A 128,136-nucleotide genomic window follows, 5' to 3' on the forward strand; every position below is an offset into this window, starting at 1 on the left:
ACCGAATGTCAGCCCTCCAAAAGGCATCTGGTTCTCACGCACAGTCATGTGTACCAGATAGGATTTTCAGTAAGTTAAAAACACGAGTCTCAAATACAAATGTGTGCGAATTCAAAGATTTCCGTTTATCAGTGAGGGGCCCAGCTGGATGGCAAAGCAGTTCAAAAGACGAGGATTCTTGGGGCGCCTGGGTGGCACGGTCCATTAAGTGTCCGACTTTGGCTCAGGTCATGATCTCGCAGTTCATGAGTTCGAGCCCCGTGTCGGGCTCTGTGCTGACAGCTGGGAGCCTGGAGCCTGTTTTGGATTCTGCGTCTCCCTCTCTCTCTGCCCCCTCCCCTGCTGGTGTTCTGTCTCTCAAAAAAAAAAAAAAAAAAAAAAAGAGCATTCAAGAGGTTGAGTCCAGAAGCTCTGATAGAGGAGAGAGCTGGATCATGAAGGCTAGGGAGCGGGTTAAATTCCATGAAATGATACAAAGCGTACGTACTGGTGTCTGTGCCTGGTCCCTGAAACCCTTGTAAACTCCTAAGAGATAAAAAACACTAGGACCATCTGTTGAAGCAACCCTGGGCAGCCTCCTGGATGGGGCTGGTCAGTAGAAAGACCGGGCCACTGTTATCAGCTTGGAATTTTGGGGTGTCTGGGTGTCTCAGCCAGCTAAGCATCCGACTCTTGGTTCCAGCTCAGGTCATGATCTCACGGTTTGTGAGTTCGAGCCCCACGTAGGGCTCTGGGCTGACAGCTCGGAGCCTGGAGCCTGTTTCAGATTCTGTGTCGCCCCCTCTCTGACCCTCCCCTGTTCATGCTCTGTCTCTCCCTGTCTCAAAAATAAATAAAAATGTTAAAAAAAATAAATAAATAATTAAAAAAAAAAACAAAAACAAAAATCTACCAGCCAACATGTGACTTCACATAGTCTGGGGCCGGGTCAAAATCTAGTTCCCCAGAGAGGACGAGAAATCCTTGGATGGGCCCGTTAGACAGTGAGCCCGCGAAAGAACGTTCAAACATTCTTTTTCCTTGTTTCCAAATTTCAGATGATTTTTTTTTTTTCTTAATCCGTCGGAGTCAGGAGTTTGTAAATGGACTCTGAAAAGTCCAAGACTGAAATTATTTACCACTGTTTGTGTGAGTGCATTTTTCTGGGGAAAAGGTTGTGGTTGTCATCAGGTTTACATTAGCGGCCCTCCCCACAAAGCATAAAAACTGCGCTCAGTGTGCTAGCTTCCCACCTCCTTCTCCCAACAAAGGGGAGGAATTTGCTTCTTGACACGGAAGTCCTCTGTCAATGCTCTCAATTGGATGTTCAGGCACCTGCTAACAGGTGTTACAAGAGGGTCACCTCTTCCCCATCTTTGAGGTCCCCGTGCCCAGGCTGGCCCGGCGTCAGCTGGGAGCCAGTCAAGCTACCGACTTCAAGGAAACCCACTGAGCTGTCGCCTGCTTTGTGCCCAGCACGCGGCTCTGGCCTTTCCAAGAAGCTCAGGGCCTGGCCCCGGCATGCATTCTCCCAGCAGGCTGGGCTAGCGGGGACCTTGGAGATAACTGGCAAGTGACGTCGTAATGGTGGCCCTTGAACTCTTCTGACCTTTTTAAAGTTTATTTACTTATTTTGAGAGAGAGACGGAGTGCAAGCTTGTGCTCGTGAGCCCGGGAGGGGCAGAGAGAGACAGAGACAGAGAGAACCCCACGCAGTCAGTCCCTGTGCTGTTATCAGGTCTTGGACTTTGGGACAAGCATGTGTTCAAAGAGGTCTGGCTGGCAATCGTGTCTGCGTTTCTGATCCATAAACAAGGAAGTAAGTTATTCATTAATTATGTTTTACTGTTTATAAACAAAAGCTTTTGAGAGATGGGCTCCAAAGAGGGAACGCAACAATCCTCGCTGACGCTTAAATGGCACCTGCCGTGTCCTGGGAACGTTTAAGCACATCCTGTCAGTTACTCGTGTTTAAGCACATCCTGTCAGTTACTCGGGTCATTTTCACGAAGGCTCCCCAAGGCGGCTTGTATTACTTGCCCCATTTTACAGATGAGGAAACTGAGAGGTTAAGATCATTCAGCTGGCAAGTGGCGGAGTCAGGATTTGAACCCAGGCTCTCTGGTTCTGGACTTCACACCCCCAAGCAGCTAGAATTCCTGGTTCTCCAAATAAAAAACGGCGGCAGTGGGAGGGGCACCTGTGTGGCTCAGTGGGTGGAGCATCCGACTTCCGCCCGAGTCATGACCTCCCGGTTTGTGAGTTCGAACCCTGCCTCGGGCTCTCTGCTGTCAGCGCAGAGCTCGCTTTGGATACTCTGTTCACCCCCTACTCGTGCGCGCGCGTGCTCTCTCTCGAAAATAAATAAATGTTAAAACAAAAAAACAGTGGTGGGAAGGCTTTTCATTAGTGCCCTGGGCCCAGGTCCTCATTTGGGTAGGTGGGGAAACCGAGGCCCAGATAGGGGAGGGGGTGTCCGCAGAGCCAGCCAGCGGCAGACCCAGGCTGGTGGCCAGCTGTGCCCACTCCCGGGCCACTGCTCCTTGGCTTTACCGTGAGGCCTTCCCAGGAAGGCAGACCCCTGCCCGCCTGCCTTGTGCCCTCACCTGACCCATCAGGGGGCTGGGTACTTGGAGACGCAGAGGGGACAGAGTGGGGTCCCTGCCGTGGAGGGGAGGGGACAGCAGCGGCCCAGGGAGGAGTGGGGAGGAAGGAGGAACGATGGGGTGCCACTTTGCCACTCCTGCCCACACCTCCCAGGCTCTGGACACCGTCCCCACTGCTCTCCCTGCTGCTCCCCTGCACCAGCAAGGGGTTGACGTCCCGCCTCTCCTCCTCCCCCCTCTAAGGCTGCTGTCTCCCCAGGTGATCCCAGGGGCTCAAATTTGTCAGTTCCTTTATTTCGTGACCGCCCGGATGGCTTTGCTCTCGCCACCGAGGATCAATGCCCCACTTACCCCTAAATCTGTGTAAATTTTTAATTAGAAAAATCTTTTTATGTTTTATTTTCTATTTGAGAGACAAAGAGAGAGAGAGAGAGAGAGAGAGATTGAGAGCGTGAGCAGGGGAGGGGCAGAGAGACGGAGACAGAATCCGAAGCAGGCTCCAAGCTGTCGGCGCAGAGCCCGACGCGGGGCTCGAACTCACAAACCCGAGATCACGACCTGAGCTGAAGTCGGACGCTCAACCGACTGAGCCACCCAGGCGCCCCAGTAACTTTTAATTTTTAACATCGAGTCCTCACGTGCAGGTAACGAAGGAGCGTGAAGTGCGTAATCTTAGGCGTATAGAGTCATGGAAGTCACATTACCCTGCCCCCACCCCCCACCCCCCAGGGTCTCCTTTACAGCCGATACCCAGCACTGCAGTTAATATGCACCACTGGTTACAGAAATCATACAGCCAACAAATACTCTGTGTGTTCATTTGGCTTTCTTTCCCTTAACAGGAGATCTGTAAGGTTCACCCCCTTGCGTGTGCCATCAGCAGTTCATTGTTTTTTTCTGGCTGCTTATTATTCCCCTATCCGGAGAAACCACAATGTATTTATCCATTCTGTGCTGATGGGCACGTGGGTCGTTTCCAGAATTTTGTCAACCTGAGGGGATCTTCCGTAAACATTCCCGTACCGGGGGTCTGTGCACGGATGCGTGTTTTCATTTCTTCTTCCCGGTAGATGCTCAGAAGGCAGGATTCCTGGGTCACAGGGCAAGCCTATTCATTTAAGAAACCGCTTCTGTGACGGGGCGCCTGGGTGGCTCAGTCGGTTAAGCCTCCGACTTCGGCTCGGGTCATGATCTCGCGGTCCGTGAGTTCGAGCCCCGCGTCGGGCTCTGTGCTGACAGCTCGGAGCCTGGGTCCCGCTTTGGATTCTGTGTCTCCCTCTCTCTCTGACCCTCCCCCGTTCATGCTGTCTCTCCCTGTCTCAAAAATAAATAAACGTTAAAAAAAAAAAAAAGAAAAAAAAAAAAGAAACCACTTCTGTGGTTGGGATGAGTTGCTTTCACTGGCACGTGGTCGAGCTGCCTTTGTTCATTTCCTTGCATGTGTGTTACCTCATTTTGCCCTCCCGGAACCCCCCGGGGAGGTGATGCTGGCCGGAGCAAATATTACTGCCACCTGACGTGGACCTGTCGCTATTTGCTCACCACCTACAACAACAGCTCAAGGTTCAAGTTCAGAGGGGGCTCAACGCTCCGGAGAGAAGAGAGGAGCACAGAACTCTGAGATTACAAAATTTTTTCCTGTGGGAAGTGAGAGCTGAGTTCCAGAAAATCTCACATGCTTTTGGTTCAGAACCAGCCTCGTTTCTTGCTGGCAGGAGAGTGGGACTCAGCTGTGCTCTTAGCGGCCCAAGAGAGCCTTACACGTTTTGTATTTCAATTGTTCTGTTCTTTTAGGTTGGACAACAGTACTGTGGGTATTTCGTGTGTGTGTGTGTGTGTGTGTGTGTGTGTGTGGAGGTGCCTGTTTCTTAAAAAGGACCTTTATCTTTTAGAGATCTGTACTCAAGAACTTGTGGGCAAAACAGTAAGATTTCTGGATTTGCTTTAAAGAAATCTAGAGGCAGGGGCAGGAGCATAGACAAGTCAGGCCCTCGCTTGACAATTGTTGAACCTGAGTTTTGGTTACCCAGGACTTTATTATACTGTTCTCATTAAGTTTTGTATGCTTGAATTTTTCCATAAAAAGATATTTTTAGAGTAAAACAAAGGGGGGGGGGTTTCTCAGTGATAATAAAAACATTACATACATTTTTTTAAAAAAGGTTTCCTTATAGCCACAATAGGCAGCTGCTATAGAAGGTTTCATTCGACCTGGGAAAGAATTGAAAAAACAAAAAACAAACAAACCAGAGCTTGAGAAAGATTACTTTAGCTTCTGAGGCCAACTCTGGGATATTTTTGGCCCAAAGGGAATACAGGATCCGACAGGCCTAGAGCTCCCCAGGGGCCTAGTTCTTGGGCTCTTTATTAACAGTGGTTGCCTCACCAGCCCGGGGAGCTCACCGGAGGGGAATGAGGCCTCCACATTCTGGCCGGAACTGGTAGTGGTGTGAATTTCATTATTGGGGCCAAGAGCCCCGGCGCCCCAAGGACCTCGGTCCTGTCCTGCCTTGCCCTGACCCGCTTCCCCCCGCCCAGGTGGCACCCAGGAGGCTTGCAGGGAGGGGTGCCCTGTCAAGGCCGCAGAGCCCTGGGAACACACAGGGCTCGGGGCTAATCCCAGGGGGGGTCCACGACAGCACTGGGGTGAGGAAGAAAGTGACCTTGGGCGGGGACCTGCAGAGGGCTGGCTAGGATTCCAGGGAAAGGAGGGAAGGGCATTTGAGGTGAGGGTGACAGTCCGAGGCACAAACCAGGAAGGCCTAGGTGCCAGATAGGAGAGTAGAGAACGATGGAGCGGCCCAGGCAGGTGCAGTGCAACTGGGCATTGAGCAGGTGTGCCCCGGGCCCAGCTCACCTGCCCTCTTGCGCCGGGAAATCTGGAGCTGGGGGCCCGAGTGGGGGTGGGGGTGTGTGTGGGGGGAGGTGAGGGCCTGGGATCGCTCTCGGTCCAGACGGGAACCTGCAGTGGCCGGAAATCTCCCACTTCCCACTTCAAAGAAATGCAAATTAAAGTAAGGAGAGTTGTCTACACCCTCTCCTTTAGGATTGGCAAAGATGCAAAGAACTGGTAATGACAGCACTGGCGATCTCCTGGAGCCGCGGCTCCTCTCCCACGCACGGGCGGACGTAGACGTTAGTCAGCTTTTCTGAGGGCAGCTCAGCAAGTGGCACCCAAATGTCACCAAAATGTCGCAGGTGCCTGTCCTTTGACCCGGTTGCTGCACCTCTAGGCATCTGCAGAGAGAAAGCGGAGCTCAAAGAGGCACGCTGATGGGGCGCCTGGGTGGCTCAGTCGGTTAAGCATCTGACTTCCGCTCAGGTCACGATCTCGCGGTCCGTGAGTTCGAGCCCCGCATCGGGCTCTGGGCTGACGGCTCGGAGCCTGGAGCCTGCTTCTGATTCTGTGTCTCCCTCTGTCTCTGCCCCTCCCCCGTTCATGCTCTGTCTCTCTCTGTCTCAAAAATAAATAAAACGTTAAAAAAAAAATTAAAAAAACAAAAAACAGAGGCACGCTGACGGTCGGCGCAGCCTAATTTGTACCTGCAAGGGTGAAAAGGGGGCATAGGTGCCCGTGGGGCGGGTTAAATACCGCAGAAGAGAAGGGCATTTCTGTGTCTCCACGGGGAGCTCTGTCCAAATGAAAACCAGAGTGTTAAACACAGCGGATCCCGTGACTTTATTGAAAGCAGTCTGGAGAGCGCGCACCAACGGGTGACTGTGGTGGTGGCAGAGGGATGGGGGGCGGGAACAAGAGAGAACTTTCGTTTTCTCTTCTAAGCCGTTCGGGGGTAACCACCAAATAATACAGACCCAGATGGAGGCAAGCATGGGGTTTTCATAAAAGAAGTGATCGACCTTAAGCAGAGCCGGGTCTCTGTCCTAAAACGGGTGCATGTATGGAGCGCCTGCTGTATCCAGGACCCCCGGCTAGGGCCTGGGAAAATTTCAGGCGAAGATAGGGAAGGGGCAGGGGTGGGGGTGGTGGGGCGGGGAGGGAGGGAAGCTCTGCCCGCACTTCCCTGAGCGCCCTGCGGCCGTTGCCAGCGGCCTAGACTCCTGGGATCGGCCGGTGACTGCACTCTCGACGCCTCTCCTGAGCTCAGTGACCCACACAGGGTTCTCTCGGTCACTCTGACCCCACCTCCAGCCATGTCTTTCCTGGGACCAACAGTGCTTTAGGCGCCTGAATAATTAGTTTACCAAACTTACCAAAGCCCCCGTGGGAGGTATTTTTCTCCCACTTAGATAAGGAGGAGGCTCAGAAAGGTCACCGGAATTCGCATTAGCGTTTTGGCTCCGCGAGCCGCTCTGCCTCGGGATCGCATCAGCTGGGGATAAGGTCCGACTGGGGACGTGGGCTCTGGAGTCAGACCCGGGCCCAACGCCGCACCCACGTTCTTAGCTGTGTGATCGCGTGCAAGTAGTGATCCCTCCTGCAGCCCAGGCGGGGATCAGCTATTTATAGGGGTGCTTTGAGGATTATACGGGCAATGGCTGTAAAGGGCTAGCATGAGCCGGGCACCACGCTAAACGCTCTCATGGGCCTGGGCCAAATGAGTTGGCCCATTTTTCGGATGAGAAAACAGAGTCTCCAGGGTGAGGAATGTCGCCCTGGGCCCCCGGCTGGCAGAGGCCCAGGTGGCGGGCCTCGGTGCAGCCTCGGTTTCCTCACCTGACGCGTCCCCCTAGGCGCCCCGCCGATGCCCCGCCCCGTCCAGGTCCCGCCCCCGACCCGCCGAGCTCCGGGAGTCTCAGCCCCGCCCGCACCGAAGCCCCGCGAGCTGCAGCCAATCGGCGGCTGCCGGCGTCGGGTGCACTCGGCCTCGCCCGCGGCCCTCCCGCCCCCGGCTCTCGCTCGCCGCTCGCTCAGTCCGCCGCCGCCTTCGCCGCTGCCGCCGCCGCCGCTGCCGCGCCTCCGTTTGCCGACTCGGTAAGGCTGGGCCGAGGCTGGGCGAGCGGGCGCGGGCTCGCGGCCTGCGCCAGGGTGGGGCGCGCGGGGACCGCCAGGGTCCGGACTCCGGAGGGCGGGGGGTGCGGGGGCCGCCTGCCGAGCCGCAGCGCCGAGGGGAACCTCCGGCGTCGCCCCGCCAGGACGGCGGGGTTCGTGGGGAGCCTGAAACGGGAGCGGGTCGGGGACTCCCCACCTCCCGCGGTGGATTGGGTCTGGGGTCCGCCTAGGGGTGTGTCTGCGCGCTGGCCTCCTGTGCCGGTCCGGTGCGGCAGCGGGAAGGATGCTCAGCCCTTCGGACTTGGGCAGGATGCGCCAAGCTCGGGACCAGTAGGGGTACTGGCCTCTTTCTTCGCCCTTCTCGCTCTCACTTCCCAGGAGTGGATTGGGTCTGGGGGTACGCCCGAGGGTCGATCGGCCCGCCGGGAGGTACAGTGCGGGAGCTGGAGGGATGCTTGGTTCTCCGGACTTGGCAGGATGCCTCCGGCCTGGGGCCGCTAGAGCCCCTTTCCTCTCATCCCACCCCACTCTTCGGAATGGATTGGGTCTGGGGGTCCGTCCGAGGGTCGGTGAGGCTGCAGGAGGGGTGCTCGGCCTTCTGGACTTGGCTGGGCGCCGCCAGCCCCCTCTCGATCCCGCCGCATCCCTTCGCCCTCCGGGGGTGGATTGGGCCTAGGGGGCCGTCCAGGGGTCGCAGTGGGAGCTAGAGGGACGCTCGGCCTTCGGGACTCCGTGGGGCGCAGTCCACCCAGCCTCCTGCGGCCGCCCCCGCATTGCAGCCGTCGGGACACGCCCTTGACGCGGGACTCCCCGCGCGGTCCGAGCACCCGTCGTGAGCGAGATCGGGGCGCCCGGCCGGGGTCCCCGCTTGCGAGCGCCCCCCATCCCCCGGTGCGGGGCAGGTGGGCGCCGTGAGTCTGCCCAAGGTCGCGGCGGGTTCCCAGCCCGGCAGCCGCCCGGCGGGGGGGTGGAGGAGGGGCGTCACGTGACCAGGCCTGGGAGCTCTGGCCCTTCCTGCCGGGACAGCGCGGTCGGGGTGGCGGAGCTACCCGGGGTCCCGGGCCGGGACGGAGGCAGCTCCAAACCTCAGCCCCCTCGGCGAGTCAACGACCAGTTCCTTTCATTTTGTTCGGGAAGGCCGTGGGTCAGCGTCTTTATAATGTAAATTGATGGTTGGCTTTCGTTCAAGCCGACCTGACTTTTTTAACACCAAGAGTTAAAACTCCGGAGTAATCAACCCGATTCAGTAGGGAACAGACGCCGTTTTCCCGACTCAGGACAGGCTTTCGGTTCCTCTGTGCTCCTTGTGTAGTTCAAATACTTAAGGGCAGGTTTTTGTGGGAGACCGGTAACTTTGTAAGGTACCGGACAAAATCCGTTTACTCTCTTGAAACGTGTATTTTGTTACACCACTTTCTTGCATAGGCGTCGGGTTTCTGGTCATTCCAGATATTCAAGCATGCTTGTTTCCTTCTGAACCCCAAACCAAGCGATTAAAAAATGGCCGAACTCACTGGTCTTTCATTTATGCCAGCGAGCATCTCCCCCCCCCCCCCCCCCCCCGCCTTTTCCAAAGTATGTAGGGCGACGCGCGGGGAGTGTGGCGTAAATATGAGGACATAATGCTGATGATCGTGCTGATCGCAGAGGCGAGGCAGCGTCTGGTTGTAAGTCGTCTGGGGCCATCGTGTCTGATGTGAACTGTGTGCAGCACTCGGGTTGGGGTGGTGCTGCCTCTGTGCGCCCGGGGGCTCCTTTTCGCATACAAACGACCGGCTTCCTTCCGGTGAAACATTTCTAGACCCGACCTTGTACACTGAACTCCCATCTGTTGAAATCAAACAGAGAAAAGGGAGCGCACATACTTTGTATCACAGTGGCAGAAATTGGCACGGTGCACAGGCCGAAATAACCTTTCGAGTTTGCACTGAAAGCAAGTGGCCTAAGCCACAGGCGAAGGGAAGAAACCTGGCGTCCCTGCTGCTGCCGCCCTTGGCCTGCCCCCAGGCCAGTGGGAATCTAGTGGGCAAGCGTGGGCCCCCGGGGAGTCTTGGGGCCAGGGCCTGCGCTTATGCAACCCTGGCCCCGCGTGCCCATTCATAGAAACACTGTTACTTTCTCCCGGGGCTTCGCAGCAAGCCCCTTCCGGACGCGCTTCGGGCGCGCCGGGACGCGATGCTGCAGTTTGGGTGTGGGGTGGCATAGGGCGCCCTGAGCCCTCAGCTGTCCCCAGGGCTGGCCACGCGGGGCTCGGCCTTCCCGCGGAGAGGCGCTTCGTGTCGCCGGGGGAGGAGGGTGGCAGCGCCGGCGACGCGAGCCAGCTCGCTCCGGAAGGTCTCCCCGAGCCGGGCGGGTGGAACAGGATCTGAGCGCCCCGGGCGCGCCAGGCCGGGGGCGGGGCTCGTGGTAACCTTTCCCCTACTTTTCGCAGCCGTCACGTGACGCGCGCCGTGGGGGCGGGGCGGGGCGCGCCGGCCGCAGTTGCCTGCGGTGCCCTCCGGGACGCGTTCCAGCTGAGCAGATAGAGACGCAGCCTGGGCTCCCAGGGCGGCGGGGAAGGTGGGAGGCGGAAACGCGCGCCCGCTCTGGCCCGGAGCTGCTTCTGCACTTTGATCGGGTGCAGTTTTTCCTTTGTGGGAGAGGACGTTGAGTCACTCCGCGTGGTCGTCGCTGGCGGGCCAGAGTTGGGTTGCTGGGGGGCAGCCTGAACTTCGATTCCCGGAAGATTTAGAATAAAATGAAACTGGCACGTTTCGAGTGTGTTTCAGATTCTCTGTGGCCCGCTTTAATGAGGCCTCTGTTTTCCTCGAATGGCTTGAGCCTCTCCCGAGCTTGGCCTGCGAGGATTTTTCTGTTTGACACGGTGCAAAACGAAGGGGGTGCACACGGGGACGTTAACGCGGGATTGGCCTCGGCACTCGGGGCCCCTCTCCAGAAGCCACCAGCCTAACAGTCTCTGATGCCTGTAGAAATAGTGTAGGCTGTACGGGGCGTGTTGTTGTTCAATCTGTTAATTAACACAAGTAAGGAGTACTTTATGTTTGTTGATTTATGACATTCTGTTGCCTTTTGTGAAGTTCACCTTCTACCCCGTGCAAATACTGGGTGGACGTTGGGTTCCCAGCAGACCCTGGGCTTGAAGCCAGCTGACCTTTGTGGTGAGGTGATCCAGAGCCTCACTTCTCCAGAATGTCCACCTGTAATTTTGCGTGGGTTGTTTTTCTGCCAAGAATGTTGTTGGAAGTTAATAATTGAAAGAAATTTTGCCAACTGCACGAGTCCTGCCGCTTTGGGGGTACGTAGGGTGTTTGCCACTGTGGAGGGCCGGGGGATAGGGTGGCTACTGCTCTGCCTTCTAGAAATCATCAGCTAATTGTTGGACACCAGGTTCTTTAGGTTAAAAGGAAAGGACTCCTCCATACTCCCGATGTGGTGGTTCACCAACCCATCCCAGGAACCTGAGTGTCATCCTAAAACTTCTTTTTTTTTAAGTTTATTTATTTGAGAAAGAGGGTGGGGTGGGGACAGAGAAAAGGGGAGAGAGGGAGAGAATCCCAAGCAGGCTCCGCACTGCCTGAGCTGAAGTCAGATGCTTTTTTTTTTTTTTTATGTTTATTTTTAGAGAGAGAGAGAGAGAGATACAGAGTCCGAGTGGGGGTGGGGCAGAGAGAGAGGGAGACACAGAATCCGAAGCAGCTCCAGGCTCCGAACTGTCAGCACAGAGCCTGACACGGGGCTCAAACTCAGGAACCATGAGATCATGACCAGAGCCAAAGTCGGACGCTTAACCGACTGAGCCACCCAGGCGCCCCAATACGTGTTTATATTAAAAGCAAACACAAAATGACTATGGCTTTCAGACATCGTCGTGTGCTATAACTGAAATTTTACGTTTTATGGAAGACTTCCTCATTTATGAGATAATGCATTGATCACTAATTTTCCTACATGTCAGCATCTCTCCTGCCCTTAAAAAAGATTTAGGGTGGGGCGCCTGGGTGGCTCAGTTGGTTGAGCTCCGACTTCGGCTCAGGTTGTGATCTCCCAGTTCGTGGGTTCGAGCCCCGCGTCGGGCCCTGTGCCGACAGCTCAGAGCCTGGAGCTGCTTCGGATTCTGTGTCTTCCTTTCTCTCTCTGCCCCTCTCCTGCTCACACTCTGTCAATCTCTCAAAAAATAAACATTAAAAAAAAAAAAAAAGATTTAGGGTGAAGAGTTTAGGTTTCTTTCTACTTTCTCAAGCCCCCCCGTTGTACAGCGGCAGGTACAACAAGGGACACTAGAAATGAGCCCAGCAGTGCTGTGGCAAGCTAAATGTCAAAGTCAGATGATTGGGAGGGGGGGTATCCGATGCCAGCACGGGGTGGGGGGAGCGGATAGAGTGAGGGGAGGGGGTCTACTGGCAAGAAGGAGGCGAGGCGGCAAGTCCACACGGAAGCCCATGTTCCTGGAGCCTGGGACTCCGGTTGGAAGCCCGGCACACTCCAGTGTGTTCCTGCCTTGACGGCCTGATGTGTTGGGCCCATCACTTGATGTGACGGCTGGGTATTCTCATACTTTATAGGCCAGGCAGAGGGTCTCGTGATGAGGCTGTGACATCTGCTCGAGCCTCTTCTCTCTTCCCCACCTGCACACACGGCCCGGTAAGTGTCAGAGCTGGGATTTGGATCCAGATCCTTGTTCTCCGAAGCTTGTGCTCTCTCCCTGCAGCACGCTGCTGCTTCTCGGGCCGCAGTGCAGGCAGAGGGCCCACGTCCGTGCCCACTGGGCGTGTTTCCGGGTGTCCGTTTCCGCATCTGTAAAGTGGTGCCTCCGACACCTGTTGTTCTTCGTCACCAGGGAGGGTCCGGGAGGGGGCCGGGTGTGACCCCAGTCTTGAGGGTGTAAAGTGGGCACGGGTCCCGTGGCCGCAGGCAGGGATTACGGGTATGACGGTGCTCCCCGGTCCCTGAATTGGAACTTGTGGTTTCCCAAGTTCAGTTACACTTCTGGGTGAAGAGCATGCTGTGGGTGAAGGCCCCCCTGTCGGTGGTTTTGGGAACACTTGTGGGAACAGCGTGGGATGAGGAGAGGTCCGGGGGTCTCTTTTGGGGGGACGCAAGCTTCTTCGTCAGCGGCTTGCTGACGGTGTGGCTGGGGGGCAGGTCCTCGTGGGCGTGCGTCCGGAGAAAATACCTGAACGGACGGCGCAGATAACTGCCGAGACATTCTGTATTTTCTTTACAAAAATGTGACCCCCAGTGACCTTTCCCCAGTTCTTTTGCACAGGTCACATTTCTCTGCGTTCATCTGATTAGCCATTACTTCCTGGAGTGGGACCACACTAGGTGTAATTTGCCTTTGGTTTACTTTTATTTTTTGTTTTTCGCTTTTTGCATTTGGTTTATTTACTTATTTTTTTATTTAAAAAAATTTTTTTTAACGTTTATTTATTTTTTTGAGACGGAGAGAGACAGAGCATGAATGGGGGAGGGTCAGAGAGAGGGAGGGAGACACAGAATCCGAAACAGGCTCCAGGCTCTGAGCTGTCGGCACAGAGCCCGACACGGGGCTCGAACTCACAGACCGCGAGATCGTGACCTGAGCCGAAGTCGGCCGCTCAACCGACTGAGCCACCCGGGCGCCCCACATTTGGTTTATTTTTTACAGCACCTCACTAGGTCACTAGGCAGAAGCTGTTGTTTTCCCAGAGACTTAAAGGTGTAACGATTCAGAATTCCCTCTATAACCTGCCTCGTCTTGGCGTATTTACTCCATAAACGTGAATGGCGTATTGTGATATACTTGACTGCGATAAGTTAACTGTATGGCCAGTTAATTAATGAAAATATTAAATGCCCAGTGGTGGATTCAAGAGACCCCACCTCCTTAGTGACCGTTCCTGCCCGTTTCTTGCACACGAAGCCCTCCCAGAAACACAAAGTGAGTTTTGCGTCTTCCGTTCTTGCTTCTAACGTGCCTCCATCAGGTTAGGGAAATAATCTGTATTTATCTGCATATGCACTTATCAAGAAAACACAAGAGCACAATCACGGAGAGTCATGTCTGCAAGTGAGTATGACACGGCACACGACGGGCAGAAAGCTATGCGCCCACACTCGGGTGGACGGGTGCTCTCGTTTCCGTACTGTTACTGCTAATGTTTGCCTGCGCCTAACTCCTCGCCCTAATCGTGACCGTAGTAGCGGGAATACGAAATACTGACGGAGCAAGAAGGAATCTGAGCAACCTCACGAACCCTTTTGGGGCGCCTGGCGGGCTCAGTCAGCGGAACATGCGACGCTTGATCTCGGGGTTGTAAGTTCGAGCCCCACGTTAGGTGTAGAGATTACTAAGAAAAGAAAAGAAAATTAAAGGTATGAACCTTGCCACACATGCAGGTCTGGATTTCCCCTGGCTGATACCCTTCCGGAACCTTCTGGTACCTTCCTTGAAGTGCCGTGGGTGGCAGCACTGAGGCCGGCCCGGGTGCCGTCTCTGTAGTCCTGCTTGGCAGGAACATGGCTTCCCGTGTTGTGTCCATCCTGGAGGCAGAACCAGCTTTGTGTGGCCAAGCACAACCGTCCCGGACACTGGTCGCTGGGCCCCAGAGGGATACGCGGTGCCTCTCTGGCCTCCGTCGAAGACGATGCTGTAGATGGTGCCTGCGGTGTCTCCCCTCGAGAGTTTTTCCAGGGGTGGTGGCCCGAGAGTCCTCCGGCCCCAGCTTCCTCCCTGATGAGGGAAACGGGCTGTGCCCCCAGAGTCACTGCCCGCTGTTGATGCTGTGCTGGGCCGTAGGAGACAGGGCCCGCTCCCGCGTGCGAGTAAATTGTGCAACTGTAGCGGGGAGACGGGTGCCTGAGAACAATTTTAGAGTTGGCACTGGTCGTGTTTGTAGTGGCTGTGGTTTCATTGCTGACTGCAGTCACATCATTCTGGCTACAGTCACATCATTCTGGCTACAGCGGAGCGATCTACTTTCGCATCTGTGTCGTAGCTGTAGCGATCTCGCGTGGCACTTTGAATGGAGTGTCTCCTTCACCTGGCAGGTAAGCATGTGGGCTGGGGGGTTGGACGTGGGTCTGATCCCCCAGCTCCGCTCTTTGCTGGCCGTGACCTTGGGCAGGTATGTGTGCCTCGACGCCCGAGCGTTGGTCTTCTCCCTGGTAAATTTGTGCCATTCCGTGGGTTCTGGCGGGAATTATTTTTTTTTCCTTTTTATTTATTAAAAAAAAATTTTTTTTTAACGTTTATTGATTTTTGAGACAGAGAGAGAGCATGAACAGGGGAGGGGCAGAGAAAGAGGGAGACACAGAATCCGAAGCAGGCGCCAGGCTCTGAGCTGTCAGCACAGAGGTGGGGCTAGAACCCACGGACCGAGAGATCATGACCTGAGCCGAAGTCGGAGGCTTAACCGACTGAGCCACCCAGGCGCCCCGGCTCTGGCAGGAATTAAGTGGGCAGTTTGGGTGAAATGTGCATCACATTGTCCAGCGTAAGCCAAACAGGTTTGTAGAAGGAGTATTTTGTATTTTCGTTGCTAAAAGCACAAACGTGAGTCTGCATCTCCTATCTGTCTTAGCTAGTTAGCTACCTACTTACCTACCTTCCTACCTTCCTTCCTACCTCCCTATCTGGGTTCAAGGCTCTGTTGGAAGAGCTCTGACAGCACAGAATTACATGTTTTGGTTGGAAGTCCCATGTCACATGGCAGGTGCGATGGTTTGTTTATTACGGAGGCGATTTCCATGTCTGAATTTCCCCCCCACCCCCCACCCCTGTTTTGGAATCCAGCTAAGCACTTGGCATTGGGCTGACCTTTCACCTCCTTTCCTCAGCGGCTGCCTGTCCCAGGACCTCTGGGGCTGGGGGTGGCACCGTGGCCGGCCTTCTGGAGGGGAAGGGGACCCGGCTTCGGGATGGCTAGTGTTACGATTGGCGGGCCGCTGACCTCTGCGGTTATGGAGAAAAGGAATCGATTGAGGAGAAGGAAGACAAAGGCAGGGACACGTGAAACACGGGAGTACAGACCAGTTTATTGGCCAGAGATCAGTGAGTGGCATTGGGCAAAGTTGGCGAAATTAAAATAATCTGACCGACATTGAACGAGCTGTTGCGACATCATCCCCCCCTCCCCCCGCTCCAACTTCTTCACTTGGCGTTGGGAGAACTGTCTGTGGTCCTCACTGGACTCACAGTTGAACAAGGACTCGTGTCCCGGAGACGTTCACCGCTTCCGTTGGGAGATTAAATGAAAGGCGCACGAGTGAGAGTCATCAGCCAGTCAGTGCGGGTAGAATCACCAAATGGAACCGGTGGGACGTTGTTCTCTGGGAATGTGGACTCAAAGGCAGCCTTGCAGGAGGGGAGCTTTAAGCTGGGTGTGCGGAGCCCGAAGATGGGAGCAGAGCAGAAGGCATCCCAGCTGTGAGTTGGGGTTAGCAGGGCCCGCCCCCACCCCCATCACGGTCGGGGTGGCCGGGGTGCTGGCCCAAGCGGAGGGGCCTGGGGGAGTGAGCTTGGGACGCTGTAGGAGCAGCCACCTAATAGGCCCGTGATGGGAATTTATAAGAATTGGGATAAATAGGTCGTCGCTCTCAGCCAGAGCGCCTTACTCTGGACCTTGGTGTTTTTCCGAGAGCGGATTAGCGTAAGGTGCTTAAGTCTCTGGCATCGTCCTTGGAAGCACCTCTCCCCTCTGGTGGCCTTCGTGATTTCCAAAGTAGCACCGTTAGGTGGTTCCCACGCTCAGCCTGGGGGCGCGACGCTCAGCCTGGGGGCGCGGCGCCCAGGTGTGTCCCAGGCGAGGAGGTTTGTGCAAAGCTCACCATCGCGTGGGGTCCGGGCGGGCGCCCTCCGCGCCTGGCGCAGCCAGGGAGGATTTCTGCGGTGCCAGGGAAAATAAACGGGTCCGTGGCGCCCCACAGCACCCCAGACCGCGGAGACACGTGTCTTCAGCACGTTGGATAAATTTCGCTGCCTGAAGCTGTTGACTTCCAGTTTACTGCTGAGCTGGTCTGGCAGGCGCACAGCGAGAGGTGGCCTGGCATCGAGAATACTCCCCGAGGGGCCTCCCCGCTACTCGGTCGCACCACCTGGGGCAGGGGCGGCCAGTCTGTGTTCCCAGAACGTGATTCCCCTGTCACCCTGTTCCCTCCTGTTTAGACCTTTTTTTGAAGTTTACTTATTTATTTTGAGACAGAACGGGGAGGGGGCAAAGAGAGAGGGAATCATCCCAAGCAGGCTCCACACTGTCCGCGAAGAGCCCGATGTGGGGCTTGAACCCCTAAACTTTGAGGTCGTGACTTGAGTCGAAATCAAGAGTTGGAGGCTTTACCAACGAAGCCACCCAGGTACCCCTTTCCTGTTCAGATTTTTTGTTCTGTTTTATATTTTTTTTATTTATTATTTTTTTAATTAACTTTTTTTTTTTTTTTTTTTTTTTTTTTGAGACAGAGAGAGACAGCATGAACAGGGGAGGGTAAGAGAGAGAGGGAGACACAGAATCTGAAACACGCTCCAGGCTCTGAGCTGTCAGCACAGAGCCCGACGCGGGGCTTGAACCCACAGACCGCGAGATCATGACCTGAGCCGAAGTCGGCCGCCTAACCGACTGGGCCACCCAGGCGCCCCCAGATTTCTTGTCCTAAGGCGTCTGGTAGTTGCTCAGTGATGATCTGAGAGAACAAATGACTGACAGAAAGGGGAGTTAAGCTCTCTTTTCATGTCTGTGTTTTCTTTGCAGCCTATCTCCCTGCCCCCGCCCCCCCCTCCGCCCACCCCGGTGTTTCCTGCTTTTCCTGCCAGTACACGTATTCTCTTCTCTAGCTGGCTGAGAATTCGGGAGCAGGTGCCGTCCTGCCGAGCAGGTGGATCCCAGGGGTCATGCCGCGTAAGCCCGTAAGCTCTGTCCCCGGGGAGGTCACCTCTCTCCACCCAGGTAGAGAGGTGCTCAGGCGGGCATGGTATGGGATAGTGGCGGGAGGACAGCATGCTTTGCAAATTAGCAGGGTCTGGTGCTTGTGCGCGTCACAGGGGTGAGGCACGGAGCCCGGTAGGCAGTGGTGGGCTTCTAGGAGGGGAAACGGTGGTGAGGTAGCAGTTAAAGCCCCAGGCAGGGCCCTGTGCGGCGCTAACTCCTGGGGTGCAGAGGGGCTGGAAGAGGAACCAGGGACCCCCCAGCTCAGAATCCTGCCAGGGGTGAGGGGCGGTAGCAGATAAGAGTCTACGTGCCCGGTCACCTTATCTGGGAGGAAGAGGATGGTGAGTGAGGCCAGCGCTCAGACTGTTTAGTTGTGTCTCTCAGCTGGGGCATAGCAGAGCCCCCCTCCCCAACCCCCAACAGCACCAGGAGCCGGCGAGGGGTGGGGGATGCTGCCTGCTCACAAGGCCCTCGGGGGCCCCCTTTGTGCTGAGGCCCTTCACCGCCGCTATCCTGGAAGGTTGAAGGGTTACAGAGAAAAGCTGTCCAGTTAAGTGGCCTGGATCCAGACGCAGGCCCGGCCTGCCAGCTGGCCCAGGGCCCTTCCTCTTACAGGGTGTTGGGGTTCCCAGCTGTGCTGAGAGAATGACAGGAGTCACCAGGAGGGGGCTCCAGGGAGGCTGACCCAGGAGCTGAGAGTGGGAGACCGGGCAGGGTCAAGTTGATACGGCAGAAAACTAATATTCCAGGAAGGGGGCTCATAGGTAGTGTTCTGTACTTGTCCGTGTTTCCAGCATCTCCTGATTTAAAACGTTCGGGGCAGAAAATGACCTTGCTGTGTAGTACAGTCAAGTTCACCGGGCCTCCTGTGGGGTCCTCCTAATTCCTGATTGTCCCTGAATTGATGAATGGCTCGCCTCCTTCCACCTGGGGGTGGGTGGGGGGGTCTCTCTTCTCCCCCAGCCTCCGGTTGCGGTCAGCCTTTGGGAAGTGCTGGGAGCTGCGTCCTCCTCAGTTATTCTGGCCCTCCTCTGGGGGAGACTGGGAGGTGAGGGAGGCAGGGCGGGCAGGCAGGCAGGCTTTGCCCACACCCGCCTGGGTGAGAGGTGAGGGCGCGCCCTGCGTCGTGCAGGTCGTGCCAGGGCGCGGTAGGTCAGGGGGTGCAGTGATCTGACAGGTAGCCTTGCCCGTCGTTTGTTGTTGTTGTCATTCGAGGTGTCGTTGGGTGGGTCTAGCTTATTTCCCGGTTACGGACGCTGGAGTGCAAGGGCCGGCTTGTGGGCGGGCAGAAACCCTGTGAACGGGCCCCTCCTGATTTGACTTTGACTCTGTGCATGGGTGGTGGGGCCTGGCCGTGGCTCCGTGGGTGCTGGCTTCCGGCTCACGTGGCCGGCGGGCGAGATGTGCCCAGAAGGCGGACGCTGAGCTTTGAAAGTTGGTCTCCGAGCGTGAGATTGCACTGAGCTGCAGCGGACAGGTGTTTTATTTCAGTCAACACATTTTCAGAAGTGATAAGGGAGGATCACACACCGACAGAAGAGGGACGGGCACAGCAGACCCCCGTGTGACCACTGCCCGACGTCAGTTCCCACCCGTGGCCCTCACGGTTCATAATTCTGTCCGTCCGTGCCCTCTACCCCCAAGATTTTGAAGCAGACCCTAAACTTGACAGAAGACAAACTTGTACTGATAAATATTTCCGTATGTATCGCTAAAGTACAGCAGCTCTTTCAACAACAACAACAACAATATCCTATGATGCCTAAAAATATTTATTTATTTTTTTATTTTATTTTATTTTTAATTTTTTTTTTTAACGTTTATTTATTTTTGAGACAGAGCATGAACAGGGGAGGGTCAGAGAGAGGGAGACACAGAATCCGAAGCAGGCTCCAGGCTCCGAGCTGTCAGCACAGAGCCCGACGCGGGGCTCGAACTCACGGACCGCGAAATCATGACCTGAGCCGAAGTCGGCCGCTTAACCGACTGAGCCACCCAGGCGCCCCGTTGCCTAAAAATATTTAACGGCAGTTCCCAGATGCCGCGAGCCGACAGTTGTTCGAAGGAGTGAGCTCTCAGCGAGTGGGACACTGGAATTCTGCATTTGAGGAGAGGTTTAGGGGCATAAATGTTGAATAGATAACACTTCAGTTTCCTGAGGCAGTGTTTTTTTTCTTTTTCTTTTTTTTAAAATAACAGCTTTATTGTGGTTTAACTTACCCCACAGTCCACACGCCCGTCCAGAGTGAACAGTCGAGCGATTATGAGTCTCTTTACAGATATGTGCAGCCATTAGCACAGTTAACATTGGAACGTGTTCATCGCCCGAGAAAGAAGCCGTCCTGCCTTTAGCTATCTACCCCACTCAGTCCTCCTTCTGCCCCCAACCCTAGGTGAGAGAGGGAGAGGCAGAGAGAAAGGGGGACAGAGGATCCGACGTGGACTCTGCTCTGACAGCAGAGAGCCCGACGTGGGGCTCGAACTCACCAACCGTGAGATCACGACCCGAGCTGAAGTCGGACGCTTAACCCACTGAGCCACCCAGGCGCCTCTCATAAGTGTGTTTGTTTTTATTTTTATTTATTTATTTTTTAATTTTTTTTTAAAATTTATTTTTGAGACAGAGAGAGACAGAGCATGAGCAGGGGAGGGGCAGAGAGAGGGGGAGACACAGAATCGGAAGCAGGCTCCAGGCTCCGAGCTGTCAGCGCAGAGCCCCACGCGGGGCTCAAACTCACGGAGTGTGAGATCGTGACCTGAGCCGCAGTCAGATGCTTAACCCACTGAGCCACCCAGGTGCCCCTCATAAGTGTTTTTAAACATGAGGCTGTGATGCCAGGATGGGTGGAATGTTCGCTTACTAGATGTGCACAGGGAGTTTTCAGTTTTCAAACCTTTGTCGTCCGGTTCACTTGGTCCACTAATGACCGCTATGGCTCGAAGAGGGACTTCTGCTCAGGGCGGTGTCCAGGCGGCTGCGAAACTAGAGAGCCAAATTGTCCGTTCTGCGGTGCATTTAGGACTCTTACATCTGGCTTTTAGTTCAAAGCAATCAAAACAAACGAATCCTGACTTAAATTCAGTGTTCTGACCAGGCCATTGACTCCTGGAAAGGACCGCAGATACTCCCTATCTCACCTGCCTCTCCCTGGCGGAGGTGAGATTCCTGAGCAAACACCGGGACCCATACCTTTGGATAGAATGGTCTACAGACACGATGTTTATGTTCCATCTGCATTAATAATCCCTCAGGTCTGGGTAAAGCCCTTGAAAGATCTTAGAAACCATCGAGAGGGTAGCCAGTCCGTAACCTTGTTTGCCACACTTCACGTTCTGCAGAATTCTCTCCGTAACGCCTGCCTCCTGCCACGCGTGTAGCCTGAAATCTTCGTGGGGAGGGGCTAAGGGTTAACCGTGAGGCCCCTGGAGAATCCTAGAGACCCTTGGATAGCTTTTGGAGGGAGAGGATTCAGAGCGGTTTGGATGCCCCGTCAACATCCCGAATTACCTGCAGCAGGCATTTGCCTGGAGCGCTCGCGGCTCTCAGACTTGGGGTCTGGGCCCGCACAGCCGGCCAGGCGAGGGAGGCTGGCTCCGTGCCCATGAAGTAACACGTCGATAACCTTGAATGCTTGGCAGACCAGGTCAGAGCCTCAGGTGCTGCGTGGTGACACTTCCCAGGTGTGCCCGTCCCAGCCTGTCCCTCTGCCCCCAGCATCCCCACCTGGACGCCCCTCCCACTCCCAACCTGTCCTGCCCACGCGGACACTCTCCTGTGTCCTCGAGTGGCTCCCGTGAGCGGATGGGCCAGAATCCCCCGGGGGCCTCTGAAGGCTTTCTGGAGTGGGTCCTCCTCCAGTCCCCCACTGGCTTCCCTGTCTCCTGGAAGACTGCTTCCCCCTCTTACTGGTCATGCTTCCCAGCCCCACCCACAGTCCTTACGTCAGCCAGAGCGGACTTCTAGAGAACAGAAACAGTGACTTAAAGCCCTTGGAATGCTTTTCCTTCGTTCTTAGCATGAAACCCCTCTGCCTCCCATGGCTGCCTCTGGGCATTCCTCTCCAAAGTTAGCTGCCTGCCCTTGACCTCAGCCACCCTGCCCTTGACCTGCCCTTGACCTGCCCTTGACCTCTACCTAGAGGCTCGTTTTCCTTTAGGCTTGAAAGGCTTGCCCTCTGGGCTTCCTGTGTCACCCGGGAGGTCCCCTCTTTTGGCCTCTCTGTCCGAGTTGGGGCGGGGACCTCCTGCCAAGGTCTCCATCCTCCCTGTGGCTGGCACACCGGAGGCAGTCAACAAACTCTTGCCGAAGGAGCACACGAATGAAAGCTGCGTGCCTTTTGGGGCCTCTCCTGGGGCTCTTTGTTCCAATTAGCTGAAGACTAAGCTAGTTTGGGCTTTTGTAACTGGGCATCTTTGAAAGCACGGTACCTGTTGATTTCCGTAGGTCCTACGCCCGCACTCTGTAGGCTCAAACAGGTAAAAGCGGGAGGAATTGCGGTGAGAAAGCTCAGTGTCGGGTTTTTGCCCCGGTCCTCGGTGACTTTGCCCCTCTGTTAGCTGCCCTTTCCTCGTGGGGCGCTTGGGCAGAGTGTCGGAAGAGAAGGTGGCCGAGGGGCCGGCTGTGCGGGAGGGAGGCCGGGAGGGCATCAGGAGTGGCCAAGGAAGAAGACGGGCCAGGAGGAAGGGAGCCAAAGACACCCGGCCTGGAGCCATTGACGGGAAAGGTGCGTTCATTTGTGGGCGCTCCTCAGTGTTCCAGCCTTCGGGTTGCTGACCCAGGTTGGTTTCAGTCACAGCTTCCGAGGAGGAGGGAGGAGGAGGAGGAGGAGGAGGAGGAGGAGAGGGGCCTGGCTCCGACACGCATAAGCACCCACTCCTGAGGACTCCGTGCGCCTGGATTTCGTGGCGTCTTTGTGGCGACCGGAATGGTCTCTCAAGTCAGCAGCCACAGGCACACCCGAGTCCCGGTGCCCCGGCCTGAAGATGAGGGGTTCAGGGCCATCCTGTGGACCCTCTGGGTTTCTTCTGTGCCAGCCTCCAGGCAGCATTTGCAGGGTGCCAACAGCCACCAGCTTCCTGAGTCAGCTGGGTGTGGCCTGGGCTGCTGGCCTGGAGGGTTGGTGCCGTGGGATGGCCCGGGGGCGGGGGCCAGGGGGTGGGGGTTTCTGGGTGGGAGGGGGCTCCCCTCCTGGACTCCCCGCCCCAGGCCTCCGAGCAGAGGGTGCGGTGGGCTGTGTAGTGCCCGACAGGCAGGGGAGGGGTCGGCATGGAATCCCAGGATCGGATCTCGTAAGGGACCGTTAAGTTTGTTAAATGGCTAGGAAACCTGCAAATTCAGAACGAATCCCAGGGCTGTGGAAGGGGTTTTCTAACATCCGGTGAAACGCTGGTGCGTTACGCTCTCCCCTCCTCCTCCTAGGGCGTTACTGAAGATGGCGGAAGCCCACCAAGCCGTGGCCTTCCAGTTCACGGTCACCCCAGATGGGATCGACCTGCGGCTGAGCCACGAAGCCCTGAAGCAGATCTACCTGTCTGGACTTCATTCCTGGAAAAAGAAGTTCATCAGATTCAAGGTTAGCAGATACCTGTTTAGATCTGTACGGCGCTCACATTAGCATCTGAGAAAACGCCTCCAGGTGCTGGTGAGGCGAAAAAGCATTTCAGAGCGTTTGCCGCGCAATTGATACTTCCTCTGTCCTTGTGAAACACACTCCCCGGCTTCCTGAAGAAGTTCTGGAAGGCAGGCAGGGGAACCGGCGCCCCGTAGGCAGGTGAGTTGGGGTTCAGAGAGCCTGCTCGGAGAAGCAGAGGAAAGACCAGCGTCCGTGTCTCCTGCTTGCAGCCCAGAAGCCCTTACGCCTTGTAGAAAAAGGATTGTTTCCCAGCTGTGTGGATTGCAGTGAATTTTCCTAACGGCTACCTTGCTGATAAAATTAGCCAAACGTTGGGGCGCCTGGGCGGCTCGGTCGGTTAAGCGTCTGGCTTCAGCTCAGGTCATGATCTCACGGTTTTGGGATCAAGCCCCGCGTCGGGCTCTGTGCTGACAGCTCAGAGCCTGGAGCCTGCTTTGGATTCTCTGTCTCCCTCTCTCTCTCTCTGCCCTCCCCCCATGCTGTTTCTCTGTCTCAAAAATGAATAAACAGAAAAAGAAATTAGCCAAACATTGAAAGAGGTGCACGTAAATTCAAATATAGCTAGCTTCAAATGCTCTCAATCCTGTTTACCTGAAAGAGTGGATATGTATTCACCGTTTTTAATTAACCACGAGTCTTGTTTCCCCTTTGTTTGTAAATTCAATTTATTTCCCAAATCATGGAAGGAATAAAATACACACATGGAAAAAATTCAGACGAGAGAATTGTCCGGTTCCTCCCCGCCCCCACCGGCAGGGAGGGAAACGGATAACTGTGTTCATTTTCCAGTTTCCTTTTCAGAGGGTGTGGCTCAGAGAAGGGCTGTTGAGAAGGTGCCAGGAGCCAAAGTAGGTGAGAGCAGTGACCTCAGAGAAGGTGGACAGGTCCCTGGGAACCGGCCTTGCTGGACAGGTGCCTGGGGCACAGCCAGAGGGCTCCAGGTCACAAGCCAGCCCCAGAGGCACCTGTGGTGGGGGAGGGCGCCACCTACAGGGAGAAGCGCGTTTTGCCACCCGACCTTGTCCAGAGCAACCCCTTTTTACTTTCAAATCCAAGAAAAGAGAAAGTTGGGTGCAGAGCTATGGCCATCAATCGCTGCAACCCAGTGCAAATGTTCTCTGGTCTTTTTTTTTTTTTTTAAATTTTTTTTTTTTCAACGTTTTTTATTTATTTTTGGGACAGAGAGAGACAGAGCATGAACGGGGGAGGGGCAGTGAGAGAGGGAGACACAGAATCGGAAACAGGCTCCAGGCTCCGAGCCATCAGCCCAGAGCCTGACTCGGGGCTCGAACTCACGGACCGTGAGATCGTGACCTGGCTGAAGTTGGACGCTTAACCGACTGCGCCACCCAGGCGCCCCAGATGTTCTCTGGTCTTAAAGACCTTGTAGGACAGCTGAACAGTGCACAGCTGTGCCTAACCGAGGGGTTTGCAGAGGAGCACAGGGCTCGGAGCAAGAGGGGAGGCAGGGGGACGGCGGGTGAGCGGGAGACCTTCTGTCTAGACCCTTCCTGCCTCCGTTTTATTTATTTGTTAAAAAATTTTTTTTTACCGTTTATTCATGTTTTGATAGAGACAGAGCATGAGCAGGGGAGGGGCGGAGAGAGAGGGAGACACAGAATCGGAAGCAGGCTCCAGGCTGTGAGCTGTCGGCACAGAGCCTGATGGGCAGGACTTGAACTCACGGACCGTGAGCTCATGATCTGAGCGGAAGTTGGATGCTCAACAACTGAGCCACCCAGGCGCCCCCTGCCTCCCATTTTAATATAACGTAATATATGTATTTATTTGTCTTAAAAACATTTGCTTCAGAGAACACCAAAAAGGACCCCCACTTTGTTTAAAATCTCTTTCCTTTACGCCTCTCAATAGCGGGGGATTGGGTGGGAATAGCATGTAGGGATGCAGCTGTCTTCTAAAAATTCAGGTGGGCTTTGAGAGCTTTTAAATCCATTGTCTTGGTCAAAGCAATCTCTTATTAAGATGGCTTTATTAAGAATTTCTTTGAGGGGGCGCCTGGGTGGCTCAGTCGGTTGGGCGTCTGACTTCAGCTCAGGTCACGATCTCGCGGTCCGTGAGTTCGAGCCCCGCGTCGGGCTCTGGGCTGACGGCTCGGAGCCCGGAGCCTGCTTCCGATTCTGTGTCTCTCTCTCTCTCTCTGACCCTCCCCCGTTCATGCTCTGTCTCTCTCTGTCTCAAAAATAATAAATAAATGTTAAAAAAAAAAAAAAGAATTTCTTTAAGTTAGAAGTTTTGAAACAAACACGTAAATAAAGAGAATAAGGAGCTACACTGCTCACTTGGTTTCCAAAATTTTGTTCCATATCTGCCGGGCCCTCACACCTGCTACTTTCTGTGGTTTTTTGTTACTTTTAGTGGTGGGGGTGTTGGCTGAAGGATGGTTCAACAGATTCTCAACATGGAGTGAGGTGTCTTGGAAATACTTGGGGATTGAGTGGTCTTTTGATTCAGGAGCAGCAGGAGGGGTGGTTTGGGAGCTGGGGTCTTGGGGCATCCCAGGTGTAGCAGGTTGGGGCAGGACTTCATGGATGGCTCAGTGACATCCTTGAATTTTTTTTTTTTTTTTTACATTTATTTATTTTTGAGAAACAGAGTGAGACACAGCGTGAGTGGGGGAGGGGCAGAGAGAGGGAGACACAGAATCCGAAGCGGGCTCCAGGCTCCAAGCCGTCAGCGCAGAGCCCGACGCGGGGCTCGAACCCACAAGCCGCGAGATCATGACCTGAGCCGAAGTCAGACGCTCCACTGACTGAGCCACCCAGGCGCCCCAATGACATCCTTAACTCGGTGTCATGAGTCAGTCTGGATGGAGATGGGGGGAATCGGTGTTAAGCTAGTGGCTCAGGCGATTCTCATGTCCTGGGGTCACTCTCAGGGAATCTGCTCCAGGGAGGGGATTGGCTCAGAAGCAGAGGAAATAAAGGGGCTGGAGGCCCTGGGGAAGATTTCCAGTAGTGACAGTGTGGTCACTTAGCCACGATGTGCTGCAAACGCCTCCTTCCCACTGTCTGTCATCCCACTACCCTCACTACCAGGGGCCGTGGATTTTGTGGGCGGGACGTGCTCACGGTGCCTGCTCTGTTTCTAGAATGGCATCATCACCGGCGTGTACCCGGCCAGCCCCTCCAGTTGGCTCATCGTGGTGGTGGGTGTGATGTCAACCATGTACGCGAAGATCGACCCCTCGCTGGGAATAATTGCAAAAATCAATCGGACCCTTGATACTAGGTAAGTACTCTTTCCAGGTTGCAAACCCTCTAGGAAGTTAGCGATTCTCATTAGTGATTTTTATCGCTGGTATGTATTGTTTTATTATTAAAAAAATTTTTTTAATGTGTATTTATTTGAGGGGGGTGGGCAGAGAGGGAGGGAGGCCCGGAATCCGAAGCAGGCTCCAAGCTCAAGCTGTCAGCACAGAGCCCGACGCGGGGCTCGAACCCACGAATCACAGGATCATCCCCTGAGCTCAAGTCAGAAGTTCAACCGACTGAGCCACCCAGGTGCCCCTTGTTGCTGATATTTTTATGTCTTTACATATATATAACTTCCTGTTCCAATTCATTTGGAAGCTTTGCTGTTCTCCTGTAGGCTCTCTTCTGTGTCTTCGACCAGTGTTAAGGTCCCCAGGGGGTCCGTGGTCCCTCGTGGCCCTTCCTCTGAAGCCCTGGGCTAAGAAGCACGTGGTCCCGGGTTGCACTGGGAAGTCCCGTCAGGGCCCAAGGTTGTGGTCGGTGCACTTAGCCTGACTGCAGGGTCCTCAAAAAAGGGATTTCTGCTCCAGGAGCTGGTTCTGGACACGGTCACTTCTTTGCACTGGAGTCCATCCTGGAGTCCGTGACCCTGAGAACTGTTGGCTCTGGGGGGAACCTCAGCCCCTTAGCACCTGTCAGAGTGGCTTAGAACCCCAGCGGGAACCCCAGCACTCCTGAGAGTCTTAGGTTTTTCTAGTCTTAGAAAATCAGCTTTCTACATGATATCTGTCCTGGAGGAGCCTTTGGGCTGATACTTTTCTGAGAAGGTCGGTGGTGCCTGGGGTCCCACGTGGAGTGTGGGCACGGCCTGGAGGGCATTAACGGAACCCCTGTGAAGTCCTTTCCTCCCTGCAGCCCAGGGATGGCGTGACGCTTGTGGGTCGCACCCTGTGCTTCGGCGACTTCTCTCATGGGGGTCTCCGTGGTAAAGTGAAGTGTTCACAGGGGCGGGTTCTTGTGCTGAGTCCCAGGGAGAGGAAGTGGGGGCCGCACACCTCCGAAATCTGGGCTGCCTGCTCACAGAGCCGTCCCACGAGATAGACACGAAACAAACAGCACTGCCTCATGGGGCTCTGAGTGGCCGGATGACAGAACGAGACAGAGCAAGTGGGGGAGGGGCAGAGAGAGGGGGACAGAGGATCCGAAGCAGGCTCCAGGCTCCGAGCTGTCAGCCCAGAGCCCGACGCGGGGCTCGAACTCATGAACCGCGAGCTCACGACCTGAGTCGAAGCCGGACGCTCAACCGACTGAGCCACCCAGGCGCCCCTATTTTCTGGTTGGAAAGCATCCTAGTACCTCCCAGCTGCCGTGGCTGTTCCGTGCCAGACCTCCAATCCTATTTCTCTGTTGCTTGTTTGCACTGACAAACCTTTTAAGTCTCTTACTAAAGCGATAACGGTCCCCAGAGGCCTCATCCCATAGCTGGGCTTTGTTTTTCGGGCCAGAGGGCACGTGTGGACGGTGGGAACCCCGGTGACGGACGAGAGGGCAGCCCAGGCGTGTCCTCACGTTTCCCGGGCCGTCCCTGTCGTGTCGGGGGCTGGCCTAAGCCGAGCAGATGAACTCTGGGCCTTTTGAGAAAGCAGCCCGGAGCCTGCTTTCAATTCTGTGTCTCCCTGTCTCTCTGCTCCTCCCCCGCTCACACTCTCTCTCTCTCAAAAATAAATAAACATTAAAAGAAAAAAATTTAAAAGCGTGGCCTTGGGTCGCCTTGAGCAGGTGCCCTTTGCCCTTGATCCCTTCTTGTTGAAAGCCCAGAGTCCAGCTGAGTCGCTCCCGGCCTCCACGCGGCCTCAGGAATGCCGGCTGGGGACTTGACAAGCGTCTGCAGGGCCTAGAATAAAAATGCCATCATTTCAGGGGAAGCGTGCCTGGGCTGAACAGCCTGCCAGATCCCCTGCGCTGCCTTGGGGGCCTGGGAGGCCAAGGCGGGGACCCCAACATTCCTGATGCCCTGGGCAAACCTTGCTCCTCCTGTCCTGGTGGTCCTGGGGAGTCACAGGCCGACCCCTGCAGACGGCTGGCCTCCACCCTGGGTCATGCTATTTCTCCGTACGTTTCAGACTGCTGTGGGTTTAACACGGATTTTTAATTTACTCTCCAGTGTGGACCCTTAACACTGGATTATATTTAGAAGTCGTGGCTATTTACAGCCCTTGATAATCTGGGTCTTTATACGATTTGTTTCTTTGCTCCCTCTAAACCAATTGCGGTGAACTGGGCCGTCCCTGGCCCAGATTTAGAAAGACCAGGTTAAGAGCCAGCGTCTTCCAGGCTCGAGGGTCATTCTGGAACCATCTTCCTGGAGAGCATCTCCGACGGTCCCGGGTGACTTTTCATAAGCATAGACGTACTGGCTGTGTGGGGTATGCTCTGCGTTTGTCCGGCCCCTGCAGCCTCGGAAGGAATGTGTTCTTTAAAAGAAAGCTTTTTTGGGGGGGCACCTGGGTGGCTTAGTCGGTTAAGCCTCTGACTTTGGCTCAGGTCATGATCTCAAGGTTCATGAGTTCGAGCCCCACGTTGGGCTCTGTGCTGACCGTGCAGAGCCTGCTTCGGATCCTCTGTCTCCCTCTCTCTATGCCCCTTTCCCTTGTGGGCTTTCTCTCAAAAATAAATAAAAAAACAAAAATAAAAGAAGGCTTTTTTTTTTTTTTTTTTTGCTAATGCTTGTCATCCAAGTATCCATATGTGTATTATATTAAAAATCCTGAATGTGTCATCTCTTTGTTAACGTCATGATACTCTCCAATTTTTGTGGACCTAATGGGTATGTGTCTTTTCCTTCAGTGATGTAGGACTTCGGAATCCAAAGCGTAGATGATCTGAGAGACAGGTTCTTAAATGCCTAGATCTAAGCTGGCTTATAGATTACGCTATCCGAAAAGAAAGTATAGAGATAAAGCAGAGGCTATAGTTAAACTTGGACACAAGATTTTTTTTTTTAAGTTTATTTATTTATTTTGAGAGAGAGAGACAGACGGAGCACCCGAGTGGGGGAGGGGCAGAGGGGGGGAGAGAGGGAGAGGGAGAGAGCGAGAATCCCAAGCAGGGACCATGCTATCAGTGCAGAACCCCACATGGGGCTCGATCTCACGAACGGTAGGATCATGACCTGAGCTGAAACCAAGAGTCAGACAACCTCCTGAGCCACCCGGGCACCCCAAGCTTGAACACCGGATTTGACGGCTTATAGAAAGACACAAATTTTGGAGGAAAAGTATTTTACCTTCAAGATAATTAGTTTCAATGTCACTTAAGCACGATAAGGTGTTAACTTGGCGGTGTTTCAATATCGGAAGTACCTTTAGCTTCTGTATATTGGTTGTGTTAATAATTTGAAGCACACTTAAATCATTTAAAAAAACGAGATACTTGGGGCGCCTGGGTGGCTCAGTCGGTTAAGCGTCCGACTTCGGCTCAGGTCACAATCTCACGGTATGTGGGTTCAAGCCCCGCGTCGGGCTCTGTGCTGACAGCTCAGAGCCTGGAGCCTGTTTCAGATTCTGTGTCTCCCTCTTTCTCTGACCCTCCCCTGTTCATGCTCTCTCTCTCTCTGTCTCAAAAATAAATAAATGTTAAAAAATTTTGAAAAAAATAAAAATAAAAAAACGAGATACAACTGACATGTAATGTCATGTTAGTTTCAGGTGTATAACATCACTTGGTAGATGCATATGCCTTTAAGTGGTTACCACCAGCCTAATTAATATTCATCTCCCCATATAGGTACAAATTTTTTTTTCTTACGGAGAGAGCTTTTAAGATCTTCTCTTCTAGCAATTTTTTTGAAAAGTGTACTTATTTTGAGAGAGAGAGAGCAAGTGTGCATGCAAGCAGGGGAGGGGCAGAGAGAGAGAGAGAGAGAAAGAGAGAGAGAGACAGAGAGAGAGAGACTCCCAAGCAGGCTCCTCACTGGCAGCACAGAGCCCGACATGGGGATCAAACTCACGAACCGTGAGATCGGATGCTTAACTGACCGAGCCACCCAGGCTAGCGTCCTCCCTTTGGTTCGGGGTCCAGAGTGTCACTTGTGTCGAGGGGAGGCTGCTCTGGCTGGCAGTGCATAATGCATTCTCGGCTTGTCTCGTCTCCCTAGCGGCTACATGTCCAGCCAGACGAAGAACGTGGTCAGCGGCCTCCTGTTCGGCACGGGGCTGTGGGTGGCCCTCATCATCACCATGCGCTACTCCCTCAAGGTGCTGCTGTCCTACCACGGCTGGATGTTTGCCCAGCACGGCAAGATGAGCCGCGCCACCAAGATCTGGATGGTAACGGAGCCTCCCTTCGCCCTCGGTGCCGGACTCGTGTGGATTTTTTAATTTTTTTTTATTTTTGAAAGAGAGAGAGAGAGCGACAGAGCATGAACAGGGGAGGGGCACAGAGAGAGGGAGACACAGAATCCAAAGCAGGCTCCAGGCTCTGAGCTGTCAGCACAGAGCCCGACACGGGGCTCGAACCCACGAACCGTGAGATCGTGACCTGAGCCGAAGTTGGACGCTTACCCGTCCGAGCCGCCCAGGTGCCCCTGGTATTGGTTTTTCCTTTTTTTTTTTAAAGTGCTTTTATGGGGCACAGTTTGACGTACAAAAGGCCGTAGCTGTTTAGCAGTGTGTCCGCGGGGACGTGTGCACCTGCAACCCTATGATCAGTCTCCGGGCCATAGACTTAGCTCCTTGCAAAGTTTCCTCACGCCCTGCCCCATTTTCCTCCGTGGAAAGAGCCCGTGAACGAGATCCACCTTCTCAGCAAGGGTTTAGGCCCACAGTGCGGCGATGTCGGGGACGGGGCCGGTGCCCCGGCCGGGCAGCCGCCGCCCCGTTCGCCGCGGTATCGGTCCTTCTGTGGCTGGCTCGCCTCACCTGGCACGGAGTCAGGTGCGGGTGCCTTGTACTTTCAAAGGAGGATCCCCGTGGACCTCTCCCCTCCACGCTCAGCTGGTTGCCCTGGGAGTTGGCCTCTCCTTGCTGCCAGGGGCATTGCTTCCCCGTGACTCACACGTGTGGCCAAAGAGCAAAGAGTCCGGGAGTCCTGAACATGCTATATTAGCTTGTGCTGGGCTCGCCATCCAGGTTGTTCATCAAAGTAGAGTGACATCCGTCCGCTGCTTTCAAAGCTCTTCTGACTGAGTGGTTCCCCTGGCCGACCGGTCTGACCAGGTCTCCCCGGTTCACCCTTCTCCCCGAGGGGGTTTTGCCTGCTCTCCTGGGCCCGTAGTCTGAGCGTCCCCTCGTCTGCCGTGCGTGTGGACGTTTGTCCGACTTTACCCGTGACGGCTGAGCTCCGCCTCCCGGGGCCCACCCTCACCCACACGCTTCGCTCTCCTCCAGACCGACTTCCTGTCCCCACGTGGCTGTGAGATTTCAGTTTTCCAGAGAAGCAGAATTAAAAAAATTTTTTTAAAATGTTTTATTTATTTTTGAGACAGAGAGAGACAGAGCATGAACGGGGGAGGGGCAGAGAGAGAGGGAGACACAGAATCAGAAGCAGGCTCCAGGCTCTGAGCCATCAGCCCAGAGCCCGACACGGGGCTCGAACTCACGGACTGTGAGATCGTGACCTGAGCTGAAGTCGGACACTTAACCAACTGAGCCACTCAGGCGCCCCAAGAGAAGCAGAATTTAACACCCACAAGAGAGTCAGAGAGGGCACCCACACTTCACACAATAAAGCTAAATGGTGTTCCCACGATGGCATTCTGGTCACGTCCAGTTGAGTCCCAGCCACCCCCTCCCCCGCCCCCCCCCCCCCCCTTGAGCCCTAGAAATGCCTTTGAGGTCTGGTCCGTAGGAGATGACCACTCACGACACCAAGGTTAGATCATTCCAGATGAAAGCGAGGGCCGATAGGCAGATAGATGTGTGCTGTCCATTGGGCTTGGCGGTGGCTGAGGGGGGGCTGCACCGCTGCTCCTGGGGTTGGCTCGAGCCCAGGCTTCTCGGTCCAGCCCCTCGTCACCGTTGCCAGAGTTTTGAGCCAGTCCCTAACCCGAGGGCCTCGCAGAACCAGCTGACTGACACGGGGCCCACGTGCAGCTGTGCAGTCAGACAGCAGAATCTGGGCGCCCAAGAAGGGGTCCTGTCCCGGGCCCCTCGCGGCATCTGTCAGACTTGGGCTTTCATCAGCCTGGGTTTCGTTTGGGCTTCCCTGCTTGTTTGTGTGCCCGGGGGCGGAAAACAGACCAGAGGGGACACAGGCCACCGCAGAACATCCGTAACTAGTCGGCAAGTCGTCTGTGCTTGAGAACTGGTTTCACATCTTTAACACGGTCTCTCGTTTTCAAACGTACCTTTTTTGTTTTGAAGGGCATGGTCAAGATCTTTTCAGGCCGCAAGCCCATGTTGTACAGCTTCCAGACGTCTCTGCCACGCCTGCCGGTCCCTGCGGTCCAGGATACTGTGAACAGGGTAAGCGTGGCTTCAGCTCGCTGTGGCGCCCGCTCCGAGGGGCAGGTGTCCTGGGATTCCGCTTCGTGACCGGGTTAATTTACCATCGTTGGGTCACGGACTTGTCTGGCTGTTGTGGGAGATCTTTTCCTTTCTGATGTATCAGTATGTGTTACGTGTTTTCCTTTTTTTTTTTTTTATTTTACTTTTTTAAATGTTTATTTGTTTTTGGGAGAGAGAGACAGAGCATGAGCAGGACGGGGGTGGAGAGAGGGAGACACAGAATGCGAAGCAGGCTTCAGGCTCCGAGCTGTCGTCACAGAGCCCGACGCGGGGCTCGAACTCCTAAACCTTGAGATCGTGACCTGAGCCGAAGTCAGATGCTCAAACGACTGAGCCACCCGGTTGCCCCCGTATTAGGTGTCTTTTAAAAGGTATCACCCTTGTTAGAGAAACGGCTTCACAACGCTTTTCTTAGATAGCTTCGTTGAGCCATAATTCACATGTGTAGAGATCCGTCCCAAGTATCTAGTCCGCCGGTCTTTGTTATGTGATTAGCGTTTTACGTTGTGATAAAAATGTAAACGTGACCGTTGTAACCACTCGGAAGTGTGCAGTTGTGTGGCATCGAGTACATTCTCTTAGCACAGCCTCCACCACAGTCTAGTTCCAGAACTTTCCGTCACCAAAGCCCCGTGCCTGTGAGCATCATAACCCGTTTTACGCCCCAGCCCCCCGGCTCCCACTAGGCTGTCTCTAGGTTTGCCTGTCCTGGAAGTTTCCTGTAAGTGGAATCCTACGATATGTCCTGTGCGCCCGGCTCTTAGACCGTTGAGATTTATGTGTCCCTCAGTCTGTCATTCCTCTTGATGACTGGATGCTATCCACCTGTATGGTCGGACCGCCCTATATTCATCCGTGCATCTGTCGATGGACATTTGAGTTTTTTCCACCTTTTGGTTGTCGTGAACGGTTTTCGTTTTCGTTCAGGCACCTGCTTGTGGTTCTCTTGGGCACGAGCCTGGAACTGGGATCACGGGATCAGGGAGGATTTCTTGTTTAACTTGTCAAGGAACAGCCGTGCTGGTTTCCTCGGTGCCTGCGTTCCCACCCCAACCGGTTTTTGCCTCTCCTGTGGCCCCACCTTAAAAACGTCTTGGCTTTGGGGCCCCTGGGAGGCTCCGTCGGTTGAGCGTCCGACTTCGGCTCAGGTCATGATCTCGCGGTTTGTGGGTTCGAGCCCCGCGTCGGGCTCTGGGCTGACGGCTCAGAGCCTGGAGCCTGCTTCTGATTCTGGGTCTCCCTCTCTCTCTCTGCCCCTCCCCTGCCCATGCTCTGTCTCTCTGTCTCAAAAATAAATAAAAGCATTTAAAAACATGTCTTGGGTTTTGAATCCAGGCTTAGTCATTTAGTTTCTGTTGGCTTTTTCGAGTCCCCCCTCCTCTCTGCTCTCGTGTGCTGCCCTCCCCTGAGGACGGGCCTAGCGACACCTGTGGTTCTGGTGACTGGCTCGAGCTTATTCTAAGTGTTGTTTTCAGTTCCACGAATGCACATCTCACTTTGAATAAACTCGAACAGCCGGTTGGTTTCAGCAATGGGGCCCCATCTTTAAACATGCAAGGAGATTTCTAGAGATTTCATTGCTGCCTCAAAGCTGTTTTCACAGCAGATAATATTGGCACAGTGAAACGTTTTCTGGTAAACCGAGGGCTTTACTTTCTTGTTTGTGATGTTTATTTTTGAGAGAGGGAGCGGGAGTGGGTAAGGGGCAGGGAGAGAGGGGGAGAGAGGATCCAAAGCAGGCTCTGTGCTGTCAGCAGCGAGTCCATCACGGGGCTTGAACCCATGAACTGCCAGATCGTGACCTTGGGTGAAGTCGGATGCTCAACCAACTGAGCCACCCAAGCTCCCTTCTTTTTTTGTTTTTGTTTTTCATAATTGTTTTCATTCTTTTTTTGTTCTTTTAAAGTTGGTTTACTTATTTAGGAGTCGGGGAGGAGCAGAGAGAGGAGAGGCAGAGAATCCCAAGCAGGCTCCACACTGTCAGCAAAGAGCCCGACGTGGGGCTCGAACTCACAGACCATGAGATTATGACCTGAGCCAAAGTCAGGCGCTTAACCGACTGAGCCGCCCAGGCGCCCCAAGATTTTCTTTTCTTTTAATTTTTTTAATGTTTAGTTTTGAGAGAGAGAGAGAGAGAGCATGAGTGGGGGAGGAGCAGAGAGAGAGGGAGACACAGAATCAGAAGCAGCATCCAGGCTCTGAGCCGTCAGCACAGAGCCCGACGTGGGGCTCGAACTCACAAACCGTGAGATCATGACCTGAGCCGAAGTCGGACGCTCAACCGACTGAGCCTCCCAGGCGCCCCGCAAGATTTTATTTTTAATCTCTACACCCAGCGCAGGGCTCGAACTCCTGACCCCGAGATCAAGAGCCACACGCTGTACTGAGTCCGCCAGGCGCCCCACTCGGGGAAGATTTTTAAACCTTTGAAATCTGTTTACGGTTTTTTGCGGGGCACGGATGAGGGGCCCGTGCATTTTAACTTGGCTTATGTGCTTTTCATCAACCCTAGTATCTGGAATCGGTGAAGCCGCTCATGAAGGAATCGGACTTTAAACGCATGGCGGTTCTCGCGCAAGATTTCGCCGTCAGCCTCGGACCAAAACTGCAGTGGTATCTGAAGTTGAAGTCCTGGTGGGCTACAAACTACGTAAGTGCTCACACACACCACCGTTCTCGGTGCCGAGTGTTTCGCGTGGAAACACGGGTCCGTGCCACGAAGCTGGGCTCCCCCGTGTGTGGCCGCAAGAGGGGCCGCCTGGCGGGTGACCCGAGGTGGGACGTGGAGGAGACGTTAACTGTGACCGGACAGACCCGATGATGAGGCTGCGGGTCGGGGCTGGGGGGCTGGGGGGCTGGGGGGCAGGGGCGGGGGGTCGCGCCGTGTTTTGATGAGGCCCCGTCTGTGAGGGTGTGGAACTCACACGCACACACAGGCGCCTCAACACGAAGCAGTGTGGCAGGAGTCCCCCGGAGCCGTCCTTGCCCCCCACCCGTCCCGGGCCCCGCCAGGCTGTGTCACTCCTGCTAAGCTTACCGGTGGTCTGTCCTGTGTGCACCCGACAGGTGAGCGACTGGTGGGAGGAGTACATCTACCTGCGGGGCCGGGGGCCACTGATGGTGAACAGCAACTATTACGCCATGGTGAGTGGCGGGGGAGCGCCTGTCCCCGCTCCCGCGGGCCCTGGGCTTCCGTCCGCGGCCCCGGGGACCCGCCCTCCGTGCCCAAAAGCCGCGGGCGCGTCTCTGTGTTTGCCCCGAGCCACCGCGGAGAAACGAGGACAGCAGAAATGCTCTCGGGCCCGTGCCCTCTCCCTGTTGTCACCGCTGGGCACCGGGTCGTGCCACAGCAGCCTGAGGGCCCGTGTCCCTGCCCAGCTGCCGCGCTTAGTGACCTGGCGGGCCAGGCGCACGGCTTCCTCCCTCGCTGCCCTAAGGCGCCAGGAGACCGAGCCCCGTGTGTCATTTCCGGGTCTCTTGGGGTTTTTTTCCCTGTCTTCTGCGACATTGATGGCCTGGGAGGGCACACGCCATTCTTTTGTGAGAAGCCCCTGAAAACAGTGGGTTTTGGGAACTGGCATTTAATACCTGTAATAACTGGCCAACCTCATTCTGTGTCTCTTGCTTTGTCCTTCCCTTCCTTTCACTTTCCCGTGAAACATGAAATAAAACCGGCAAAGCGTAGGAAGCGGGATTTCGGTTTGTTTTCTATCAGAGCAGGTGTCATTTAACAGGTAGGGAAGGATTTCCGCGGTGCAGAAACGCCCTCCTGTGTAGTTACGTCAACTTGTCTCCTGCTACGAACGTTCTGTGTGCCGTGTGCCCCTTTCCAGGACTTGCTGTACGTCTTACCGACGCAGATTCAGGCGGCGAGAGCCGGCAACGCGATCCACGCCATCCTGCTGTACCGACGGAGACTAGACAGGGAGGAGATCAAGCCGGTACGCCAGCAAACTGCTCTTTAAGAGCTTCGTTTTTTATGTTTATTTATCTACTCTGAGAGAGAGCGCGTGCACGTGTCGGGGAGGGACAGAGAGAATCCGAAGCAGGCTCCGGGCTCCGAGCTGTCAGCACAGAGCCCGACGCGGGGCTCGATCTCATGAAGCGTGAGATCATGACCTGAGCTGAAATCGAGAGTCGGAGGCTTAACAGACTGAGCCACCCGGGCGCCCCTGAAAAATTCTTTTTAAGCAGCTTTGTTGACGAGGTGCACATACGTGAGGCATGCGGTTTGATAGGTTCTGATGAATTTATATAATGTGCCCCTGAAACCGTCACCACAGTCAAGACCGTGAACACAGCCGTCACCCCCAGACATTCCCCTGGGGGCCTTGTGCTCTCGCTGAGCCTCTCCGTCACCTGCCAGGTAACCGCCACCTGCCTCCTGTTACTCTAGATTGTTTGCATTTTCCAAAGCTTTGTGCAGGTGGAATCCTACAGTGGACACTCTCTCTGTCTCTCTCTCTCTCTTTCTCTCTCTCTTCCTCTCTCTCTTCTTTCACTCTGTATAATTATTTTGAGATTTAACTCTCTGTGCGTATCCTAAATGGATATACGTTCGTTGTACTTTGGTCCCATAACCAGCCCTGGAAGAAGCCCTTGCTTACTTGTGCAGGAAAATGGTTTAGCTGGTAAATTATTCAAGAGGGACGAGATGTTCCTTCCTTCTTCATGCCCTGCAGGGAAGGGAGCCCAACGCAGGGGCTTAAACTCAAAACCCTGAGATGAAGACCTGAGCTGAGAGCGAGGGTTGGACACTTAACTGGGCCACACAGGCGCCCCGTCATGTCATGTCCTTTCATCCTTCCCTTCCCTTCCCCCTTTCCCTTCCCTTCCCTTCCCTTCCCTTCCCTTCCCTTCCCTTCCCTTCCCTTCCCTTCCCCTCCCCTCCCCTCCCCTCCCCTCCCCTCCCCTCCCCTCCTTTCCCCTTTCCTTTCCCTCCCCTCCCCTCTTCCTTTTCCCTCCCTTCCCCTCCCTTCCCCTTTCCTTTCCCTTCCTTTTCCTTCCCTTCCTTTTCCTTCCCTTCCTTTTCCTTCCCTTCCTTTCCCTTCCCTTCCCTTCCCTTCCCTTCCCTTCCCTTCCCTTCCCTTCCCCTTCCCCTTCCCCTTCCCCTTCCCCTTCCCCTTCCCCTTCCCCTTGAGAGAGACAAAGATAGAGCACAAGTAGGGGAGGGGCAGAGAGAGGAGGACAGAGAATCCCAAGCAGCATAGAGTTTGATGCGGGGCTTGAACTCACAAACCATGAATCCTGACCTGAGTCAAAGTAGGACACTCGACTGTCCAAGCCACCCAGGCATTTCTTTCTTAAATACGCCTTTGGTTGAAAGTGTCAGTTTGTAAATGACCGATCAGAACGTGTTACTTGGGAAGGAAGATGCCGGAAGCCCTGGCACAGTTCAAGCTTTGCTTTGCGGTGAAGGCATCCCAGAGAAAGGCTGCTCTTTGCAGAGTTTGCAAGGGATTAAGTCGAACGCCCTGTGCACTTGGAAAACAAATCCAGCATTTCAAAATTTTTTTTTCAGTTTTTTTTAATGTTCATTTATTTTTGGGAGAGAGAGAGTGTGTGTGAGCAGGGGAGGGGCAGAGAGAGAGGGAGACACAGAATCCGAAGCAGGCTCCAGGCTCTGAGCTGGTGCGGGGCTTGAACCCATGAACCGCGAGATCATGACCTGAGGCGAAATCAGATGCTTAACTGCTGAATCGACTGAGCCACCCAGGCGCCCCTAAAGATTTTCTTCTTTTATTCTTTTGTGTAATCTCTACCCCCAGCATGGGACTCGAACTTACAACCCCGAGATCAAGAGTTGCACGGCCTTCCCACTGAGCCTGCCCGGTGCCCCACAAATTCAGCATCCTCCCCCGCCCCCGCCATGGAATTCTTATTTGTTTGAAACATACTTTTGTTGCAGATTCTGCTGCTGGGATCCACAGTCCCACTCTGTTCCGCTCAGTGGGAGCGGATGTTTAACACTTCGCGGATCCCGGGAGAGGAGACGGGTGAGTGGGGCTCCTTCCGGAAGCAGCACTTCCGCTCCACACGGAGGCGGCGGAATGACAGTGGGCAGTGATTCGTGCCCACCCCTCCTGAGGTTGTGAGAATGCGGGCTCGGGAACATTCCTTCCGTTGACCGGACGTGTGGCTTGTCTTCAGACTTGAGTTTCTCTTGGGCTGAAGGCCGTCTTACAGGGAGCCTGCTCCAGATCCGGGCAGGAATGTCCTCTTCTTCCTCTGGCTCCTGCAGGGGCGGTCTGCTCTGGCCCACGTGTGATGCACGCGGGCTTGTGCCCCCCGGGAGCAACCTGAGCCGGGACGGCTGACCCCCACCCACCCTCCCAGAGCGTAGGGCGGCCACATCACCCGCCCAAGCCGGGGCACCCTTGAGAATGAAAGGAACACGTGGCATCACCGGGGACTGTCCCAGGCCTGCCAGGCCACAGCTCAGGCTGTGCTGCCACTGAGGCTCCGGGTGGCCGTGCCGGGAGGAAATACCTGCCACTCTCACCTGACGAACCTGTCTAGACCTCATGGCGGCCACCCTACCGAACCCATTGCTGCCTTTCAAGCTGGTCGTATATAGAGTCCCAAGCTGATCGGCTTTGGCGTGGGGGGAGCAGGGGTGTTGAGGCAGCCGGGTGCTTCCAGACTGTGAGCCCTGGGCGGTAACTTGTCCCCTGGTGTTGGGCACGGGGGTCCTTGGACGCAGAAGCTGCCCTCTGGGTGGGCTTCCGTCTGGACTCTGCTTTCTGGGACCCGGGATTCAGAAGCTTTCTGAAAAGTCACTCGAGCAGCGTACCTGCTGTTCCCCCGGCGTGGGGCGTCCTGGCTAAAAAGTCAGCCCCTGTCTCTCTCACGCTCTGGACTCGGGTGGCCCGTGGCCAGACTGCTGCGAAAAGTGGCCGGGCCAGCAAAAAGCAGTTGCCCCTAATAGTGTTTGTAAAAGTGATTTTAATGAAGCGTCCTACGGTTTTGCCCCCTCCTGTCCGCGGTTTCGCGTTCCGCGGTCTCGGCTATCCGCGGCCAGCCGCCGTGCGGGAAGCACATGGTCCTCTAGAACATCAGCCTCACCCTGTGTCACACCCTTTGTCCCTTGCCTCACGTCCTTTTACCACGTGGGCGTTTTACCATATCACATGAAGAAGGGTGAGGACAGGGTATTTTGAGAGAGAGAAACGACGTTCACATGGCATGTGCTACATTTGTCCCGTTTTATTATTAATTATTGTTAACCTCCTGCGTCTAGTTGATAAATCAGACTTTATCGTAGGATCGTAGGTATGTAAAACAGAAAAGCCAGTAATGTGTTTAGAATTCAGTGCACTCTGGCTTCGGGCACCCACTCGGCAGGGGGGGTGGTCTTGGAACATACCCCTCTTGGGTCAGGGGTGGGGGGCTGCTGTACTTTTCTCTGCCAGGGTTTTGGGCCTCATCTGACAGAGTTATTCCTAAGTCTTTATTGTTTTTGTTGTTTTAAGTGTATATTTTGGGCTGTTGGTTACGGAGTGTATCAGTTTCTAGAGCCGTGGTCACAAAACACCCCAGACAGCGTGGCTTAAAGACACATTCACTGCCTCCTGGTCCGGGAGGCCGGGAGCTGGAGGTGCAGACACGGGCAGGGCCCGGTCCTCCCGAGTCCTCTCTCCTTGTGTGTGGTCCCTCTGTGCGTGTCTGTGTCCTGATCTTTTCCTATAAGTATCCTAGTCATACGGGGTTAAGGTTCACCTTACTCACCATGTTTTAACATAATTACCTCTTTAATGTCTGTCTAGTTTTGAGAGAGAGAGAGCACAAGTGGGGGAAAGGCAGAGAGAGAGGGAGACGCAGAATGTGAAGCAGACTCCGGGCTCCGAGCTGTCAGCCCAGAGCCCGACACGGGGCTCGAACCCACGAACCGTGAGATCATGACCTGAGCCGAAGTCGGACGCTCAACCGACTGAGCCACCCGGCCGCCCCTTCTTTTTTTTTTTTTTTTTTTTTTTTTTTAAATGTTTATTTATTTTTGAGACAGAGAGAGACAGAGCATGAACGGGGGAGGGTCAGAGAGAGGGAGACACAGAATCCGAAACAGGCTCCGAGCTGTCAGCACAGGGGCCCGACGCGGGGCTCGAACTCACGGACCGCGAGATTGTGACCTGAGCCGAAGTCTGCGCTCAACCGACTGAGCCACCCAGGCGCCCCACCCGGCCGCCCCTTCTTATTTCTGACTTTGAAGTAAAGGCTGCACGTTTGCTGCAGTTTTCTGGTAGAAACCCTTCAGCAGTCTTAAGTCGTTGGCCCAGGATGGTACGTCCCTCGAGTGACTGAGCAGGGCTGAGCCAGAGCGAAACCCGTGTGATCCCAGAGCTCTCCAGTCTGATGCCACACGGACTCTCGAGACTCTTGAGAACTGGACGGACGGGCCGAGCTGGGGGGACGCGGGACGAGGGGTTGGTGCCGCGGGAAAGCGGGGGGTGCCTCTCTCCTCTCCCGTAACCTCACGCCTCTGGATTTTGTGTCTCGCCCCGCGTCCCGCCGCAGACACCATCCAGCACATAAGGGACAGCAAGCACATCGTCGTGTTCCACAAAGGCCGTTACTTCAAGGTCTGGCTCTATCACGACGGCCGGCTGCTGAAGCCCCGGGAAATCGAGCAGCAGATGCAGAGGATTTTGGACGACCCCTCGGAGCCCCAGCCCGGGGAGGCCAAGCTGGCGGCCCTCACCGCGGGAGAAAGGTGCGCGGTGTCTGTGACCCCGGTGGTGCCTGGGGGCTGCGGGGACCCCTCGTGGTTCTCGCCCTTCCCCGGGGGCTCAGCCGGAGGACAGGTGCCTGCGGCTGGCGGTGGGGGCGGGGCCAGAGCCTGGCGTCCCCGTCCCCGCTGGTGGGTCACCGAGGCCGCGTGTGCGCGGGGGTGGGCCTGCGTCCGCACGGGGACGGGGGCCCCCGACGGAGAGGAGTCAGCCTGTTTTGTGCGGCCGCGGGCGTATTTAATTTAGGACACGGAACAAGTTTAAACCAAGGCCTCCGCGTCAGGGATAGATTTCCTGCCACGTCTAAAGATCGTTCAGAGGCTTCTGTTTACTTAAGGAATTAGCTCGGAAACAGAGCTGAGTGTCTCTCAGCCTCGGCTGTGTGCACATTGGGCTGGAGAAATCTGTGTCCTGGTGGGGATGTTAAGCAGCATCCTGCCCCCCCCGCTACCCCCCCCTCCCCCGACACCAGCAGCCACCACTTAGTGACAACTGCCCAGACTTTGCTCGCTGTCACCAGGGGGCAGTATTGTCCACCAGGGGGCAGTATTGTCCCCGGTTAGCCAGCACCGGCTTCCAGCGATGTGGCAGCTGCGAGGGCAGCAAGGTGGTGAGTGACCCTTCTCAGAGAAGAGGAAGATGCCCGGGCACGAGCACGCGGAGGGTGGCAGCGGGCCCGACAAGTGGCAGGGGCGTCCAGGGAGCGCACTGCACAATCCGTGCAGGGAGCTGCAGAGGGGGTTGGGGACGCCGGAACACAAGGCGGAGAGGGTTCTGTGTGCCCGACTACGTTTGGGCTTGATTCTGCTGTTGAAGGGGCCACCAGGCACCCCGAGCACGTTTGCGAGATTCTTCTGGCCCGGGGGCTCCTGCAGGCAAGGGGGTCCTCCGGCAGGGAGGGCCGGAACGGCAGCCTGAGCAGCAGGGGAGGCTCGGTCCCAGAAGCCCCGGGAGTGTTGGGTCATCGCTGGGCTTCGACGGGGCTGTGAGGAACGGCGGTGGACGGTCCGTCCTGGGGAACGAGCTCCCGTCCCACGTGCCCGTGAGCGTCAGTGCGCGGGATGGCGGGCGGGCGTGGTGCAGCCACGGAGAGGGCCTTCCTGGGGTCCCCCACTCCCCGCGGGGCTCAGCGGGCAGCCGGCCCCGAGCCCCCCCATCTCACCTTCCGGAGCCCTCGGTGTAGACGCCGAGCGTATCTGCCGGCCTGTCACCTTCCTGCCCCCTCGCACCGCACCAGGTGCAGAGTACATGCCCTTGTCACCATTGTCCCCTGGCAGACACTGACGAGAGCCGTCTGGGCCGGGGAGAGAAGAGGGCGGGTGACAGACCAGGTGACCCTGACCTGGAAGGGTGGGTGGGGCGGCAGACCTCAGGGGGCGCTGAGTGAGGGGGCCAGGAGCAGTCCAAGCAGCCACGACTGGGGCGCCTCTCAGGAGGTGGGTGTCACATCGGCTGCTTGTAGCTCCCGTGAGGCGGGTGGAGAAGAAGAGTCCCTTCACTTGCACTCCCGGGGGCGCCTCTTGTCCCGGGGGTGTCCCGGGGTCGTTCGCAGCACGGACTTGGGCGGGACTTGGGTTTGAAGCTCTCCCCGCCACAAAGTAGCTGTGACCACGTCTCTGTGCCTCAGTTTCCCCCTCTGAAAAAATGGGGACAGTCGTGTTGACCAGGGAGCTAGGACAGGGACAAGGTGGTGGTCACACACTTGCGGTGACTTCCTTGCCAGAACTGCTCCAGGATGGGGACCCTGGTGCGGGCGTGAGGGGCGCTTTCTCGGGGGTCACTGCCCCGTGGTGGCTGAGCTCACGGGCCAGCCTGTGTTCTTGTCGTGCGTGCGGCAGTTTGCGAACGGAGGTGCGTGTCGAACTCCTGCCCGCAAACGGCACGGCCACCCACGGGCAGTCGTACCCGCAAAATCCTAAGTGTGCGAGTCCCCTCCGATTCCTAGCAAACTGGGAAAAACGCTGTCATTTTGAACGTCACGGGTAAGGAGAGGTCCCCGCATCGCCGCGGGCTTACCTCCGTTGAACTCTGATTTCAGAGTCCCCTGGGCCAAGTGTCGCCAGGCCTATTTTGGCCGCGGGAAAAATAAGCAGTCCCTCGACGCCGTGGAAAAGGCCGCGTTCTTCGTGACGCTGGATGAAACCGAGCAGGGGTACAGGCAGCAAGACCCGGATGCGTCGATGGACTCCTATGCCAAGTCCCTCCTCCACGGCAGGTGTTATGACAGGTACTGCACCTCCCCTCCCTCCTGAGGGACCGTAGCTCACCTGCGAGTTTGGAAGGGACGTCACATGTCACCGCACCTGCCTCCGGTATCTCCGCTCTTGAGGAATAAGAGCTCACGTAAAACACAACTCTTAAGGGGCGCCCGGGGGTCGGGGCGGGGGGCTCAGTCGTTAAGCATCCGACATTTGGTTTCGGCTCAGGTCAGGATCTCGCGGTTCGAGAGTTCAAGCCCCACGTCAGGCTCTTCGCTGATGGCGTGGAGCCTGCTTGGGATTCTGTCTCTCCCTCTCTCTCTGCCCCTCCCCCTCTCATTCTCTCCCCCCACCCCCAAAAATAAAGAAATAAACTTAAAGCACAACTCTTGACTTTCTTCTTTCCATACACACACACACGCACACACACACAGACACACACACACACACACACACACACACACAGCTTAAGCGGCAGACTTGAGATCCTAACCCCTTCTGTGCATGACCACCTGTCATGGTAGTGGTGACAGGCGTGGCTCCTGGTGTCTGGGACCAGGCAGGGGAAGGAGGTGGACGGGGCTGACCTGTTGCTCACTGATCGTGACCGTCCCGGAGCCTCCTGTCCCTTGTCTGTGAAGCAAGGTCCTGCCTGCCCTGCCCCGGGGACGAGGTTTGGCCCAGGGCGGGGGTGTGTGGGCACGTGGCCTCCTGTCTCTTTGGCAATTGCCTTGTGGGCTGGTTCACGTTAGAATAACACGTTCTATTCTGCCGGTCTCCAGCGCGCAAATGGTTACGTCTGCGTCTGACACAGAGAAGTGACTGGCCTCAGAGTGCAACGTGCGCTCTGATCGTCAGTCCACAGAGGTTCAGGACCAGCTTGTCGAGGGGCGGGGGCCCAGGAGCCCACCCAGAATAAAACATGTAATTTTTGTTTCCCGCAGGTGGTTCGATAAGTCTTTCACGTTCATCGTCTTCAAAAACGGGAAGGTGGGCATGAACGCGGAACATTCCTGGGCCGACGCGCCCATCATCGGGCACCTGTGGGAGGTGAGCCTTTGCAGCTCCGGCTGGGATGTGGGAGTTGTTGCAGATCCAGACCCCAGACTGCGTTCTATCGTGTGGTTTTCGTCTGATGATACGATGCTTCGTAACACGTGTGGGCACTGGAAGTCACCAGTAGTAGCCCAACAAAAGCCCTTCGTGTCTTCGCCTCCTACAACTCACGTTCCTTAGGTAGAAACACATTTAATGGGGCACCTGGGTGGCTCAGCCTTGGTTTCGGCTCAGGCCACGATCTCGCGGTTCGTGGGTTCGAGCCCCGTGTCGGGCTCTGCACTGACAGCTCAGAGCCTGGAGCCTCCTTCAGACTCTGTGTCTCCCTCTCTCTCTCTCTGCCTCTCCCCTGCTCACACTCTCTCTCTCTCAAAAATAAAGAAAACATTAGAAAAAAAATAATAAATAAAATGTGGGGTTGGGTTGGCCCTGCCAGTTTTTTTAATTTTTAAAAATTCATTTCTCCCTGAACCGTTTAAACTGTTTTCACTGTTGGCGTGAATCACCGAAGGGAGGTTTTGCTTTCTTTTTTTTTTTTTTTAATGACTTTTTTTTTTTTTAAGTTTATTTATTTATTTTGAGAGAGAGAGCACAAGCAGGGGAGGGGCAGAGAGAGAGAGAGAGAGAGAAGGAGAGACAGAATGCCAACCAAGCTCTGTGCCATTAGCACAGAGCCCAGTGTGGGGCTCGAACCCATGAACCGTGAGATCGTGACCTGAGCCGAGATCAAGAGTCCGTCGCTTAGCCGCCTGAGCGCCTCCCGGTGCCCCCAAGGAAGGTTTTGCTTACTTAACTCATCCGTCACAGTTCTTGTTTAAAGAAATTGCTAAATTCCAGGGTTGTCAACAGTGGCCTTGATTCAGAAATTCTGTATTACTTTGGTCTCATGACGCTCAAGGTAACTTTTTTTTTTTTAATTTTCTTTTTTTTAATGTTTATTTTTGAGAGAGACAGAGACCGCGTGAGCAGGGGAGGGGCAGAGAGAAAGGGAGACAGAATCCGGAGCAGCCTCCAGGCACTGAGCTGTCAGCACAGAGCCCGACGCGGGGCTCGAACTCACAAACTGTGAGATCGCGACCTGAGCCAAAGTCGGACGCTTCACCGACTGAGCCTCCCAGGCGCCCCGATGGAAGTGCTGGCGTTTAACTGTTACCGTCAGCTGACAGAATGGCCTCTGGGTCCAGGGACTGGATGGGGACCTCAGGGGCTCCCCGCATGGACGGGATCTGACCTACTCTCTTGTCTCGGAGGCCCAGGCCACGTGAGAACGAGAGCTAGCCTCACTGTGCCAAGCCAGTTAAGAAAAAATCAGGTCAGAGTTGAATCCATTTTGCTGTCCGTTGTATTTCTGAAATTTCAGCGTGTTGGACACTCTGGGGGCTCCGAGGCAGAGCGGCTCAGACACTCGGCGGGTGTTTTTTGTCTGTTTCTTTGTGTTTTGCCTCCCCCGCTGGGGAGCTCACTGGGTGCTGGGATTCCTCTTTAAAGAAATGTTTTTGTTATTGTTGATGGAGATATAGTTCGCGTCCTATAAAATTTACCTCCTTAAGGTACACAACTCCCTGGGTTTTGTGTTTTACAAAGTAGTTGTCCGGCCATCCCCATTACCTAATTTTAGCATATTTTCATCCCCCCCCGGCCCCATCCCTGGCAACCACAAATCTACTTTCTGTCTCTGTCACTTTGCCTGTTCTGGGCATTTCATAGAAACGGACTCCTACAACATGTGGTCTTTTTTGTTGTTGTTGTTGTTAAGGTTTTATTTTATGATTATTTTTTAAAAATTTTTTTTTTTTTTTACATTTTTTTTTTTTTACGTTTTTTTACATTACAACCAAGTTAGTTAGCATCTGCTGCAATAATGATTTCAGGAGTAGAGCCCAGTGATTCATCCCCTACGTGTGACACCCAGTGCTCATCCCAACAAGTGTCCTCCTTACCGACCCTTCCCCATTTAGCCCACCCCCCACCCAATATCCCTCGAGCAACCCTCCGTTTGTTCTCTGTGTTTAAGAGTCTCTGATGTTTTGTGCCCCTCCCTGTTTTTATATTATTTTTGTTTCCCTTCCCTGATGTTCATCTGTTTTGTCTCTTAAAGTCCTCATATGAGCGAAGTCATATGATATTTGTCTTTGACTAATTTCACTTAGCATAATACCCTCCAGTTCCATCCACGTAGTTGCAAATGGCAAGACTTCATTCTGTTTGATGCTGAGTAATATTCCATTGTGTGTGTGTGTGTGTGTGTGTGTGTGTGTGTGTGTGTGTGTGTGTATCCCACATCTTCTTTACCCATTCATCCATCGATGGACGTTCGGGCTCTTTCCATCCTTTGGCTGTTGTCGATAGTGCTGCTGTAAACATTGGGGTGCAAGTGTCCCTTCGAAACAGCCCACCTGTATCCTGTGGATAAATGCCTAGTAATGCGATTGCTGGGTCGTAGGGTAGTTCTGTTTTTAGTTTTTTGAGGAACCTCCATACCGTTTTCCAGAGTGGCTTATGATTATTATTTTTTTAAGTAGGCTCCAACGTAGGGCTTGAACTCATGACCCTGAGATCGAGACCTGAGCTGAGATCGAGAGTCGGACGCTCACCCAGCTGAGCCACCCCGGTGCCCCATAAAGATTTTATTTTTAGGTAATCTCTACACCCAACCTGGGGCTTGAACTCCTGACTGTGTTCCTGAGCAGCCCACAGGGTCCGTTTTTCTCCCCGCTCCTGGAGTGGAGATAGGAACGGTCACGTTAGGTGGCTGTGCCGAGGGTGTGAAGTCCGCACACCCCAGGAGTGGCTCTTGTTAACGTGTCAGTCGTATCTCTGTAGACAACAAGGATCCGTCTCCGTCGGATGTCATTTCAAATACGTCTTACGTAACACCATCGGCCACGATATCTCTCTCACTTGACATGTGTATCTTTTCGTTTGCGACAGTACGTCCTGGCCACTGACTCCTTTCAGCTGGGTTATGCCGAGGACGGGCACTGCAAGGGCGACCCCAACCCGAACATTCCGTACCCCACCCGGCTGCAGTGGGACATCCCGGAGGAAGTGAGTCCGAATGATCCGTCGCCCGGGGTGGGGGACGAGCTTCAGCTCTCACAGCCGCACTGTCCACGCGTACTTGGTGGGTGTGCGCCAGCCCAGCTGGAGACCACGGACACTGAACCTTGTCCGTGCGGGCGTCTCGGGGGGGCCGTGGGGCTGCCCCAGCCCCGCTAGGTAGTTCTCCGCTTGAGGTTTCGGCGGAGATGGTCGGCGACGTTTCCGGCTCGGACCCAGCTAGACGTCGCAGTGAGAAAGTGGGAAACTGCGTCCCTTCCTCCAGGGTTGAACTACTCCAGATCACTCCCTTATAATTTTTGTCTCTTCAAGATTCTCAGGTGCAGTCCACTCGCTGGAAGGAAGCGTTTGGGGGGAAGGGATTTTGGGGGTGGAAATAGCACATTCCAGTTCCTGTAATCCAGGCAGGAGTTCCCGGGCCTCAACAAATAACTGTCGAAGTAGAAAACGTCACATGTGGTGCTGTACCCCAAGCATTTGTGTCCCCGGGGCTGGGGTGTGCTCCCCAGAGAAAGGTAGCCTTTGCCGAAACGTGTCAGCTGACCAAGTCGGTCGGCATTTATTTAAAACGTGTCTGTAGATTTCACTTTTAGAGCCTTTTTAGTTTCACAGCAGACGTGAGCGGAAAGTCCGTTGAGATCCCTCCTGTCCCCCTTCCCCGACCCCACACGCACGCAGCCTCCCTCACTACCCACGTCCCCGCCAGGGCCGTGCGTCCGGCACAGCCCGTGAACCTGCACCCACGTGTCCCCGTCACCCGGAGCCCAGCGTCGCCGTGGGGGTTGACTCTCCGTGGTGAACGCATCCCTGATGAGCCGGGTGCGTGGTGACCTGTGTCCACCAGCACGGCATCCCAAGAGTCGTGTCGCTGCCCAGAAACCTGTGCTCTGCCTGTTCATCCCTCCCTGCCCCCCCCTCCAGCCCCCGGCGACCGGTGATCTTGGCCCGGTCTCCACATCTTGCCTTGTCCACGATGTCCTATTTGTGGAATCCTGTCGTATGTGGCCTTTTCAGGCTGGCTTCTTTCACTCGGTAACACGCATTTACGGTTCTCCTGTGTGATTCCGTGGCCCGGTCGCTCGTCTGTATCGTGTGGTTGTACCACAGTCCATTTCTTGCTTTAAACTGGTTCCTCGGTCGCCGCGATGGGCTTCACAAAACAAAACTCGGGCTGTTCCAGATGGCCTTTGGGGTCCCGCTCAGACCGGGAAGCCCCCGTCTCCTACCGGCGTCCCTCCTGCCGGGGCCACCCCGCCACTGGTCGGCGAGCGGGGTGCCGTGTTGCTAACGAAGCACAGCTGCCGGGTAACACTTTGGAAAGAGCCGAGAGGAAAACGGGGTGTGTTTTGGGGCCCCAACCCTGTGGCTTCGGGGTACGTCGGTAACCCCTCCGCCCTCCCCCGTTAACTAAAGCCTCCGTCTCCTTTCCCTCAAGTGTCAGGAGGTGATCGAGACTTCCCTGGGCTGCGCGAGCCTTCTGGCCAACGACGTGGATTTCCATTCTTTCCCGTTCCACCCCTTCGGCAAAGGACTCATCAAAAAGTGCCGGACGAGCCCGGACGCCTTTGTGCAGCTCGCGCTCCAGCTGGCGCATTACAAGGTACGAGCCTGGGGTTTTGTCGCGAGCCCTGGGGGGTCCTGGACGCATACGTGCCCGGGGCCGTCTGCCCCGTGGGTGGGGAAGGCCAGACACCTGTCCCGGGGGGGGGGGGGCAGCCGCTGGCGCGGAACACAGCCTGCCGGGTCTTGCCCGCGCGTCCTAGTCCAGGGTCTCTGCCACCGACGGGATGGGACGCCTGGGGAGCGGAGCCCCCTCTCGGGTGGCAAACTCAGGAAGAGAAACAGATGCGGGACAGCGAGGGGTAATGTTGACTGCGGATAAACTAGAACACACAGGCCAAAACTGTACTTAAAATCGACTTTCCTGTAGTTCTTCTAACGTTGATTTATTTTTGAGAGACAGAGACAGAGTGTGAGTGGGGCAGGGACAGAGAGAGAGGGAGGCACAGAATCCGAAGCAGGCTGCGGGCCCTGAGCCGTCAGCCCAGAGCCCGACGCGGGGCTCGAACCCACGAACCGCGAGATCATGACCTGAACCGAAGTCGGACGCTTAACCGACTGAGCCACCCAGGTGCCCCGACTCTACCGTAGTCCTTCACAGAGATGGTCCCATCTTGAGGCTTTCTTTTCCCAAATAATGTACTCACCCAAAGCAGTGGGACAGAAGCACAGTCATAGGGGAGCTGAGCTCTCTGTCTGATGGAGTAAGTGACTGAAAGATATAATAACTGAATCTTAAGATTAATAAGCTTGATTTTTTTTTAAATTAATGAACACACATTGTCCATAAATATGAAGTGTCAGGGCTTTAAAAGCTGATGACGGTTCCAATACAGAGGTTTTCCAAAGGGAACACTCTGTTCCACAGTAACCCATTTGAAAACAACTGGATGAAATGTTTTCGGCAGCAACAGAAATTAGTAAAGCTGACCCAAGATAAGGCAAGAAGCTGGAAGGAGGTCAGTACCCAAGGAAAGTCAGAGGTGGGTGGCATGCCTGGGTGGCTCAGTCGGTTAAGTGTCCAACTTTGGCTCAGGTCATGATCTCACGGCTTGTGAGTTCGAGCCCTGCCTCCGGCTGTCTGCTGTCAGCACAGAGCCCTCTTCGGATCCCCTGCCCCCTCCTCTCTCTGCCCCTCCCCTGTGCTCGCTCACTCTCTCAAAAGTAAACCAACATCTAAGAAAGTCAGAAGTTGGAGAGCTGCCTGAAACGCGACTGTGCTTAGAAGCAGCTGCGGGGCCATGACAAGCATAAGTTCGAGGGGCTTCGGAAAGGGAGGAGCTGCCTGGTTGGTTCCTGGGCAGGACCCTTTTCATCAGCGCGTCACACATGAGCCGGTGAGCTGGCTTGCCTGACATCGCGGCTCACGGTGGCGTGGCTGAACGTGGACCCAGGCAGGCTGGTTCTGAAACCCATGCCTGAACGGGATGGATGCAAAAAAGACCAACGTCGCTCGTGAATACAAATGCAAAGAAAAAAAAAATCCTAAATAAAATAGTAGCAAATAGAATCTACCAGCATAGGAAAAGTACAGTCACCAGCAGCAGCTTATGGTCCCAGCAACGAGGGGACGGATCGGTCTTAGCAAATCCGGTAATAGATTAAATCGCATTATTAGATCAGGGGAGGAACCAGACAGTCCCCTCGACAGATACTAAAAAGACATCAAACACTCGGTGTCCATTCCTGACGACAGCTCTAAATGACGGGGACTGTTTCCTTAACGTGATCAATGCTGTCACGTATCAGTAGCCAGCATATGGCTTTAAAGGTGAAGAGGTGAGTGAGTCACCCCATTAAAATAAGGGTGAGCTGCAGCCGGCAGCTTCGCTGTCCTCGAACTCCTTTCCGTGAGTGCAGTCCGTGCAGCTGACGGGATACTTGGGCAGGGGGACCGTCACAACATCCTCTCGGGAAGAGCCAGCAGAAAAGCTTTTATGATTAAGACGAACGCTCAGAGCGGAGCCTGCTGCAGAGTCTACAAAGCCCAGTATCTTCCTTGTCGAGCCGTGATGGCCAAGCAGAAAATAGAGCAGGGGACAGAACGGGAGCAGAGACGAGAGTCTGGGATCCGGACGTGTGTTCGTAAAGCAGGTGGGACTTTGCGGGGAGGAAGGGCCCAGAGCCACGGAGAAGATAGAGACGGTCTCCGAAAGGGAGACAAGGCTGTGGTTTGGGATAGAGAAGCTTGACCTCATAGAGGCGAATGGTCCCGGTTCACACTCCTATGTGAACCCAGTCTGAGGTCTGAAGATGATTTGGGGAAGCTTCAAGTTCGTCTAGAAGAGCTGACGTTTGAGAATCCCCAGGGACGATCCGAAAAGGGTACACGTAGTGAGGCGGACGCTTGTTCTTTTGAAGTCTGCGATGTGGAAGTTGGAAGAGCATGGTCATTATCACGGTGCCAGGCTGCTTCCGGATAGTGCCACGCAGTTCTCTATGGCAAAGGTGGGATTTAACATCGGTGGGCGGGGATGAATTTAATTAGCGAATGGAGTTGGGGAAATTGGCTGGAGGGTTCCATTTGGGAAGAAAAGACAGAGCCCGGTAGGAAAACAGAGTCAGAGCAGAAGCGGGTGGTTGACGAGAACAGAAAGCTACAGACGGTCAGTGGATGTACGTGGGCAGTCTAATCTTGCCGGGAATCCAGAAAGTGCAGCGTAAGGGAGACTGAATCTTTGTGCCACTTGCCAAGGTCTTCCTTGAGTTCTGTGTTTGTGCAGGGCAATTTAGAAAGGGACGTCCGTGCACAGCAGTTGGGCTCATAAAGCTGGAAACACGTGTCGTGAACGTGTAACCATTTCCCTGGCAAATTGTGCCTTGCGAATTGTATCCTTCAAGGACAGGCTCACAAAGGTCAGCTTAAGCACACCCCTCGGTAAAAATTGGAATCAATCTGAAAGCTTATCAGTGTGAAACCTGTTAGATTACGGTATTCTCGTACCACGGACTGTCACGTGACTGTCGAGTGATGTCTAGCGTATTCTGTGAAAATGCACGGCTGTGGGGCACCTGGGTGGCTCAGTTGGTTAAGTGTCCGACTCCTGACTTCAGCTCAGGTCATGAGCTCACGGTTCGTGAGATCGAGCCCCGCATTGGGCTCTGCGCTGATAGCTCGGAACCTATTTGGGATTCTTTCTGTCTCCCTCCCTCTCTCTTGGTTCCTCTCCTGCTGTCTCTCTTTCAGGAAGGAAGGAAGGAAGGAGGGAGGGAGGGAGGGAAGGAAGGAAGGAGAGGAGGAAAGAAGGAAGGAAGGAAGGAAAGAAGGAAAGGAAGAAAGAAAAGAAAAAGAAAGAAAAAGAAAAAAAAGAAAGGGAAAAGAACAAATATGTGGTTGTAAAACACCATGTGAAAGTTTGAAGGCTGATAATTTATTACGGTGATCTTCAGACTTTGGCCCACAGGCCGCATCCAGTCCGTGACTTGTTTTTGCTCGGTCCTTGGGCTGAGAATGGTATTGATTTTTAATAATTGAAAAAAGAAAACAAAACAGAAGGATAACGTGACATGTAAATATCAATCGGCATTTCGGGGTTCACAGGGAGCATGTGGTTAGCACTGTCACACCTAATCTGGAGGTGCTGTCCGCGGGGGTTTTGAGCGGTAGAGGGACGGCCGGGCCACGTGGCCCACAAACACGTGATGTTTGCTCCCTGCGCGGCACGGAAAACGTTTCCCGGCTCTGGCCTTATTGTATGCAGAACCTAGGAGGGATGGATGGATGGAAGACATTGGCAGGCGGTGCCGGGAAGGTTGGTCTCTATTTTCTTCTATCGTGCCGTGTTCGCGTTTTCTGGGCGTGTAAAGTTACTTTTTCAAAGCGAAAGATGACCTGTTTTCGTCCTTATGTCTGTTCTTTGCCCTCCGGCTGGAGGTTACCAGGACTTCACTCTCCACCCTCCCACCCATGTCTGTTTTTCACACCGCACTCAGCCTATTAAGAACGGTCCGCGTACTAAGATGACCTATGAAAAATGCCAGGCAGCTCTTTCCTTTCAGAAGTTCGCACGTGCGAGCTCGCTCATGAAGCGGTTGCTGTGTTAGGGACGAGCCTCTTCCTAGAGACCCTCCTCTGCTCAGCTCTGAGCCGCAGACCTCGCCGTGGCCGCGTGTGACTCCAGATGTCCCGCGGGTCCTGGGGTTCTGCTGCAGGCTCTGAACCTTCTCTGCGCCCTGGACCCCGTCGGCAGTTCAGGAAAGCCTGGGGGAATCCCCTCTCAGAATAACTTCTATAAAGCGTTATAAGAAATACTCAGGGGGCGCCTGGGGGGCTCAGTCGGTTAAGCGTCCGACTTCGGCTCAGGTCACGATCTCGCGGTTCGGGAGTTCGAGCCCTGCGTCGGGCTCTGTGCTGACAGCTCGGAGTCTGGAGCCTGCTTTGGATTCTGTCTCCCTCTCTCTGTGTCTCCCCCGCTAGCTCTCTGTCTCTCTCTCTCTCAAAAATAAATAAACATTAAAAAAAAAATTTTTTTAAAAAAAGGCAATACTCAGGGTTACGAAGGTAATCTGTTAATTAAAACGCACGTCAATATTAAACGTAAACTTGCGGTGCAGTAAATATAATGGAGCACTCAATTTTGAGCAGCAGGTCCAAAGCTAGTGTAGTTTTGAATTTTTTTTTTTTTTTTTAACGTTTATTTATTTTTGAGACCGAGAGAGACAGAGCATGAACGGGGGAGGGTCAGAGAGAGGGAGACACAGAATCTGAAACAGGCTCCGGGCTTTGAGCTGTCAGCACAGAGCCCGACGCGGGGCTCGAACTCACGGACCGCGAGATCGTGACCTGAGCCGAAGTCGGTCGCTCAACCGACTGAGCCACCCAGGCGCCCCCTAGTGTAGTTTTGAAGCAGTGATAAGCATAGATGATATTTTGGCATATCTGTAGCAACCATAATTTGTTGCGCAAACAGCTATGATTTTCTCTTCCAAGTCACGGGGGCCGTTCATAATGAGTGTGGTTTGTTGGCTGTGCTTCTAAATGCCGTATTTCAGTTTGAGGTTGGCAGAAACTAAAATGTATCTATTTTTCCCTTCCGAGTGACCACGTTCCCAAGGTTAGTAACCATTGGTCTGGTCCCCGTCTGCCCTTCCGACCTTCTCTATTGACTCATTCAGCTTCATTCACTCAGCTTTTGCCACGCTGGTCTTTTTGCTGCCTGGGAGTATGTCAAGCTCGTCCCTACCTCAGGGCCTTTGCACTTGCTCTCCGCTGGTAATTGCTGTTTCGGAGACAGAGCTGTGGTTGGTTCGGTCTCTGCCCAAGTGCCCCCATCTCCTATTTAAAACAGCCGCCACCCCGTGGCCCTTCCGTCACCCTGCGTTATTTCTGTTCGGTGCGCCTGTCACCGTGTTACATTATGTATATCACCCGTTTCTCCCGCTAGAACGCTTGCCCCTTGAGGGCAGGGACACAACCCGTCTCGTGCCAGGAACGCGGCAGCCGCAAGGAAGAAGCATCCGCAAACGAGTCATGACTGATTGAATGAACACACAGGGCAGCAGTCCTGTGTTTAGTCTGTGGCTGTTTGCCTCCTGCTTTGGGGTCATGTTTATTTTTCATTTAGACGCTAGAGGTGAAAATCCCCCCGAGTGCCACCACCAGCCTGAACACTGAGCCCGGGGCAGCCGTCCCAGGGTGTGACAGGTTTGTGTTCTTGCCCCGTGCATGTTAGTGTCTTCACAGACTTCTGGTCCTGCTCGTTAGAAACTGGAGGCGTCCGCGGGGGGCGAGCGGCCGCTGTCCCGGGGGTGGCAGGTTGAGCGGGGCTCCCGGCGTAACCCGGCTGGTGACCCCGAGCGCAGTAATGCTCGATGCGTTTGCCGAGACGTTTAGGGGGTCGGTGAAAAAACTGTGGGTACCTTGCATGGCCGTGCTGACCACTCACGATTGAGGTTTGATGTTGGAAAGTGGGCCTCACAGAAGTCGTTGCCTCGTGGAGCCCAAGCTAACTTGTGTTAAATGACTAAAATGCCACATTTACCCTCTTTGCCCGGATCTCCTTCTCTTCCTTCCCTCCTCCCTGCCCGCGGCTGGATCACGTGCCCCTTGGCGCCCCTTGGAACCCGCAGCTGGCAGCGAGTTCGCTGAAAGGCGTGTTTGCTAAGATCGCCCGGACCCCGTTTGCTTGTTACTCTTCTCTGTACCCCACATACACCGGCATGGGGGGGCAGCGTGGAAGCCTTCCGTGTGGGCAAGTGCCAGCCACCGAAGGTGGATCATCACAGGCCTCCTGGCCTGTGTTCCCCACCCCGTGGCCTGCTCGCCTCGTCTCTTCGCAGGCAGGACTGGGGGAGCGACAGAGCCCCGAAGGCCGCTCACAGGCACGGCCCGTGCTCCCGGAGGCTCAGCCTGGACTCTGGCTCTGGGTTTGTGTGACATTGTCAGCTGGTCGCAGGGCCCCCTCCGTCACGTTGGGGTCGCCCGGGCCCGAGCGCCCGGCGCTGTTGTCCGCTCAGGAATTATTTGGGTCCACAAAGTGCCGTTGGCCGCTTTCCCGTCCATATTGGGAATCGGCACGTCCTCGAGCTGGCCTGGCGGCCACGGGCACTTTGCAAGCGATTTCCTCCCGCGGCGCATGCTCTCCTTGGACCCCGTCCTTGTGCACCACCTGCCGCTTCCACCTGGAGCCCCTGCCGTGCCATCATCTGTCCCTTCCAGGGTCTCCGCCTCTGTCACCCCAGCCCCCTTGCGGTCCCTGACGACAGCGTTCCTGGACCCCACGGGGCCTCTGCCCGTCCTGCCCTCCCCGTCCCCTCCCCTGGGCTTGGTCTCCCCGGCCTGTTGCCGTCCTCCCCGATCTCGTCCCGTGGCCCCAGGCACAGCAGAACCACCCCCGGCTCCGGCCGGCTCTCCGCCCGCTGGGCCCCGCACCCAAGAGGCTGGTGTGGCCGGAGATGAACCCCAGAGTGCTGGCCGCTCCCCTTCACAGCGCTGAGTGGCTGACTCTGGCAGACCCCCGGGCAGCCACTCTCTGTTCCGCGCCCCCTCTCTCTGGCTCTCAGCGCCTCCCTCCCCCGTCGGCAGGCCAGCCTTCTTCGTGGTTCACTGGAAAAATGAGAGCATCCCAATGAGACCTCAAGACCACGGCTGCCCCCCTCTGCTTCGTCTCCCCTCCCGCCCCGGCCACCTGCCCTCCTTGTGGGGGACATCACTCCTCACCTGTCCCTTCTCAACTGGGTCATCGTCACCGTCATGCAGACATGGTGGAATGTTCCCTGCCAACACCTTGTGTCTTTTAATAATTTGCCCGAACGTCTCCTTGCCCCGTGTTCCTCCCATAAATGTGTCTGCACTTGGGGCGGCGGCGGCGGGGGGGGGTGTGTGAAGCTCAGGAAATCGCGTCATGGCATCGGTTGCACCCGGAAACGGAACCTGGGCTACCCAGAACCTGACCTCCCCCGCCCCCAGCCCTTTGCAAAGCTAACGACGTCTCCGTCTGCCTGCTGCACAGCCCCGTGTGAATGAAGACTGACGTTGACTAAAAGCTAAAGCCGACCTGTCCCTTCTTGTGCATCAGAGTCCGTCCGCCTGCCCTGCCTCGTATGAAAGTTCTCTTCCTTTCCCAGGACATGGGCAAGTTCTGCCTCACGTACGAGGCCTCCATGACCCGGCTCTTCCGAGAGGGGAGGACGGAGACCGTGCGTTCCTGCACCACGGAGTCGTGCAACTTTGTGCTCGCCATGGTGGACCCCACCCAGACGGTAACGTGGCGCCGGGCTGGGGACGCTTTGGGGTTGACCCGCGAGCCTCTGCAGGGGGAGCCGTGTTCAGCTTCTCCCCTGCCCTCCTTTCAGGGGAACCGGGCGTGGTCGGGACGCGCACGGAGAGGTTAACGTTTGTGTCCCTTCCGTAACGTCCTACAGCTTGGACTCCCTGAGTCTAAGTTAGGCTCGCACCCGGCACGGGCAGGCCTGGGAGTGGGTGCGGCAGGACAGAACAAGGGGCTGGGTGCGGACGCGGGGACCGGGCCACGGGAGCCTTCCGCTCGGGGTTACGGGAGCCCGCTGCCCACGCCGAAGCCCCCCGCCCGGGCCCGGGGCTCCGGTTGTCCGTACGCTGCCTTTGAGAATCTGGCAGTGGCCTGGGAACTGTTAGGGCAGTTCGTTTTCGCAGCCGAGGATCGGAGACTCCGGTGAATTCCATAGGCTGCTGGGCCATACAACCGGGACGTGGCCGAGGCCAGATCTGTGCCCAGAGCGCAGGCGTGCACTGCTGGTGGCCCGGGAGACATTGGCCGGGGCCCTTGCTCCGCCCTTGCCCTGCCCACTCCGCTCCGCCCTACTCTGCCCTGCTCTGCCCTGTCCTAGTCTACTCTGCTCCGCTCTGCCCTGCCCTACTCTGCCCTGCCCTGCTCTGCCCTGCCCTACCCTGTCTGCTCTGCCCTGCCCGCCCTGTCCTACTCTACTCAGTTCTGCTCTGCCCTACTCTGCCCTGCTCTGCCCTGTCCTACTCTACTCTGCTCTGCTCTGCCCTACTCTGCCCTGCCCTGCTCTGCCCTGCCCTACCCTACTCTGTCTGCTCTGCCCTGCCTGCCCTGTCCTACTGTACTCGGTTCTGCTCTGCCCTACTCTGCTCTGTCCTGCTCTGACCTGCCCTACCCTGTCTGCTCTGCCCTACTCTGCCCTGCCTGCCCTGTCCTACTCTGCTCCGCTCTGCCCTACTCTGCCCTGCCCTGTCTGCTCTGCCCTACTCTGCCCTGTCCTACTCTACTCTGCTCCGCTCTGCCCTACTCTGCCCTGCCCTGCTCTGCCCTGCCCTACCCTACCCTGTCTGCTCTGCCCTGCCTGCCCTGTCCTACTGTACTCGGTTCTGCTCTGCCCTACTCTGCCCTGCCTGCCCTGTCCTACTCTGCTCTGCCCTACTCTGCCCTGCCCACTCCGCTCCGCCCTACTCTGCCCTGCTCTGCCCTGTCCTACTCTACTCTGCTCCGCTCTGCCCTGCCCTACTCTGCCCTGCCCTGCTCTGCCCTGCCCTACCCTACCCTGTCTGCTCTGCCCTGCCTGCCCTGTCCTACTGTACTCGGTTCTGCTCTGCCCTACTCTGCTCTGTCCTGCTCTGACCTGCCCTACCCTGTCTGCTCTGCCCTACTCTGCCCTGCCTGCCCTGTCCTACTCTACTCTGCTCCGCTCTGCCCTACTCTGCCCTGCCCTGCTCTGCCCTGCCCTACCCTACCCTGTCTGCTCTGCCCTGCCTGCCCTGTCCTACTGTACTCGGTTCTGCTCTGCCCTACTCTGCCCTGCCTGCCCTGTCCTACTCTGCTCTGCCCTACTCTGCCCTGCCCTGTCTGCTCTGCCCTACTCTGCCCTGCCTGCCCTGTCCTACTCTACTCTGCTCTGCTCTACCCTACTCTGCTCTGTCCTGCTCTGACCTGCTTGCCCTGTTCTGCCCTACACGGCCCTGCCCCGCCCCGCTCTGCTCTGGTGAAACTGTTCCCAAGAACAAAGGCTTCTGATTCTTTGGAAGGACATCAGTAGGCATGAGCAAGGTGACGCCGGGCTGGCTGCACACAGGACCACGATGCCTCTCCTGTCGTGCGCCCCCTGCGGTTTCTGAGCCGCCCTTTCGGTGGCACAAGGTGGGGCTTCTGCCCCGGCACGCCCCTCCCGAGACCCCCGTTTCTCGGGCCATCGGACCCTTGGAGGGAAGGGCCGTTGCTTGCGTCCCAGAGCCGACTTAGGCCCCGCCCCCCGCACAACTCGCATCTCCTCACCCCTCCTCGCTTAGGTTGAGCAGAGGCTCAAGTTGTTCAAGGTCGCCTCCGAGAAGCACCAGCACCTGTACCGCCTGGCAATGACTGGCTCCGGGATCGACCGTCACCTCTTCTGTCTCTACGTGGTGTCCAAGTACCTGGCCGTGGATTCCCCCTTCCTGAAGGAGGTGAGTGTGGCTGCCAGCGGCCGCTCGGCCAGGCACGCTGGCTACCCCCAGACTAAGTCGGTGCAGCCTTGCAAGTGGGACGGGGCCTCACAAACGGGCGCTCAAGCTGAACGGTCATCACAGTGTCAGATCCGAGCTGTGCTTTCAGTGCCGTGTCCCTTCAGTCCCCGGGAATACTTGGTGTCACATTTAACCCTCCTGACCCCCCCCCCCCCCCCCCGACGCCAGTGACCTCGAGCACGGAGCATGGAGTGATGAGCTCTTGTATGTATCACCTTCGTTTGTAATGGAGTGTAATTTTGAGTTATAAAATTTAATTGTTAACAATGCCATGTTTAACAGGCAACTCGAAGACTTCCTGCGAATTTGCTTCCGGGCAGCACAGCCCCCTTTCCGAATCTTAGTTAATGTATCCGCCCCCTTTTCTGCTGGTGCTGCCCATCCCCCAACCATCCGGGTGCCCTCATCTGCCCCAGGCCTTCTCTGCGCACATACTGCCCCCAGACAACCGGGCCTTCAGGGCCGCAGACCTGTGGCGTCCGTGACCACCCAGACACCGAGCAAGGCTTTTCCTTTTCCAGTGGGGCTTCCTGTCTCAGGGACAGAAGAGGACGGTACAGGGAGAAGTGTCACGGGAGAGACGCCTGGGTGTTAAGCATCTGACTTTGGCTCAGGTCATGATCTCACGGTTCATGGGTTCGAGCCCTGCACCGGGCTCTGTGCTGACAGCGCGGAGCCTGGGGCCTCCTTCAGATTCTGTGCCTCCCCCTTTCTCTGCCCCTCCCCCACTTGTGCTCTGTCTCTCTCTTTCTCTCAAAAATAAACAAACATTAAAAACATTTCTTAAAAATGCGCCATGAGAGAATCTCCTTGTGGTCTTCAACAGGTCTTATCGGAGCCTTGGAGATTATCAACCAGCCAGACCCCTCAGCAGCAGGTAGAGCTGTTCGATTTGGAGAAGAATCCAGAGTACGTGTGCAGCGGAGGGGGCTTTGGGCCGGTAAGTGACTGAGCGTGATGTACACAGAGCTGCAGGTCGGGGACAGGACGCGCCCTCCCGTCCGCCTCTGCTTCAGGTCTTCCACACGCCCCTCCTTACCTTGTCGGGCACCGCTGTAGAGGAATTCTGCAGGGTGTTAATGCAGGTGTTAATGCCAGTCTTGTATGGAAAAATGTTAGTCCCGTTTTCACATCATCTCCTTTCCCGAGGTTCAGCTGAAACTTGCCTTGCTCTGTAGGTTGCGGACGATGGGTATGGGGTGTCCTACATCCTCGTGGGCGAGAACCTCATCAACTTCCACGTATCTTCCAAATTCTCCTGCCCTGAGACCGTAAGTACGAAACAGGGCCCCCTTTTCTAAAGATGGGGTATTTTTACGGCCTTCTTTCTAATTTGACGGAAGTGTTTTTCCTCACTTTGATGGAAAAGACCAGTTCACCCGTATACTTTTACTTGCCTTGGACTTTGTTTCAAATAAATGAATTTAAAAATTCTCTTAACCCAAGTTTTTCAGTTTATTTGAGAGAGAGAGAGAGAGAGAGAGAGAGAGAGAGAGAGAGAATCCCAAGCAGCCTCTGTGCTAATAGTGTGGAGCCCGATGCGGAGCTTGAACCCACGAACCATGAGATCACAACCTGAGCCAAAACAAGAGTGGGATGCATAACGAGCTGAGCCACCCAGGCACTCCTCTCTCAACCTAATTAACTTAAAAAATTAAAAAAAAATTTTTTTAATGTTTATTTTTGAGAGAGACAGAGTGTGAGCGGGGGAGGGGCAGAGAGCGAGGGAGACACAGAATCCGCAGCAGGCTCCGGGCTCCGAGCCGTCAGCACAGAGCCAGACGTGGGGCTTGAACTCACAAACTGTGAGGTCACGACCTGAGCCGAAGTTGGACGCTTAACCGACTGAGCCACGCTGGAGCCCCCTATCCTTGTCTCTATGCTTCCTTTCCACGGGGAAAGCAACGCCTGAAAGCAATGCCAAGTGCCCTGTTAGCAGAGAGGACTGGAATTCATTTACTTATCATGTTTTATGTAACGTGTTGCCATGAGGGGAGGCCTTCCAGCAAAAGCACACCCACACACGCACACGGCCGGTTATCTGCGCGAACCCTCAGCCTGTCTCCAGGACGCGTGACGTAGTGATGAAGCCATAAAGTCAGAGCTTCGAGAACTGGCAAAGAGGAATGTTTGCAAGGAAGGGGCCGTTTGTAAGTGGCTCGTGGTGTGGGATTTCCGCGTCGTAACGTGTGTTTTTCCGGTTTTTGTTTTTGAACGCCAGGACTCGCATCGCTTTGGGAAGCACCTGAAACAGGCCATGACTGACATCATCGGTTTGTTTGGGTTCAGCTGCAACTCCAGAAAGTAATCCCACGAGAGCCACCGTGAAGGAAAACGAGCTCTGCTGATAAAAAACCAAATGAAAAGTAGCTGTTGCTCCTGATTATAGTTCGGGGTGAAAAATCGCTCAAGAAACCCAGAAGTTTTCCTTCCCGCCCGGGGTTTGGTGGTGGTGTTTCCTAGAACAGCCGTCTTCACCCTGTGAAGTATAATCCCACTACTTCCTGGCAGGTCCTGACTTTGGGAATGTTTGATAAGGTGCCCCCCCCCCCCCCCCCCGAAAGTTTATGCAGCCACACTGCGTTTATATACAGGATAAAAATCTGGTTGAGCTAGTTAAGGGACTAGTGGGGTTGTGACTTCACCCGTGGGAAATGACAGTGGCACGTTTCCTCGGTGGGGACCGAATACCTGGTCCTTAACGGGCATTTACTTTTTTATCGGAGCTTTTTTTTTGTGCAGAGAGAGAAGCGTTCCAGGCAGAGATGTTAGACTGTTCGTAGTCGACGCATGTATAATGCACTAATGGAAGCCTTGTGCTTTGGGAACCAGTTTTGTGTCCCTGTGGGTAGTAACTCTGTCCCCGTCTGGCTTGGTAGTCTGTGTGTGCCTCTCCGTGTCTGAAGCGAGTTAGCATCCCGTATTCTGTAGTTTTTACTGACCCTGCAAGTCTTCAAACCCAGTGCCTTAAAAACGCGAGGCCCTAACGAAAGGGAGACCGTAGGAAAGACGTGCTCTGCAGCCCTTCAGGTGGAATGGTGAGCGTCTTACTCCTTTCTCGTTTACGGAGCGGATAACCCTGTAAATAAGCGCTTCCTGTGGCTTCCCTACCCCTAGAAAGACCAGTTTCCTTGGGAGGGCAGCTGGCCTAGAGCCCTCTCTTCGGCCCGCCTTCCTTGCATCATTAAGCGACAAAAGAAAGAGTGTGCGTGTGTCAGAAACGGGGGGCGAGGGAGATCGTGACCAGGTGTGACGCGTCTGCCGTAGTCACTGAAGAATAAAAAGGTACAAGACGTGCCTCGGGATTACTGCTTCCCCGGGCTGACGGCAAGGAGGGCGTGACGTTGACCACTGACGAAGGAAAACAAAAGCTCAAGAAACGGGAAGAGTGACCTCAGAAGGGTCAGGACAGTGCAGCACCTGGAGGCCCCGGGCGGGCTTTCTAACCCCACCTGGGGAGGGAGGACCCCTCTCCTCTCCAGCCGAGATGCGGGGAGACGGGAACAGGAGGCCACGCCATCTCGGTGACCCGCCACGCGTCACCGGTGACAGGTGCTAAGTTTAACGTAGCCTATCCTTCGGGTGGGAGTGCCTTTATGGAGAGAGTCTGATTGACCACAAAGCGATTATGCACTGAATCGTCTTCCGTATCTAATGTAACCCTTAAGGATCATGGAATGAAATGACCCACTGCCTCTGGGCGGTAGTGACAGGCTCAGCTGTCCCGTTTTTAAAACTGTGTATTTATTTTTCTGACCACTTTGCTCCGGTCGGGCTTGCTTCTGTAAAGAGTCGTGCACTCCAGTGATACAATGGCCAGGCTGAACTGTTGGAGGAGACAGGGCGCTTGCTTGTAGAGCACATGTATTTATGTATGTGTTTTCATGCAAAATTCCCACCTACGTGGGCCAAAGAGTTTTTTGTTTTTTTTTTTTTTTTTTTTTGCTCTTAAAAGCAAGAAGAAATGAAAACAGGCCAAAAAACCACACAAAACAAAAACAAAACTAAGATGAAAACCAACAACTATGGTAACAAACCCTCGTGTTCATCTGGTTCACAGTCAAGGAGGTGGGGGGTGGGGAATAGCGTGCCCCGGGTGGGCACGGCTTCCAATCACGGGGGCATCGGCGACTGTCAGAGCCACCTAAATCCTGCACTATTGACCGGACAAGTCTGCATTCCCTTCGCGTTCGCATGTGAATTTGAATGTTGACCCGTAGCACTTAATACCTATTTGGGCTTGTCTCTCAGGTTTAAATATTTCCAGTGTAATTACCTGTCGTTAACCAGTGCAGTTATCAATGCAATTTTATATTTCCTGGAAGAAAGGAGAGTGGGTTTTTATTGTACATGTTGCAAGGAGGAGGGAAGAGTATTACGTATTTAATTTAACGTGGAATAAGCCATAGTCTTTTCTTAAAGGAGCTGTGGTTTGAATTTGTTACCTTGGGCTGTCCGTTGCATGTAAATACAATATGCTCTTTTGGATGTAAATCTTAGAAATGCAGGATGAATGTTATCATTAATAAAACATTAATCCCAGTGTTTGCTCCTGGCTCTTCCCTTATGTTGATAAGGAGGCTATGAGTCAGGGACGAAGGAAGAAGTCAGGCCCTGGAGACAGAGGTGAGGGGTTTGTGCCGATGGCCTGGCTTGGGCAGAGTGCACATCACAAGATGCACGGGCCTCGCTGAGAAAGGAAGCTGCTGTGGGCCGTGGGTTTCTATTCTTCATCCCTTTATGCGTTCCCTTCCCGCCCCCACGCCTGGAAGTGTCCTTCGTATAGTAGGTGCTCAACAAATATCTGTTCGGTGAATGCACGAATTCGTTTTCTCAGTAGTCTTTGAGTGCCTATTGCGTGCAAAGCTCTGCTCGGTAGAGCGGGGGCCCCACCAGGTTCTGGCGGTGGTGGAGATCGGATCCAGTGGGGGGAGGAGAGAACCAAGACAGCCGTTCAAAGGACCCTTGGTGTCCCAAGGCAGACGAGAGGGTCATGAGTAGGGGGACGTAGCTGGCTCAAACAGGAGGTGGAGTTGGGCCCAGGCCTGAGGAACAAGATGGCTCTGGCTTTGGCTGACCCAGCCGGGCCGGCATTACATCTAGGAGTGTTCCAGAGCCTCTGGGTCTTTGAGTCTGGCTGGCTGGTGACTCACACAGGTGGCTGCGTACGCCTGGTGTTCAGAGCGGCTCGATGCGAATGTCTGTCACGAGAGAGTGGAGGGCAGGGCCTCACGGGCTGATGTGCTTGGTCACAGGCTCTTCGAGCTCTCAGCTGTTGTTCGCATCGGCTGCCTTCCAGATCCCTACAGTTCGGGAAGCCCCACTGCGTTCTCAGCCCTGCCCCGAACTCCGCTGAACTTCATCGTGGTGTGATTATTTCAGCCATAAAAGGAGAGTAAGTTCATCGACAGGTGCCCGTGTCAGTGAGGCCCTGGAGAGGGCTGGGAAGATACACAGCCGACTTCAGCATCCCCTTTGGGGACTGGCGTGGTGCTTCAGGAAACTTCAGCTCCATTTGTAATGTTTAAATATTTCAGTAGGAGAGATTATGTATTATTCACTTAAGGAAAAAAAATCTACCTTAATTTTGATCTGAATAAGTCAGACTGGTCTGAGGGCCTCAGTTTCTCCCTGTGAGCCTGGCGCTGCGGACCCCGGGAGCCCCGGCCCTCACCCCGCCCCGCCTCCGACCCCGCAGCAGCCGGCCCCGCCCCCTCCTGACGCACCCGCAGCTAGGCTCCGCCCACGCAGCGGCCCCGCCCACCGCCGCCCCGCCCCGTTCCCAGTCCCAACCGCCAACGGCCACGGGCACGTGAGGGGCCCGCTCGCCCCGCCCCGCATCCTGGATCCGCGCTCCCGCAGCCCCCGCGGCCCCAGGTGCGTCCCCCTGAAGAGGCGTGAGCCCGCGCCCCCTCCGACAACTGAAACGTCAGGCGACATCGATATCCCCGCGGTCCCCGGGCCCGGCCTAGGGGCCTGCAGGAGGGGAGAGGGACCGTGGGTCCCCTAGTCAGGGCCTCGGAGACCGCGGGGCCCCTCCCGGGTCAGCCCCACGGGGACGGGGGTACCTCTCTCGGGCCAGGCCCTCGGGGACGGGGGGCCCTCTCCTGGGTCAGCCCCTCGGGGATGGGGGTACCTTTTTCGGGCCAAGCCTTCGGGGACGGGGGTACCTCTCCCGGGTCAGCCCCTCGGGGACGGGGGGCCCTCTCCTGGGTCAGCCCCTCGGGGATGGGGGTACCTTTTTCGGGCCAAGCCTTCGGGGACGGGGGTACCTGTCCCGGGTCAGCCCCTCGGGGACGGGGTGACCTCTCTAGGGTCAGCCCCTCGGGGATGGGGGTACCTTTTTCGGGCCAAGCCTTCGGGGACGGGGGTACCTCTCCCGGGTCAGCCCCTCGGGGACGGGGGGCCCTCTCCTGGGTCAGCCCCTCGGGGATGGGGGTACCTTTTTCGGGCCAAGCCTTCGGGGACGGGGGTACCTGTCCCGGGTCAGCCCCTCGGGGACGGGGGGACCTCTCTAGGGTCAGCCCCTCGGGGATGGGGGTACCTGTCGGGTCAGACCCTTGGGGAGTGGTGGGATCCCTCCCCAGTCAGCCCATCGGGGATGGAGGGACCTCTCCCTGGTCAGGCCCTCGGGGACAGGGGGATCTCTCTCGGGTCATCCCCTCGGGGATGGTGGTACCTCTCCTGGGTCAGCACCTTGGGAACCATGGGGCCCCTCCCCGATCAGCCCCTTGGGGACTGGGGTACCTCTCCCAGGTCAGCCCCTCAGGGACGGGGGTACCTGTCGGGTCAGACCCTCGGGGACGGGTGGGACCCCTCCCCAGTCAGCCCCTCGGGGATGGAGGGACCTCTTCCTGGTCAGGCCCTCGGGGACGGGGGGACCTTTCTCGGGTCAGCCCCTCGGGGACAGAGGGACCCCTCCCCGGTCAGGCCCTCAGGGACGGGGGGGAGGAGGGACCTCTCTCGGGTCAGCCCCTTGGGGACGGGGGGGACCTTTCTCGGGTCAGGCCCTTAGGGATGGGGGGACCTCTCCCGGGTCAGGCCCTGGGTGGGGGATGGAGGGACCCCCGGGGTCAGGGCGGGGCCGCACCCCCCTCACCTGGCCACGTGTGTGCAGGTGCTTGGCTCCTGGCCGGATTGCGCGCGGCGAGGGGTGCAGGGCGACGCCCGGCCCGAGGTCCCCTCAGCAGACATGGAGGAGACCCCTCTGCTTGGCGGGATGTCCAGTCCCGAGGAGATGGTGACAGACCTTTTCAGCGCAGACAGTCCGTTTGTTTCCGAAAACCTCACCCTGAGAGCCCCGGTGGTGGTGAAGCACGAGGAGGGCGAGTTCCACATGTTTCAAGACGCGTACCTGAGCCCCGCGGACCCCACGGAGCCCCTCCTGCACGCGTTCAGCCCCCCGCTGCAGGCGGACTGTGAGACCCAGGGCAAAGCGGAGCTGGCGGGGGGCGACCACGCCCAGGAGATGCTGGCGGAGTACCCCGGCCTCCCCGACCTCAGCCCCCTGGAAGACGCCGTCCTGCCCGTGGCCCCGCAGCCGCAGGCCTACAACGTCCACTTCCTGTCCTCCCTGCTGGCCCCGCACAGGAGTCCCGCCGTCCTGCCCCTGGGCGCCTGGGCCAGGGAAGGAGCCGCCCACCCCGGTGTCCGGGTGATTCCAGTAAGATCCATGTGGGAAAAAGGCTCTGTCACCCTGTCCCAGACAGAGTGACACTGGTCGTCCCAAGACCCCCCCCCCCCCCCAAGCCTTTCGTAGCATCCCCGGTTGGATTCACGCCTTCCACTGAGCGCCCCGCTCTGGAAGCCGGGTGGCGGCTCCCCAGCGAGCCATTCTGCCCGGAGGAGAGTCGGGTCCTGGGGCCCTGGTTCCAAGGTGGGCTAACGCTGCAGAGAGCACAGGGCAGCAGAGGGAAGGAGCCAGGAAGCGCGTGGTCCTGGGCCCTGTTGCTGTCACTGGCTTTAGGAAAGAGGCCCCTGTTGACGTTAGTGTTAATAGTGCCTGTGAAAAGTGCAGTGTGGTTGAGTTTTCATGGAATCGTGGAATCAAAATGTGAGAGCTGCTTTCTGCTGCTAAGGGGCTGTTCCTCGGGCACATGTAACACGAATCCCAGTTTACATAAACTCCCGCTAATTGTCAGCCGACCGCCCCCTTTTAGAACCACTGGTGATTTCTGCTTTGTTCTTGCCGAAAGGAAACAAGACAGTTTTTAAAGGCAACGAAGGATCCCGAGGAAATGTGTGCTGCCCCCTAAAGGGACCTAGTTTGGAAAGTCACTGTGTTCTGGGCAAATTTTAGGAAGAATCCTCCTGGTTTTGGAATAGCGAAATCTGATGGCAATTTCTTTAACCACTGAGTCTTTTGTTTAAAATGTTTTTATTTTATTTATTTTTTTATTCTTGAGTGAGAGACAGAGTGTGAGTGGGGAAAGGGCAGAGAGAGAGAGGGAGACACTGAATCGGAAGCAGGCTCCAGGCTCCGAGCTGTCGGCACAGAGCCCCACGTGGGGCTCGAACTCACGGACCGCGAGATCATGCCCTGAGCCGAAGTGGGACGCCCAACCGACTGAGCCTTCCAGGGTCCCCAGGAGTCTTTTTGGTTTTTAAATTGCATTGATTTTCAGTGGTACCCCTGGCATTTCGCCCCCTCTCTGGTGGTGGTGTCTCGTGCCACTGAGTGGGCAGTTGTTACTGCGTGTGGCTTGGAGACACGGTTGGCAGTTGCCCCTGACCTCAGTGTTTCCTGTTAGTGATCGTCCTGCCACGCAGTCAGGAGGGCACTACTGTGTAATTGTAAGTTCGGCCGTAAATGCGTTCTCAACATTACTGAAACATCAGCGGGGATTGTGGGCGTCTCGAGAAAAAACAAAACAAAATAGTCAACTGAAACATTAAATACAACCTGATGAGCACGATCTAAGAACGGGGAGAAAGGGGCAGCCTTTGAGGCCATTTTGAGGGAGGTCCCACAGGGCTGTCAGCTCCTTTACAGGGTGGGGGGCCGTCCAGCAGCTCCAGGGGCACCCCGGCCAGCCGGGAAGTCCTTACGACGTGTGTTTGAAACAGCATGAGCGCCGCCTCGAAATCACAGCTCCACACCCGGGGTACCTCAGTCGAGGGCAGAGGGTCTCAGTCCTCCGGGTCCTTACTCCCCAGCGACGCTGGTCAGATGGCTCATCGCACCCCCCCCACCCCCTCACCCCTTGCCCCCCATAGGGAGAATGACAGTGAGGGGCAGAAGGAAAGGGAAGGGCTCTCTTTACTTTAAAAAACGCAACTTCCACAGAGAATTTTCCGTATTATGCAGCCATGAACCCCTGTGTCCACGGTGTGATCTCTAAAATAAAAATTGCTTTTTTTAGGTGGAAATAAAGGAAGCCGGTGGCGCAGTTATAAGTAACAACCCAGAGGAGGCAACTTTTCAGAACGCCCTTGGCCCCGAACCCTGTCACACGTTTGAGTCATCCCAGGAAGCAGAGGAGGCCGCCGGCTGCTCTCTCAAGAAAGACTCTAACCCAATGGTAACGACGCCAAAGAAATGTGTCTAACGGGATCTTAAACGTTTGACTCCGATCGTCGCCAAGTCAACAGGAGTCGTTGATTTCATCCTGTTTACTTGTCGACCCCGCCTTTTTGGCTGTCTCATCTCGCAGAAGAGGGACGTAATTAGGACCTTGCTAGGGCTCCGTTCGTCTCCAAGATCCTCCTTGCCCGGGTCGTAGCAGACCAGACAAAGGTCAGGGCGTTGCCGCGTTGCCAAGGAGGGTAACCGCAAGTCCCCTCGGCCAGTGCAGACCCGGGGGGTGGCCCAGGGACCGGGGAGCCTGCAGAGCCCTGTGGTTGGGCGGGCGGTGCTGGGGTTCCGGGGTGGCTGTTTCCCTTCCTGCCTGCCCCCACATTCCTAATAATGCCAAGTAATACTCGCATGACTGTGGTTTATGTGCTGGTGTTACTTTGTATTTCCATTTAATCCTCCTGTCAACTCTGTAGGGGAGACATAATTTTTATTTACGTTTCACGGTTCAGCAAACAGAGATGCTACGTGGTGTGCTTGCCAATGGTACATCTGGGACTCCGGGTCTCTGTGTGGTGAGGCCTCCGGAGGAGAGGGGAGCCCGAGGTTCGGGGCCCGCCTGTTCCTCTAGCAAAGAGTCCAAGGAACCAGAGACAGAGATTGCCTTCTCCGTGGCGGCTCTTTATTCTGAGAAAGGAGGCCTAAGCTCTAAGGCACAGACTTGAACTAGGAAACACTTGAAAATGAGCTCATCACAGACCCGGGCTTAGCTGGGGCACACACTAGCCCCTGCCTCTCTGTGGTTTTACTCAGGCCCACGCGTTCTGAGAGCAGAGCTTTCCCAGGATGCCCGGACCAGGCGAGCAGGATGGGAACTCTTCCAGTGCTGCCCGACGACCAAGTAGCCTGGGCACGCTCCTGGGGGGGACACGGCAGAGCCCGGGAGAGCCCACTCTGGGCGTTTCCCCCAGTTTTGTGCACCTGTGTCTGTGTGTGTGTGTGGGGGGGGGGGGGCTAGGGCTTTATCCTCTGAATACAAATAAAATTCCAACCAAACATGAATACTGGCCACTTAGCCAATGTCAGGGTGATGTAAAGTTTTGACCCAGCGATCAGCATTTGCAAGGCTCAACGTGCATTATTCTGGTAACCTCAGTCCTTTATGCTTATTCAGGTTTTCCTGTCTGGGAAACCCAAAGGCGACTTAAAGTCAGAAACCACAGCTTCTCTGGGTATCTGTGGTTTGACCGTCAGAATTAGAAGCTGTGCGTGGGCAGAAACCACGACTTCTCTTCTGTATTCACGCCGTAAAGGCTTGGACGGGACCGCACCCAGCGAGGACTCTGTCTGTGCTTTGCTTGACTTATGTCTTTGACTGACGGACTCACCTGGCTCGCCGAGGATTTGTCGGTGGTTCGAATCCAACTGGGTGATCTGAGAGTGCCAGTCAGGCCCGGGAAGACTGACGTGGCCTCTTCGAATCTTCGGCTTCTTGGATTAGCCTTTCTTTTATTTATTTATTTATTTTTTTAATTAAAAAAAAAATTTTTTTAACGTTTATTTTTGAGACAGAGAGAGACAGAGCATGAGTGGGGATGGGGCAGAGAGAGAGGGAGACACAGAATCTGAAACAGGCTCCAGGCTCTGAGCGGTCAGCACAGAGCCCGACGCGGGGCTTGAACTCACGGACCGTGAGATCGTGACCTGAGCCGAAGTCGGACGCTTAACCGACCCAGCCACCCAGGCGCCCCGGATTAGCCTTTCTAAACGGTGCTTGCAGGAAATAAGATAAATGAACATTAGAAAAAAAAAACACACGTGTACAAGAATGATAAATATATGTGTATAGCAGGGGAGAACAAGTCATAAAATTAAAGATTAGCCTACGGGTGTGACCAGCTCCAGAGATGAAGTCAGGGGGACAAAGTCTTTCTTCCGGTTACCTGGACCTGGACGGGGCTGGCACTGGGCCCATCGCGACACTCTTCATTCGTGCTGACAGTGGGGCCCAAGGGTGGTGGAGGGAGCCCTGGTGCATGGTCGCCTGCTCTTGACCCTGACCCTCTGCGGGCAGGCACCCGTAGGGGAAGGCGTCAGCAGACTTCCATCAGCACGCCCGGATGGACGCGTCTCAGAACACGCTTCCGGGGGCGGGGGGCGGGGGGCGGTGCCTCCAGAGAGCATGTTGTCGTAGAGTCAGAACTCGAGAACAGATCTCTAGTTTGCCGTTTTCCATTAAAACCGAAATTCTGGATTAAAGTCACTTTCTCAGATTTGAGGTTCTCTAGGTTCCTATTACTGGCTCTCTTTTAAAAATGAAACCTGATCATTATTTCTCATTTTAGGTGATCTGTCAGTTGAAAGGGGGCACACAAATGCTGTGTGTAGACAATTCTGGCACGAGAGAGCTAAAAGCGCTTCATTTGGTTCCTCAGTATCCAGACCAAAATAATTACCTACAGTCAGGTACAGAGTAAACTCCTACGAAAATTGTGTCCTACGTCGTATGTAAGTTGTGAGTGAGTGCGTTTGGCTTTGGATGTAGCGTAAACGCGAAATAGGCAGTTAGGTTGTGAAACGGGCAGTGTGGCAAGTCTCACAGCCCTTGTGGGTGAAGTAGGAATACAAAACAAATCTGTGTAGACGAATTGATGTGCGCTGTGTTCTTGGACGGCTACCGCCTCGTGTTGCTGGCTGCAGAGAGCTTTGGGGGTCCCAAGAGGCGACTGCTGTCACCGACGGGTGGGTGTGTCTACAGGGGACTGGGTGGAAATACCAAACTTCCCCACACTGGGTGTGGGCTGACTGTTCAGGGGGGGTATAAACCATACACATTTTAATGGGAACGTTTTCACGTAATAAATGAGAACTATGGCTGGGCTTTAATCCCCGTGAGCTTTGAGATAACTAGGGCCGGTGCTGATTTCGCTGCCACTCGCTCCGAAACATCTTTAAACGGGCATCATCATAATTAATGACCTATAAGCACTTGATTCTCCCCAAATTACTTATACATGATCAGAGAAAGAATAAATGACATCGCTTTAGGATTGGGTTTACAAAAGTTAGACACTCATTCTTGAGAACTGGGCCTCTCTGTGTGGATCACATACATGATCGTTATTGTAAACCTGGAGTTAACCAGAAAGAATGTTATTATCAAATGTTTCACTGACCTTGCCAATGACTTATTTATTTTTGTTTTATTTTGTTGTTGTTGAAGTGTAATTCACAAACCATCTTATGCTAGTTTCATGTGAATAACGTAGTGACTTGACCTTTGTATACGCTGGGAACTGATCCACACAAGAAGTCTGATTACATCTGTTATCGCACAAAGTTGATACAATATGTTGACTCTGTTCCCCGTGATGCACCTGCCAATAATTTAAATCAGGAATAAATACAGATGTCATTTCGGTGGAACTTTGGAGTTCATGGCCAAAAGAAATATCATGACTCCTATCCCATCCTGTCTTTATTTAGGGACAGACAAAATGCCTTCAAGACGTTTGCTTTTCAACGATACAGGATTGGGGTTGGGGTTTTGTCTTCTAGAAGCCCTTTGCTACGTGCCCACGGATCTTCTGGCTCCATTCCCTGTAGGTCAGAGAGGAGTCTGATCCTCTACACAGGCAGAGAGGGGTGCTTTCCTCATTCCCGTCCTTCTGGAACATGACAAAATCCTAATGCCCTTAGATCCACAGAAGGAGAGGGTTTATGTAATGTTCTCCAAATCTGCTTCCTTGTCACATAATCGTAACCCCCCCGCCCCCATGCACATATTAAATACCCGCGTAAAATCAGTGCATCCTGTTACCAGAGTCTCAAGATAACGTCACTCAAAGGCCGCATAAGCCAGGAGCAAGAAATGTGTTCAGTTGGTTAAGTGATTCAGGACGCCAAGACACATTTCTTCTTCCACATGGACTCACGCACACAGAGATCTTCAGGGCTCTTAACGCCTGGGGAGTGTTTTTCGTAGCCCCCTTAGACCAGAGAGATACTATCAGTGCCGGTAGTTAAAGAGTGTGGTCCAAATAGCCTTATACGTATTTACATCCTAGCAAGAGAGTAGCCATTTGAAAAGAGAATGCACATAAATTGGAAGTAGTTCGCGTGGTGTCCAACAGATGTCGCTGTGCTTCCTCTGAAAGTGTGCCGACGCTGAGACTCCCTGTGGTACCTGAGGGCACCTTGGCACACAGTTTGGGAACTTGGGCACTGGCAACAGAGGTGTGTGTGTGTGTGTGTGTGTGTGTGTGTTGAATATAGTCGACTATCCTTGGGAGCTTAAGTAGCTTTATGACCAAGAAAAAGGGTGTGATAAGCAAACAAATAAAATAAAATACATTGACTCCAAAGGCTTTACAGAGTAAAAAACCAAATGGGATCAAGATAAGTTTAAACGATTTTGCACACGATAAATCCGTGATTCGTGATCATGTTTGTTCTTTCTTCCATGTGCAAACAGAAAAGAAACAATGCATGTTGCCAATTAATTTTAATTGTCTTCCTTACAGATGTCCCTAAACCAATGACTACTTTAGTAGGAAGATTTTTGCCAGTCCCAGCAAAATTAAATCTCGTTACACAAGTGAGTCATTGTTTTAAATTAAAAAAAATACAGTTGGGCATTATTTTCTCCTAACATTTCAATTGTCGAGGTTGGACTTACTCAGGAAATAGAATCTATCCTCCGAAACCTTTACCAAGTACCCCGTACCTTCGCCACTGGGTCAGACCCCGGGGGTCGGGAGGGAGTGGAGTGAGTTTGAGACACAGTTCTGTGCCCACCGTGCGGGCTGTCGTGCCCTTGCTACGGCCTCTAGACCGTCCCTCTGCCCGTTTGTTGAACTTGTCCTTTGTGGCCCAGCCATTTACCAGCACATGCTGCCCACTTGGTATAGAATGTGCTTCAGCTTCCTTGGTGTAATGGAAATGCTTTTTTAAAGTTTAAAGTGCTTTTAGGGGGCACCTGGGAGGGCTCAGTCGGTTGAGCGTCCGACTTCGGCTCAGGTCACGATCTCGCGGTCCGTGGGTTCGAGCCCCGCGTCGGGCTCTGTGCTGACAGCTCAGAGCCTGGAGCCTGTTTCAGATTCTGTGTCTCCTTCTCTCTCTGCCCCTCCCCCGTTCATGCTTTGTCTCCCTCTGTCTCAAGAATAAATGAACGTTAAAAAAAAAAAATTAAAGGGAAGAAAAGAAAGCGTGTGAGTCTGCCCCCTGCAGCTTACATTTTAGTGTGGGAGACAGACACCAGGCAAATGTAACGATTTATAACGGATGCTAGGAGAGTGGAGGATGGGCGTAGGGGTATGGAAGTCCGCTGGGGAGGAGGGCAGTCACATTCGGCTCCACCGAGGTGACAGTCGAGCAAAAGCCTGAAAGGGAGGAGAGGGTGAGCCCTGTGACTATCACGTGGGAGAACTTTCCAGGAAAGCAGAACATCACAGCACAGGGTCATCCTGCTGTAGAGACAGGGAGGAGGTGGCCGTGAGGGAGCTGGGCTGGAGTGGGTAGAAAGAAGGTAGCGGAAGGGGACGGTGGTGGGGGGGGGGGGAGGAGATAAGTAAGGACAGGACCAGGGAGGGGCAGGGGCCGGGGCGGGGGGGCCCGGGGAGCCGAAGCAGCGTCCCCGTCCCCTGACGCCGTCAGCAGGGCTCGTGATGGGCTGGGTAAGGGAAGTGAGGGAAAGAGGAGGCAAGGGTCCCTGCGAGGTTTTCGGCCTGAACAAATGGAAAGTCGGCGTTTCCACCGAGGGCGAGGTGCACGTTTTGGGAGGGGGACCAGGAGCTGCGCTTGGCGCGTCGCGCAGGAGATGTCTGAGGCGCCCCAGGGACCGTGTTATGCGGGAGTCGTCCATGCGGGTCTGCAGGCCAGCGTGAGGAAGGGGAGGAAGGCCTGGGCTGGAGGGAAGGAGTCGCCGGGGTGGAGAAGGCACTCAAGGCCCCGAGACCAGAGGAGAGCAGTGAGGCAGTGGGCGTTTGTTGAGGGAGCAAATCGCTATTTCTCGAACGATACGGGAGGCAGGAGGAGAGAGGACTGGTCCGTGCGGGAGATCCCGGGGCGTGGTCCTCTGGGCGCCGGGTGCAGAGTCTCTGCTGACCCTGGACGGAGGCCTCCGGCCTCCTGGCAGCCTCCATGCCCCCGGCCTTCCTGTCCTGTCTCGGCCGCTGTCTGTGCCCCTTTGGGCCACGACCTCCTTTCTGACCACCTCCTCCCCATCTTTCCGTGGCTGTGTCCTTGTCCCCGCGTCGGCTGCCCTGACTTCTTCTCTGGTGTGGACCTTGAGGCAATCATCTTAGCAACGCATTTGCCGCTTCTCTGCGAAACCCCAAGTCCGTGTGTGTATTTTGAAGGATTTTGTTTTGGAGGCCTCTCTACCCGCAACGCGGGGCTCGAACCCACCAACCTAAGGTCCAGAGTCACGTGCTCCCCTGACTGAGCCAGCCAGGCGCTCCCAGATTCTGTATATTTTTTGAAGCACTTCGCTACTCAGTTTGCTGTGTGGACCAGAAGCCTGGGCATCATTTGGGAACTTGCCAGAAATGCAGGATCTCAGGCCCTGCCCCAGACTCACTGGCCCAGAATCTGCGGTTTAGCAAGATCACGCCCTCACTCCCGGGTGGCCAGCCTTCGCTGACGAAGGTCACGGGTTCTGGCACAAAGTCACTCTAGATTTACCCCCCATGCGGCCCTGAAGCTACCTCTTCTGTGCTTTGCTTTGGGGCTAAATAAGCAAAGGGGGGAAGAGAAATTGTGCCTGGTTTGTGCACAGAGTTGCCTCGATCCTGAGAATCGGGAAGTCCTTTCTCCGAAAGCATGTAAAACTTTGGGCCGCCACTGGGGACACAGGCCTGACAGGTGTCTGGGTGACAGGAAAGGGATAGTTTCAGGAACTTGTGGGCACTTCCCTCCTGGCAATCGAGCAAGGAGGGCAGAGCCCCAGGTGGAAGAGAGGGGCCCTGGGGGAGGTTCCCCGGAGGACGGGGCTTTGTGCTGAAGAAGGTGGGACCCGGGGTGGCCTCTCAGTGTCTTCAAGCCCCACAGCCTGTAGTGACACACGGTTTAACAAGAGGCAAAAGAGAGAAAACGAGAGTGAATAAAGCATTTGCTTCTCTAAGATTGTACTTTTTTTTTTTTAAAGTTGTATTTATTTAAGGAGTCTACACCGAAGGTGGGGCTCGAACTCACAACCCCGAGATCAGGAGTCACATGTTCCACCGACTGAGCCAGCCAGGCGGGCACCCTGCCAGACCGTACTTTTTATAGAAAGCTTAATTTTTAATTGCAAGTTGTCGGGGGAGGAAGGGACAAGGATAGGCTCTTGAGGTGTGATATATACAAATCATCTCAAAACCTAAATGTGTGCAGAACTTGACTTTTCCGTGGGCTTCTGAGAAGAGAGTGAGGTCATTGCTGACTTTGCCGCCCTTTCCTTTCCCCTGGAACACCCTCTGTGAGCCACGCTAAGGAGGCACAGAGAGAAGGGTGAATGACAGCAGAGAAGGCAAAGGGCGTGGAGGGTGCGGGGCTGTGACGTTGTGTCTGGATTTGTTGAAACTGACGATATAGATGAAAAACTAATGGTTGATAAGACTTCGGATGTCAAGATCTCTTACGTTATACCAAGAATGTAATCATAATTAAAGAACAGCTCCAGCTTACGGAAGCTTGCAATTGAATTTATTTCACAGTTCGCAGTCCTAAAAACGAAAAAGCTGTCCGTGTCAGTGTCCCCGGCCGGTCGGCCGATGGCTGTCCCCTGTGTGGGGGTGCAGGACCCGGGCAGCCGTGGCTGTGCCCCACCCCAGCGCCCCCTGGTCCGCACAGGCAGGGCCTTCTCCTCCCAGGCACACTGTGGCCAGGGGGTGTGGGAGACCTGGGCGGGGCTCCCCCCGACTGCTGCTGAGGAGCCTTGGCCGGAGCCCCCTCTGTGTCAGTGGGGTCGTGGTGGTGATAGGTGATAGGTGACGTTGTAAAGTGATCGTAATGTAACCACCAGTCACTGTTGTCTGTACCTAGGGGTTGGCGGGACGGAACTTTTAAAACACGCACTAATTAGAAATACGCTTGCCTTTCACTTTATACAGCTCGATAACGGAGCCTTACCATCCATAGTCAACGGGTCTACTGTCCCTTCGGGATCCACCCTTCCAGGACCACCCAAAATATCTTTGGCTGGGTAAGGATTAAAAGCAGTCAATTGTCGCTTTCTTTAATGTCAGAGTTTAAGAGGCTCTTGGGTACATTTGTGATTTTATCGTAAGTTGCAAAATCAGCTTTGCCTGTAAACCTTCCTGACCTCTCGAGACTGTGTTGTACGTTGAGTGGTGACAGTAACGACGTGGCCGCGTGCGTCTGGTGTGTTGTGGCTGGAGAGGCTTCCGCGGTGCCCGCTGGGCCGTGCCAGTGTTTCGGAGGCTCGCTGCCGCTCGTAGCTCTGTCTTGGGTTCACGTCAGTTTAAACTGAGAGGCTCTATTTCCTTCTTGGCTGGCATCAACGTAAGTGATGGTGTGGCACTCACCTGGCGGTGGTCTTGGTGTGCCCTTACCCCTTTACCGGCCCCTGCCCGCCGCCGCCTCCCTGCTGGGTCAGCCCCCACTCAGTGGCGGGCGCGAGGCACACGGTCTCCACGTGGGCACGGGCCGCACTTAATCTGGGATCTCGTCTTGCCCTTTTCAAGTCATGTCTCTGATTGTAACTAATTAAACTAACCAAGCTGGCTGGAACTTTGTCAAGTTAGCGTTCATGCGCTAACCTTGGATGGGGCGCCCCTTTCCGCCCCATCCATCGGGCCCCTTAATTGCTTGTGGAGGTCAGTGTATTCCTGCCTCCGCGAGTTTGGGGCGCACCACCTGATGTGGTCGGGCAGCCCAGGGCCCGAAAAGAAATCAGGCCAAGCAATGCAGGAAATGTTCCCTGGGGCCTCTGGGGCCCTCCAGGTCCCTGTGGGGCTTGTGGTGGGAGGAGAGGTGTCTGGGGGCAGTTGAGAGGCCAGGCGAACCGCTTGGCGGGGTTCTGGGTTTCTCGATGCCTTCCCCTCCGCGCGGTCGCTGGGCAGTGTCGGTGGCTCCCATGGTTCCCTGCTGCTGCTGTGGTTATAGCAACCGGTCTTTTGGGGGGGGTGGTGTACCGGGGCAGTCGATGACTTTCCGTTAACTTAATGAGGTCCGGCTGTGTGGAGTCCTTGTCCTTGCTTCCCTCTTGGTGACGGATCCGTGAGGGTGTGGTCGCTGTTACCGAAACTGGTCCTACCTACCATCATGGGTCTTCACGTCCCTGGACAAGCAGCCGCTACCTGGGCGACGCCTCCCATCTGTGGTTACACGACGTGACCTGTGACGTCACCATCCCGAAGACACTCCCTTTATCTTTCTTGTGCCCCCGGGAGCATCTGGCCCATGGTATTGCTTCACGACGTGCTTTGGTGCGTCTGGCACCATCGAGGGGATTTGGTGCTTCTAACACTTTATTTCAGGTGTGTGCTCTTGGGGTCACGGTGCCATCCGGGGCTCCTCTGTGACTCGGCCGACCCACATTTTCCCGGGGGAGCAATAAGGAGGGAGCTCTCTGTGCGGCCCGTCCCCCACCGTCTGCCCAGGCTCTCCTAGGTTTGCTCCAGCAGTCACGTATCTTTCTCTATTTCGAAGGAACTGTGCGGGTCATACAAATATTCTTCCCTTACAAATGGTGTGCCGGGAACCACACGGGCTTTCTGTTTGTGTTTCGTTGGTGCCAACAATGCCTTGATTCGATGTCACTCGACTGAACGGCCCTGGCGATGTGTATCCCCACCCTCCGTACCGTTGGTGAAAGTGGCATCTGGACGGTACTCAGGACCGTGCCGTTTGTGGTACGCGGGCGGTCCGGAAGCTGCTGCTGTGCGGCTCTGTGCGAGTTCCCAACCACGGCTGAGCTGCGCTGCCTCGTCACCCCCTTGGGTGCTCATTAGTTTCTTCTCTGACTTCCGCAAGGTAACGAGGTCAAATAAGGTCTGAAGACATCGGAAAGGGAGCCGCGTCGGCCCCGCGTGGTCTCTCGCCCAGCACGTGACATGGAGGCAGGCCAGCCGTCCTCCAGGGCGAGCTCACCCCGTCCTCATTCTTTCGAGTTGGGCGGTGGTGAACTGGCTAACTTATTAACTAGCTTGTCGTATCAGTAAAAATATCCCTTTAATAATTCATGTCCCGTCACCCCCGTATGGCTTTAGTAATCTTGTTATCAGTCGGGTGTCCGGGTGAATTCGGATACGTCGTAGATGCTACTATTTTGGGCAACGTCATGAGCGTTACAATAAAGAACATTCACGAGTCTGTTTCTCTGAACACTTCTTTCTTAAAGACGAGGTCATGTCGCGGTGGTGCAGTTTATTTATCGTGCTCTTCTGAGGCAGAGTTGTGCAGATCTCTCCTGACTCGGTTATTTGCAGGGTGGCGGAAGAGCGTAGACAGGTGTTCTTGGAGCCATGGGATTTTCCAGTTTAGTTCCCGTCCCCAGCACGACTGCCCCTCGTACGCTCTGTGCTCACCCCTGACGTGGTCTCTTCGCTCCCGCGGCTACTGCAGCCGAAACACCCCTGTGACCGACGGTGTCCGGTTCTGTCTCCTTCCAAAGTCGTTGGTTTTGCGTTAACTTCTTCCATCTATACTAAGCCACCGTTTCTGAATTTTATATCCTTTACAGTCGGTATCGAATCGTGTGACAGCCGATTCTACGATACCTTCTGTCCTCCGAGTTGTCAGTTGTGTATATCTCATGTTCGAAATTATTGGCTGGATTCCTCCAGGGCTGGCACTATAAGTTCTTACGGTAAAACCGTGGCTGGCGAGGAACCTGTTGTGCGAGTGTCCCGCAGGTCGAGCAACCACTTCCGATAAATCTTCACTTGATAAACGAGCGGCGTCTTGCAACACGAGTAACACGTGATGCCGAACGTCACATGATTACATCGGAGCCAATGGTTCTTGAAATTCGCTTTGATATACGAGTGCTTTGGATGCCAAGCATGTTTCCGGAAGGAATTATGCTCGCAGACAGACCAAGGTTCTGCCGTGTAGTTTCTGGTGCTCCCTGAAGCTCTTATCTCAGTTCCGACCACGTGACAGTCTCTCAGGAAACGCCCGGTGGCATCTTCCTGATACTGGACATTTGTCGAACTGCACTCTGTCCTCCCACAACTAAGGCAGGTCACCCCTGGGCTGTCCCCGTGCGCCCCCACCCCATCTCTTAAAGGGAACGACTTTGGTTCCTCTGGACAGGCACTGCGAGGCCACGCTGTGCCCCATTGTGGGCGCAGGTCCGAGAGGGCCGAGGGCAAGGGCAGCGGAGTGGGTGTCCACACCCCCTCCTCGGAACAGCCCCGGTTCGATCCCGGGGGTACAGGCCAGGGCGTAGTACGGCCGGATCTGCCACCTCTGGGCACCCGTGGGGACAGAAGTCGGCAAGCGTGCTGCCCGCGAAGGGGAAGAGTAAACTAGATGAGTAATGAGTTAATATGGCATTCAGGACACAGTTTGGGCGCATTATATTAAACACGGGAGGATGTCTGCAAGTACGAATTAGCAGCTCACCCCAGAGCCGGCGACCAAGTGTGGGGCAGGGGTGTCACGAAACAGAAGCCCAGACAGGCAGGCTGCTGGGGCCAAGGGGTGCCGGGTGGAGCGTGTCAGCACAGGAGGGACCCCGGCCAGGGCACACGCGCTGGGATCCGGGACGGGCCTCAGTCCTGGCTCCCGTAGTTGAGTGTGTGAGTGGGCAGAGTGCGGTAGCCACGGAGCAGAGGGCACAGAGTGGTCCCCGTGCCGTGTGGTGGCAGGAGACTGTCGGCCACCGTTGGCTGTGCCGAGCACCTGCTGTAGTTCCTGTGGGAAGCCCCAGACCGGAGCAGCCGGGGGGGACGCAGAAGCGAAGCCTGCCCGCGCCATCGCGGGGAGCGCGCGGCCCCGGGGAGGGGAGCGCACGCGACCCGGGACAGCCCCGTCGCGGCCGGGGTTCTTGTGCAGGTGCTGGTGTCCACGCCGTGGCGGTGAAACGGCTCACGCCACCGGAACAGGGGGCAGCACCGTCAGGGGCAGCGCTCGGGAACCGCTCCCGATTGGCGATTTGCGCTCCCACAGCTGCCCCCCGCGGCTGGCGGCGGCCAGGACACGTTAGCCTCGCCTCTGACGCCCCTGCAGACGGCCTCCGGGCTAATCCCCGGAAGAGTCAGGAGGGAGGTCCCTAGCAGCCACACGGCAGGCACACCGGACGCTTGCTGTGACACTGCGGACGGCCCCAACACCGCGGGGACGATACGAAGTGATGGCTTCCTGTCGTCCCGCTCATACCATCCGTCGGGGTTCAGGCTTTGGGAAGCACACGGTGAAAGGAGCTATTTGGTGCGAGGGGCCCCACACAGTCGGGGTTTAAGCAGATCGAGGGAAGGAGCTCCCGAAGTCTTCGCGGGGAGGGACCCGCTCCGCGCCCCCGGCTGCACGGGTGGCCTCGCGGGCTGGGAGCGGCCAGGCCGGCTCCGTCCTGCGAATGGGCACGCCGGTCCGTTTGTGATCAGGCCCCAGTGACTGAGACCGATAGCTGTCTGCTGTTGCGATTTTCAGTTTCTGTTCAAAAACGCCAGATGCTTAGCTAAGTCTCCTTTTGAAGAGTAACGATCTGAATACGTTTTCTTTTTTAATCTTTGTAGAGTAACTCTTAGTTCATGGGACACAAAGTCTAAAAAGCCATGTAACTGTACCAAATCCCAGTGTCTGAAATTGTAAGTAATCACAAATCCTTCATTATTAAATAGAAATAAGGTTGTTTAGAAGCCAGTAAGTGGAGCAGAGTCCGATGTGCCTCACGGCTCGCAGGGCGCACGCCCAGCTGAGCCCCAACGGCCGCGTCCCCACGCTCGCCGTGGGCCAGAGCCACAGGGACGTCGCGCTTCCCGCATAAGCCCGGGTCGGGTCTCGGGATTGTCTGGACCAACGCGCAGGAAAGGACCCCGCCTGTATCTTCCCCGGGTCTTGGTTTCCCCGTCTGCCCCTCGGACGAGTGCCGACCGCGGCCCCCTTGCTGAGCGTTAAGCCTAACATTTCCGCATCCTGGTTTTTACGGTTCGAGGAACTGGTTAACTCAGTATTGAATTTTCTCGGAAAAATTTCCCCCCGGGGAGGCCAGCTGGCAGGAGCGGGGGGGGGGGGGGGTGGGGGGGTGGGGGGGTGGGGAGGGCGGCGGGGCGGGTCCCGCGGCAGAGCCGTGGGCCGGGGTGGACAGCGTGGCTGACACAGGAGGCGGACCTCGTCGCTGCGGCTGGCAGCCCGTGGCCCCGGCCTCCTCTCCCGCCCTGCCACGCGTTCACGTGAAGCTGCTCGTGGTGTCTGCCCCGCTCCCAGCTGTGCCCGGTCTCTGCCCCGAAGGCCTCCTCGGCGTTGAGTGACACGTTGGAGGGACAACCACCCCCGTCCCCGTGTCTGACACCGTCTGTGCGTGATTTCCCCTTGCAGCGCTCCCGCTGAAGTCACTGACGGGGACAGTGACTTGGGGGCGCACGAGTGGGGGTAAAAGTCCACAAGAGCGAGAAACCTGGTTCGCTGACAAGAGCGATTCATTCTCCAGAAGGCAGTGCCGAGGTCTAGGGTCGTCCCTGGGCAAGCGTTTGAGGTGCCGCGGGTTTAGCGCAAGGATGCCAGTCACACACCTGTCTGAACGCCGCGGACGCGGGGACACCACTGCCGTGCGGCCCTGGGCGAGGAGGAAGGACAAGGGAGGCACGTGTGACGCCGTCGAGCCCAGCGGCCTGGCCAGACGGAGACGGCTGACGCGTGGGGGGCCCGGGGCGGCGTGTGGAGCGGACAGGGCCGGCAGGGTGGCAGGCCAGGCTGCAGTCTTGTTTGGGGACCGGGGAGGCCAGATGGCCCGTGGGGCCTGGAGCGAGGGGGAGACGACAACCGGGGACGAAGTGAGGGGGCCCCTGAGGACTTGGAGGTCAGGCGAGGCTCCGAGAAGGGTTTAACTCACTGATGACCTCACGACGGAAGGCCAGAGAAGTAGCTTCTCGCCCGGAAGCAGCTTTCCCGACTGATGGGCGACTGATGCGTTAAAGAAAGAACTTACCGCCCCGAGTGGGCGTGGTCAGCATTGGAACAAAGGAGAAGGAGGTTCAGAGCGTGTCCTGTGCTGTCCAGAGAAAGGGGGCACTGTCCCCGGGGGACGTGGGCACTGCCTTCCTCTGTGCGCAAGGGACTCACAGCCCGCACACCGTGCTTCAGGTCCCCCGCCCTCTGACCGGGGGTTTAGCTCCCTCGGTAGCCCCGCGCTGAGAGGCCAGGGCCCTTGGATAGAGGATGTGAGCGTGATGGGCACCGGAAGGGACGTCATTTCCACCAGAAGTGAACACGTGGCACTCTGATCCGTGTTTTGCTCCGTGATTTTTTTTTACGTAGTTCCCTTTTACTCTTCCGTTGCTGCTACCTACGCCTTTTTAAATATTTTTTGTAACGCATTTCAGGCATGGACTTTGCCTCGTAATTAGTTTATAAAAGCATTGGTTGTGAAAGCCACTTGGAGGGCAGGGTTTTTTGATGCAGACAGTGGCCTAAGTGTGGAACTCTGGGCCTCTGGACGACGACGTCGTAGAGCAAGGAGGGGAGCTGTCAGGGACGACGGAGGGTCTCTTCTGTCTTCCTGTGTCCTGACACAGTCGGGCTTTATGAGTACGGGTGCTTTCCAGGGCAGTTTTAATGAATCAGCAAATCCAAACAAGGCTGTTTAAGTATCCTTTGGTGCAGTTCAAGTTTTGCTGAGATGCCGGGTGGGATTTGTTGGGAGCAGTTATAGTATCCACTAATCAAATCTACATTAAAACAAAAACAAAACTAAATCAAGATTTTAATCACAGATCGGCAGTCTCCGTATTGGGTTTTCAAATGGCCCTTTGTCTCCGATTAAACAGGTTCGTGAACTAAATTAGCTAGGATTTTGTGGCTGGAAGATCGACCCCGGGTGGTCGTTTCGTACAGCCTCGTGTTTCTGACCGGTGCCTTGGCTTCCTTCTCTTACGTTTGAAAATATTAAATACTTCCTTCATCCCTATGCAATGACTCCTAATCCTGATGTTTATAGAGTCCTTGCTTGTCTGCTGCTGGTGCTTCCTTCTCTTGATTTTTCCCTCCTGGTTTGTTACCTCGTGTATTTGGTGAGTTTTCAAGCATCGCGGATTATACCCATTGGGACGGGATCCGTGGGGATTCTTCGAGGTTGGCCGGAGGGGGCGTTCCTTCAGAGAAGGTTCGTGTTTGCTCCTCCTCGGGCTTGGTGGCGCTTCCAGTTTGGACAGCCTAAAAGTGTTGGCTAAGATTTGTTTTGTTTTGTTTTGTAGGCCACACAGTTAGTATGAATTCAGATCTCAAACCCAAGCGAGCCCCCTCCTCCTGAGCCAGTGCCCAGATGGATGCTTTTTTTTTTTTTTTTTTTTTAGCCATTTCTTTCACAGAACGTATTTTCCTGGAGCTCTCATTTGCCGGGTCCAGAGCTCCCACCATTCCAGCCCGCTGTGTAGCTCTCGGAGGTGACCCCCACCGCCTTGGGTGAGCCCTGGGCTGTGCGTTCATATACGTAAAGCACTTAGAGAAACGGCTGGGGTACTGTACGTGTTCCTAAAGTGTTTGCCTCCGCCGTGGTCATCCCGCCTCGCCCCTCCCCGTAACAGTTCAAACCAAAGCCTTGGCCTGTCGGGCTCGGCAGACGCCCTACACTGTCAGCTCGAGCTCGGTCCACTGAATTTTTGTGTCTCTTTTACTTCCTGGCCCCTGAGGGGTTTCCTTGTTTCCTTAAATTTCTTACCAGCTCAGATGTGCATCTAAAAAGGTTTAAAAGCTTGTTTAGTTATTTATGTTTATTTTTTAAACGTTTATTTTTGAGAGAGAGAGAGAGAGACACAGAGCGTGAGCAGGGGAGGGGCAGAGAGAGAGGGAGACTCAGAATCCGAAACAGGCTCCAGGCTCCGAGCCGTCAGCACAGACCCCGACGCGGAGCTCGAACCCATGAACCGTGAGATCATGACCTGAGCCGAAGTCGGACGCTTCACCGACTGAGCCCCCCGGGCGCCCCTAAAAAGGTTTCAGATATTTAATGCCAGTGTTTTAACGAATTTGTCAGGATGGCCAGTGAGTTAAGAATAAGTTTAGAACGTGTGTTGTCTTAGATTTTTTCAAACACGTTAAGACTCCACAATTCTAGGATACAGGGTGCCTCTGGGAAGTGAACACACCACAGGGCAGCTCAGCTATTTTCTTGAACAGTATCATCCCCTTCCCTAAGTCACGGAGTAGGATTACCCAAAAGCGTTGACAGGCTGCCCTCTTGCCAGCCCCCAAGCACCTCGAGAACAGCGCCCTTAACAGGTGGTGCTGCTTCCGTGGGTTTCACGGGCAAAAGAGGGGCCACCTCACTTCACCTGGGGGCAATGGATGTGGTTTCCTAGGCAACAACGAGAGTCGACTCCGGAAGGGGGGACGCTACAAGTCCCTAGAGCAAGAACACGTAGACCGCGTGCAACGGTGGTAACAACGCGTGGCCACCTAGGAACGAGGCGCCCTCCCAACGACCGCCAGCCACATCCATCCGTCACCCAGCCGGCAGTCCGATTTTCTGCCACCGGAGACTCGGAACCCTGAGGTCTGGGTCGAGCGAGTCTGCCGAGCGGGGGAGCCTCAGACCGGAGAGGACGGCGCTTCCTCCGCTCTCTTGCTGCCGCCAACTTGGGCAGACCGGTCCGGGCCTTTCTGGAGAGCAAAGCAATTTTGCATAGACGGGCAGGTCCACATAAGTGGCGAGAACAGGAGTGGGAGTTCACTTGGGCACCGAGGTATTTGTCCTGACCCAACACGTGGGGTTTTCAACCCAGACGGCACTCTGACCCTGCGGAGGGGGGCACGGACGGTTGTACTTCTCACGAAGACGGGGACTGCGCGTAAGGTCTGAGGTCTACCGAGCACTCGGTACACGTGTTTTAACATCAGCACTGACTGCTGATGGACAGGCATTTTAAGTTTAATGCGGTCAAATTTGTCACTTGTCTTTATTATTACTGCCTTCTTGTCCAAGAAGTCCAGACATACCCCAAGTTTAAAACATTGTTTTTAATGTTTTTATTTATTTTTGAGAGAGAGAGACAGAGTGTGAACAGGGGAGGAGCAGACAGAGAGGGAGACAGAATCCGAAGCAGGCTCCAGGCTCCGAGCTGTCGGCACAGAGCCCGTCGTGGGGCTCGAACTCACAAACCGCGAGATCGTGACCTGAGCCGAAGCTGGATGCTTACCCGACTGAGCCACCCAGAGGCCCCACCCCAAGTTTAGTTGTGCTGTTAGAGTTCGTCCTAAAGTTTTAAAGGTTCGTTTTTCCCCATCGGGACCTTAATGCACCTGGAATTGATTTTTATGAATGGCATCAGGTAGGGGATCTGATTTCGTTGTTTTTTTTTTTTCCATATGTGCAATTAATTGTCTAGCACCATTTATTGCAAAGCCCTAACACAGTCCCGAGCGATCTGCAGGGGTTTCCCGTCGGCTGTCAGGGTTTGGTGTCGTGTGCGGGTCTGGATCCTGCTCCAGGCGTGGGTCCCACTTCTTAGTTGTAAGGATTCGTCTGTAGATTTCCTTCACTTTTGTATTTAAACGCTCATCTTGTCCGCAAATAATGACCATGACATCTTTCCTCATCTGTATACTCTTTTCCTTTTTCTTGCCTTATCCTCTTAGCGAGGGTCTCTACCACCGCGATGAAAGCAAGTGCCCACAGTGGTTACTAGTTGGCTCCTGGTTTTACTAGTAATATTTCCAACATCGCTTGCCCTAAATAAGATGTTTGCTGCAGGGTTGTGAGGCCGTATACCTGAGGCGTACCTGAGACGTACACCCGAGTCATTTCGGGGCTCGTGCGGCAGCTGTCAGCGTTGGGGTGTTGGCCTCCCTTATCGGCTGCCCCAGCCCTCGCCTTCACCTTCATTCCAGCCACCGGGGGAGACGAAGGAGGGTGCAGGCACACTTCTCACCTTTCAAGGCATAACCAGAAATGGCCCAAATCACTTCCACTCACGCTCCGTTGGCCAGAACCTATCACGTGCTCAGACCAAGTTTGGTAGGAAGCTGGGAAATGTCGTCTTGAGTGGAGCCAACCACGTGTTCGGCTGGAATTGCTGTTGCTGTAGAATAAGGGGGGAGTGGTTACCGTGGAAACGCTGCTTCTCTGCCCCACACCCGTGTCCGGCTAAGGGGGGGTCTCCTCTTCCTGGTTCATAACACGCTTTCTTTTTTACTCCTCTTATAAACGAGCGGTGACTTTTATCAAAGGCTTTTCCCCGAATTTATGGCAATGATCACTGTTGTCTTCTTTTGATCTTACAATATCATCTGTTACAACAAATTTTCTAATGTTAATCCACCCTTGTATGCTAGGGGGTGAACCGAAATTGATCACAAGGTACCGCGTTTACCTTTTTTTGTAAACACTGCACGATCCGGTTTTCTAATATTCTGCCTAGGACTGACTGCATGTTTTCTTGAGTCGGGTAGAGGTACAATTTTCCTTTCCCACTTTTTTCAAACTTTGGTTGTGGTGTCAACACCAGCATTTTATATTGCCTAATAAAATGCATTATCGGGCTTCCCTATCCCCACTCCACCCTCTTCTGTGAAGCCTCTGAGAAAGCCTGGGTAAGGTAGCATTTATTTGTTCTTTGAAGTTTGATTACACTTCGCCTATAAAACCATCTGGGCTGGAGGGCGCCTGGGTGGCTCAGTCGGTTAAGCGTCTGGCTTTGGCTCAGGTCACGGTCTCACGGCTCGTGGGTTCAACCCCTGCATCGGGCTCTGTGCTCACAGCCTGCTTCAGGTTCTGTGTTTCCCTCTCTCTCTGTGCCTCCCCTGCTTGTACCTTCTCTTTCTCTCTCTCTCTCTCTCTCTCTCTCAAAAATAAATAAACATTGGGGAAAAAAAACCCATCTGGGCTGGGTGTCTTTGTGGGTTGGAGTGAGAGAAGGGGATGGGCTACTCAGTCCACTTTCTCTCATGGTTATTGCTTTCTCTCGGTCTTTATTTCTTCTTGAGTCCATTTTAATATTTTCTATTTTTCTTGAAAATTGTTGAATTCTCTAAAATGTTAAATCTACTCATATTCCTGTTTATATGTTCTTACATTGTTTTGAAAATTGTCTCTGCAAAGGGGAGCTTGGGTGGCTCAGTCAGTTGGGCGTCTGACTTAAGCTCAGGTCATGATCTCACGGTCTGTGAGTTCGAGCCCCGTGTCGGGCTCTGTGCTGACAGCTCAGAGCCCGGAACTGCTTCTAATTCTGTGTCTCCCCCTCTCTCTGCCCCTCCCCTGCTCACACTTTGTCTCCCTCAAAAATAAATAAACATTAAAAAGAAATTGTCTCTGCATGTATCTTGTAAATTTTCTAATATTTTAGTTTTAATTTCTACTATCATTTGTTTGTACCCTTTCTCCTTCTCGATCTTTCCCACGAGGAGTTTGTCTGTTTTGTCAGCCCGAGGCAAGCTTCAGGCTCTGAGCTGTTAGCACAGAGCCCGAGGGGGGTGGGGGGTGGGGGGGTGGGGGTCGGGTTGAACCCATGAGCTGTGAGATCATGACCTGAGCTGAAGTGGGACACTTAACCGCCTGAGCCACCCAGGCGCCCCCTAACTGCTTATTTATTTTCATTCTTTCTTGTTTTTTTTTTTTTTTTAGGAAATGCCTTTAAAGATTTAGATTAACCCTCTGCACCTGCTGTAATGCACCTACAACAATTGGTAGGAGGCACTGTTGGTGTCACTCACTTGAAATATTTTTACTTATTTATTTTTTTAATGTTTATTTATTTTTAAAAGAGACAGAGCATGAGCGGGGGAGGGGCAGAGAGAGAGGGAGACACAGACTCGGAAGCAGGCTCCAGGCTCCGAGCCGTCAGCACAGAGCCCGACGCGGGGCTCGAACCCCGGAACCGCGAGATCGTAACCTGAGCCAGAGTCGGATGCTTCACCGACTGAGCCGCCCAGGCGCCCCTAACTTTCATTCCTTTTTTAAGGCTCAGTAGTATTCCACTGAATGAATAGACCACATTCTGTTTAGCCCTCCATCTGGTAATGGACATATGGGTTGTTTCCACCTTTCGGCTAATGTGATTAATGCTGCCGTGAACCGTGGTGAGCCAGCATCTGTTTGAGTCTCAGCTTTCAATTCTTTTGGGTCTGCATACCCACAAGTTGAATTGCTGGATTGTGTACTAAGTCTGTGTTTTAGCTTTTTAAGGAACTGCCATACTGGTTCTCCACGGAGGCCGTACCATGTGACATTCCCACCAGGAACGCACAATACCACTTTATTTTGTAGTCTCGGATTACAGCTTTTTCTTTGCTGCTTTTTGCCCGATACCCGCTTCAGGAAATTAGCACTAACCGCCAAGGTGGAGGGAGTTGAAAGTGAGATTAGTTAAGAGGCTATCACAAGAGTGTGGAAGAGGTGGGGAAGACCTGAACTAAGGCAGGGAGGGTAGCAATGAAGGAAAAACCCAGAGACTTAAGAGACATTTCAGACGTGTACATTTACTCATTCAATCCCACAAATATTTTTGAACGCCTGTGGCTTCAGGACTGAGGAAGACCAACATGAACCATATAGTCATGGTCCCTGCCCTCTTGGCACTCACAGCCTGATGGCGGAGATGGGCGTGCATAAGATAATCATATCCATAAAGGTCGGCGTGGAAATACGGAAAATGTGGCAAAGGAGCAGTAATGGGTGTGTGCGGGTGGGCAGAGTTGACCAAGTGTGAAAGCCAGAGAAGCTTCCCTGAGGGAGGGGTGTTTGGATGAGGAGAGTTAATCAGGTGGAGGTGGATTGAAAGCGGGTGGCTAAGAGTGCTCTAGGCAGAGGAAACAGCAGGTGAAAAGGCCCTGGGGCAAGACAGGGAAGGGATACGGGGTTCTAGGAACAGAAAGGGGGCCAGTGCCACTGTTGGAATATTGTTCATATTCCAAAATCTGTAAATTGATCTCAACGTTCAGTAAAAAGAGAACTATTAAATAAATCATGCTGGTGCTACAGAGTGGGGCACTTTGCAGTCATTAAAATGGTGTATGAATCTATTTACATGGGAAACACTCATAATATTGATAAGTAGTAAAAGCAAGTTGTCATAGTGATTCCTGATATTGGTAAGTAATAAAAGCACACTGAAACAGTGTATAGAATATGATCTTGCTTTTGTTTGTCTTTAACATGTGATCAAACAACCTATGTTTATTTTGGTACATTTAGTTTTAGAGAAAAAGTCTGAAATACGTTCACTGAATGATCATCTCTAGGGAGTGGGATTCTGGGTGATTGTAATTTTTTTCTTTGTGCTTATTTATATCGACACACTTTAGTTCAACCAATGTCATTCACTTGTATAAAGATAAAATTAAAAAAAAAAAAAAAAGACATTTCTGAGCCGGAATCAGCAGACTTGGTAACTCCTTGGGAAAAGAGAGAAAGAAAGGTAACTGTCAGAAGGGACTCAGGATTATTTTAGCGGTAGACGGCACCACGGATGCAGAGAGGGAGCACAGCTTGAGCAGGAAGTGGTGGGAGAAGATTGCAAGTTAAGGCTGGACACTGAGGTGGAGGTAGAAACGTCTGAAAGGAAGTTGGAAATGCGGTTCCGGAACATAAGAGTGTTACAGCCCCTGAAGCAAACGTGCAGCGAAGGGGTCTTTGCATCTCCAGTGAGGAGGTCGTTGATTGCCTCTGAGAGCCAGTGGGGCAGAGAAGAAGGTCCGAGGGCAGTAGGGTAAAGGGTGAATGGGAGATGAGGAAGAACAAGCAGCAGATTTAGATAATCCTTTCATGCTGATGGCAGAAGAAGAAAACAAGGATTTTAGGGTAGGAGACAGAGCAGGTTTGGGGACAGAGATTTAAAAATCTTCAACTTAAAGTTAAAAAAAGCAGAGGGGCAAGAGTTAATCGATCAAACCACCCAGCAAAGTATGTAGGACAAGAGATGACATGTGCCTGGTCTGGACCTTGGTGAGTAAACATAGTTTGACTGGGTATAAAATTCTAGATTATCAGTTTTCCTCTCAGAGCTTTGAAGATATAGTTCTACTGTTTTCCATGATTTCTAACAAAAGTACACTGTCAATCTAGGTAACCTGTCTTTCCTCTCTGGGGCTTTTAAGATTTCCCTTTCGTCTTTGTTTTTTCTTTGTGTATGTCTTTTTGGGGGTTCGCTAAAGTTCTGAAATCAGTGGATCCACGACTTTTGACAGTTCTGGAACACTTACATGTGTCCTCACTGCACACAGTCTCTTCATCCTGTAATGCTAATCTGCCATTTTCTAGCCTAACTATCCACCGTTCCTCATAACCTTTTTTCTGTGTTAAAAAAAATTTTTTTTAATGTTTATTTATTTTTGAGAGAGACAGAGACAGAATGCGAGTGGGTTGGGGCAGAGAGAGAGGGAGGCACAGAATCTGAAGCAGGCTCCAGGCTCCGAGCTGTCCGCACAGAGCCCGACACGGGGCTCGAACTCACGAGCTAGGGGATCATGACCCGAGCCTAAGTCGGACGCTCAACCGACTGAGCCACCCAGGCGCCCCTTTTTTTCTGTATTTTTAATCTCTTTGTTTATGATGCACCTCGATCTTAATTTCTTATCTTTCAGTTTATCCTTTTTCTCTTTGAATTTAGTTATTATTTTTATTCAGATTGTACATACAGTTTGTTTTTTTTATTTTTATCTTTTTTAAATTTTTGTTTATTTTGAGAGAGAGAGAGAGAGACAGAGAAAGAGCACACACAGAAGCGGAGAAGGGGCAGAGAGAGAGAGGAAGAGAGAGAATCCCAAGCAGGCTCCATGCTGTCAGTGCAGAGCCCAGCTTGGGGCCCCATCCCACTAACTGTGAGATCATGACCTGAGCTGAAATGAGGAGTTAGATGCTCACCCAACTGAGCCACCCAGGTGCCCTTATTTTTATCTCTTTTAGATTTTATTTTTAAGTAATCTCTACACCCAACATGGGGCTCAAACTCACAACCCCAACATCAAGAGTTGCACGCTCCACTGACTAAACCAGCCAGGTGCCCCAACACACGTAGAGTCTAAAGAGCCAAATAATTCCACAAGGCTCGTGAGGAAAAATGGTAGCTCCCTGATAATTGTCCCTTATTTTCTGACCTCCAGGAATTTTCGACTCTCTTAACAGAGTCTTTTAATATTCGCCTCCATAAATGGAAGTAACCTACCTGCTTTGCTAAGCTCGGCTTTTCAACTTGGGAATAATCTCATTTCTGTACCGTGGAAGACGTGGGTTTGGCTGTTTCCGCCCTGCCACCCTGTCAGCTCCCCGCCACCATTTCCCACACCCAGACATCAGATGCCCTTGGTTAGCTCAGTAGTCTTTGCATTTCACAACTAGGAAAACACTACTCTCTGTGGACCTTGGTTAATTTCCTTTCCTGCCCTTCTTCATCTTTTCCCTTGAGTTAATACTTGGTACTCAGCTTTCTATGTACATGACGCTAATTTAAACCTTAAACTGTGCTCTGGGTATTTAACTGTCTTCCCGCCATGGACAGTGTGGCTTCCAGGCCTGATGCGCAGCTCTGACCTTGGACTCCCCTCTGCCGCCACGCCCAGGACTTCCTCTGTGTCCTCCTCAAGTCTGATTCCCCGGCTCCTGGATCCCCCTTGTCGTCCTCATTTGACTCAGTGCGTCGTTTGACGTAGCGCATCCTCCGGGGCGTCCTTTGAGAGGGTGCAGAGAGATCGTCCCATGTCTAAAGCCGTCAGAGCCCGTCCTCCACGCCTAGATGGTTATTTTGGGGTTGGAGTTCCAACTTTAGTGCAACTTCAGTTTTTCCTCGGAGTTTGGAAGGCTTTGTCATCTTTTCTTCTAGTTTCCGGTGTTGCCATTGAGCTTTTGACAGCATTCTCGTTCTTGCTGCCTGTACGAAATCCGTTTTACTCTTTCTAGAACCTCGTAGGATCCCGTCTGTGTTCCCGGTGCTCTGAAACTGGGTGGTGAAGTCTTGCTTTCGGTCTCTTTCACCTCTTGCGCTGGCCACTTGGCAGTCCTTTTACTCTGAAGAGACGTGCCCCTTAGTTCTGAGAAATGTTCCTAAATTATTTTCTGCCCTTCATTATTTTCTTAAGGTATATTTATTTATTTTGAGAGAGAGAGAGAGAGAGCGAGCACGTGCGTGTGCATGAGCGGGTGAGGGGCAGAGAGAGAGGGAGAGAGAGAATCCCAAGCAGGCTCCACACTGTCAGCGCGGAGCCCGAGGTGGGGCTCGATCCCATGAACCGTGGGATCGTGACCTGAGCTGAAATCGAGAGTCGGTCACTTAACTGACTGAGCCACCCAGGGGCCCATCTGCCCCTTTGTTCGTAAAACTCTTCTCTTTCCGGACCTCTAATTATGAAAATTTTGGACCTAGAAAACTCATCCTGTGTTTTCCCTTCCCTTTTTTGGTGGGCGCTCTAGTTTTCATGCCGTCTGTTAAGGTAGGTAATCCTCTCATGTGATTGCTTCTTTATTTTCCAGAACATCATTTTTATACTCTGGTTTTTTTTTAAGTATCATTTTCTTGTTTCTTAATTTGTCCAAAGCCGTTGATGCCCTCGCTCCCCCAGTTTCCGTTTAGTCCTCTGTCTTTCAGGTCAAAATGTTCCCTGAAACGTGTGCGAATCTCCGGCTGTCACGCTGCTCACACTTAAGAATGAGGCGTAAGCTGCCTGGGGACTCTCCGTGCATCAGTGGGGACCTGCTCACTGTGGCCGCACCGTCGGGCCGTGTGACTAAGCCATCTGTCTGTTGGCAGACTTCACTGCGGGACCCTCCCTCCCTGTGTGTCGTTCTGGGCTGGCTGGGGTCCTCGGAGAAGGCTTCTCCAGGGTGGTGCTAGGATCCTAGGGGCCACGGGGCTCCACATCCACCTTTCCTCCTTTGATCCGTTGTGATCCCCCAGCCCTCACTTGTTTTACCCCAGAGAGTAATTTCGGTCTCTGGCCACGGTGGTGGAGAGGGCAGAGGGTGCTGGAAGGGGGCAGGAGCCTGGGGCCCGCTCCCCCCCAAAATAGCATTTCCACGAGTTCTCTTCCCATCCCACCCTCCTGCGCTCCCGCCCCAGAGCAGCCTCTGGGCCCCCTGCTTCCCAGTCTTCAGAGCTGGCGCGCTCTTGAGTCAGTTCTCGGTACCTCTCTCCTCTGCTTTCCAGCCTCCTCCTCCTCTTCTCTCTGTCCCAGTGGAGTAGATGATTTGTGGGGAGTTTGCCCTTTAAGGCTCTGTGCTTTTTATGGGCGTGTGTGTGTGTGTGTGTGTGTGTGTGTGTGTGTGTGTGTCTGGTGCACCTCCCACCTTTGGTAGCCCAGATTTTGTCTTCTGTCTCCTGAATGAGCAGGCTCCGGGTCACCAGGGACCAGCAGATGCCCCAGGACAACCCTTAGCAGCCACAGAGCCAAGACCCCCCCCCCCCCCCGCCAAGTTTGCAGTTTCTTCTTCCTCTTCTTTTTTTCTTTTTAAACTTATTTTCGAGACAGAGAGAGACAGAGGTGAGCAGGGGAAGGGCAGAGAGAGAGGGAGACACAGAATGGGAAGCAGGCTCCGGGCTCCGAGCTGTCAGCACAGAGCCCGACGCAGGACTCGAACTCACAAACCTTGAGCTCACGACCTGAGCCGAAGTCGGACGCCGAACCGACTGAGCCCCCCAGGCGCCCCTGCAGTTTCCTCTTTATTTCACCTCTGATGAGCTCTTGTACTCTCCTCTTGGCTTGACATGCATTTAAAAATATTATTTAAGAAAGTTAAAACCATACACGATAAAAGGATAATGTTTATGAATTCCGTAACGGTGAGGTTTGTACGGACATCCGGCCACCGCGGTGTCCAACAGAGGCCCCTCCCGGCCTCACCCAGCACTGGACGGGAAGCAGGGCCACACGCTGTCCCAGCTCCCCTGGGCGACCCCTTGAGACCGGCAGCTTAGATGCCATGACTCAAGACGCTGGCCACAAATAACCCGCAGCGGAAAATGTGGGGACCTGGCGGCAGAGCTGGTGTGACAGACGCATTTGAAGCCCTTGTCAATGCCTCGTGCTCTTGGAAGAGACCGCTGTGGGACCCGTCCGGGAGGAGAACTTGCGAAACCTCCCCGGGGGGCCGGTTATGGGCAAGACGGTGGGAGTCCGTGCCTCGACACTGAGTTCCCACGCGAGGCGAGGGAGGCGTCTCAGCGCGCAAGCCACAGGCCCAGCCACGCTGACCGCTCTGCGAGGTCGTCAGCACGGCCACCTGTCACCGGCCGTTGCCTTTACGACTCCCGGAATCCCGGGACGCAGTGGCCGCGGTCTGGGAGGGATTCCGCCACCAAAGCTGTTCTGCAGAGCGGGGATCCACGAACGCCCTCCCGTTACGGCGGGGGGTGACACGCGTGTGTCTCCTGCTCGCCAGCGGGGGCCGCTCCTGGGGGCGGGGGGCGTCGGCGGGCGCCCGGGCAGGGGTGGGGGCAGCGACTGACGGCGTCCGGGAGATGGTTTTGCTTTGCAGACTCCTACGTTACGAAGCGAGTGGCTCTGCCTAGTTCCTCTCTGTCCCCTTGGCCACTGGAGGGCATCTCCCCGGGTTGTAGCTCTCACCAGGAAGGCGTCAGAGGCGTCTGAGCGGCAGCCGTGTGGACGGCAGCACGCCGGCCCCTTCCCCGTGCCCGCTGCTGTCGATGGCCATCGCGGCCTCTGAGCCGCCGTGTCGTTGCTTCGCAGGTACTGCGATTGCTTTGCCAGCGGGGACTTTTGCCACGACTGCAACTGTCACAACTGCCGCAACAACCTGCGTCACGAAGCCCAGCGGTTCGAGGCCATCAAGGTGACCGTTTCCCCACTGACTCCGCGCATTCTGACAGTGCCTGAAAGTGCTTGACAGGGGCGCCGGGGAGGCTCAGTGGGCCGAGGGTCCGACTGTTGGTTTCGGCTCAGGTCACGACCCCGGGGCCGTGGGATCGAGCGCCAGGTCGGGCCCCACTCCGAGCGGGGAACCTGCTTGGGAGTCTCTCTCTGCCTCTCCTTCTGCCCCTCGCCCTGCTCTTTCACGAATGAACGAACGAACGAATGCATGAATGAATCCTACACGTGCATGAGATAGTCACAGAACTTACCTCCCGAGATCCCTGAGGGTGGGGCATTGGCTCTCGAGAGAGCTGTCGGGAGAGCGGCGGTCAGAGACAGATCTTTATTCCCCACCGTGTGGGATGGCTTCGGTGGAGGTTCTGGTTCAAGAGCGTGCAGGTGTCCACTTTGTCCTCATTTGGGGTTTGGAGATTTGAGTCCTAAACTCAATCGTGCAGGAGACAGGCCGAGCCTGGAGGGTGGCGTCTGAGAGGGGTAGAAGCCGGCTGGACGGAGAGCTGGCTGCGGCTCTCAGCCACGACTCGTGCCCGGTGTTTATTCTCTGTGGCTTCCGGGTGAAGGGGGGGCATCTGGGCTTTCCTCGGGGGGCCACGGCGGCTCCGTGGCCCCGCGTGCGCTACAGGCCGGATGCGGGAGCTCGCGGCTCACCCCTTCCCGTGGGCATCAAAGATCATCAGAGAAGGGAGGACAGTCAGGCGTGGGGCCTGACGTTTTGGTGCCCCCGGTTTACAAAGGGAAGTCACGGGCCGTCGCGTGTCGCCTTGAGACTGTCATGCTCCGTTTTGTCCCTACGATAATTTAATTCCCCTCTTGGATTATAGACAGGTCACTTGAAAATATCTTACCCAATTTGATAGAGCCAGAGCCATGGGACGGAAGAGAATGTTGATGCCGCTAAACTTCGGCGGTGTGGCATTTTCTTTAGGGCTGAAAGGTATTGTCTACAGCTAAAAGTGTATAAAGTTTTGTTTAAAAAGTGTTGGAATTCGGGGGGCACCCGGGTGGCCCAGTCGGTTGAGCATCGGACTCGTGACTTTGGCTCGGGTCTCGATCCCGGGGTCGTGGGATCGTGCCCCACATCAGTCTCTGCGCTTAGGATTCTCTCTCTCCCTCTGCCCCTCTCCCCTGCTTGTGCACGCTTCTCTCTCAAATTTAAAACAAAAATGTGTTTTTGAAAGCGTTGGCATTTTCAGGCATCGCTGGTAGGAACATAAGATGGTACAAGCACGTGGGGAAATCGTGTGGCAATAGTTTCCGCAGCGGGACCTTTGCACGTGCTGTGAGCCAGCAGTGTTGTTCCTGAACACAGGGGCACCGGAAGCGTGCATGAGCGTGCGTGAGCGTGCGTGCCCCACCGGGGACAGCCCGGTGTCGGTCAGTGGTAGAGTGGGAGAGAGCGGACAGTGAGAAGAAGAAGGTGAGTCTCGTGGGCGCCGTGCTGCTGATGCTCGCGTGGGGACAGCAGAGGAGGTCGGCACGGGGGTCCCCACCGGGTGTGTTGACGGGAGGGGAGTCACGGGGAGCCTCTGGGGCTGGGTCGTGCGCCATTCATGACACCCCGCTGTCCCCCGGTCTCGCTCCAGGCCGTGCTGCCCAGGGGACCCTCTGCGGCGACGGGAGGGTCTTGTCAGACAGCACAGACCCTACGTGTTACCCCGTGGCTGGGGGGAGGGGAGAGAGGAGGGCAGGGCTGCTGCCGTGACTTGCCTGGTGCTCGAATTGGCCTGAGTGACTTTGTCTGTTGGCTGTTGTTTTTTTAATGTTTTCATTTTTTATTTTTGAGAGACAGAGAGAGACAGAGCACAAGCAGGGGAGGGGCAGAGGGAGAGGGAGACCCAGAATGGGAAGCGGGCCCCGGGCTCCGGGCTGTCCGCACAGAGCCCGACGCGGGGCTCGAACCCGTGAGCCCACGAACCACGAGATCACGACCTGAGCCGACGTCGGACCCCCAGGCGCTGCTGTACCCAATCACTTCGTTAAAAACACTATGCCCGCATTTGTCTGTGTAGATAGATAGCCGAAAGATGGATAAAAAGAGCGGCCAGGATAAAAAGCCCAGCGAGCGCGTCGTGCGAGCAGGACGGGGCCCAGTGGTGGGGCCCCGGGCCGGGCGACCCCCTTCGGTCCCTTGCCATTTACTACTTAAGGCTCTCGGACCTCAGTTTCTTCATCTGTGAGACAGAAACAACGGTGGGGTTTACTTCCCGGGGCCGCTGTGAGGACACAAACCCCCCGGAAAGGTGCCCGGAACACGGTAGATGTTCAGTACGCCGTTAGCACAGCGCCACCTTCCCCGCCGTCTCGGGACAAACGTGCCGGGAGGGAGACACGGCTACGGGGACACAATCATCCTGTTCGCGTCTTTACCATCCAGCTGTTGTACAGTAACGGTCGATGTACAGGACCTTGAACCTCGGGGCAGCAGTGGGGCGGGGCGGAGGGGGGAGCCGGGGGGAAGGCAGTGCCTTCAAGCGTGTGCGTGTGTTGGAACAGAGCACGGGGGCCCTTCCTGGAGCCCCCGTCAGTCTCGCGGAACGTTCTCTTGCCAGAATGGAGGGCACCTGACTGAGTTTTGTGTTTTCCGCCTCAGGCATGTCTCGATAGAAACCCAGAAGCTTTCCAACCAAAGATTGGGAAGGGGAAGCCGGGCGACGTGAAGCCTCGACACAACAAAGGCTGTAACTGCAGGAGGTCAGGCTGCCTCAAGAATTACTGTGAGTGCTACGAGGTCAGTCACTCTTCCCCGGGGCTGGTAGAAAAACCAACAGGTCGGTCTCTGGGCCTCTGGGTTTCAACCCCTGCGGTTGAAAGAATTGTTTCTCACTGTAATTCAAAAAGAAGTCGGGTTTCGTTCGCTTCCCCCTAAGGTTTCTGTCGTGCACTCGTGTTAATCCGCATGAATTTCTCGACGACCAGCCATGCTTTCCGAGTCAAGCAAATGAACCCGGGGCCCCTTCGGGAACCGGTCGCCCGCTCCCAGCCCAGCCCCCGGCGCCCAGCGGAGGCCGCCCGCCGCCCGGCCCTGCCCGCTCTGTGCGGGCCCTGCCTGGCAGAGCTGGGTGCCCAGGCCGGGCGCTCAGAGCCCAGAGCGGGCGGCGGGCCCTGGCCGCCGGCCAGATGCTGGGACACAGCGGTGCAGACCGAGTTCCCGGACGAACCCGTTTCTTAAGGGTTCGGTGGCCGTGGAGGGACTTGCTCCCGCCCTGTGGTTTCCCCTTTCCTGCCGCCTTTTCTGTCTCCTTTCTTGGTGTTGGAGGACAGGGAGGCAGAGGAAGGAGCCCGCGAGTCCCAGCAGCAAAACAGCCAGGAAACCCTCCCTCGAAAGGCTCTCCTTTGGTTTGCTTGCCGTCTTCGGGGGGCGCCTGTGAAGTTTACTTTTATTTATTTATTTTTTTAATTAAAAAAAAAAAAAAATTTTTTTTAACGTTTATTTATTTTTGAGACAGAGAGAGACAGAGCATGAGCAGGGGAGGGGCAGAGAGAGAGGGAGACACAGAATCCGAAGCAGGCTCCAGGCTCTGAGCCGTCGGCCCAGAGCCCGACGCGGGGCTCGAACTCACAGACTGTGAGATCTTGACCTGAGCCGAAGTCGGGCGCTTAACCGACCGAGCCACCCAGGCACCCCTGAAGTTTACTTTTAAAAGGTAGTCACAGATGGTCAGGCTTCAGAAGACTCCTTGTGGTTCCGGGGACACATGTTGGAAGATCTGAGTGAGCAGACCTAGCCATCCCCCGGCTAGGATTTTGCAGATACGGTCAGAGGTACTGCAGAGATGCCGAATTCAGCCAGCGAGTGGCATCGCCCCAGCAGAAGGATCTCCAGGTGCGGACGGCACCTCCAGCCACCCTCCACGGTGCCCTCCCTGCCGCCGGAGACAGTGAGTCGCCCGTTTTCCGGAGGCCCAGGCAGATGTCCCGTATTCTCCAGAGTAGACTGGAAATCCTGAAAGGCCTCTTGCTCAAGACACCCAGAGGTGTAGGTAAAACACAATGGATTCCTCTTGACATGCGTCTCTGAGCTGAAGAGAACAGAGGGAAATCCCAGCAGCGGAAACAAAGAGGGGGCCGGGAACCATAGCGCTGGGCAGGCCGGCGTCCAGACCGCCCAGTCGGCGTGAGAAGGGGTCACCGGCTGGCCGGGCCGGCTGCCTTGTGACAAGAAACACAAGAAAGTCCGCCCACGAGTAAGCAGGAAGGGCCTCTCCCAGAACACCCACCCCAGGCCTGCCCCCCAGGGGGGTCTCAGACCCCACCCACCTGCACGAGCTGGGCCACAGCAGGGCCAGCGCCACTGGGGCCTGCATGGCGGGGGGGGGGGGGGGGGGTCCCACGGGGCCCGTTCCAGATCACCACAGTCAGGCAGCCAAACGAAGGTTTTGGCTTCCCAAGCGCATAGAAAAGTCGTGTCTATATTACACGTGGTCTGGTAAGTGTGCCGTAGCCTGGGGTCGAAAACACAACGTCCACGCCTCCGTTAAGAAATGCTTTGTTGGGAAAAAGTGCCCACCGCCATCTGAGTGCTGGGACGCCCTCACTGCTCACAGAGCGCCGTCACAAAAATGTCAAGGCAACGACGAGAGAATGACCGAAATGCGACGCCGAGACACGAAGTGAGCCAATGCCGTTGGAAAAATTGTGTCGACAAACAATTGGGTCAAAAAACTGACCCTGGACGCAGGGTCACCGCAAAGCCTCCGTTTGTGAAAAAGGCAGTATCTGCTGCGCACACGCCCACACGCTGTTATTTAAGGTCCAAGCAGAATGTGTTGCTTTTTGCCGAATTACGAGCAGTCTAATTTCACTGAAGCGTTCTGTCTTACCAGGCCAAAATTATGTGTTCTTCTATTTGCAAATGCATTGGTTGCAAAAATTACGAAGAAGGCCCAGAACGGAAAACCCTAATGAGCATGCCCTACCATCCGGACGCTGGAGGGTTTGAAGGCAGCCCTCATTTGTCACCAACTGAATCCGCAGGAGTGCCGCAGTTCAGAAAAGACAGGTAGGTGCCGTGAACCCGCCGTCCCAAGAGGGGAAGCAGGTGAATTCGGGGAGAGTCGGTCTATACACTTGGAAAGAAAGTGCGTGTGTCCAGGGGGTGGGTGCGAGGGACGGGGAGGACCGGCAGCCCCCCGGCTTGACCGGCCCTAGATGTCACCCCGTGTTTCCTCGGGGGGGGGGGGTGCCCTGCCAAGACCGCTGTGTCCGACCTGTCCTCTATGTAAGTGGGTCGTCTGTTTTCGTCCTCGCTGAGTTACCTGCTCTGTGCGGGAGCCGGTGACGTTCTTTAACGTACCAGGACGGGGGTCCCCTTGAGAGTCTCAGGTGTCGCAGACACCCGCTGGGTCTGGAGTTCAGGACCGCGGCCCGTAACCGCCGTGTCTCTGCCAGGCGGCCCTCGTGCATCTCCTGGGAGGTGGTGGAAGGCACGTGCTCCTGCCTGCTGGCCCAGGGCGAGGAGGCCGAGAAGGAGCGCTGCTCGGAACGCCTGGCCCAGCAGATGATCCTGGAGGAGTTCGGGAGGTGCCTGTCCCAGATCCTGCGGATGGAGTTTCAATCCAAAGGGTTGGAAATCGAGTAGAGTTCGGTGGAGAAAACTCCGAAGGCACAGAGACGTCGTCTGGATGTGCCGGGGGGAGGCGAGCCCGAGTTTGGAGGGGTTGTGTAAGGGGCTGCGGGGAAGGGGGGCAGCTTTCCGTCCACATCAGGGCGCCGAGGGGGCTGGCGCCATCAGGGGCCGAGGGTCTCGGCGATCAAAAGCCCCCTTTTTGAGGAAGTGCGGACGTGACACGCTGCTGTGTGGCCCGGGGGAGAGAGCGAGGACTCCTGCGATGTCGGGAGAAGCCTCTGCCCCGACGCCGAGGGAGGGAGGGTTGAAGGCTCTGAGGCTCTGCGGAGAAGCCTGTCCGTTCCTCCTGACTTCACCCCGTCTGGGCGGTTTTCCTCTGGAGGCTTCTCTGCCTAAAGAGCCACGGTGAGTTTTCACTAGTAGTATTTTGAAATTAACCCTCCAGATGGGCTGCTAAGATACAACTCAGACTAGAGACGTACTGAATACCTTGAGGCGTCCCTGAGCGTGGACACTTTCCCAGGGTCGCCCGCAAACTCTCCGTCTCTCTCAGGGCCCCCGTGAAACGCAGGCGGTGGGGTTGCGGGTTATGGGACCAAAAACTATCTGGTTTCTTAGGTGTTTTCATTGGGTTGTGGAAAAGCTGTATCATCCAATTAACTTTCTCCCTAGTTACTGTTCTAATATTATTATTGCTCGTTAAAATACGGTTAAGATAACTGGTTTGCAGAAACCGGCAGGTGAGATTGGTTATTAAGTGGACTCTCTTTTCGTTCTGTTGTAAAAAGCAAAGAGGATTAAAATTTTCAAATGCCTCCCCTTGTTGTAATTAACTCGGTCAGTGAACATATATACCCGGCAGGTGTCCGTGTTTATTGACAGTGTCGGGCCCTCGGAGCTCGTTTAGGAAGCTCGTTTACAAGCCGAGCGGTGCCGGAAGCGCGGAGCCCTTGGAACAGCGAGTTCCGACGGGGAACCACAGAGCGGGAGGGAAACACTGAGTTCTCGGCCACTTCTTTCCCCCTCTGGCCCCTTGGGATGGAGACTGCGTGGGCACAGTCCAGGGGCAGAGACGAGCACCGCCCGGGGATGGTGGGGGGCTGTCCCCAGGCTGGTGCCCCGTTGTCCGGGTGCATCCGGGGCGCAGCTGGAGGGGTGCGGGGGTGGGGGGTGGGGGGAGCCCCGCCCACTTCACCCCTGGGGCTGGGAGGGGCCTGAAACGGGCTTCCGACCCCTTCCTGGAGGGTGGCTTGCCTTCTGCGTCGCTCCCCAAGTGCGGCCCACGGCATTCTCTGCAGGCCAAGGCCACACCGCTTTTAGGAAATTCAGCATGAGGAGGGAAAACCGGAGCAGAGTTGCGTGCGAAGCCAGCCCAGAGGCATAAGTAGCACGACTAAAAAGATACAACATTACGTCTATTGTTGCGGGTAGAGAGCCAGTGCCTTGTAAAACTACAGAAAAATAAAAATAACGCGTCCTCGTCTGTGGGTGTGGCTTTGCACAGTGTCTGTCCTGTACTACGTGACTTGGCCACCTCTGTGATTAGGGTGAGATTATCCGGAGGTTTTGGGGGGTGGTTTTTTTGTCATTTAATTCAATTCGGACACTAACCGCCTGGACTTAGGGGCAGATCGCCCAAGGCCCTCGGGGCCGGCCCCCATTCGGACACCAGTCACGGCACGGGGTCCCCGGGTAACCCACACCTCTGTCTGCCTTGGCCGCAGGCGGCAGTTCCCAGGGCCGCTCCTCGGGTCTGAGAAGTTGCTGTAACAGCCCAAGAGCTCAGGGAGACGCTTTTCTTGCTATCCCAATTCATTATAAAGGACACAGATGGACAGCCAGATGAAGTACATTGTGGAGGGAGGGGGGTTCAGCAGGGCCCTTTACAGATCCCTGCACCGCCACCTGGAACTCTCCCACGGTTGGCCGAAGGCCAGCGGGGATGCAGCTTGAAACCACAATAGACAGGGGCGCCTGGGGGGCTCAGTGGGTTAAGCATCCGACTTCAATTCAGGCCACGATCTCACGGTTCGTGGGTTCGAGCCCCGCGTCGGGCTCTGGGCTGACAGCTCGGAGCCCGGAGCCTGCTTCGGATTCTGTGTCTCCCTCTCTCTCTCTCTGCCCCTGCCCTGCTCGCGCTCTGTCTCTCAAAAATGTATAAAAACATTACATTATAAAAAAAAACAAAACTCGCCACAGACAAATTATCGTATGAGCCACGTTGGAATATTGGTCTAGGGAATTGAAGGTGGAACTTTCGTCTGAGAGAAAAATGGCGCCCGGGGGATCGGCTTGGGGAGCATACGACGCGGAGCATTGTCTGTGTATCTTTTTCGGTGAGGCGTCTGTCCAGGTCTTTTGCCCATCTTCTAATTGGGCCGTTCATTTTCTCACTGCTGAGTCTTTAGAGTTCTTCGTGTATTTTGGAAGACGGTCCTTTATCAGATGTGTCCTTTGCGAAGATTTTCTCCCGGTCAGTGGCTCGTCTTCTCGTTCGCTCAATAGTGGCCTTTGCCGAGCAGGAGTCTTACATTTTAACGAAGTCCCAGCTCATCACTTATTATTATTATTTCTTTATGGATCATGACTTCGGTGTTGTATCTAAAAAGTCATCGCCATACTCCCAAGTCATCTAGATTTTCTACGTTACCTAATAGCTTTCCAGTTTTGCGTTTCACATTCATGCGTAAGGTCTGCTTCGGGCTAATTTTTGTGACGAGTGTAAGATCTGTGTCTAGATTCCTTTCTTTGCATGTGGACGTCCAGCTGTTCCACCAGCATTGCTTGAAAAGACTCTCTTTTCTCCATCATGTTGCCCTTGCTTCTTTGTCAAAGAGCAGCTAACATTATATAGGTGGGTCTGTTTCGGGGCTCTCTATCCTATCCCATCGGTCTACTTTCTTTTGCCGACACCACACTGTCCCGAGTACCGTGGCTTTGTGGTAAATCTTGAAGGCAGGGAGTGTCAGTCCTTCAGCTTTGTTCTTTTCCTTGAATATTGTGCTGGATATTTCCTTTTTCCACGTTATTGGGTTTGATTTGCTAATGTTTTGTTGAGGATTTTACGTCTATGTTTATGAGAGATCCTGGTCTGTAGTTTTCTTGTAATGTCTCTGGTTTTGGTATTAGGGTGATACCAGCCTCATAGAACGAGTTAGGATGTACTTCCTCTGCTCCTACCTCCGGGAAGAGATTGTAAAGAATTGGACTAATTTTTTCTTTAAATGTTTGGTAGAATTCACTTGTGAACTAAATATTAGGGCCCTAAATACGCGTGTTTCAATAGCTTAAAAAAACTAAACTTTTCATTTCGAGGTAATTGTAGATTCACAGGTATTTGTAAGAAATGATGCAGACAGATGCTGGGTATCCTTTACCAAGTTTTCCGTAACGGTAACGTCTTGCAGGATGTCACGACCAGGGTACTGACATGGACACAGTCAAGATGCAGAGCGTTTCCACCTCCTCGAGGGTCCCCAGGTCACCCTTTAGAGCCACGCCCGTTGTCCCCCTTTCCCCCACCCCCTTCCTACCCCATTTCAGGAACGCTATCTAAATGGGGTCATATAGTATGTAACTTTCTAGGATTCGGTTTCACTCGGAAGAATTCTCTGGAGATTCATCTGGGTTGGTGCACGTCTCAGCAGCCTGTTACTTTTTCTTGCCGAGGGTTGGGTGCGTGGTGTGGATGGATGGGGGTTTAACCGTTCACCCGCTGAGGGGCATCTGGGCTGCTTCCGGTTTTTTGCTGTGATGAATAAAGCTACCGCGAACGCCTGTGCAGGCTGTGTGCAAGTCTCGTGTGAAGGTGAGTTTTCTCTCGTCTGGATGAAATGCACAGGGCTGTCCTTGCTGGGCTGACTGGTAGCCACGTGTTTCCTTTGTAGAGAAACTGCCAAGCCGTCTTCCACAGTGGCTGTACCATTTCACGGTCCCGCCGGCAGGGGGCGGGCGATCACTTTGCCTGCGCTTTTGCCACCATTTGGCAGTAACCGCCACTTTTTAATTTTGGCCATCTTGATACATGTTTCGTGGAATCTCATTGTGGTTTTCATTTTCATCCCCCCGCTGACTAATGTTGAACGTCTTTTCCTGTGTTTGTTTTCCATCTGTGTATCATCTTCAGTGACGTGTCTGTTCATGTACGTTGCCCATTTTTAAAATCGGATTTTTTGTTTTCTTTACTGTTGGGTTTGGAGAGTCCTTTATATGCTTCAGGGAAACATATCGTCGGCGGGATGGATCCCTTGATGGGACGGGTGGTTCACAAAGATTTTCCCCAAGCCTTTAGTTTGCCTTTTCCTCCTCTTCCTTGATAGGAATTATGTTAACCTACACATCAACTTGGACAGAGTCAGCGCCTTTCCTCTGTTGAGAAGACAGAAAACCCAGAACTCACCACTGTCTTATCCTGGGGTCCCGAGGTCTGCCTTCTTCTTGATCTTTTCAGAGTCTTAGTTTGGTTTATACAGAATGCCCAGGGCTTTTTGTTGTACTTAGCAAGAGGATGAGACAGAAGTACGTCTGCTCTGTCTTCCTGAAAGCGGAAATCAGCAAACTTTTCCTTACAAGTTGGAGCAGAGGCCTTCTTAGTTTGTTTCAAGAATAAAATGGGGTAAAATCCAGACTGCAAAGTGGAGCATGGAACCTCTTGTTTAGCAGCGTATTAAAAATAAGTTCATGGGCTGCACGTTAGAGTGATGGCTTCCATTCTTTTGGTCTTTCTGAGGCTCTGCTCCTGCACTAGGACTCCCTTAGCAACACCCCCCCCCCCCCGCCCGCCACCTCTCCCCTTCTTCTTTTCCCAGGGTCCTCAAGAGCAAGACTTTGGGCAGACCAGCGACACCACAACCTCTCCCAGTCCCTCCCTGGGGGAAGTTGACAGGTGTGGTCCCTGGCCAGCCGCAGCCGAATCACCAGGTTCTGGCCCTGGAGCAGGACTCTGGCACACACAGTCGTGACACAGAGTCGAGGCCTTTCTTCCCAGGAAGCAACTTCGTTTGTGCCGGCACGGACTCGGAGGGTTTGTACCCAAAAAACGGAGCCCCGAACCCTGCGTGGTGTCTTTTATGTGTCTTCTACTTCCTTGTCTCCCATATATGGGTGACGGGGTGGTCTCAAGTTGCCGGGTCGTTAGGGATGTCACGGATGCACATAGCCAGGTTGCCCTTCCTTATCTTGAGGTCTTTTCTCATCACGCTCCTTAGGAAGGGGCTCTATCACATCTGGCCCTTTGATGCTCCGACCCCCCTAGTTTGGGTCCAAGAGCATCATGTTGGTTTAGAGGTTTCTATTTCCAGAACATCACATGCGTGGCCGTTTTCCTTTAGACCATTGTCTCAATGAGACTGGAGACGGACCGTATACAGGGGCGCTGGGCAAGCTAGGATTAAGCAAGCTCCCCACATCAGGAGGATAATTCCCATGAGGGTTTCGAATCTCCCGAGAGTCGAAAACCATCCTCCGAATAACTCTCCGGGGCCCCGGCTGTCCCAGGTCCAGAGTGGGACATGAGCAACCTTTCTCATTCCATCGGTGATCTCCTCTGTGACTTTTCCTTCCTCGTCTGTAGGCAGCAGTGGCTCAGGTTAAAGTTTCTGCAGACTCCTCCCTCCAAAGCAAGCAGGTGATCTAAGGCCGAGCGATTTTGATAGATGGCGTTGCTGCTTGGCTAGTAAGGGAAGAGCTCTGGCGGTTTCACTGCTTATCATTTCTACGACTGCCTGCAGCCTGATTATGCGGGTTAGCATGCAAAGGAGTATGTGGTGGCCCCAGGACCGTCCTCTGCCCAGGCGGCAGGGCCATAATATTGGGTTCTAGGCTGGGGAGGCCACTCGTTACCTGTCCAGTGGCCAGTTTGTGGGGCACTTCGTTTCCTTTGAGTCTCCCTGTCCCCCTCACGTGGACCCCCCAAACGTTCCCCTCTGGCAAGTGGGAGCAGGAAGAAAGAGGGATGGATAGTCCCCGACACACCCATGACCCTGACCAGCCTGCGGGAAGTACCATACAGGCTGTCCTCCCACATACCCAGAACAGTCCACCTGGGGCCCGCCATTCGACGGCGTGTCGACATTGTCCCAGGCCTCTCGGAGATGAGAAAAGTTAGACGAGGGGTGGGGATCTGGCTCAAGGTGACCTGGGGGTCCCCCCACCTTTGGGTTTCCCAGGTGGTTGAGTTATCAAATCTTTGGCCTAGCTGTGTTAAGTTTCCAACGGAGACGTGAACTTCCTTCCCCACCGGGCAAGGCATTTTTTTTTCCAATTCGATTGGGGTTTTGAGGAACCAAACCCCGGTCGTAGGACTGGGGTATTCTGTTCCGCTGTAAGGTTCGTAGGGATCGAATTCTCTAGCCTCCCATGGCCATTGATCCCCCGTGTTGGTACCAACGAAGCATCCTATCCACAAAGGGAAGGTGAGTGCTAACAGAAACCTCTCTCTTGGGGTGCCTGGGTGGCTCTGTTGGTTGAGCGTCCGGCTTCGGCTCAGGTCATGATCTCACGGTTCGTGGGTTCGAGCCCCACGTCGGGCTCTGTGCCGACAGCTCGGAGCCCGGAGCCTGCTTCAGATTCTGTGTCTCCCTCTCTCTGACCCTCCCCCGTTCATGCTCTGTCTCTCTCTGTCTCAAAAATAAAATTAAAAGAAGTTAAAAAAAGATTAAAAAAAAAAAGAAAAGAAGGACAGTCTTTGGTTTCATTGGACCGTGATTCCTCAAGCTTCTGCCGTGCGTGGATCAGTCGGCTTCCAGAATGACTGAAGCAGGGCTGCGGTCGCCCAGAGCCTCTGGGGCTGCGGACTGCTTCTTCCGTGTGGTCAGCTTTCGCGGCGTCGATGGATCAGGAAGGGACTCCCCGTTTCGAGATGCCGGCCTCACTCTGCTGCGGTGAATCCGGGGATCCACCCCGTCAACCTTTACTGCAGGAGGGGTGGACAAAATGACGGTGAACGGGCCCCTCCAGAGGGGTTCAGGGGTTGGACATTCCACCCCGTCACCCATACAGCGTCTCCTGGTTTAAAGGGGTGAGCGTCTGTGGTCGGACTCACAGGTAATCGCTCCCTGACCCGATGGTGTTGGTGGTTAGGGCAGAGCCGAGGCCCGCATCTGTTGCCTTAGGGTTAGATCGCCTGTCTCACCTAGATCCCCCCTTATGCCCTTGATAATGGGGGGAGGCAGCCGCAAAGGGTTTTACAAGGGGAGAACCCCGTCTGCTTCTTCAGCCTCCCACCTGCAGCCGCGGTCTGCCTCCCTGAAGGTCCCTTATCTCCCCCTGCCTAATGTTAACCCCCTTCCCTATGCATCCCTCCCCCGGATCAGGGCCCGTTTAACTGCCATTAGGGAACAGGGACGATGACCGTCTGGCTTCTTCAAGCTGATAAGGGACGGTGTGGGGGTACAGCAGTTAGAGTTGGTCGAGTGGCCCACGGTGTGGTTCTACAGGAAGGTTCTACAGGAAGGCGGGCAGGCATGAGGCGGCACAAACATGGGCAGACACGAAGAGAAAAACACAAAGATTACACTGATCGACAAGATGGCATCTCAGGATAATGTCCCCGGCTCCCAAACGCGCCAAACAACCCAGGAGAGACCCTGACTTTGTCCGAGTATGCCCGAATGTCATCCATCAGTCCTAAGACTCTGTGACAATCACCGGTTATATTGAAACAGCGTATGTCAGGGACCCTCTCATAACCCGGGTAACGGAGGCGCAGTAAGCCCGGAGTCCTACTGGAAAAAAGAGTCGTAACGGCAGCCGTTTACCATTATTAACTGGTAAATTTTTAGGTAAGCCAAACCCGGGTGTTTTTTTCTACAGCAGACCTTGTGTTATTTCTTGCGCCTTTTCTGCCTTGCAGGGGAGGGCCCCCACCCAGTCAGTAAGAGTGTCAACCCATACCAACAAATGTCGAGACCCCTTTGACCTGGGCATAGGGGTGAAATCCAATTGCCGACCTTTCCCGATGGCCTCCAGTCCTTTGACTGCCGGCCTGTGGTTGAGAGGTTGTTTCTAGGACCTACTTCACAGGCTGGTATTACGTGCTGAACGGTCCTTGACAAGTTTTCCCCAGGAAACATCCTTTGGGCCACTTGGCAAGTTTTCTCTCTCCCTAAATGAAAGGCCTGATGCGGGACTTGAATGCTCTTCCGGATCTGTGAGCCCGGTGATGGTCGTTGCCCTGCTCTGTCGGTAACCATCCCGAGGGCAGGAGACAGTGTCCACGAGGCTGATTTCCTTGGGAGGGTGGGTGGGATGGAGTCTCCTTTAATAGTTGACACGGCGGGCAAGCTCTTCTCTGAGCCCTGATGTCTCCAGCCTACAATTTCCGGTAATTCCCCCCAACTCTCATCATCGTTTATCTGTCCTGGAGTTAGTGGCTTCATCGTCTCCAATTTAGTTATAATGTCCCTTTCTAGCAAGGGAGTAAGGCTCTCTGGCCTTATCGAGAAAGAATGAGAAAAAAATTAGTTTTCCCCATATGCATCCCAGGGGCCGAGAGAAAAATGTAGTTATGAGTTTCCCGGAGACGCCCCTCATCGTCATGCTGCATTTGGAGGGTTGGCCTGGAGTGGAAAGGAGGACAGAGAAGGTGGCCCCGGGACCAAGAAGGAAATGAACCGGACTTTCAGTTACCGGAGTTTTCCAGAGTTACCCGAGGCTCCGGGCTTCCGACAGGCAGTCGAGCCACCCCGAAGAGCCCCGGGCCCCCATCAGTCCCCTGCCAGGGACACTGGTTATCTGAGCCCTCGCAGATAGAGGTCCCCGAGGGCATTCAGACCTCCAGTGACTGTCTCCACACAAGGGGCATGGCTGGTGGGGCTTTGACTGCTGTTGTCCCTTCTGAGGGCAGTCTCGTTTCCAGTGAGACTGGCCACATAAGTGGGTGGCATTTGGGGCCAGGACCTCGGGAAGTCTGGTCTGACATAGCGCGTAAGGCCACGACTAAGGCCTCAGACTTTTCTTACGCCCGCTTACTGGTTTTGTTTGTTTGTTTGTTTGTTTTTAATCTCGGTTGTAATGTGCCCGATTGGCAGCTGGTAAGAGCTCCTCCTGGGTCCCTTCCAGACCAACTGCCAATGTTTGCAGCTTCCTCTGACTATCTGGGGCCAATTGAGTGACAAATGTGTCCTTTAAAATCATCTCAGCCTCAGGGGTGTCAGGGGAGATATATTTAATGAGAGCCTCCCTCAACCTCTCCAGGAAGGCCATCCGGCTCTCCTTCTGTGTGTGTGAAACAGTGGCTAATTTAGCATAATTTAAGGGCTTACCCTTAGACCTCCTTAATTTCCCTAAAGCACCAGCCTGGAAGCGGGGGCGATACCATTTCTCAGTGAGATGGTCGTAGTCCCAGTTAGGATCTTGGGGTCGAACTGCCGTGTCCCAGTAGGAAACAGCAAGCTCCCTGCAGGACCTCCAGCCCCGTGATAATTAATGAGTTGCTTTTTCTTCGGAGTTTATAGATCAAGATCAACCCGATTTTTCAGAACGCATCCCAAAGGAGTGTTGGCCTTGGCTGGGGAATATGCCCATCTATAAGGGAAAGAGAGAAGAGGCGTCCCTTATCTTAATTTGCCGCAGCGGGCCAGGAGAAGCCACAGCTCCTGGCCCTGAGTTTTGGCTGGCTGTTCGACCGGCAGCCAAAAACTTTGTCAGTCTCGGGAGGTGCCGGGAGCAAGTCGCTCTTACCCCGGCTTGACCCTACCTCCGAGAGCTGACCTTGTCTCCCTGGTTTCTCCTATTCCGCCGTTTTCCGCCTGTGGGACTTTGGGGGTATTGACCGTGACCCAGTAAGCCTTCCCTGGTTGTAGAAGGACACCGTCATTTTATTTTGGCCTCTTTACAAATATATTTTAAAAGGCTGGTGAAAACCATGTTTTTTTGTAAGGATAAAATGGGTCGTCAAGGGGCTAAAAGGGCCGAAGTCGAGGTCTATTCCCTTGCCTTTTTTCAGCAGCGCCCACATAAACACGTTCCAGCCACGTGGATATCCATTTTAGAGTATCTAGGTGGTTCCAAATTGGCAGACACTGGGCTAAGTGTAGCAAGATGGCTCCTGTGTATCCCAGTAAAAGCCCTTTATATATGTCGTTATCTATCCCTCATCGGGCCCAGGCATCCACTCCTGTGCTGGAAAGAACACAGGTACGGAGCATTTGGAGGCTGGCAGCGAGGACGTCACCGTCTCCCCAACCTTTAGATCAAAGGAGGGGCAATTTCAACCAAGGCTTGAGTAAAACAACTCAAAAGGGCATGCTGTCCTGCTGTCCTGCCCTTCAGTTAAAATCGTATATTTTTCCCCCATCTTTTTGGGCAGACAAAAGAGGGGAACATCCTTTGTTCACCTTTTTTTTTTTTTAAATCAAAAGCATACCAACAATCCAAGAAAACATTGCCTTTTTAATGGAGAGTAAAGCAGAATTTTAATCTTATAGCAGTGTACTTTTAAAATCCATTCATTTTAACCTTCGTCCGTCCTGGCCACCTATAAAATTTCTTTCTAAAGGTTTCCCTTCACAAACCTTCTACAACTTTGCTTTGCTTTCAGATGTCGACCTAAGCCCTTTTACTCCAAACAACCGTCTCAGGACAAAATTACTTTCTTTTACCCTCAACAAAAATTACATTTTTAGGGACGCCTGGAGGGCTCAGTCGGTGAAGTGTCCGACTTCAGCTCAGGTCATGATCTCGAAGGTCATGAGTTGGGGCCTTTCATCAGGCGCTGTGCTGACAGCTCGGAGCCTGGAGCCTGCTTCGGATTCCGTGTCTCCCTCTCTCTCTGCCCCTCCCCTGCTCACACTCGCTCTCAAAAATAAATGTATTTTCATTTTTTATATCTTTCTTACCTATCTGCTACTTTTTTACATACAGACTTACTTTCCTTAGTTTTATGTCTTAATTACATTTAGCAGGATTTTAACTCTTAGGAACCTTAGTCTCCAGTGAAAGGTCAGCAGTAACCAACTGTGAACTGTTACATCAGAATTTTTTTTTTTTTTTAGACGCTAAATGTCTCAACTAAGCACAAAGCAGATTTTCCATAGTAAAATCTTCATAAAGCATGAAGCACGTTTGTAAGACCCAAATAGTCCTTTTTCGCAATAAATCAGAAGCACAAACCTACCTCTGGAAATTAGTGCCTTAGCCTCTTACCTCATTAGGTGTCCAATGAATTCAATCCCAATTTATCACGCAGGCAGAAGTGTACCGTTTCAGGTTACCAAAGACTTTGAAAGCTATCTTAACCATCACCCATCAAAACCATGGGACAAAGTTAACTATCACTTTTCACCCATGAAAACTACGAGACAAAGTTTGAGGTAGACCAACCAGGGACAGTTGGCTCTGATTATCATAGTCATTGGCCCAGGAAATGAATGAGAGAGAAGTCCCCACGCATAGTCACACGGCGACTCCGACCCACCGCCCAATGGCTCAGAGTCGCAGCTTTGTTCCTTATTCCTTATGAACTGCTCAGGCAACTGTGGGAGGTGATCAGGCTCCCCTCCTGCCTCTCGGGGCAGGCCTACCAGAACGGACGAACCGGGTGCTTACCAGTCTGACAGGCTGTGCTCCCGGAGCCGGTTCCTGGGCCTCACGGGTTCCATCGCGCACACACGGGGTCCTGACCCCGGCGCCCCGCGAGGGCTAGTCTGCGGATCCAGTGGTCTGGTCCGCTGGCCCCAGGCAAGGCTGCCTGTCCCGGTGCTCCGAGCTTTGTACCCCGGCGGCAAAGCGGTTGGAAACGCACGGTCTCCAGATCCCGGACACGAGCCCCCCGGAAGCGTAGCAGGATTCTCGCACGGAGAGTCGTGACACCGAGGCTTTCCTTCCCAGGAAGCAACTTTATTCCTGCCGGCACAGGCTCAGAGGGGTTTGTACCTCAGAGAAACTACCCCGAACACCGCCGTGTGGTGTAGCCTTTTATGCATTTTCAACTTTCTCGTCTCCCATATATGGGTACCGTGGAGACATACCGTCGGATTGGGTGCTCTCTTGTTACAGGGTCGTGAGGGACGTCACCTACGCACAGAGCCACGTTGCCTTCCCTTATCTTGCGATCTCTTTTTACCACATTCCTTAGGGAGGGGACCTTATCACAGCCCGCCCCGGCTCTCCTGGAGAGAACAAAAGGGAAATGAATGGGAGAGAGGGAGGAGGAGGAGGATAGTGAGGGGCGGGGATATGGCCCGGCGTGGAGACGGCCTGGTGGCCGTGTTCCCGCCCTGAGCTGGGAGAGGACAACCTGGGTCCAAGTCCGGCACGTGCAGGGGCGGGAAGGGCTGACGGGGTCGTGGAACCACCTGGAAGTGGCAGGGGCCGTGGGGCCCAGCTTCGGGGTCTGGGGGGTGGCGGCCTCACGGAGTCCGGGAGGGACGCGAGGGCTCTGTGCCCGCCAGCGCGGCTTGGATGACTGGCCTACAGGCACGTCTTTAGGTGGCAATTCTCACGCGTGGCTGCGTGTGGCAGTCACCCGGGGGAGCCGGGAGGACGCGGTGGGCTTCCAGACTCCGCGGGCCGCCTGGGTCTCCCCGGTGGTGCCCGCACAGCTGCTCTGGCAAAGAGCTCTGGCTAAAGAGCCCCAAGTTGCCCTTTAATGGAACAGAAAGGCTGGGGATCTCCATCCAGTTTCTTCTCGGATCTTCCGAGACCTTTTGGTCACCTTCTGTGTGACCTTTTTGTTTCTGCCCCAGAGACCCTCCCCGCCCTGCCTCTCTGGCAGTGCTGTCCCCACAAGCTGTCCCTCCCGCAGCACTGAACTCCACATGTCTCCTGACCGGTCAGGCAGTTAAGACTTTTAGGACCCTGACCTCCGTACCCCAGCCGCGTGATTTCAACACTGTTGTCAAACCCGTCGCCCTGCTGGGTCTCCTTCATCCTCCTCCTCACCCGGGACCTTCGCCAGCACCGGAGAATTCCCTCATCGACCATGTTCAGGGGTGCCTTAGGCTTTCTGTTTCCATCTCTCAAAGCACCAGCTCCCTGCGGGCAGGGGTTCGATTCTGTTTTGTGTTTGTGTCGGTAACAGACCCACCTGCGTAATTATGTTGTACTCGGCTGAAAACGGAGATAACTCTGTGTTCCCTGGACACGTTCCCTCGCCATGACAAGAGACGGAGTCTCACGGACGCTCTGGACGGTAGAATTTGGGCTTAAACTCTTGTCTGACGCACGGGATTATAATCAGGCCTTATCTTTTAAACGCCCCCCCCCCCACCCCCCCACCCCCGGTGGCAGGGGTGACAAGACAGACACACGGAAATGACCATCGAAAGCGGATGCTATCTTTTATTTTGCCACTCAAAATAATTATCAAACGGGAAAACAAAAATCTTAACAGCAATAACACGGCACAGCATCAGGGCAGAGAAGACAGGACTGGCCACCCCACGAAAGTTGGCACAAGACCATCCGTCGTGTCCGAGTTTGGCCGTAAGCGACATCGTGCGGAGGAACATTCTCGAGGGCTTCCTCAGGGCTGTTTCCAGTCTTCTGCGGAGGCTGCGGGCGGGAGGTCGGGCAGGAACCCCAGGGCCCCGGCCTCTGCAGAGAAGGAGCGCGCTTGGGTAGAGCCCCAGAGAGAGCGGGCGCTCCAAGCCCACACGCCCGAGCCGCTGCGGCCGCTCCCCGGGGGTCTCCCAGGATCACACCCGAGATCGGGCACACCCCATCCCACTCCGCACCCTTTACCGACGTTAAGTCTCACACCTCTTATGCACCTGAAACGGTCAGACTTTTCAAACCATGATTTAAAGGCGTGTAATCCGCGTTGGGGTAATAAAAAGCAGTGTCTCCTAATGCAGTTGTGCGTGACAAAATTCGAAACGTAACAGAGCAGAGCACGGGAAGCCCCTGGAAGAGTCCGTCTGCCCCTTGCTGGAAAAGTCACCACCGGATGTTCTCCGGCAGGAGCTCTCCGCACGCTCGGCGGGGCTCCGACGGAGCGAACTCGGTTCTGGGTTCTGGGACTGCCGCGTCCTCCACGGTCCCCCTGCCCACGGGCGGTTCTCAGGAAGGAGCCGCAGGCCTCTGAGCTCCTCCCTCCCACACCCACCTGAACCCCTTCAACCCCGGCCACCCGCGCAGCCAGAAAGCACACAGACCAAAACACGACCCAGGAATTGGTCCCGGCCAAGTCTTGGCCAAACTCACAACAAACGGTAAAGTGCAAAACGTGACAACCGTGTCCCCTGCTGTCCCCGGTCCCTGTCCCCTGTGCTCCGCTCCCAGGGCACTGCCACCTCTGTCCTCTGTCCTGGCGCCTTCCGGTGAGCAGTGTGACCCCCGGGGCTGTGTGATGAAGGCAGTCACTGCTCACTGTCGCCCGCACGGCCACACAAGGCAGAGGCGCGAGGCTGAAACGGGCCCCCAGGGAGGCCTCGTGGCATGTGGTACCCCCGGAAGACACCAGACCTGGGATGGAGGTCATCAGACGGAAGGGCAGCCTGTCCTACGGGAAGGCTGCGGAGAGAAAGACTGGAATCGGAAATACGGGCGAACTAATTCACCAGGCTGACAGGACGGCTTATGATGGCCTACAAGGGGCCGTGGCCCCTAAAATGTACAGGAGTTGCTACCGTGACACCAAGTGTGGCCCCAGCCGAGTGGGTGGGACCTGGGGCCTCCCTCTCCCCTGCTTCCTGTCGAGGGTCCCTCTCCGGGGACAGTGCTGGGACCACCAGCAATTCTGACCAACACTGGCGATGGGAATGTGGTGGGGGGCGGGGGGGGGGGGGGGGCTACTTACTCCCCAAGGGAATTCTACGGGAGCCCTTTCTGGCAGGTTTTTCATGTGTGTGGGGTTCCAAGAGGTGGCCTTTAAAATCGGTAATATTTTGGGGCGCCTGGGTGACTCAGTCGGTTAAGCGTCGGACTTCGGGTCACGTCATGATCTCACGGTCCGTGAGTTCGGGTCCCGAGTCAGGCTCTGTGCTTACAGCTCGGAGCCTGGAGCCTGCTTGGGATTCTGTGTCTCCCCCTCTCTCTGCCCCTCCCCTGCTCATGCTCGCTCTCTGTCTCAAAAAAAGAAAGAAAAAACCAAAAAACCCAAAAAACATTGACATTGGTAATATTTTGGGGCGCCTGGGTGGCTCAGTCGGTTAAGCGTCGGACTTCAGGTCAGGTCATGATCTCATTGTCCGAGAGTTCGAGCCCCACATCAGGCTCTGTGCGGACAGCTGGGAGCCTGGAGCCTGCTTTGGATTCTGTGTTTCCCTCTCTCTCTGCCCCTCCCCTGCTCACACGCACTCTCTCTCTCTCAAAAATAAACATTAAAAAAAAAATTTTTTAACGAGTAATATTTCACATACCTTTGAGACGCAAGAAAGTCAGAAACTCAATTATCGTGCGCACAACAGCATTCTCGGACAGCGGCCTGGCAAAGCTTCCTAGGAAACAGAAAGAATCCGCGTCTGTAAAACCTGCCCCACGGTGGTCTGCACCTCACCTCTCCGTCTGCGGAGACCTGGGCATCTGGAAGTCAACACACTGGCCGTGACCCCTCCCGCCCCGCAGGGCCTTGCTCAGCACCGCGGGGAGGTAGGGCGGTGGGGGGGCGGGGGGAGAGCCAGGTCAAGGCCAAGGGGCCTGCGTGCCCTGGGGGTGGCGGACGGAGATGTGACCCACAGCTCGCTCACCTGGCCTTGCTTCGTCTTCGGGCGGGAGCTCCCGTTTGCCAGTGAGGCCGGGCTTCTCCTGAAACGATCTGTGGTTGTCAATGGCATCTGTTCGCAGAGAGGAAAGCACCTGACCGTCGTCCCTATAGTCACACATGCCCCAGCCCCAGAGAAGGACGCGCTGGCTGCGTATAATCTAACACACACGGTAAAAATAAAGCCACGGCAGGGAAACCATAGAAGCAGGAAGATCGTTCTCTGTGGAGCTAGGGACTCGTGCCAGGGCCAGAGGCACGATCTCCCCCAGGTGCTGGCACTCTGCCGGAGGGGGGAGCCCACCCAGACAGGAGGGGAGCGAGGGGGCGCACAGCCCGCAGGTGCAGCGAGGGGAGCGTCCGGGGGGTCCCGGGGGCGCCGGCGCCCGAACTGAGTGTCTCTCGGGGACACCGCAGGGGCTGGGGTCCTATGTCCCTGAAAACAGACTTATCTTTCAAAGACCTCTGTGGCAGCTGGACCGGAGCCAGGCGGCCAGAGACAGCCAGGGACAGCGGCAGAGGGGGAGAGGGAGGGGGAAGCAGGGGGGCTGAGGGTGCGTGCACACGCGTGTGCTCGTGTGCGCTGGGCGGTGTGAGACGAGGGACTGCAAGCAGAGCGACCCCTTGAGAAACTCGGGAAGAGAGCAGGAGGTCCTGACCCAGCGTCCAGCGGGGGGCCAGGCGCCTGATTCGGGGCGACGAGGCAGCGGAGGTGAAGGGGCGACGGGGGCAGGCCGCGGGGGGCTCCACCTACAGGCCGAGCAAGACGAAATGAACCCCTTCCTCCAGAGCCGGAGTCCGTCCGGAGTTCGTGGCACGACACGCGGGAAGAAGCAGGGCGACCCTCGCATGGCGCCTGGAGCCGGGTCAGGGCCCCGCCGTCTGCAGCGGCGGCCGGGACGCGGCCCGCGCTGGTGGAACGGGGCGCACCCACGAGCCGGTCTGGATGTCCAGCTCCTGGTGACCCAGCCGGACAGAGACACCACCTTGATGGTAAAAGGGTCCTGCCTCAGGACTCACATCTTCCTGACGGACGCAGTTTCAACATTCTGAGGCACCACGAGCAAAGATCTCCGGTGAACGGCCTTCCTTTCCTCCGGGCCAGAAGCACAGAGACGAGGTGCTTCCCGAGGGACGGAGCTCAGGGTCCCAAAGGGCTCGGGGAAACAAGCCCTTTGGGCCCGTCTGTCCGTCCGGCAGGCGAGGCCAACCCCCTTGCAGCGACAGGACCGCACGGGGACCTGCCCTTGCCTTTGACCCGAGACCAGAGCACCCAGAGACGCTGCCTGTGGCCCCGGCTGGCTCGTCTCTGTCCTCTCTGTGCCTGTGTTTCCGGAAGCATCCCCCAGGCGATCGGACAACCCTCTGCGGCAGGAGGTCTGTATTCTCAGGGTGGGGTTAGGAGCTAAGCGCCTAGTTGCTCTGGTGGGAACCGAGTTGTTCGCCTCCTTTCCTGCGACGTTAGGCAGTTCATAAACAGGGGAGGGTTTGTTTGTTTCAAGATCTAAGGCTGTCCCCAAACCAGCCCTGCCTGCGAATTTGAAACCGCAAGTGCGTAAGCGATTGGAGGGAGGGTGAAAGGTCTTCCCTCGTCCCCTCCTTTAGGATAATTAAAATCTGCAGGTGCCCCTCGGACAGAGGGGACACACGCAGCCCGCAGGTCCCAGAGCTGTCCTCTTCGGGGCTGGGGCCGGCTGGAGGCCTAGCCTGCTGCCCCCTGTTCCTGCCAGGAGTCCCACAGCCCGGAGCGAGCACTGGCCTCTCCACAAGCAGCTGCCACACGAGGGGCGTGTGAAGGCCCAGCACCTCCAGACCCACCGGGTTCTCTGCATCGTGAAGGCACTGAAGCTACACCGTGTCCCCGCGGTGGCACGTCAAGGACAGGACACTCAGTAGTAGTCCACCCACAGCCTGGCAAGTTCTGGGAACCGATGGCTGCGGGTGAAGCCGCACGCCCGGGTTCTAGTGTGTTCCCCACACGCGCAAGCCCCCCACCCCGGCCTCACGGTTCAGCTTGAGTATTCGTGGCGCAGAGCTAAGGCCCGGGGCGGCCTGGCACCCTGGTGGGCGACCGCAAGTTGGTGCAAGTGCCCTGCCATCGGCCACCCGCCCAGATTTGAGCTTTCAAAGCAAAGTGCTACCGAGGCCGACTGCGGCCGGCAGGCCCCTTGGGGGAACATCGGGACTCGGACCAGCTGACCCGTTTCCACTTACGGCCCGGGGCGAGGGCTGTGGGCATCTCATGCCTCTCCGTGCAGCCGGGTACAAACCCCTGCCCACCAGCCCCGGCCCCAGTCACGCCCCGGGAGACCTTCACGTGTGGGTCACCTGGCCCCCGGCTGACACTCGGCTTTCTTCCTGCTCGCCACTCGTCTCCCAACGGGGCATTTTGGTCAGGCTGTAACACTCTGAGTCCTGCCCTGTGCCACACGGGATGACTGACCGTCCGTCCCCAGAGAGCAGGGCGCCACGAGGGGTCCTGGTGATGGCAGTGGGCTGGGGAGGGCCCGCAGGCGAGGGGACAGGTTTGGAGCAGGGCACGGGGCGAGCGTGTTTCAACTGTCCTGGGGCCATCTGGGAGTTCCCATCCGGGGCTTCCAATAACACGACAGAGAGAGGGCTTGAGTGCCGAAGACGGCCTGTGCTTTGTGACGCTGAGGGGGGATGGGGGTGTCGAGGGAGGCGCAGGGACTCGGGAGAGGACCCAGAACAGAGCCCCGAGGGAAGGTCCGCCTTCAAGGGCTGTGACCTGGGGAAGCCCGGGCAACGTCGGGGTGCAGGGCAGGAGGGTGAGGAGGGAGAGGCTTCCAGAAGGAACGGTGCTTGGGCACATGTCCAGAACGGAGGCTGGCAAGGCTGTGCGCGGCGATGCACAGGTCCCTGGTCACCCCGTGAGGTTTGGGGGTGGGGCGGGGGCAGCCCTGAGGGAAAAGGGGCGGTGGAGGAGGCAAGAGGAGGGTGCCCAGGGTCTGCCTGGCCGCAAGCCGCAGGACGGGTCAAGGTTCAAGACAGAGCAAGGCAAAGAGAAGGGGCAGATGGGGTCAGAGGTCCCCAGGCATCTGCCCATTTGCTGAGGGACAGAAATAAAGGGGGAGCAGGAGGCTGGCGGCCGGCCGGGGCTGCCTTTCAGGGCGCGGGAAGGGGCGCCACTGTGGACACGGCGACTACTGGAATCAGCTGCCCCCCCTCCTGCTCACAGCCTCACGGAGCCCCCACTTCCCCTTGACTGAGACCGGAGAGTCAGCATCACAGCGTGGCTGGCTTCACGGCTCTCAGGGGCAGGGTCAGCACAAGTGGCTCTGGGCGTTGGAGGAGCAGAGCCCTCGGAGCGCGTCGCGCACCGTCACTTACGTGGCCCGAGGAGGTAGCCGGCGCTGTTCAGGGTCCAGCCTCTCTTTTCCTTCACCTTTGGGGGTGGGGGGAGAAAAGGGGGTCAGATGGCCAGGCTGGGGCCGGTACAGGCTGCAGGGGCTCACGGGAGCCCCCGGGCAGCTTCTGGCAGGGTAACGCACGGTGGTAAGCTGTCGGGGGTGCCTCAGACCATCACGGAATTTACAAGCACACACACAATAGTGCGTGAAGGCGAGACGCACATTCAAGGCCGGTCACCAGGCTTTCCACGCATGATGTGGGAATCCGGAAAACGCATACGCTTCCCGGGGCTGCAGGAAATCCCTACTTTGCCTCCACATATGCTACATTCGACCTGAAAACAGGACTCCTGGCTTCACCAAATAATTCACTCTAGAGCCACCGGCCCGGAACCCACGGTGCACCCAACTTGCTTCTAAGCCACACTGAGGACACGCCAGGTGGAGGGCACGTGTGGGTGGCCCGCTCCTGGACGGAATGAAATGAAATTTGCTGGCAGCCTCCAGCTTTCACCGGTTTCTAGCCCGGAGCCGGTCGTGCGCCGGCAGAGGCGGCCCCCCCCCCCCAACCCCCCCAGGAGGAGAGGGGAGCGCTCCCGCGGGACCCCGGCCCTGGGCTTCAGGACGCCCGCCGCCCCGCTCCCGGGCGGCTGCCCAGCCCCCGCGCCCCCTGCCCCGGAGCGGGAGGACGCGTCCCGCACTCACCGGTGACCCGAGCCCCGGGGTGGCCGAAAGGGCCGCGGCGAAGAGCAGCCAGGCGAGCAGGAGCGCGCAGCCGCCGGGCATCTGCAAGGAAGGCGCGGGGCGGGCGTGGGGCGAGCAGCGGGGCCCCGGGGCGCACGTCGGGCGGCCGGGGCTGGGGGGCCCCGGGAGGGCCCAGTGCGGGAGGGGCGCGGACCGCAGGCAGGGGTCGCCTCCCGCTGCCCCACCCCCCCGGGGCACGCCGTACCTTGAGCGGGGGCGGGGTCCCGGGGCGGCGGCGGGTGCGGGCGTGCGGTCGGTCGGTCGGGTCTGGCAGAGCCCGGGGCGCTCAGCGCATCGCGCGGCCTCGGGAACGCGGGGAGGAAGCGCGGCGGCTGGGCTCCCTCGACGTGTCCGCGGCCCCGGCTGCCGCCGCCGCTATTTATGCCGCGCGCAGCGTCACGGGGCTCAGTTCCCGCCTTCCGCCCCTCCCCCCTGCAGTGCCCCCCCCCCCCCCCGGGGGTGGCGGGAGGGGCGGTAGCTCAGCTCCTGCAGAGGAGGCTGCGAGTGGTTCGGTGGCGTGGCTGGAGGGGCAGGAAAGGCACAGTGCCCCCATACCCCACGGGACAGCCTCTGTCACCCCACAGAGAGCCCCCATCACCCCTGCAGAGCCCCCATCACCCCTGTAGAGAGCCCCATCACCCTTGCAGAGAACCCCCATCGCCCCTGCAGAGCCCCCATCACCCTTGCAGAGAACCCCCATCACCCCTGCAGAGCCCCATCACCCCTGCAGAGAATCCCCATCACCCCTGCAGAGAACCCCTCATCACCCCTGGGAGCCCCCATCAGCCCTGCAGAGACCCCCCATGACCCCTGCAGAGAACCCCCATGACCCCTGCAGAGAAACCCATCACCCTGCAGAGAGCCCCCATCACCCCTGCAGAGAACCCCCATCACCCCTGCAGAGAGCCCCTCATCACCCCTGCAGAGAACCCCCATCCCCATGCAGAGAGCCCCCATCATCCCTGCAGAGAACCCCCATCACCCCTGCAGAGCCGCCATGACCCCTGCAGAGAACACCCATCACCCTGCAGAGCCCCGTCACCCCTGCAGAGAGCCCCCATCACCCCTGCAGAGAGCCCCTCATCACCCCTGCAGAGTCCCATCACCCTACAGAGAACACCCATCACCCCACAAGTTTTCATCACCCCACTGGGGCCGTTGCACCATGGGAGAGCCTCTGTCACCCCTCTGAGAGCCCCCGTGTACTGAACGGGGAGCCCCGAAACCCGTAGGGGAGAGCTCGCAACATCCCATGGCCCGGGTCATTGCTGCGGTGGTGGGCCCCACCCCCCACGCCCCCCACCCCAGGTCCAAGCAGGGGAGCGAAGCCCCCACCCACAAGCAGCACTCCCCCGCTGCAGAAGGAGGGGGCGAGGGCCCCCGTACCACACACCCCTGGGCAAGCCCTCAGTCCGAGCTAGGCCCGGTTGGGTGGTCCTGGGGCAGGGGTGAGGTAGGGCAAGGAGCAGGATCCCCCTCCCCTGCAGATGTGCGTCCCGGCTGGAGTGTGGCTTCAGCCTCAGAAGCCATTCATGGCGGGAGGGCGGGCCTGCTTGCGGGCCTGGCTTCGTGGCCTCTGGTGCCCAGTGACCCCTGTCCTGTCTTGGTAAAAAGGGGCAAACCGGCCAGGGAAATCAGAAAGGGTCTGTCTCAGACCCTGTCTGTCTCAGAAAGGGTCCCTGCTGTTGTCCCTCGTGGCTCCTGGGCCCAGGACACAGAACTCTTTTGAGCAGGGTCAGGTAGTGGTTGAGCCTTTGGGGGTCTGGGGAACCCAGAGCGAGACCAGCCGACCGGTGGGCAGGCGGGCAGAGCAGGAGGAAGAGGCCGTCCTGTGGCAGGTGCGAGGACATCACGCCGGAGTAAGGCTCTCCTTGGCGCACGCCAGGAATGCTTCCTTAGTTTGGGGCGGGCCCCGACTGTCCCTTCCCCCACCCACAGACATCAAGGGACGGACGAGAGTGGCTTCTGCAGGCTTGCAAGGAAGGATGAGGCCATCAGGTGAAGGTTGGCCCGAGCTCCTCCCCCCTCCTGGCTGGCCACCGGCCGGCCACCGAAGTCCTCAGCAGTGGCCGACCCAGCAGCGCGGGCCTGTCGGTGCCTGGTGGCCCCAGTTACTTACCGGGGAGCTGCAAACCTCTCCCCACCCACCGAGCCGGGTATTAGGTTGGTTGACGTCACTGGGGACCCTGGAGCAAACAAGACACAGGACAGATAATCACGATGAGGCCACCCGGCAGGCATCCTACATTTTAGAGTGCTGACCCTTCGTGCACACGGCGGGAGAGCCATTTGCCTCTGCCTGGACGCCTGCACACGGAAAGACCCAGGGGCCCTGGGGGACTCGGGTCAAGGCCAGTCGGCTGGGCAGGAAGGAGCAGGGCCCTCGCCTGGGGTGCTGAGTGCCCACCCTGGCTTGCGGGAAGGCGAGGAGGGGTGCCGTTGGGGAGACCCGACTTGGTGAGGGGTCTCCTGGACAGACTCCTGACTGAGAAATGCCGTTATCTCTTGACAACCGCTGGAGGCATGCGCTGTCACTCTGGAACGCTCACTTTGCTTCTGAGAACAAGGACATCCCAGCGCCCGGTGTATCTTGGCCATTTTCTTTCTGCCTCCTTCCGGTCTCCCTGGTGAGGCGCCCCCTGCCATTGGCGCGGGTCGAGTGACCTTCTGAACTCAGCTCACTTCGTCAAGGAGCCTTTTTGTCTGGAGAAGCAGAAATTATAAACCAGGGTCCTTGGGACTAATTAAGAAAGACTCCAAGCCCATCCCGTACATGGGCTGGAAAATGAGGACTGTTCGGTTCAGCCTCCCACTGCTCTCATTTGGGTTGATGCACTCTTTTTGTTTCCTTTTTAACTTCACTTTTATTTATGTACTTAAACAATTTTTTTTTTTACATTTATTTATTTTTGAGAGACAGAGAGAGACAGAGCACAAGCAGAGGAGGGGCAGAGAGAGAGGGAGACACAGAATCCGAAGCGGCTCCAGGCTCTGAGCTGACAGCCCAGAGCCCGACGTGGGGCGCGAACCCACAAACCGTGAGATCCTGACCTGAGCCGAAGTCGGACGCTTCACCGACGGAGCCACCCGGGGGGCGCCCCTCCCTTTCCTACTTTAAAAGAAACTTTACAGTAGTTTTTCCGGTAAGAGCGTCTTTATTAAAGACACAGTTTGCCGTTAAGTCAGCCTCGTTCCTGCAAGTGTATAAGGTGAACGGGTATAGAGGTGCCCTCTCCGCGGCATGTGAGTCTCGTACGTCCACCCGGATCCTAAAGAAAACTTGGCCACAGGCAGGTTGGGGCCGAGCGGCCTGACCAGGGAGCCAGCACCCAACCCAGGTGGCAAGTGGGGAGAAGGCGGCCCTGAGGGGGACAGTGTTCTCGGCCCTGGGAACTGGCTTAGGTGGGGCTTAGGCGGGGCCGTCAGTCTGTCTGTCCGATAGCACCCAGACCTTCCTGGAGGCGGAGCCCTGGGGCTGAGGGGCGCAGGTGCAGCCAGGTGGTGGGGGACGCTGGGCACTAACCCCGGGGGAGGGTGTTGACCCCACAACTCATTGGGAACAAGAACGTCCACATATCTGTCCTGTGGCCACTTTTTCCAGGCGTCTCACAGAAAAATCGTAAGCAAACATAAGCAATCTTCACAGGTACTGTGACTCCAGGTAACGGACAGATAATTTAGACACAGGAACTCGAAACAAATGTGCCTCCTCGAAATTCATGAGGGCTCTCGCCAGGACACGACTTGGGGGTCGCCCCGCGTCCTCCCAGATCCTGGGCGAGGGGATTGTGCCTACGTCCTGGAAAGTGGCCGGTGACCCCAGCCGGGGAGACTTTGGGAGGCCCGGGGAAGGCTGCAGACAGAGCCGGGCGGTGGCGGGGCACGGTGACATCCCCGGGCCCGCGGACGCGTTCAGAGACGGCGCCCCTGGGATGACAGACACTGCTTCCCCGCACAAGCTGTTCTGGGTCCCACAGCCAGCGTTATAATGGGCTCTGTGTGCTCAGCCATGACCCAATGGGAGTCATTGTCAACTTGTCATCTTGAAGACGGCCCAGTGTGTGGCAGACAAAATGGGTCACCATTAGAGTAATGGAAATCAAGCAGAAAGCATAATTTTACCGTGTGCTGGGAGCCGGCCCATCTTCCCTTAGAAGCCCCGTTCACCGCCACCCACAAAAACCAACCCAGTCTGACAAGCAGAAAGAGCCAGGGTCCGGGCCAAACCTCGGCCGTGCGCCCCAAGGAGGGATGCCGCTGGCCCCGGCGCCCGGCCTGCCCTCATGGAGACCACGGTCCAGGGAGACCCGCACACAACACAATCCTACAGGTTATCGTGAGAAGGGGGGCCGTGGGTTCGGGGCGCCTGACCTGGCAGGTGAACAGGATGGGCCAGCTGGCTCCCAGCACATTCCAGGTGGAGGGCTGGAGCCAGAGCAGCCATTCTGGGCCGCGAGGTGATGACCCTTCACGACGGCGACACTGGAGGAGCGTGGGTCCCCGGGGCTACCACCCTTCAGGCCTGTTTCACAACAGGGAGAAATGAGCTTCTCTCTCATTTAAGCCAGTGTCACTGGGGGAGGGGTTCTGTTGTATGTGGCTGCAATGACTCCCATCTCATTCAGCGTCTTACCCAAAGCAGTCAACAGATGTTTCATGAATGAATTCGTGAATACTGACAAGCCAAGGGCTGGGCCCCCTGGGAGGGAGCGGGCGGTGGCCAGAAGGGCCCCGGAAAGGCCAGGCTTGGGAGAGAAGGTGACGCGACCCCACCACCATCTGTCTTCCCTTGAAAACACGAGGACGTGACTTGATGTAACAGGGGCTTTTCTTTGACCCTGCAAATGTCTGTGTCCTTGACCCTCCTTCCCGGTCTCTAGATGCCCCTACTCAAGCCCACCGGGGTCGGCGCGGTCCGCACGAAAAGTCCTGGGATGCTCCTTCACGATAGCAGCCTGGTAAGGATCTGGCGAGAGCGAATGGGTGTTTGACTGTACGCGTTTGGTTCTTCAACAGACTTTGTTAAAAGGTCACGACGCGCGGAAAGATCGGCTTGCTTCGTCCGTAGACTCGATCAGGCGTTTTTGCGAAGGGTGCAGACGGGGTGGGGGGGAGAGGAGCCCCCCTCTCTGAACCTCCCACTGGCCGCTCGCGCCGGGCTGTGACCGAGGGGGTGGCATGGGGTCTCCCGGCGGGGCTGAAAGCAGGGCTCTGCCCAGTCCATGATCGTGCACCTCTGTAAACTTTGACATAAGCCGAGAGCACAATCAGTCCAGAACTTTCCACATCCCCTTCCCTGCGCTGTGGCTGCCCTCGCGCAGAGTGCTGATGGGGAGGCCGCAGGCGTTTCTGGGCTCTCTCAGGGCAAGTTGGACGCATTTCTGTGGGGCGCAGTGGGGTGGCAGCCGTCGGGTTCGCGGTGAGGATGTCTGCAGCCGTCCTGGTGCTGGACGGTTTCCAGGAACACCCCTGCCCTCCCTGTCCCCTCCGCTGGCCGTGAGAGCTGTCACCTCCCTGGGGGGACAGTGTGGAACCAAGCCTGGGGTCACTGGAAGAATGCAGACGGCACCTTTTAAAGCATCAGCTGACACCCTAAGCCCACCCCCCAGCATGTTCCCTCCTGCACCCCCCACCCCCAGCTCACTCCTCCGCTGCCCTGGGCTCCAGGCTCCTGCCTCTCAAGCGGGGGCGCCCGCCTGGTCTCTTCCACGTCCCTGGCTCCCCACGCACCACGGCGAGCCCACCCTGAGGAGCTCCTGGTATCTGGTTCCGGGGACCCATCTGTGCCCTGGGGTGACTCACCCCATTCGGTGTTTTTCTGGCCGCTGACCGCGGAGGAAGGGGAGAGCTGTCTGCGCTTGGGGGGCTGGAAGCTGGTGACGCAGCTGCAGGCCCTGGACAGCTGCACCTGTTTCCTGGCCCGTAGGCCCATGGGCAGCACCCCCAGGGCCATGTGGGAGCCCATCTGGCTAATGGGATGTGGGTGCTGAGGGACAGGGCAGGCAGCCGGGGGGCCAAGCGGGAGGGGCCGTGTCAGAAGTGAGGGGACACCTCCTCCTGGGAGCCTGAGCTACGCAGAAAAGCAGCCTCAGGGCGCTCCCACCTGCCCCTCAGGGACCCAAAATACTTTAAGGGGCCTCAGAACGATAAGCATTTTTAAAAACCTTTAGTTGAAGAATAATTCACATACAAAAAGGTGCACAAATGAGTGTTGAGCTGGCTGTTTGCCCAGACACACAGCATTACCAGCCCTGGGTTGGGACGAGCCCAGTTTCCCAGGCCCCGCGCCCCTCCTGTCACTACCTGTCACCCCCCAACCCCCACCCCAGGGGAGCCTCTGCTAGACTTCCAGCAGCAGTGACTCATTTTGTCTGTTTAAAATTTTTTTTAAATGTTTATTTATTTTTGAGAGAGAGAGAGAACGAGAGAGCATGAATGGAGGAGGGGCAGAGAGAGAGGGAGACCCAGAATCGGAAGCAGGCTCCAGGCTCTGAGCCGTCAGCACAGAGCCCGAGGTGGGGCTCGAACCCACAGACCGCGAGATCGTGATCGAACCCACAGACCGCGAGATCGTGACCTGAGCCGAAGTCGGACACCGAACCGACTGAGCCACCCAGGCGCCCCTCGCTTTGCCTGTTTTTAACTAACCCGCTGGTCTCTTTCCTCCCCGCCCCACCCCCACTCTGTCAGAACCTGCCCCGTGTTGCTTCGAGTCTCTGTAAACCCAGAACCGGGTGATTTGCCGACCCCGTGGGCACCAGTGTAAGCCTGATGCGGCCCTGAGCCTGTCAGGGGGCGACAGTGTCCAGCTGGTGGGCAGCTCATGGGTGGACAGGAATTGAATCAGTCCCTTAAAAGGCACTGGGCACTGAGAGTCACTTTCGATTTACATCCCTGGGAGAGCAGGGAAGAGGACCCCCCCCCCCCCACCGCAGCTTCATCCACTCATTCAGGGGTTGGTGATCCCCTCCCCGAGGGACAGTCCCTGCTGGGGGCGGGGGTCAGCTGCCCCTGCCTCGGGAAGGTTCACTGGCCAAAGTGGTTCGGGGG

At 55.5% G+C, this 128,136-nt stretch overlaps 3 protein-coding genes and 1 long non-coding RNA gene across 10 annotated transcripts; 2 read left to right on the forward strand and 2 right to left on the reverse strand.

Moving 5' to 3' along the window:
• The first annotated feature begins 7,393 nt into the window (after positions 1-7,393).
• CPT1A (carnitine palmitoyltransferase 1A) lies at positions 7,394-63,868 on the forward strand. 3 transcript variants are annotated; one of them, XM_019415238.2, is made up of 19 exons: positions 7,396-7,518; positions 22,858-23,011; positions 26,181-26,320; positions 30,440-30,611; positions 32,646-32,747; positions 35,302-35,439; positions 35,856-35,933; positions 36,623-36,730; positions 38,698-38,785; positions 41,304-41,499; positions 43,554-43,742; positions 44,658-44,763; positions 47,701-47,817; positions 49,265-49,429; positions 56,956-57,090; positions 59,114-59,266; positions 60,153-60,266; positions 60,505-60,597; positions 61,548-63,868. In XM_019415238.2, exons 2-19 carry the CDS (start codon positions 22,871-22,873, stop codon positions 61,632-61,634), a joined length of 2,322 nt encoding a protein of 773 aa, XP_019270783.1. In that variant the 5' UTR covers positions 7,396-7,518; positions 22,858-22,870; the 3' UTR covers positions 61,635-63,868. The 3 variants fall into 3 exon arrangements, with proteins under 3 accessions (XP_053755331.1, XP_019270783.1, XP_019270784.1); XM_019415239.2 differs by lacking the exon at positions 7,396-7,518 and adding an exon at positions 12,080-12,177; XM_053899356.1 differs by lacking the exons at positions 59,114-59,266; positions 60,153-60,266; positions 60,505-60,597; positions 61,548-63,868 and adding an exon at positions 57,278-57,669 and having other exon boundaries at positions 7,394-7,518; positions 56,956-57,122.
• Positions 57,571-58,543, reverse strand: LOC128776131 (uncharacterized). 2 transcript variants are annotated; one of them, XR_008421074.1, is made up of 4 exons: positions 58,450-58,543; positions 58,237-58,331; positions 58,080-58,133; positions 57,571-57,680 (listed from the first exon to the last, which is right to left on the reverse strand). It is a non-coding gene; the product is annotated as an uncharacterized LOC128776131 (long non-coding RNA). The 2 variants fall into 2 exon arrangements; XR_008421075.1 differs by lacking the exons at positions 57,571-57,680; positions 58,237-58,331 and adding an exon at positions 57,826-57,865 and having other exon boundaries at positions 57,979-58,120; positions 58,450-58,542.
• A 1,259-nt stretch (positions 63,869-65,127) lies between the features above and the next one.
• TESMIN (testis expressed metallothionein like protein) lies at positions 65,128-102,143 on the forward strand. 4 transcript variants are annotated; one of them, XM_019415235.2, is made up of 11 exons: positions 65,128-65,203; positions 66,444-66,989; positions 68,689-68,847; positions 71,186-71,306; positions 73,364-73,437; positions 76,934-77,025; positions 81,527-81,598; positions 95,619-95,721; positions 98,353-98,490; positions 100,586-100,761; positions 101,151-102,143. In XM_019415235.2, the coding sequence occupies exons 2-11, from the start codon at positions 66,519-66,521 to the stop codon at positions 101,338-101,340; spliced, it is 1,596 nt and encodes a 531-aa protein (XP_019270780.2). In that variant the 5' UTR covers positions 65,128-65,203; positions 66,444-66,518; the 3' UTR covers positions 101,341-102,143. The 4 variants fall into 4 exon arrangements, with proteins under 4 accessions (XP_019270780.2, XP_019270781.2, XP_019270779.2 ...); XM_019415236.2 differs by lacking the exon at positions 65,128-65,203 and adding an exon at positions 65,240-65,390; XM_019415234.2 differs by lacking the exon at positions 65,128-65,203 and adding an exon at positions 65,240-65,369.
• Positions 102,144-114,583: 12,440 nt separating this feature from the next.
• Positions 114,584-121,446, reverse strand: GAL (galanin and GMAP prepropeptide). The gene is made up of 6 exons (XM_019415233.2): positions 121,292-121,446; positions 121,048-121,128; positions 120,323-120,377; positions 116,958-117,044; positions 116,631-116,708; positions 114,584-114,864 (listed from the first exon to the last, which is right to left on the reverse strand). Exons 2-6 carry the CDS (start codon positions 121,126-121,128, stop codon positions 114,794-114,796), a joined length of 372 nt encoding a protein of 123 aa, XP_019270778.1. The 5' UTR covers positions 121,292-121,446; the 3' UTR covers positions 114,584-114,793.
• Positions 121,447-128,136: the final 6,690 nt, after the last annotated feature.

The sequence above is a fragment of the Panthera pardus genome, unplaced genomic scaffold (genome assembly GCF_024362965.1).
Source record: "Panthera pardus isolate Hobbes unplaced genomic scaffold, ASM2436296v1 HiC_scaffold_12, whole genome shotgun sequence".
NCBI classification, from domain to species: Eukaryota; Metazoa; Chordata; class Mammalia; order Carnivora; family Felidae; genus Panthera; species Panthera pardus.

What these genes read in the sequence shown, in the direction of transcription:
- CPT1A (XM_019415238.2), top strand. Translation starts at nt 22,871, where the DNA reads ATGGCGGAAGCCCACCAAGCCGTGGCCTTCCAGTTCACGGTCACCCCA. An exon ending in AGAAGTTCATCAGATTCAAG is followed by an intron (nt 23,012 to 26,180) that starts GTTAGCAGATAC and finishes CTCTGTTTCTAG; the next exon opens with AATGGCATCATCACCGGCGT. An exon ending in ACAGGGAGGAGATCAAGCCG is followed by an intron (nt 36,731 to 38,697) that starts GTACGCCAGCAA and finishes CTTTTGTTGCAG; the next exon opens with ATTCTGCTGCTGGGATCCAC.
- TESMIN (XM_019415235.2), top strand. Translation starts at nt 66,519, where the DNA reads ATGGAGGAGACCCCTCTGCTTGGCGGGATGTCCAGTCCCGAGGAGATG. An exon ending in AAATAATTACCTACAGTCAG is followed by an intron (nt 71,307 to 73,363) that starts GTACAGAGTAAA and finishes TCTTCCTTACAG; the next exon opens with ATGTCCCTAAACCAATGACT. An exon ending in AAATCCCAGTGTCTGAAATT is followed by an intron (nt 81,599 to 95,618) that starts GTAAGTAATCAC and finishes GTTGCTTCGCAG; the next exon opens with GTACTGCGATTGCTTTGCCA.
- GAL (XM_019415233.2), bottom strand. Translation starts at nt 121,128, where the DNA reads ATGCCCGGCGGCTGCGCGCTCCTGCTCGCCTGGCTGCTCTTCGCCGCG. An exon ending in CGGCTACCTCCTCGGGCCAC is followed by an intron (nt 117,045 to 120,322) that starts GTAAGTGACGGT and finishes CTCTGCGAACAG; the next exon opens with ATGCCATTGACAACCACAGA. An exon ending in CGAAGACGAAGCAAGGCCAG is followed by an intron (nt 116,709 to 116,957) that starts GTGAGCGAGCTG and finishes TCTGTTTCCTAG; the next exon opens with GAAGCTTTGCCAGGCCGCTG.